At 43.0% G+C, this 121,896-nt stretch overlaps 17 protein-coding genes and 1 long non-coding RNA gene across 40 annotated transcripts in view; 10 read left to right on the top strand and 8 right to left on the bottom strand.

The window, feature by feature from the left end:
- Window positions 1-8,458, top strand: part of LOC121596336 (homeotic protein caudal-like) — a 16,260-nt gene extending 7,802 nt beyond the window's left edge. For all 4 annotated transcript variants that reach the window (XM_041921183.1, XM_041921184.1, XM_041921185.1 and 1 more), the window contains one exon: window positions 7,104-8,458. In XM_041921183.1, coding sequence (XP_041777117.1) covers window positions 7,104-7,660 — 557 coding nt within the window. In that variant the 3' untranslated portion in view covers window positions 7,661-8,458. The remainder of the gene's footprint in view (window positions 1-7,103) is intronic.
- Window positions 8,459-28,623: 20,165 nt separating this feature from the next.
- LOC121596010 (2-oxo-4-hydroxy-4-carboxy-5-ureidoimidazoline decarboxylase-like) lies at window positions 28,624-30,812 on the top strand. 2 transcript variants are annotated; one of them, XM_041920569.1, is made up of 3 exons: window positions 28,624-28,722; window positions 30,122-30,460; window positions 30,537-30,812. In XM_041920569.1, coding segments are annotated over exons 1-3 (525 nt in total). In that variant the 5' UTR covers window positions 28,624-28,720; the 3' UTR covers window positions 30,721-30,812. The 2 variants fall into 2 exon arrangements, with proteins under 2 accessions (XP_041776503.1, XP_041776502.1); XM_041920568.1 differs by lacking the exon at window positions 28,624-28,722 and adding an exon at window positions 29,628-30,027.
- On the bottom strand, window positions 28,773-29,524 carry LOC121596011 (proteasome maturation protein). Its single transcript, XM_041920570.1, has 3 exons — window positions 29,405-29,524; window positions 29,193-29,324; window positions 28,773-29,121 (listed from the first exon to the last, which is right to left on the bottom strand). Exons 1-3 carry the CDS (start codon window positions 29,507-29,509, stop codon window positions 28,861-28,863), a joined length of 498 nt encoding a protein of 165 aa, XP_041776504.1. The 5' UTR covers window positions 29,510-29,524; the 3' UTR covers window positions 28,773-28,860.
- Window positions 30,813-30,936: 124 nt separating the features above from the next.
- Window positions 30,937-32,344, bottom strand: LOC121596008 (transformer-2 protein homolog beta-like). Of its 3 annotated transcripts, none has more exons than XM_041920562.1 (4): window positions 32,243-32,344; window positions 31,540-32,144; window positions 31,334-31,467; window positions 30,937-31,029 (listed from the first exon to the last, which is right to left on the bottom strand). In XM_041920562.1, the coding sequence occupies exons 1-3, from the start codon at window positions 32,243-32,245 to the stop codon at window positions 31,371-31,373; spliced, it is 705 nt and encodes a 234-aa protein (XP_041776496.1). In that variant the 5' UTR covers window positions 32,246-32,344; the 3' UTR covers window positions 30,937-31,029; window positions 31,334-31,370. The 3 variants fall into 3 exon arrangements, with proteins under 3 accessions (XP_041776496.1, XP_041776494.1, XP_041776497.1); XM_041920560.1 differs by having other exon boundaries at window positions 31,142-31,467; XM_041920563.1 differs by having other exon boundaries at window positions 31,142-31,467; window positions 31,597-32,144; window positions 32,243-32,343.
- Window positions 32,345-32,351: 7 nt separating this feature from the next.
- LOC121596009 (YEATS domain-containing protein 4-like) lies at window positions 32,352-45,611 on the bottom strand. 4 transcript variants are annotated; one of them, XM_041920565.1, is made up of 4 exons: window positions 45,425-45,611; window positions 44,867-45,347; window positions 44,594-44,778; window positions 32,352-32,452 (listed from the first exon to the last, which is right to left on the bottom strand). In XM_041920565.1, exons 1-3 carry the CDS (start codon window positions 45,470-45,472, stop codon window positions 44,615-44,617), a joined length of 693 nt encoding a protein of 230 aa, XP_041776499.1. In that variant the 5' UTR covers window positions 45,473-45,611; the 3' UTR covers window positions 32,352-32,452; window positions 44,594-44,614. The 4 variants fall into 4 exon arrangements, with proteins under 4 accessions (XP_041776499.1, XP_041776501.1, XP_041776500.1 ...); XM_041920567.1 differs by lacking the exon at window positions 32,352-32,452 and adding an exon at window positions 32,587-32,688; XM_041920566.1 differs by lacking the exon at window positions 32,352-32,452 and adding an exon at window positions 37,485-37,650.
- On the top strand, window positions 32,485-44,454 carry LOC121596007 (sialin). Of its 3 annotated transcripts, none has more exons than XM_041920558.1 (6): window positions 32,485-32,541; window positions 32,624-32,867; window positions 32,936-34,530; window positions 39,241-39,458; window positions 42,229-43,305; window positions 43,391-44,454. In XM_041920558.1, exons 3-6 carry the CDS (start codon window positions 34,488-34,490, stop codon window positions 43,598-43,600), a joined length of 1,548 nt encoding a protein of 515 aa, XP_041776492.1. In that variant the 5' UTR covers window positions 32,485-32,541; window positions 32,624-32,867; window positions 32,936-34,487; the 3' UTR covers window positions 43,601-44,454. The 3 variants fall into 3 exon arrangements, with proteins under 3 accessions (XP_041776492.1, XP_041776491.1, XP_041776493.1); XM_041920557.1 differs by having other exon boundaries at window positions 32,624-32,859; XM_041920559.1 differs by lacking the exon at window positions 32,485-32,541 and having other exon boundaries at window positions 32,579-32,670; window positions 32,746-32,859.
- A 157-nt stretch (window positions 45,612-45,768) lies between the features above and the next one.
- LOC121595645 lies at window positions 45,769-47,677 on the top strand. The gene is made up of 3 exons (XM_041919770.1): window positions 45,769-45,775; window positions 46,497-46,715; window positions 47,095-47,677. Exons 1-3 carry the CDS (start codon window positions 45,769-45,771, stop codon window positions 47,478-47,480), a joined length of 612 nt encoding a protein of 203 aa, XP_041775704.1. The 3' UTR covers window positions 47,481-47,677.
- On the top strand, window positions 46,253-49,528 carry LOC121597356 (CD63 antigen-like). 5 transcript variants are annotated; one of them, XM_041923061.1, is made up of 7 exons: window positions 46,253-46,514; window positions 48,207-48,294; window positions 48,385-48,573; window positions 48,673-48,849; window positions 48,929-49,031; window positions 49,109-49,248; window positions 49,330-49,528. In XM_041923061.1, exons 2-7 carry the CDS (start codon window positions 48,229-48,231, stop codon window positions 49,396-49,398), a joined length of 744 nt encoding a protein of 247 aa, XP_041778995.1. In that variant the 5' UTR covers window positions 46,253-46,514; window positions 48,207-48,228; the 3' UTR covers window positions 49,399-49,528. The 5 variants fall into 5 exon arrangements, with proteins under 5 accessions (XP_041778995.1, XP_041778998.1, XP_041778997.1 ...); XM_041923064.1 differs by lacking the exon at window positions 46,253-46,514 and adding an exon at window positions 46,815-47,061; XM_041923063.1 differs by lacking the exon at window positions 46,253-46,514 and adding an exon at window positions 47,619-47,717.
- A 397-nt stretch (window positions 49,529-49,925) lies between these two features.
- LOC121597306 (NADH dehydrogenase [ubiquinone] 1 alpha subcomplex subunit 13-like) lies at window positions 49,926-50,787 on the bottom strand. The gene is made up of 3 exons (XM_041922965.1): window positions 50,562-50,787; window positions 50,227-50,447; window positions 49,926-50,158 (listed from the first exon to the last, which is right to left on the bottom strand). Exons 1-3 carry the CDS (start codon window positions 50,653-50,655, stop codon window positions 50,021-50,023), a joined length of 453 nt encoding a protein of 150 aa, XP_041778899.1. The 5' UTR covers window positions 50,656-50,787; the 3' UTR covers window positions 49,926-50,020.
- Window positions 50,788-51,320: 533 nt separating this feature from the next.
- LOC121597305 (CD63 antigen-like) lies at window positions 51,321-53,036 on the bottom strand. Of its 2 annotated transcripts, XM_041922964.1 has the most exons (6): window positions 52,833-53,036; window positions 52,647-52,766; window positions 52,396-52,584; window positions 52,146-52,316; window positions 51,832-52,068; window positions 51,321-51,761 (listed from the first exon to the last, which is right to left on the bottom strand). In XM_041922964.1, exons 2-6 carry the CDS (start codon window positions 52,725-52,727, stop codon window positions 51,615-51,617), a joined length of 825 nt encoding a protein of 274 aa, XP_041778898.1. In that variant the 5' UTR covers window positions 52,728-52,766; window positions 52,833-53,036; the 3' UTR covers window positions 51,321-51,614. The 2 variants fall into 2 exon arrangements, with proteins under 2 accessions (XP_041778898.1, XP_041778897.1); XM_041922963.1 differs by lacking the exon at window positions 52,833-53,036 and having other exon boundaries at window positions 52,647-52,816.
- A 1,373-nt stretch (window positions 53,037-54,409) lies between these two features.
- LOC121597430 (Fanconi anemia group I protein-like) lies at window positions 54,410-61,635 on the top strand. 4 transcript variants are annotated; one of them, XM_041923169.1, is made up of 15 exons: window positions 54,410-54,742; window positions 54,832-55,525; window positions 55,584-56,239; window positions 56,315-56,427; window positions 56,509-56,733; window positions 56,805-57,195; window positions 57,285-57,449; window positions 57,516-57,670; window positions 57,739-58,070; window positions 58,145-58,669; window positions 58,749-58,965; window positions 59,028-59,881; window positions 60,335-60,424; window positions 60,490-60,649; window positions 60,733-61,635. In XM_041923169.1, exons 1-12 carry the CDS (start codon window positions 54,647-54,649, stop codon window positions 59,827-59,829), a joined length of 4,371 nt encoding a protein of 1,456 aa, XP_041779103.1. In that variant the 5' UTR covers window positions 54,410-54,646; the 3' UTR covers window positions 59,830-59,881; window positions 60,335-60,424; window positions 60,490-60,649; window positions 60,733-61,635. The 4 variants fall into 4 exon arrangements, with proteins under 4 accessions (XP_041779103.1, XP_041779102.1, XP_041779100.1 ...); XM_041923168.1 differs by having other exon boundaries at window positions 59,028-60,424; window positions 60,484-60,649; XM_041923166.1 differs by having other exon boundaries at window positions 59,028-60,424.
- A 2,393-nt stretch (window positions 61,636-64,028) lies between these two features.
- On the top strand, window positions 64,029-65,562 carry LOC121597572 (BLOC-1-related complex subunit 5-like). The gene has a single exon (XM_041923419.1). It carries the CDS (start codon window positions 64,265-64,267, stop codon window positions 65,294-65,296), a length of 1,032 nt encoding a protein of 343 aa, XP_041779353.1. The 5' UTR covers window positions 64,029-64,264; the 3' UTR covers window positions 65,297-65,562.
- Window positions 65,563-65,888: 326 nt separating this feature from the next.
- LOC121597573 lies at window positions 65,889-68,431 on the top strand. The gene is made up of 3 exons (XM_041923420.1): window positions 65,889-65,892; window positions 65,977-66,200; window positions 67,163-68,431. The coding sequence occupies exons 2-3, from the start codon at window positions 66,084-66,086 to the stop codon at window positions 68,045-68,047; spliced, it is 1,002 nt and encodes a 333-aa protein (XP_041779354.1). The 5' UTR covers window positions 65,889-65,892; window positions 65,977-66,083; the 3' UTR covers window positions 68,048-68,431.
- An 8,946-nt stretch (window positions 68,432-77,377) lies between these two features.
- LOC121597226 lies at window positions 77,378-79,379 on the bottom strand. 2 transcript variants are annotated; one of them, XR_006005393.1, is made up of 3 exons: window positions 79,240-79,379; window positions 78,576-79,170; window positions 77,378-77,638 (listed from the first exon to the last, which is right to left on the bottom strand). It is a non-coding gene; the product is annotated as an uncharacterized LOC121597226 (long non-coding RNA). The 2 variants fall into 2 exon arrangements; XR_006005394.1 differs by having other exon boundaries at window positions 78,576-79,153; window positions 79,240-79,378.
- Window positions 79,380-79,533: 154 nt separating this feature from the next.
- Window positions 79,534-88,012, top strand: LOC121597225 (ras-interacting protein RIP3-like). Its single transcript, XM_041922830.1, has 3 exons — window positions 79,534-79,609; window positions 79,683-82,752; window positions 82,902-88,012. The coding sequence occupies exon 2, from the start codon at window positions 79,689-79,691 to the stop codon at window positions 81,378-81,380; it is 1,692 nt and encodes a 563-aa protein (XP_041778764.1). The 5' UTR covers window positions 79,534-79,609; window positions 79,683-79,688; the 3' UTR covers window positions 81,381-82,752; window positions 82,902-88,012.
- Window positions 88,013-93,753: 5,741 nt separating this feature from the next.
- On the bottom strand, window positions 93,754-101,159 carry LOC121597224 (tetratricopeptide repeat protein 14 homolog). The gene is made up of 12 exons (XM_041922829.1): window positions 100,941-101,159; window positions 100,158-100,521; window positions 99,930-100,006; window positions 99,721-99,846; window positions 99,434-99,648; window positions 98,819-99,031; window positions 98,248-98,654; window positions 97,850-98,140; window positions 96,405-96,628; window positions 96,055-96,320; window positions 95,821-95,957; window positions 93,754-95,738 (listed from the first exon to the last, which is right to left on the bottom strand). Exons 2-12 carry the CDS (start codon window positions 100,447-100,449, stop codon window positions 94,099-94,101), a joined length of 3,888 nt encoding a protein of 1,295 aa, XP_041778763.1. The 5' UTR covers window positions 100,450-100,521; window positions 100,941-101,159; the 3' UTR covers window positions 93,754-94,098.
- Window positions 101,160-101,402: 243 nt separating this feature from the next.
- LOC121596964 (lanC-like protein 3 homolog) lies at window positions 101,403-111,418 on the top strand. Of its 3 annotated transcripts, XR_006005347.1 has the most exons (4): window positions 108,340-108,501; window positions 108,658-108,851; window positions 108,936-110,308; window positions 110,405-111,418. XR_006005347.1 is itself a non-coding variant. In XM_041922392.1 (3 exons), exons 2-3 carry the CDS (start codon window positions 108,680-108,682, stop codon window positions 109,994-109,996), a joined length of 1,233 nt encoding a protein of 410 aa, XP_041778326.1. In that variant the 5' UTR covers window positions 101,403-101,550; window positions 108,658-108,679; the 3' UTR covers window positions 109,997-111,418. The 3 variants fall into 3 exon arrangements, 2 of the variants coding, with proteins under 2 accessions (XP_041778326.1, XP_041778325.1); XM_041922392.1 differs by lacking the exon at window positions 108,340-108,501 and adding an exon at window positions 101,403-101,550 and having other exon boundaries at window positions 108,936-111,418; XM_041922391.1 differs by having other exon boundaries at window positions 108,936-111,418.
- Window positions 104,731-105,675, bottom strand: LOC121596965 (GTP:AMP phosphotransferase AK3, mitochondrial). The gene has a single exon (XM_041922393.1). It carries the CDS (start codon window positions 105,411-105,413, stop codon window positions 104,763-104,765), a length of 651 nt encoding a protein of 216 aa, XP_041778327.1. The 5' UTR covers window positions 105,414-105,675; the 3' UTR covers window positions 104,731-104,762.
- Window positions 111,419-121,896: the final 10,478 nt, after the last annotated feature.

Below are 121,896 nucleotides of genomic sequence, written 5' to 3' on the forward strand. Positions count from 1 at the left end.
GAGTTCAAGGCACACACTGTATGCAAAAAGGTTCGCTTCCGGGCACAGACGGCCATGAGCGATAGGGCCCTTGTTTTATGTCCACCCCAGCAGCAGGGCTTTCCCACGAACGAACGAACGAACAAACGAACGAAACGAAACCCAACCGTGGCCAGGGGAGCAAGCGTGGGTTCTTCTGCAAAAGTGAGCGGTGTCCTTCAGACGAACGGTACACGGTTGATGAGCTTTCGCCTTCAATGCTCAATGCATGTATGTAAATCGCAGTACAAGGCACGATGGTCTGTAGGCCCCTATGGGCAATAATGAACAGTGGTACATCTTGTCTTCACAGCCTGCTAAAGACAAGCATGCCCGTGCAAGCATCATTTCATTATCATTTCGAACACCTTCTTCCCAACCAACTAGTTGAGCAGGCTATGGGCAGAGCACGGGTGTCAAACGTCTATCTGTCATCCATGCGAGGAGGAGGGTGAATGAATATGGGCAAAACGCGACTTTCCGCGGCTCGTTGTCGAGATTGCTGCCAGTGCAAAACGGTCCCGTGGGGAAAATTGTAAAAATTAACTGAGAAGCCAGTTGAGAGATGAGCTTGGTTGATGATTTTGGTCGTCATCCCCCATTGTCGGAGATGAAATCGTATGGCATCGAATTAAATCGTAACGATAATTGGGTTGGTTGTTTGTCTTTTTTTTTACTCCAAAAATACACTGAAGTAAGAAAGAACGGAGGATAAGTTAATTTACTTTTTTTATAAAATCATCAAAAAAATACTTCTAGAATATTTGCAAACCACATGGTGATGAACAAGAAAAAAGGGTCATCTGAACAATTAAACAACTGTCCAATTTGGGACCCATTTTTTTGTTGTTCCTAGTACGCTCTGATGTGCTGCAATTTCTCGCTCTGTAAAAAGGAGTTTTTGGCACACATTCTGTAGGTACCTCTCACCGAAACGATCAACATTAATATTATCGTAACCGGAGAGAGCATAGCAGGCCATCTTCATCCACGTGCAATATAACAGTGATAATAGATTTGTCGTCCATCGCATCGCCACTGACCAGAACGTTGATGTGTTTTTCTTTCCTCGCCTAACCTAGAGCCAGATTTACCCTACCTCTTGCTTTCTCTCTCCCGCTCTTGTTCTTGCTCCGGCACTACGGCACAACACTTTGCCCCGGGGTTATTTTATTCTTTTACAGCACACACTACGGCCATGATCGTAAACATTAGGAAGGCATAAATAGTTGGTCCTTAAACGTCTGTAAAGGGACCAGGGAGGAAGCACCATCGGGGCTGGGGTGATCCTGAACTGGCGGAAAACACTCACCCGAAACCCATAGCTGCTACTCCTCTGCGGTGTTTCGGTGTTCCTAAATTCTCTCCTTTCCTTTTACCTCCGAAAACCTCGTCTTAGGACGTTCTCGATTCGATAAACACACCGAACTTCATAAACTGGGTGATAGAGTTGAGTGCTTCGCGCTGCAGTCACCCCATGTGTGTGTGTGTGTGTGTGTATTTGTGTGTGTTTACCAATGTGTTGCCAATGGCAACACCGACCATCTTGTTCTTTCCAAAAACCGTATCGACTTTACGTTCAACCGTTGTCGTCGTTTGTGCCACGATAAAACTGACATTCCGGTGTGTATCCTATATATCGCCGTCGTCGCTTTACGATTGTTTCGTGAGTTGCTGGCTCTTCTAGTTGATAGTTTTCGAAAGGTAGGGCACAAAAAAAATGGTAGTTTCCTGCGACAGTTTATGCTCGAGAGCGCAGGATTAGCGCAGACGTTCGTAGTTAAGTAGTCGTTTGTGGCGTCGCGGGACAATTTATTTATAAACACACACAAAGACACACACACGCGTGCTAAGATGTGTCCTGGATAGTTTGAGGAGAGGGGTGGAGGGGTGGAGCTGAGCACTGTGGGTTTTATTGTTTGTTTTTATTATTCATATAAAACCAGCTCGGAGCAGCACTTGCTAAGGGTGGAGCGATCGTTTCCAGCGGTCACATGTGGGATTGGAGAAGCATAAATTTAAAGACGATTATAGTTTGGGAATGGAGCACTTTGCTCTTTGCTTATCTGTAGCAAACAGGCATCAGGGAGTGTTGAACAGGATTCACTAAACAAAAAAGTTTGAGTTTATTTTTTGTTTTACTTTGGTACATTGGTTATTGCTTCGTTCCAAGTGAACTATCTCGCTTAACACCTCCAAAAATGACAACTTTTACCTTCTGCTTGTGGACCACATACAAGCGCAGACCAATACTCAGAACTCCCACCGTTATTAGCTCAAAACCCCCAGTGTCCTTGAGCTGACCAAATGTTTCCTTTTTGTTGGTATCCTTATCCACCCGGAACCGTATCGAAAATTCCCACCGGGTTCCTATCACCCTCCGATGCGCTTGTGTTACGCAACAACCAACCAACAACCCCCACACACGCGAGAATAAACGCAAACAAATAAACACATCCCTCCCACTGTCCAACGAAAATTAACAAAAAAAAAACCCCCGAACAAACCGCCCCCCTGCAGTTGTGGGTCAAAACGGACCCCGGGCGACCAACAAGCCAACAAGGTGATATGATGAATGGATGGGATCCTTGGCCCTACCAGCGGGAGCGCTTTTTGTCCCACTGTCTGTGTGTGTCCTTGTTCTGTGCTGCTGTCAACACCCGGAACACACACACACACACAGAAGCCACAATGTTTGGGCAAGCCGCAAATCCCAGAGAACGCCGGCAACTGAGCACAAATGTGTGTATGACAAATGTTTCCCCCGGGAGTGCGTAACAAATGAAGTGATACAACACGTCCATTATCGCTGCGGGAGTGGGAAGGATGGCACTGGCATGCATGGTCATCCTGTTGCATTTCACTTCCAGCCAGGGGAAATGGGCCTTTTTTTCTCCCAATTCCGGAGCGCCCAGTTATGAGGGTGATGATTTGAAGGAATCATGTCTTTAAATTGTCACATGTATTACGTTCTGTAAATGGTGATTGGTGAATGTCCCTGAGCGGGGCCGTCCGATCGTCCTCAACATCTCAATTTTAACATCTTACACCGTAAAAGAAAGCATCCCGCATAGAAAGGTCCTGCCACTGGTCTTGCCAACAGCCAGCCCCTCCAGTAATCGATTACGATCGGCAGGACAATAAAAAGAAAGCAAATAGCAGTACAGGTAGAAAAGAGCCTGGCCTTTCCACTGCCCCCGACACATCCCAATCGTAGCGTCTAGCTGTAAAAGGAAAGAGACCGAGAGAGAGAGAGAGAGAGAGAGAAGATACAGAGAAGAACAACACACACCCAACCTTGCCCGCGGATCCCGTTATATATGGCCCAAAATAAAAATTGATATCCATTATTATATTGATATTTATCATAAAAGTATTAATGCTTTTATTGCCGCTAGATTATGGAGTAATTATTTACGATGCGCCGAGATTCCGGTGGGGTCGCCGGTTGCGACTTTCGAAGAATACTCCCTACACACACACACAGACACACACACATGCACTCACAAACACAAACATGCGATAGATAGGGTTGAAGGGGAGAATAAGGTGACTTGGCGGGGTATATACATACACTCTTACAAATGCATGTGAGCGTGCTTTTCCTTCTAAGACTTGTGGCAGTGGTTGCTTGGACTTCCCAACCCGTGTCGTGTCGTTTGCCTAATCCTACAAAAGGGGGGATATGGGTTTGATAAAGAAGACCCAACTTCTTGGCTTCCCCTTACTCCCCTACACTCCCACTACCAGTGGTTGGGCGTCTACACCGGATACACCCTGAATGTGTATCCGATCGATAAGGAGGAGGCCTGTGAACGATGCTTCCGTCCCAAAACCACCCCAAACCACGTCAGACACTGTGACCACTGTGGCCGCCGTCCAGACCACACAGACAGATAGGATTGAGAGAGAGAGAGAGAGAGAGAGAGAGAGAGAGAGAGAGAGAGAGAGAGAGAGAGAGAGAGGGGTCGGTCCAGCCCCATCGAGAACTCCCTTTGATGTTGCTTTGACGCTTGTTGTTGAGCTTGGATAAACAGGAGCAGCACAACATCAAACGGCGAACCTGCCCGGAGAGGGCATTTCGGTAAAAGGTAAATTTGGTTGTTATCCGCACGGATTACCCGGGGCCGCTTTTGTCGGTTTCGGCATTACCCCGGGGCACCTGGGTGTGTGTGTGTGTGTGTGCCCGGTAATCCATTTGTCAATCGATATTATCAATCATCGTCGTATGGGGCTGCTTCCCCCCTTTTGCCCGCTTTGCCCGGTAACTATGGCTGCGCGACTTGGCGGCTTGCTTTGATTTTCATCCGATTTGGAGTGCATTTATTTTGTACTTTTTTTTTGTGTTGCTCTCACTCTCCCAAAAGATTCAAATAACGGACGTTGCCTCAGATTTGTTGTTGGTTGGAGCTTTATTTTAAATGGGCAAAAAATGGTGAAAAATTCGCTTGCGCACTGTCACTTCACGTGCAGTGTGGATTAAAGCAGGGAGAAAAGCAGGGGCCCTGGGGGAGGGGGCAATATTTGCGCATGGATTTGGCCAGCAAAGCCCGTTACGTTTGATGAAATTGCCGACTCTAGGCCAGCCTGTGTTTCGAAGCACTCTCGAGAAGAAGATCCATTCATTCGCGTTTGGCTATTGCGGTTATTACGACTGCGGTGCAATTTGAAAGTTTGTGCCATTGTCCTACGACTACGCTACACCATCAAAAGTAACTTGCGCCACACCTAGGTAACGGGTTTATGCTTTTTTGTGGTTGTACTTGGACACTTTCCAAAGCCAATTTCGCACGGTGACGGCTGTCCAGCCATATAAAAAAGCAGCAATTGCGCCATTCGCTGCGCCTAACAGACGCAATTGCTGCTGCAATTGCAGCCGTTACGGAACGACAATTGATTTTCCAACCATATAAAACTTTACGGTGTCTGGAAGGATTAAGCCATCAATGATCACCACCAAAACGGCGCAACAGTGGGGACAGCAAAAAAAGAGAAGGGCCCATCGGTGTTGGCCGGCAGTGATGCCAGCAGGAAAGTTAAAGCACATGCGCGGGACGGCGTTTTAGAAGCCACCGAACCGTAACCCACCAATCCGTCCGAGTCCCACCGAGCGGCCATCACTTTGAGGTCACCGATGAAAGGGTTATTTTCCGTTATCATGGATTAATGCGCTGGTCGGTGTTTGCTTTGAAGTGTTGCGCACCGTCACCGTTTTCGGGCGAGCGGGCCCGCTCAAGACGTGTCTTTCTAATGCCGGCAGCACGAATTTCTACGTTCTATCTGCCTGGGCAGAGTGATAAAAGGAGAAAACGGAATAAAACACCGTTACAACATTCGCAGTTCCGTCTTGTGGCAATGTTTTGCATTTAATTTAATCTTGCTGTTCGTGTAATTTAATTACTTATTTCTCGTGTAATTTAACTATTTAACCAATTCAAAGAAACCCCCACAACAAAGACACGGAAAGGCATGTGAGGCACCTTCAAGACTGCACAGTATCCGGTTCGATTAGTAATCGGAATTTGGTACCTAACGCGAGAGAAGGGTGTACCAGTTACGGGGGGCCCGCTGTCGCAACCTAGACCTAAATACGATCGTTCCCCCTTGCAAGCGGTACTTGGTGGATGGTGGTTTCCTCCAGGAACCGAGGGAGAGGCTTTGTTTTTGCTCAACAATGCGCGCAATGCTTCATGTGTGTAAGGGGGTAATCTGTCAGATAGAGGGCACACGAGCAATTAAAATGAAGCAGCAGCAGCAGCATGGGACTCGCGCAGACCCACACTCGCACAGGTTATCTTTATGTCGGCCATATTAAAAAAAGCCCCAACAACGCCGATAATGAAGATACGAACCGGGGAGGTCCCGGGCATGGGATGGCAGGGAAGTGGAAGTGGGAAGAACTTATCTGTCTACGCTTGTCACCCCGTAGGCATCTCTCGGCTTGTCACCTTCTCCGAACCTGCCTGTCAACGTGGGCCAACATGTGCGTCGTAACTTTGAAATAACAATAACAACAAAAACTTCTAGAACCTCATTTCTGTCGTTTTGGGCACATTCACTTCCTTTCGGATTGCGCATTTCCATTTAAACAAATCCCAAAGGTTGATAGAATGGCTTTTGTAACGGTGTCCTTGCCTCGATAGCTATTGATCACGTGGCGCATCAAGCGTGCAAAGTAGGCTCTGAAGATATTTTTTTGAGATCACCACCATTACCTACACCTCTGCCCCCCGTGTTCTACGAAACTGTAGCAATGTTTACTTCGACGAGAAAAAAAAAATGAACCACCTATCTTAGACGCGAGATGGGCGAGATAAGATCAGTTGCGAGCTGGGGCTGCACCCTGCAAGACTGCGGGATAATACACGATCACGCGTCGTATACACGTCGTACGCCGCCGCCGCCCAGGGTAACTGTAATCTGCGTCAGTCTGCCCACAGTTTCTAGCAAGCCCACGGGGGATGATGAGAGGGAATGGAGCGAATCAACCCGGGCTATGCAAACAACCAAACGAAGGCTTATCACGCGAGCAGTGGGTAGGGGTTGCTGGCAGCAAACCCGGGGACGAACGACAAAACCGACCGTTTGAGGAGCGAATAGATCACGCCAACCTACCAACCAAAGAGGTGTAGTATGCACGCATGCGCATGTGTTACCGTTCCGTTTTGGAACGACGATGATAGTTAAATATTGACTCACGTACAGCCCACGAAAGCGAAGCCGGCCCGAGGAACGCCACGGCTGGATATCTCTCCGTTGTGTTTGCGCGCGTGTGTGTGTGTGTGTGTGTGTGTTTTCCGGACGGAGTCCTCACCTTTGGGGCCGCCGGGAAGTCATAACACGCTTGTTAACATGAAAATGAGTTGTCATTAGCAATTACTTATTGACACATTCGCCGCCGCCGCCGCCGGGTTCAGGTTGCGCCATCTACCTGGCGCGCTTACGATAAGCAGTGAAAGTCATATACACACCCGCACCTCATTTTTTCACCCTCTTTTTTCCCTCTGTGCTCTTGCTGTGTTGATAATTTAACAAAGTGTTCTAATTTCTTCTTTCTTTTTTTTCACCCGTTTCATTTTCCACAGGGAAGACACGTACGAAAGACAAGTACCGGGTGGTGTACACCGACCAGCAGCGGCTCGAGCTGGAGAAGGAGTTCCACTACACGCGCTACATCACGATCCGCCGGAAGGCCGAGCTGGCCCAGAACCTGCAGCTGTCCGAGCGGCAGGTGAAGATCTGGTTCCAGAACCGTCGCGCCAAGGACCGCAAGCAGAAGAAGAAGGCCGAAACGGGCAGCGTGGGCGGCGGCATGGGTGGACTCGGCGGTGGCCAGTCGCTGGTGGCAGCGCACGCCCAGGGCCACAACCCGCACGGTGGGGCGGCCCAGTCGATGTCGGCCCTGCTGGCGGACACGAAGCCGAAGCTCGAACCGTCGCTACACCTCTCGCACCTGCACCAGATGAGCGCGATGAGCATGGGCATGGGCTCGATGGGGCTCCACCATCACCATCCCGGCCACCATGCGGCACTGCACGCGCACCTTGGCGTGCCGACCTCGCAGCACCATCAGCTGAACCAGGCGGCAGTGGCAGCGGCCGCCGCCTCACAGGTGCCTCCGACCTCGCTCAGCATAATGTGATGTGGCGGCGTGGAGATGGCTCTCGCTCACTGAAGGACGCGCAGAAGGTGTGCAACATGTCGGGTGCTGTTGTTTTTTTTTTTATTTCTTATTTATTGCCTGCCCAACACACACACACAACGAACGAAGCACGGAGCAGAAACGAAGCCTTACTACCCAAGATGCACCTCTGAGCGCACCAGCGTGACCTCGGGGGCAAGAACATGGATGAGCGCAGCTGAATGCTGAGCACGAGGGTACGAGTTCTAAGCTGTAAAAAGCTCACAAACAGCCTACAAATTCCTGGTTCTTGTAGCGCATACGTTGCACCATAATAACGGCGCGCAGCACTCTTTGACCTTCGTTTTTTTATGGAAAGAATGCGCCGGTTGCTATGGTGGGGAGAAGAAATCGAAGATGCTGGGGCAAATCTCATCGTCTAGTTCTAGGGGATGGGGGGGGGGGATTATATCACCGTATCGTATGTGTGCAGTGTGCAGATGATCTTTGATGAGCAAGTTCTTAGCTTCAAAATCCACACAGAAAGGGCTATCGTTCGAGAAGAACAAGCAGCGAGAACTGAATCAAAAGAAGAAAAAACACAACGGAAAACCAGAGCAAATGGTGCCGGTTGCGGCTAGGAAGAAAACCACAACACCTTCGTAACATTTAATTCACGTGCAATGTATAAAACAAGAAAATGAGATATACTTTTTAATCTAAACGTTAGCTTAATACCGCGAGAGAGAGAGACACCGAAAGGAGAACAACCACTAGCAAGAAACCGAGCTGAAGGAAAAAAAGGCAGTATAGCAGGAAGCCAAATGCCATGGTTTCGCTGGAGTATTATTAAACCTATTATAATAATTCTAATTATTATTGTATTATTATTACAAACGCTGGTAGCAGAAGGCAGGGCACACATCTAGCCCCGGGCTGCCGGGATCGAGTTTGCTTGACCACCCGGTTTGCATTAGCGGGGCTCTAGTTAAGCCACGAAACGCTGTGTAATGTATAGAAGAAGCCGTGTAATCGGGGAAGAGAAGAGAGCGTATAAGCTTGAGGTGTGGTGTGTTATAGCTGGTAATGTTGGATGTTTCTGTCGACTTGTGGAGGAGTGCGCGCTTAAGGAAGTGAGTTGACTTCCAGTTCGTCGATTGCCTACCTGGCTGCTGCCTCTACAACAGAGTCGTACAGCACGTTCCAATACTTATGTTTACTAAACTTTTTTTGAGATTCATCTCTAAGAGATAGTGCTGCGTTTGTGAAAGCAGCTAGAGAGAGCGAGAGAAAGGGAAAGAGAGATAGAAGTTATGAGGATGAAATTAGGCGACTATAATAAGCAAAATCTGCATCGCGAGCGTGTTAGTGAAATATTGTATGAAGAAAAATGAAAATTGAACAAAACAAAACAAAAAAAAAAACAATTGTAAACACACCTACACGCAAAAGGAACCAACACTTCAATTGGACAGTAGCGACTCACGATGCAACTCAATAAAGTATAAATTCTGTAGTAACAAGAGCAAAAATTGTCGTTTTTTTGTAATTTAATTCCTCCCTTTCGTGTTCGTTGTTGGAGAGTGGTGAACGCGGCTAGATTAATAGCACGCTATACTACCGAAGGTTTTGAAGGTTTGGTTGGCATTTTGTTTCCCGTTCACGGAACTAGTAAAGGCTACCCTTGCCTTGGCCTTTATCGATTATCTCCCGCGGCCTTGGGGGAATCGGGCCCGTTCATCATCATCGAGCGCGTCTGTTCCGTGGTGAAAGTTTCCATTTTCCACACACACGCACTAGTGCACATGAACAAAAGTTCCCCACAGTAGGCTACGGCTAGACGGACGGTAGAGCGCTACAAGACCTAGCCGCCATTTTGTTCGGCGCAGAGGATTATGTTGTTTCTTCGTCTCCATCCTTTTCTCCAATCTCTAGCGTCTTTAATCTTGAGCCGAGCTACCATTCCGTGGTTATTCGAAGGAATCCTAGCCGCGGCTAGCTCTGTGAAGGCATTTAATTGTGGGAGAGTTTTTCTCATTGTTGTTGTTGTTGTCTGCCCCTCTTACTCGAGATACTCTCTTCTGCTCCAGTTGGATCCAGCGGCCTCTGGTCGGTTCGGAGTTTGCTGCCGCTGCCGCTGCTGCTGCTGCAGTCCAAACGAAGAAGGTGCTAATAGTTTCACACACCGGTGAGAATTAATTGGTGCGCATTCCGATAGCTCCCACGGTAATTGCACGGTCGGGTTCGGGTCGGTATTTCGGGCTCGGAGTAGTGAAAAACCGTAGCGCGCCTCGCGCACAATAACGAATGGCATTGAGAGAGTCACTGGCAAGAGTGATCACACTGGCCACTATGGGTGACAGGGACGATGGGCGATGGTGAGCAAAATAGCGAAACCTTCACTGCAAGGCCTACTTTACTGCGTCTGGTCCGAGTCTGGTGACTATGGTGGTTGCACAATGTAAGCGCATGGAAGCTTGATGAATTGGCGCGATGGCGGTCACACGTACTCTAAATTCCGCAAGCAGCAGTGCACGGGGGTGTAAAAAATGGTGTTGAAATACAAACTGTAATGTCAGTCTTGTATGAAATTGTACAGTACATGTCTATCGTCCTAGAACACCTTATCGATGTTTTGCTTTACTTTCTCAAATAATTCCAAAAAGCATGTGTTTTTTTTAAACGAGCTTTTCGTATACTTTTTGTTTAGTAATGAGATTAAATAAATATTTTGAAAACAAAAATAATAAAATAAAACATCATGTTGGCTCATTTTGAAGCATTTCCAATCAATAGATATGTATGTTATGAAAAATGATAAATTGAACAATTTCAGCGTTTCAGCTTCAACCGTTTACAAAACTGATACGGAATTAACTAAAACACACTGTATATGAGATTATTTGTTTATTTTGTTTATTTGTAAATGTTAAGTGATTGGCCATAATTGGTCTTATCACTGATCTTATAAACTAAACTTATAATAACATAAAGCATCACGGTACAATGTAACATCAGCACAAAATAAATAACAAAGAGTATCACAACAAGAAAAACAGGTTAACCTAGGGAATTCCAGTCGAAAGAGTCATAGTGCGCATTAAATCGCATAGCCATCGCAGTCAAAGGTTCATTATCGCTATATGCACGTCTAGTTTGGTCAACTCTTAGTAGCCTAAAGTTTCTTAAAATACGAGCAGGTACGTGAAAATTAACTCTAGCTAAAAGGTCCGGTGAATCTATCTCTCCTAGGATGATTTTTTTCATGAACAATATTTGCGCCGTTTCGCGACGAGTAGCGAGAGATTCGAGTCCAAAAATTAAACACCGGGCATGATACCTAGGTCTCGCTGCTACGTTACGCCAGGGTGTGAACCGTAAGACCAAACGGGTGAATTTTTTCTGCACTGACTCAATCTTATTCGACCATAACGACGACGATGGGCACCAAACTACTGAGGAGTATTCTAAGATGGATCTGACTAGTGATTTGTAGAGTGCGACAAGACAATGTGGGTCGGAGAATTCTCTCGACTGCCTGCGTATAAATCCTAGCATTCTGTTCGCTCTATCAATAATTTCGTTATGATGCACATGAAAGTCAAGTTTACGGTCAAGAGTAACTCCTAAGTCTTTTACTGCACTGTGTCGTTGTAATTGTGTACCGGAGATGCAGTAGTTAAACACTATTGGACAATTAGAACGGTGAAACGACATGGACAAACATTTATCAACAGAAATTTGTAGGTCGTTGTTCAGACACCAGTCGGAAAAAGAGTCGATCGATGCTTGCAGGACAAGACAATCACCAAAACACCTCACAGGAAAAAAAAGTCTAAGATCGTCCGCATACTATAAACATTCAGATTCCCTTACTACAGTAGTAACGTCATTGAAAAATAGAGAAAACAGCAAGGGTCCAAGGTTACTACCCTGTGGCACGCCTGAACAACTCACGAATTCCCTAGATGTCATACAATCAACTTTGACGCGATATCGACGATTGGTGAGGTAAGATTCGATTGTAAAGTATATTTTAAACGTGATATTTTTTTTTTGGCTCAACAACCGTTTTCGGTTAAGGCCTGCCTGTACCACTTGTGTGGGGTTGGCTTTCAATGGCTTTTGGATTACCCCCCATAGCAGGATAGTCAGTCCTGCGTATGGCGGCACGGTCTAGTTGGGGCTTTAACCCATGACGGGCATGTTGTTAAGTCGTACGAGTATATATATATATATATATATATATATATATGGCAGTACACCGCAAGTGTAGGGCGAATTCGCCTAATTCAGGAGTTCAAAAGATAAAAATGACTCAATGATTTGTGCTTTATTTGTTGCCTTGAGACTAGATTAAGACTAAGCATGAGTTACGTAAAAGCCTTGTAGTGAGATTCTTATTTTTAGTTACAATTAATGTGATTTTTTAATTAGCTTATTGTTAGCAATGTAGCTTAAAATACACCCAAAACCACAGTGCATTCATCAAAAGTATTTAAATAAATATATAAACTCAATGAGAGGTTTAATTAAGCTATGTTAACTCAGTTCACTATGTAAGTTGAGGTGATGGCTATAAATACAATCCCAGCAATTGGTTTCGGATGAGTGAACATCCAGCTTACGAAGTGAATTGATGCTTAATAAGTAAAAATCGTTCAAAAATTTGAATAAAATCCACTCAATAGGAGATGATTTGAATCTATGTATTTGATAACTATTAAAGGTTATTTAGTAAAGGAAACAGACAAAAAAAATCTAAATGTAGTAGGCTATGCCTACCAAACAGCAGATTTTGCCTCAGCAGATCAGTGCTTCCTAGGCATAGTAGCCTATGCCTTCTGACAAAATAAATAGTCCTTACCGCGCAGCTACATGAGGTGAAATATACAGCGAAATGAACTATTTGACAGGTGAAATATCTGACAGATTCAGCTAAAGGGTCGGGGGTAACACAACATCCGCTTTCAAAATTCACTTAAAAATAATATCTCCTTAAGCAGAACATTCACTAATTGGAAGAAATTATGAACTGTTGGCTAAAAATTGACGAAGTACTGGATATTGAAGTTATTCAATGGATTTAGTTACGATTTTGTGCACGTTATTTGTTTACATTGCACATCAGCTGATTGCTGTGATGCTTTATCCGTCAGATATTTCGCCTGTCAAATAGTTCATTTCGCTGTATAGTTCACCTCATGTAGCCTCGCGGTTAGATAACCACCAAACGAGCAAGTTGACTTTTATTTGCTCTCCGTTTGAGCTGTAACATTAAATTAATGTTTTCTCAAAGAGAAACTAATTGATCATATTTCATTCATATTGAAATAAGCTTTGCTGCTATCAATTATACTCCAAGATGTTACCTCTTCCGTCAGCGGAAGAAAGAGATTATATCAACCATCAAACAGGATCTTCAAAATTTCGCCACACTGCTTCTTACCAGAACATCCTGTTTGATCGGTGTCAAGGTTTAGCTTCTAGCTTCACAAATTCCAAGAACGATTTCGTATTTCCAATGGAAAGAAGAAGACAACAGAATGTCTTAATTCCGTCACACACCAGCCTCAACCGTTCAATCTACTTAAGCAGTGCTGTAAAACACTGCGCTAATCCAAATCCGTTTCCTTCTTTGTCAATAAATCAGTCATGGTTGGAAAAGCAAAACAAAAAGCAACAAAAAAATAAAAAGTTTATGTGAACTTAACAAACTTAACAAGCCACGACTACAAACTCCGATTCCAAAACGGCCCAAACGGGCTTGAAACGGGGTTTTGTTCTCTCCTTCTACCGGATTTGCTTCTTTCCCAGCTTTTGCTTTAATTTAAACTCCCAACTGGTTCGTGCGGTTCCGGAATCAGGCCAACTACTACACTCAAAACCAAAAACCCTCTGTCTACCCTGATTTACATTTTTGTGCAACAAAATAGTACGAAGCAAGAAGTAGCAACCACCGTTCACTTCTTGTTGACGACTGTTGTTGCTAAAGCCCGCCAGTCAAAGCAAGCCATTCGGGGGCCCGCCGTGCCAACTGGATCGCTGCGTTAACAAACTCATGGTTCCGCTTTGTTTTTAGGGAAGTTTGGTCGCTTCTTTTGACAAACTATTCGATTTTGCCCAAAAGTAGCACACATACACACACATAGACGCATACAGACCATGAAGCATGAATCAACTTTTCTTCCTATGCCGAACCGCGAACACGACCTAGCCAGACGGCAAGGCTTCCTTCCCCTTTCCGATACACACACACACACACAAACCCCGTCGAAACCGCGCCATATCAGCCCGCCCGTACGTCAGCGACAATCCTCCCGAGGGCTGTCCGATTTTATTGGCCATCGGGGACGTCGGCACCCGGAACCGAGGGCACTCGCGGAGGGCGGAGGAACTGTGAACTTGTCGAATGCCAAAAATCGAATAAATAACGACGGCTCCTGTCGTGTGCAGACTGTGAGGGTGTGAGCTCCGTGTACCGCTCAGAGTCATTGCATTGCAATGGACTGTTCGCGGTGGTGTAAGTGTGGAAAGGAAGCTCGTAATGTCCTGAGAGAAGAGACATTCGTGCCACGCATCCAAAATCCGTGACCGGACTAGTAGAGTTGTGGTGAAATTTGATACTTAAAGATGTTTTGCATAAAGAAGCACAACACAACACGCCTGAGCAGATCACTTGTGGCCGTGGCTTTAATGCCAATCGGGGTGAGTGGGGAGAGGGAACACTGTCTTTTTTTACCAGATGACTTCGTGGTTAACGCGGTGGATTAAACAATTTCCTATTAATTCACGGCATGTTGAAGCATCTTTTTGGAACACGTCTTTGTTGGTATGAAAATTGATCCTATTTATCATTGCGATACAGAGCTGTAAGCGTTGAGGGGTTAGGCAGAGTTAATTACAAACCATTTCCTACACATGGCTCAAAGTAGCAACGATTTGCAATGTGAAACTAAGGAAAGTAGTTGATATTAAAGCATTGCGTTGTTTTTTTTTTCAACAATAATATTCCTTTCATACTTATTATTTGAAGCAATAACCATAGTCGGTGTCTAGGCCTGCCTCAGCTCCTAATGGGCCTGCATTTTGATTGGATTACCCACAGCCTACTATGATAGACGACTGCATCACGACATCGAATGTGTGTTAAATCCATACCGTACAGTTAATAGCTTCGCATTTAATTATTTCTTTAATTTAATTAACAGTAAATTAATAGTTTAATATGTGTCGAAGCTGATTAAACATCAGATTGGTTTCGACAGATGCACTTAAATGCATTTTAAAATGCTTTTGCACATAAATTTTTAATTTATTCAATTTAATTCATTATGTCAATGTTATCCATTAATCCTTTTTTATCGATGCGTTAAACATCAGCTGGTAATTATCACTTGCTGTAATCCAAATCACTCTTTCTTAAGAAGAGTTTTGAATAAACACATGCCGCGAACATGCCGGTGTATACAGGCAATCGAGACTTTAGAGATATCACACAGCCGGATAGCCAGTCCTTACCAGGGACGAATAAAGGACTACGCAAACTAAACGGCCGCGTTGGACCCCAAGGTTGCATATATCTTCTCGTTCAATACATTTGCAGAAAGGCCTACATTTATGTGGCCGTTAAGGGCCTCTATCCGTGTTAATCCTACACTGATCTGTGCTACGGGAGAACTGACTATCCTAGGCTTGAACCCACGACAGGGCTGTTATTGAGTCGTAATAGTTGACGACTGTTCCACGGGATCGCCCTTGCAAAAATAATTAAACTAATAACACTCCACATTACACTATTTTTTTAAACAACGTTTTCCTCAATTCATTATATTTATAAAAGCGTACAACAGTGTAACAATGTAATTTGAAACAATGTACAGGTGTCCCCCGAGATACGACTGTATTTGGGACCGAAAATATGTCCCAAAGCAAGGAGTAAGTTGAAAAAGTCGTATGTCGAATATCTATGAATATATATTTTACAACCGAAGTTGAAGAGTTGGAATCTACGATATCGTGTATTTTATTTAAAATAATGTTCGATAATGTAATAATTATATTTCAAAAGTAGTAAACAATATAGATATTAAAGATCGGGTAGATGTGGACTCTTTGGAAATGTTTGTATAACGGTTATCAGCTCCAAAATCCAAAAAATACAATTTTTTGTCAATGACAACTTTTAACTGTCAAAATCAAAATCGTCGTATTAGCGAATCGTCTTAACTCAAGGGGGTTTGTAAGTCGGGGGACGCCTGTATTATAATAATTTAGATTTCCATTCTTTTTCCTGTCCCTTATTGTACTCTAAAAGTGTCGCCTCATGTAGCAGAACACATCTAATTAATTAGTTCTCCATGTTGCTCTGTCCCTGGCTGTAGTTTCCCGATAATGTAAGTGATCAATCTCCTCCAAAGGTCTGTTTCATCTGATTTTAAAATATTAAACATTAAAATTTGAATAAATACCACGAGATGTCATTAACACATAAGTTTTCTTTTCACTTCTAATTTATTATCTTTATTTAAATGATTTCGTGTAGGTCATATATTATCTTATTTTTTCTACATATTTAGATTTTTCTTATAGGGGCAAGCGGGGCAAATATCATGTAGGACGATATGAGTTACCTTCTATTTAAGCATTATTTCACTACAAAGATACAATTCCAATGCTCAAAATGTATTCATTGGAGTGTTTAATCAACATTATGTAAGTTTTATAGCCCTTTAATTTATACTAATTTAAAAAAATACAAAAATGTGGGGCAAAATGGGCAGTTATGCTTGGGGCAATATGGGCAGCTTATAGCGCTTGGTGAGACTATGGTATTGTATTTGTCCCCACCATAATGGCAATAGGCACAGTTTCAAAAAGTTCGATTTTGTATATCGAAACGTGTGAAAACTGTTTTAATTTTAATATTAAATTTTCGGAGGAATTTTAAAGGCATTCCTTAACAGCAAACCAAACGATGGGATGAGAATACATTTCACGTAACGTGTGCAAAAGCATAGACCGTTACCTAAGCGCAGTTGTTGTGGCCCATACTGCCCCAGTGTTTTGACGTTTCACGCAAGGACTGTGTTGGGACGAGGGCAAGTATTGGCCAAAATCGGTTTGGCCATCTTGGATGCCATTTGACAGCAAAAAGCCCTGAAAAACTCATCAAAACATCAAACTATTATTATTAAAGAGGCATCAATACATTTAGTGAAACATTCAATAACCAATTTACAACTTTCTTGTGATGACCAGACCGAATTATCATTTTTATCACAATTAAAATGTGAATCGAAAAGGGCTTAGAGATGTCAAACTGCCCGTAACGAACTTTTAGCTACTTGTCTAATCGTTCTATATTACATGACATCGTTCCTACACAGTCCCTAGCAAGGTCCTTGAAAGAGAACAGGTCGAAGCGCTTAGAGTAAATTGACAGAAAGCCATGGGAAAATTTTGACAGTTAAAGTGAACATTGTTTATGTTTAGCGATGGACGTTGCTATGGAGTGAATGAGAGTTTTGTTCAGCATTTTACATTCAATTCCTGTGTCAACTGCTTAACATGCCCATTTTGCCCCGCCTTCCCCTACTTTGTTCACTGTATAAAATCTATGCTTCTTTTCCAAAACGTAGTTTTGTAAACTTTAGATGGGTTACTGTACTGCGAATGATGATCATCATTTAATCATTTGAACTTTTTTTATGATTTATCACAGCCTGAACCAACATGTTTGGTTTTGTATGGAGCTCTGTTTGATACTATTCATGTTTACTCACAAAATTATGCGAATCAATTATCAATAACTAAGGCGTTTTTATAAATTTTTAATCATTCATTCATTCATGATTATTTGATCCAATATGTAATTTTACATGTAAATTTTAATGTTATAAGAAAACAAATAACAATACAATTTAAGCAATTCATTGCTTCCCATTGAGAGTCACACACACACACCACCCTTGTTACTCTAACACTTCACAAACACGCGCACAAAACCAAATTAATGTTGCGAGAGTGGTTTGTGGATTGCAGTCACAAAAAAATTCCATCCATCTTTAGATCCATCAGCAAACTATCTTTACGATCTGTTTACACTATAAAAGTACACAGATTTGTTCAGTAAAACTCGCTCGTGCCTATTAAAACATCCCCCCAGGCCAATGGTAATAAATCGATCCTGCAGCCACACCAACGCTAGAGCGAGATTGCGAGTGAGCCAGTGAAATGGCGTACCGATAATGATGATATGGACTGAAAAAGTGGCCCGATTGGTTCCACGTTGGCGCTAATCATTATTTGGATTAAAAATTACCAACTCATCAACTTCGAGCCCAATTGGCCGGACAGGCTTTGTTGTCTAGCCTGTGCGGGACCTGTGTCCCCTTGGAAATCAAAACAAACCACAACAAAAGAAACAGTTACATACTTAAATGATAGCTGAGTGTATGTGTTCACTTTAAACGTGAACCAAACAAGCGTCCAGTGGAGAAGATACCAGCAACCGGTCCGGTTTTGATATGTTCACTGTGGTGGCCACTTCACTCAATATTAATCGATTCAATCGTTTTGATCCGCCCATTAGGTCCCGGCAGTACAGCGCAATCCCCCCAAGAGAGTCCGACCAGTCCGGGATGGTATGCTTATCAGAACTTATTATCACAGCCTTACTTTGTCGAGAGAGTGTGTAGAGCAGTGGCTAGCTCTTTCCATCGTATATGAGGTCTTCTTGTACTTACCACATTATCAAACACCACTTCAGCAAGCCCGGGATCCTGATCCTGGCCTATCACCGTGTGATCGATCGACGCCTCGATGTAAATGCCACCATTGCGCATCGCTTTGCGCCATGTTTGTTGTACACAGCGAGTACGCGAAGAGCTCTGTGTATACTCTGTACACCGAAAGTGCTCTTAACTTCCCCAAGGCCCAGCTTTATCAGTCCACTTCAGTCGTGACTCCTAGTGCCTCGCGTGTCGTGTGGCTTTGTTGGCGATGATTACAGTTCGGTTTTCTTTCCTGTGTTTTCTATTTTTTACCATCCCAAATCAAGTCAAATCATTCAGTTTCGTGAAGAGGTGATACATTTGCTCGGTGCATTATCACAAACAAAAAGGCTTAACACACACACACAAGCACACACTGGTACAGAACGCGAACGCATGCATCGCACCGTCATGTCTTCCATGCTGGCAACGTGTCGTAAATCATTTCCAATGTCCAACACAATCACTCGCGTATGATTTATGTTTGCAACACCAAACCCTACAGGACGTCCCGGTCGCATCCCGCATGATGATGATGGTCTGGTCAGATCGGACAACAGTACCATCCAACCTTCCAGGCAGTGCGCTTTAATTGCTTCCATCAGGTCGATCTTACGAGCGATACGCGATCGCCGTGGCTGATCCGTTTCCGTGCAATCGTGTAACCTTGGGCCGGGTTTGCTTGGAAAAGGTTGATTGGTGCGAAAAGGTGCGCAACAGAAACATGGTGGGAAAATAAACGCCTTCCGGTGTAAAGGTACGGATTTGGTTTGCATCTTGTACCGGTGATGCTCACATACCGTCCGTGGGTATGGGTGGCAAGTAATGAGATCGCATCGTGTCATAGCGCTGTAGGTGGATTATTGTGTGAGTGTGTGTGTGTGTGTGTGTGTGTGTGTGTGTGTGTGTGTGTGTGTGTGTGTGTGTGTGTGTGTGTGAGTATGTGACTGTTTTTTTTTAACAAGTTCCACCAATTATTACTAATGAAACTACATGCAGTGCAAGGGTTTATGGTGTCTGGGAATGGATGGTACGATTCTGCGTCGACAGTGATTAAATGAAACCCAACATATGATGTGCCTTACAGTCGTTGCCACCTAATTTTGGCTCAAAGGCATACATTTTTTACAGGTCGCATCAATTTTTGGCTCTAAAACATATATTTTTGGCTGCAAGTCAACCATTTTTGTCTCTAAAGCACCTATTTTTGTCAGTAAGTCATATACTTTTGACTCCTGTAGGAATCATGACAATTTTACAAGGTATTTAAGCAGATTTTTAACAATTGTTAGTCTATATCTTAAACAAAAATACAAAAACTGTGTAATTTTATTGGTTTTTAAGAAAAAATAATGAAATTTTATAATTTCCACAGCCTTTGTTTACACCTGAATATACATGACAAATTTTGTTCAATCGATTAAAACTTCCAAAACTGACATAACAATTGTTACATTGTAAATTCTATCAATAAAAATTATTCACTACCTAACTTAATTTCAGTAATTTCAGAACACACAGTTTCAGAAATTACGTTAAATTTTGTAAATAAAGCGATTGCATAACAGTCAAAAATTGATGCTTTAGAGACAAACATTTATGCCGACTGTAAAAAATTGATGCCTTAGAGGCTGTTCGCGTTTATCGTAGACTTTACAATAATACTACGTGTAGATTTAATTTTGATACATTTAATTCGAGACAATTTAATCCAACAACATCTATTATCATTTCAAAATGTCACTGTACACTAAATCGTACTCTAGGATCCGTGAGTTGATTGGATTGGATGGGTTTAGAAAGGTAATTAGTCAGAAGTGATCTTGGAATTGATCAAACTGTGCTAGTTAATGTAAATACAGAAAGAATAGCATGATCTTATTACCAATTTGATGATTTTATAAGTTTTATTGAATTCAAACCATGAAACCAATAAAGAAATTCTTGCAATTGCTTTAATACGCATTTTTAACCTGCTTAAAAGCTATGAAGAAACGAAATAAATTCCGAAACTACGAACCTGATAACTAAACTTTTCATAGGATTTTCGAATGAAAGATTGTTATGATTAATCAAAACGTGCTCTTTGCACAGAAATCAAAACTAAAGTAAATTATATTATTAGTCTTAAAAAAACTATTCTAAACGTGTGACCAAATATCGAATTGCTTTGGAAAGTTTAAAAAGGGAAGTTTGTCTTTTTTTCATTTAGTACCTGATGTTTATTGAATTTCTCAGTTTTTTTTTTCAAAACTTTGTGAAATTATATTCCAGTATAACATCGACACCTGTTTGTAATTAATCTAACAGAAGGATATGAGAGCGAGTGCAAAATCTATACTATTTTCAATTTACAGAAGTCAAAAGTATGACACTTTTAAACAACTATTAGTCACAGTTACAGCTGTTACAGTTCAACTAAAAAACACGAATTTGCGTGGCCCGAACCCGATTTTTAGCCAAAAAAAAAAAAAACACGAAAATATCAATTCACTTTTTAGCGTAACAATATACGCGCTCACACTGGTCTATATTTCGAGACTTATGAAGTACCACGCAGCCGGATAGTCAATCCTTACTACGGCGGTCCATACGAGTCTTGAACTTACGGCGGGCATATTCAACAACATGGGTTGACATTTAAATTGTATGTTGTATATTATTGTCAAACTTTTTTTGTTTGCAATTAGTGCAAGTTCCTTTAGCAAATGTGTCTTTCAGATATTCTCTACAAACACTATAGTACGTGTTAGTGAATCCCGAACACTTATGATTTCGAAAGGGGTTTGGAGCTAAAACGTCAGTCGTAGCTTTACATATTGTTCAACCAATCATAAAAACGAATTTTCATTGGTTTGATAATCATTTTTTTAAACAAAGCCCATGTGTCGCAAGTATTGAATGTTCGTATTCAATCAAATACATATTTTTGGTTTTTTTTCTATATCTTGAACAGTTTATGGTACACTGATACGGTTTTATCAATGATGATACGGTCTGACAATCTGTAGCAAAACTGCTTCTTCTTCTATTTGGCATAAACGTCCTACGCGGACATTCCGGCCTATACACAATAGGCTTTCCAGACATTATTCAGTACCTCGCTGCTGGATAGTCAGTCCTTGCTACGGTGGGGACGATCCAGTCAAGGCTTGAACCCAGGACGAACAAGCCCGTCGTTGAGTCGTTCGAGATGAGCAAAGTGGGTGAACTTTGAACATCTCTCCAAATTTCCAAGGTATCCAGAATTGACTACTGTAAGTATCAAATAAACTATGTAAAATCAGAATGTAATGTAATAAATTGATAATTAATACATTATCGTAGTGCAGGAAGCTCTTTGTGCAAGAATGACTTGAAGCTGAACAAACGTCTGCTCTATTCTTACAGATTTATGTTATTTTGTGCTTTTTTATTGTTCGATTTATTGTTTCTGGCACAGCATGCCATATCAATTTCTGCATTTTTTTTCTCTACTCAAAAGCTCGCCTGCTCAGCGTCAAACACTTGAACAGTAGGGACGGGCAATATTTTTAACAAGTAGATACGTCTCACACACAAACCATTGCTTGGCATATCATTGGTACCTCCTTAGCCTCTTGCTACAAACTCCAACGTGCTGGTGTGGTGGTGAACATTGTACCAGAACCTTTACGAATGGTGGTGCGTGTTGGTGCGTTACCATAGCAACGCCTTCTACTTTTCCGCCCGGCGAAGAATTGACGACGGACGAGAGGAAAAACAGTAATGGCCGATGTAAAACGTCTCCGAAACCCATGGTAGAACGAAGGGAGCATAGTAGGCCGGGAATCAATTAAGGACACAATCCCAATCCAGCTGCTGCTGCCGCTGCTGCTGCCATCGTTCGATTGGAACGTCTTATCTGCGTTCCCTTCAACCAGTATCCTTCCCGTTGCCCTTTGGCCCTTTTGCCGGCCCTTTTTAATCGTCTTCTTTTGCTTCTACTGCTTGTAGCGCTAGCAGCCGTATTGGATGGTCGATGGGAGAGAAAAATAAAGCGAAGAAACAGAAGACACCCATCGCTGAGAGCAGCAGTGTCAAGGCAACGTGGCTATGCTGCCCCATCGAATAATCCGAACGGTCGGGGCCGTGCACGATACAAGGGTATATAGGGTGGGGTGTTTGGGAGAGGCCATAAATTAGACGCTGAAATGAAGCGACCAAACAATGCTGAAGCTGACGCAGCGCTAAAGACGCGAGACGGGACACAGTGGAGAGAGACACCAAGTCAGAACGCCAGCAGTCTTTTGAAACTGGAATGAGCTGGCCCGGGCAAAAGATAGGTGGGAAAAAATTACCTTTCAAAGTATTATCCAGTTTTACGTCTTTCCTGCTGTAAGAGCTTCTTCCTTTCTTAGTGCGTTTTCTTTTCTTCTCGTTTTCACAATTCAGAAAAAAAGGCCTTTTGATTATTGATTTCAGCCCAGAAAGTGATCTCGTGCAGAGGAGAAAACGTGGAATACAGAAACGTAACAAATGATCGACATTGAAGGAATGGTGGTCATCCCTAGCAGCATTCTTCCTGATTAATGAACCACACCGTGGAACATTAAATGATGAAACACGGGCGAATTAGGGGGAAAAAACGAAATGAAACAAACCGAAACAGCCGAATAAAAATGGTATATAGAATAAAGCATTGGACAGAGTATGAGTCCTCTGCTTCCATTCTCAAGGCTCGAATAATGCTTCCCAAATATATTACTTTTTTTGGGACTTAGATGCTATATTATTCTTCTCAACAGCCTCCACTTTGACTTATGTGTCCACTTTGACCACTCACACACTGAGTAAAACCAAGAAAAACGATCGCTTTCATTCGCCATATTGAGATCGTTTTACTCGCGGTGCATTAGCGTCCCTCGTGCGTGTTGATGGTGGCCATGTTGCCGGCTGCCTGCCCGACCAGCCAACTAATTAAAAGCAATCCGATCAAACGGATAAGCCCTTATCTGACGCGTATCGTGCGGTAGGGAAAAGGGCAAACTATGGCCTACTATGCTCGGCGTTGGATAGTGTTGCCGAATACGATCGTGGATCGCAAGATCGCATAGAAACAAGAGGCAAACATCAAGAAATGAAGAAAGCTTTTGACTTTTGGTCGAATTAAAATACCTGTTACGTTGTTCTTTTTTTGTGCTGTCCTTAATTTGGACTTGCATATTTTAGCTCGTTTCAGCACAAACACACACACACACACACACACCTTAACACGGTCTATACTCGATCCTCGACCCGTTTTCGATCGGGTTGCTTTTTTCTGCGTTCTCGATAAAACACTCCCGCTCCGGGTTTTATGGTTCCCTGGGGACCCCGGGGGTGTCATAAACGTTCTGGAACAGGGACGCAACAGAATAGTTGATGCATTTCACTTCTCTCTCTCTCTCTCTCTCTCTCTCTCTCTGTGTTTTTTTTTTCTTACAGTATTTTTTTACGTTTTTATTCTGGTTTTTTGAGCGCTCGTTCCCATACCAAACGAAGTTCGTTGTGTGCGCGAGCGCGCGCAGTGCTCAGGCTAAGCGCAACACGCTGCACTACCTTATTCCTTTGCTCCGCTTTATGCTTTGTGAAATGAAAACAAAAAAAACCTACAGAAAAAAAAGAGAAACCGTCCAAGCGCACCTTTACCACCGCTGTACAACAAGCGCTGTAAGGATCAGAAAAAGTCAGGGGGAGAGAAAACATGAACTATTTTAACAACGGTCAACAGCGACGAATCCAATCGAATGTGCGAAGAAATTGGATACTTCGACACTCTGCACACCGATTGATCATTATTATTATTATTGTATGCAGCATTGCACCCTTAATAAAGCTCCAAATTCCGTTCCCAAGCAATCACGGTGTGGTGCAATAATGATACAAATTAGCATGCTGATTGAGCATTTTTTAAAGGAATCTCAGTGATTGGGTTACAATTTAATCAGCAATGTTGTAAATGTTTATTCCTGCTGCAAATATATTTATAATTGAGAGATAGGAGTTGTTTTAGAGTAATTTGTGTATAGCACCGAAAATACGATCAAGTATGATCAGGCTTGAGTGATTTATCAAACTCGTCAATAAAGTGTTGCAAACTTGTCAAAAAAAGAGATCGATTATCATCATGCACTGTAGTGAAACCTGGGTAGAGAGACTGCTGTAGGTGAGAGAAAATGATACACAGATTAAAGATAGATAAGGTCCTAATCATTCATTTTTAAGAGAGAGAGAGAGAGAGAGAGAGAGTATTTATTCCCTTCACAGTTTGGCAAAGGGAAAATTATGCCATAAGCTTATAAATAAATGTAAAAGATTCGAATTCACCTTCTCCAATTCAATTAAAATAGTTTGTGCCCAGTTGCTTACGCATCGTATTGCTACAAACGATTTACCGAATTGACTCAAAATACAGACAGTTTCGGACCCGTTTTGCATAGAATATGATGTAGAAAATATAAATTAAATAAGTCTCATTACTTTGCATTCCGTTTTAACTGAGCAAAACCTTCTAATTCTGAAACGTCAACTTTCTACCTTTTAACTTCATTTCGTCAGGACCAACACAAGCCAGTGGATAACCTACTGACAACACTGTTTGAGTGTTTTTTTCTCTCTTGTACTCTTGGATGCATTAAACCGAAATGCGATTGCCTCGTATCTATGATCCTCCCCGTACGGCCATCTAGCCATTTACTGTATCCACCTTCAAAAAACATTACATTCTTGTTATTGTCATTGCCAAAAACATATTTTTATTGCAATGAAGTACAATTTACCATAGGTTCTGATGTAAGATAACAATATCGACTAAACGGATAGGAATTAGCAATTATATTATCCTGGAGTCGGTTTTAAGCAAACTGCAAAACATGCCAATCGAGGTGAACAGATCGATAGAAAATATGTAATTATCACAAAATAAAAACCTTCAAAATTGCAATGAAAATAAAAAATTAAAACAGGAAAAATGTCCGTAATTTAAGGCTGTCCGAAGCATGAATTAAAACGACAATAGAACATACAGTTTTCTGTACGTTTCTGTACGATCATCAATTTCAGAAGCAAAAATAATAAATATGGAAGTCAGCAATGCTTAAAAAAGGCAGTATAGTAGGTGACCGCTAACTGGATGTGTTTTAACTCGAGGGCTTTTTAACTGGAGGTTCGCTAACTGGAGTGATTCTCAGTTAACGAACACTTAAACGTCAAAACATGAAACATCCGGAATCTCATGAAGAGAAATTTGTCACAAATATGCATTTTTCACACAAATTTTGCCTAAGTTTGCTATTAGTTTATGCCATCACACGAATAACTATACTTTATATTAACGTAAATGAAAAAAAATGTTTGGTATGTTTATACCAGCCAACGCCAATCAAAACAATCAATCCATATAAACGGCGAACGTTGTTCGTTAACTGGAGCTTGTTTACCTCTCAGTTATCGGCCATCTACTGTATTACACAGAAACACTATTTTAAGTAAATTGTATTAGTAAGTAGTGTTTCGGTTACTTAAATTCTCATTTCGAACTTTAATAAAGCAACCCAAAAAAGTGTGGAAGAAAATCATTTACAGCATGAAACAGTAACCCCAAAAATACTATCAAATTTATCTGGCCCCTTAACCTTCCTTTTCAGCCAGATTCTGTTAAATAAATGTTTTGTCAACACTGTTTATCATCTTTGTGTAGTTATCGATCACAACCATAGGTCTCACTGTGTCCTTATGGAAGCTTTCGTGATGGTATAGTGATCATGTTGCACGATGTATCGATAGACACATCGACAATTCTCACTTATGTGACTGAAGCAAACCTCGAGACACAAGCTAAAAATGTTGTTGTGCCTAAATTAGGAGAATTTTATAAAATAAATGAATATTAAATAGATATTTTCCAGAAAATATTGCAAATACAATGCTGTAGTACTTTACCAAACATTGAATAAAAAACAGTCGAGGAACATTTCTGTAGACTTTTGGAACATAAAACTATACCATGATAAAACACATCGAAAAACAAAAATTGTTGATCTTCAGTCCACTCGGCTCAATAACCGTTTCTTGCTTTTCTTCTATCACCCCGCGTTAACGAGCACACGCTTTGATTGATCCCATTCGTCATGGCAACGGGACAGCCAAACGGAATAGCAGGCGCAGCAGCAGCAGCATTGTGCTCCAAATTTCGCTACAGCAATCGCCATACATCGCCGAAAATTAATTAGAACGATAGCACCCAGCATCGGCATGGAAAAGAAAATGGCCAAGAATAACAAATGCAACAACAACAACAAAAAACCCAGACGCACGCACAAGCTCGTATCAAAATTCCTATTGGACCGTTCCACCCAGACCCAAGAGACGAACCTTGTCTTTATCTCTCCGTCGCCCCACTGAAATGAAGACATAAAACGTTTGGACCAGCAACCAGCTACGGCGGCCATCAACAACAACAACAACGGTGTTGATGATGGCGATGAGGCTCTTTATCGTGTAATCAAGCGGACACCCATTAGCCATTGCGACGGCAGGGCAGGCCTTCGGGGGTTTCGGGCGTCTTCTGCACTTTTCCACTGGATGGATCACATAATTTTCGTGATCCGTGTGGTTCAGCCTTCCTACCCAGCAGTAAGGGTGATGGCAAAAGACGGACGAATGATGATAGCAAGAGCAACGGGCTGCCATAAAATCTCCGTTTGTTCGCTCGACGCATGTATCTTGACCGCATCGAATCTGTGGCTGGTGGCCGAACCAGTCACCAGCGCCATTGTCTATGCACCTCCACCCCTGCCCCCTCCCGAAAATATGCCCATTTCTAGCTCCGTTTATTATTAGCGCTACAAGCCATTAATTAGGGCTGGATAGCAAATGTGGAATTAGTTTGTGTGGCATGGTGGCGTTAACTGATTAAATTTGCTAGGACCCTTTGCGGGGTGAGGGATGATTCACAAGACAAAGTGCGTTGAACTTTTATCATTCCTTTCCCTTTTTGTTGTTGTTAGAAATCAATCATATCACTATGAAAGCTGGAGGTTTGTTATTAATTTATCAAGCAAACGAGATCCAATACTGGAGACACTTTTGTTCACCAAAACCGCTGAGATACATCGACAAGCTTTCTTTCTATTTAATCAGACCCTCGAGAGCCTATCGTGTGGCCCACGTTGAATGTGTAAGGGTTTTAATAAATAACGTGCAATTGTAACTATTTTAATCCTAAACTTTTTCTAATACCCTCTTTTTAAGACCACATTAATTTTGCATTATAAGAAAGCTGTAGACATTTCATAGAATTTGTTAGTGTTTTCTAATCAAAGCGAGATTGAAACATTCATTCATTAGCTAAAGTTAGGCTCAAAATGGGCCTGAGAAACGTTATTTGTACGGCAAAGTGGCCCTCGAACTGAAAATTTTGGACACCTCTGATCTAATGTGCAAAAAACAAGCCACAAAACGTTTCTTCCACGAGTTATTGCAAACGTGCTAATCAACACGTGACTGTTGCGTAAACGTGTGAGCTGCATAATGCCAAGCAAATCGTATTGTAAGGGCACCAGAAAAAAACAACCATTAAATGACGATTATTTTAGTCATGATTTTAAAAAAGCATCTGTGTAGTGTTTGTGTGTGTATTGAATTAGTTGACTAATAATTTTATGACTAATAGCAGAACACCACGAACCGTTTGCTGCGCGCTAAGTCGACTTTGGAAAGCTTTTGTCGCAGTGAGCTTATTTTTTATCCTTTACTAGAACGAATTCTGACGGATAGATGGCGCTACCGTATCGAACTTCGCCGAGGGGTACATCGATGGCTTCGTGTATGTCTTTTTTTCTTTTCTTCACAATCAAAGCTATTACTAAGAATAATTCGACAAAACAGCATGTTTAATTAGCATAACTTAGCTAACCTAGTTGGTTTGCTTTTCTTTCTGTTTCTGTCTACTTACCCTTTGATATTCTACAGCATGACTATTTAAAGCTGTTACCAGTTCTGATGGCCCTAAAAGACTAGAATATTCGTACTGTTCAGTTGTCACTTTTTTTTAGTTTAAATCTCACATACCACATCGAATTAGTAATCAAAAGAATGGTTAAAAACAAAATGTAATTAGATGAAATCTAGTTCTACAAACGTCACTCGTATGACCAAGAAGCAACACACGTTCGCGACACAGTGCAGAATGACCCCGCAAACCGGTTTTGTCTCTTTGTTCAATGCAATTGTAGTCCCACGAAATAAAGACGTGTTCAAGTGTAGTCTACTTTGATCGAATCTTCAGCACAACAAATCATCAAAAATGTAAGTTATCACTTGAAGCTAAACACTAAACATACAGCTACAACACAAGGAATTCTTACGTTCTTAAGAATTTATTCCAAACCCCAACACTCCGTGCTCGCCTCTGCTGTTATTGTGTATAAACAATCCACTTCCTTCTTACATCCCCAATGCCTTCTCCATCACTGCATGGGGCTGACGCATCACTTCCTGGTGCTCCTCCAGGTTAAAGATGTCCGAGAATTCGATCATTTCATCCCGGCCCGTTAGCACGTCGCGGGCCAAATTTGTCGACGGAAGGAACGGCAAATGGCCAACCTTCGAAACGGCTTTCAGTTCCATCGCAATTTTCAGCGGGGCCGCTAGTCCCTCGTGCTTTCGCAGCATTTGCATGTTGAGATTGTGACGATGTTGGTCGAACTGTGAAGTAAACAATTTAGAACATTAGTTGCAATGAAAAGTTCCGGAAGCCGGTTGCGAACAGCACTCACGTTCAGCTCGGACTGCTTCAGCGGATGGACGGCCTGCAGTTGGGCGACGCAAGTTTCATCGCGCGGCTCCAGATGGCCCATGAACTCGTTGAATGTGGCCGGCATTTTCGGCGTTACTTTAATGGCAGCGTCCTGGTGGAAAGTGGAAATTGTTAAATAAGAATGTGAGCAAAGTGTGATGGTTTAGTTTAACACTCTATTCGCCAGCTTACCATCTTGATACAGTTTAGTTTAGGTGAGAATGATCGCGTCCACAAGAAATGTTTTGCTTTTTGCAAGTAATGATGTGCCGACTTTGACAGTTCCGGTGCTGTCATCGCGCCGAAGCCGTCAAACCCCCTTCAGAAACGGCATATCGTGAAATTGTTTGGTCGACTTGAAATTTTGTTTAATTTTTGTTTGCCTTCGTTTCCAAACAGTTTTGATAATTTGTGCAAGTCATGTTGGAACAATTGTACGAAAATTAATTGTGCAATTATAAATTTACATCAGTGAACTGAATGCAATACGTGTTTCGATTAATTAAATATTTTTCAATGTAGACTACTGTAGCGGAATTGGTGCTATCAGAATTGCAGCACACCGTTGCCAAAATGAGCAAATGCTTTCTCGCGTAGACTTCGTCACAGTTTGTGTGAGCACATGTCGTCGCCGAGATGCGTTTTAAAATAACAACAGAGATAGTAAACAGCGATTAAAGGTCCATCAATCAGCCCCAGAACTTCGCCGCACGGGCTCTGATTGTTCCACGCTCGAAAGTATTTGTTATCTGCGACCGCCAAGCGCATTCAGTCACCTTCCAAAGTTCCTAGCATACATACCAAAACAGCGAGATGTAAGTGGTGTTTAATTTGCGTGCAATTTGCGTTACTATAGTGTTAAACATAAGCATACGTTCGAACAAGCATTAAGGTAACATTCATTTACAGGCGCCCTAAATTGACGCTCCAACAGCTGAATGCGCTCTCGCCCGGAGAGTTTCACAAAACGTTCGAAAACGTGATAGAATGCTGGCCAGAAGCTGCCATATTCTGCTCGGCCCTGTTGCCCTTCAAAAGCTTCGCCACCATGATCGCTGCCTTCCAAAGCTATCTGGAGCGCTTGCCCGCCGAGACGAAGCTGAAAATACTGCGCCTCTATCCCGATCTGGCCGGGAAAATGCTGGACACAAACCAACTGTCGGAAGACTCAACAAACGAGCATGCATCGGTGGGTCTGGATAACTTGTCGCCGGAGGACAAAAAGAAGCTAACGGATCTGAACGAAAGGTAAGAGCCGATGCCACGATTAGGATTAACATTACAAGGCAAATTTTAACTCCTCTGTTACTATCTATCGTTGCAGTTACAAGGCAAAGTTTGGATTTCCGTTCGTGGTTTGTGTTCGGGAAGCGTCCAAGTTTGAAGTGATACTTCGCAGCGTATCGGAAAGAATCCATCACACCGTTGAGCAGGAGCTGGAAATTGCATTGGAGGAGGTGAAGAAAATTTGCCGCCTACGAATCTTGCAGTTGGTTGACAATCTGTGAAACTGGTTAGAATACCGTGCTAAATGTTGCTGAAAATGGTGTTATTTTCATTTTAATAAAATTTGGTAAAAGGCTGTTTCCCCCTTTGAAGCTAATCCTTGGAGTATATTTACAGGATTTTTGTTCTATTGTTTGCAATAAATTATATTTATAACATTAAGAATGATATTATCAACGAGATAGTACAGAGATCGATCGATGAGTACAGAGAGGTGTTGAATGGAATTAAATAATGAAACCTTTTCGTTGCATCCAAACTGCCCACGATGCGCCTACTTCCGGAAAACATTGATGCAAATGAAACGCAGTCTGGAAAATAAGAAAAACATTGATTATTAGACTAAGTTATGCGTTAAAATATCGATCAAATGCAAAACAATTGTAAAAATGAATAAGAAAATATGAAAGCTCAATTCCAAACCTTTTTCACATGCTTGTAAGGAAAGACAAACATGCGTCTTTTCTCTTGACTTTTCCCTTAGCATTTAAATTAATTTGCACAAACACGGCAAAGAACAACAACATTTTCGTTATTTCTTTGACTTTTTCCCTGTGTACACTACAGAACCGTTCCAAATTTTCTGTGTTCAAGACTTCTACTTTTTCGACTTACATTATTGTCCGGCACATGCTCCTGCTACCATAGGGCCTCAATGGCTCTCATAGGACGAACGGGAATACGAACGAGATCGGCGGCGGCGTCGATGCTCCTCATGGTGTGATCGGTTCCGCGGGGACGGAGAGTGGCTAGCGAGAGTGAAAATTATAAAACCAAAAACCAAATTACCCATCAACCATACCACTGAAAAGGTCCCACACCTCCTATGAACACTTTCCCTTGCTAGGTGGCAACGGGGTTTCCATTCCGATTCTAACCTGTACTGCCTTCGGCCCATGTACACGCCCGGCGTGGGCGGATGGGGCTGATCCGTGATGGAGTAGTCGACGCGAATGCGCCGGCCATGGATCTGCAGCCCGTTGCAGTTCGCACGCGCGATCGATGCCTCGGCCTGCGACTTGAAGTACACAAATCCGAACCCGCGCGACAGCCGCGTCTTGGCGTCGTAGATCACAACCGACTTTTCCACCGTGCCAAAGTGGCAGAAGATATCGTTCAGGTACGGCTCCGTCGTGTACACGCTCAGTCCGAACACGCCCAAGCAACGGCTCGGTTCCGGCGAATCGACCCGGATCCGGCTGCGCGAGGCGTTCGGCGCAGTGGAGCTTTTCCGATGGCGCGACCGTCCACGCGGCGACCGGGAAGCGGAGCGATTGCGCCGGTAGCGATCCCGCGAATCGGAACGGCTGCGCCGGCTCCGGTGGCACCGGTCCACACTTCTAGACCGGTGCCGGTGGTGCCGGTCGCCATCTTCCTCGTACCGGCGGCTGGTACGGCGATCCGAACTACGATACGATGAGGAGGTCTGTGTATGTGGGGTTACGCAATTGGTGCAACGCTTCGTTAGTGTATTCTGAGTTGAGCGCTTAAGCCGTTTTTGGTTTACTCGTTAGTTATACTTGCCATTTTTCGGTGGATTCTTTTGGAGCAGGAAAATTCACAACAGGTGGAAAACTAGGTCCGATGAGGTGTACGGCTGTGACAATTATGAACATGTCCAGACACAATGGTTGCTGGACAGACGGAGGATGGTTGCCCATGGCAACCAAAAGAAGTACATCCATGGTAACTACGTTGCCTGCTGGGATTTTGCTACGCCAAATTAGACAGCAGCTGTCAAAAAATACAGAATTTAGCGAAAAAATGGCGACAGATCCAGATCATTATTGTTTCTCTTAAGCTATTTTCTAAAATTTCACCCTGTAAGTAATTGAAAAAGCATCGTCTAGCTTTGAACGCCATGTGCCGATACATCCATGAATCATCTAATTACCGGTAACCCAGCGTCAGCGTGCCTACGTGCGCTTTTGCATTAATCTTGCTGCTTGCAGGTATGTTCCGCCGCCTCTCTACAAAGATGGAAGTGGTAAACATAGAACAAGTATTTACCTTTTCCGATATCACAGCAACGAAAGAAAAAGCTAAAACCTCATTAAACGATATCAATAACAATTTCCCGATAGCAATATCGGAAAAAATGTAGAACAAATTCGGCAACTGAAGCGTTCGGAGTGTTACGGGTAAGTATGTACGTGGTTCTCTCGTCTTGTTCAAATATACAGACGCGTTAAGATCAATATTTACCTTCTGTTCCAGGGCTGCACCGAAGCGCAACATGCTGATCCTTTCAGGTGTTCCAGTGCTCAACATATCAGGCCGCACCTTATCAAATGTATCGTTCGTTCGGGGTGATAGTAACCAGAATTGGTGTGGTGTGGTTCAATATGATTAACCAATTACATCTTTATGGGTGATAAGCAAACGGCGAACGCTTGCGAGCGCTGTCCGCTCAGAGTTATTAGAAGTCAATCAGAAATCATTTTTCTTTTCAAAAATCTTCAAAATTACAACGTCCATCAACACAAAGGCGACCGCTAGGCTGGAATGGTTTACTCAGCGCTGACGCAAACCGTTGCGTTCGTGTCAATCAGCACGGGGAAAGATATTGCACGAGAATGATGAAATTCAATCATTGCATTGGATCTTGTTGTCTCCCAATCGCCCCGGGAGTGTTGCATAATGCTGCAAATTTCAATGATTCTGCTAACACCAATCGCATCGAGAACAATTTCGCCGATAGAGTGCAACAGTTATGAGGAGTGCATACATCGGTGAAACGAATTAGAAATTCACATCACACTCGTAACGAAAAAGACAAATATCGTTTTCAAGCGACGTGCCCTTCTATTATCCTCCCAAAAAATAAAGAAGGCACACAACACACACACGCTCTAATGACAGAAGCGTGGCAATGAGACCCCATAACAAGCGTTCAGAGTTCGGCCACATTACATCGTCTGTTCCGTTTGTGTCGGCGGCTTCGCCTATAGCCCATAATCCATACATTTCGATAGAAAAGGGTAGAATAACAAAACACGACAAGAAAAGCTAATGCTAAGATGGTCCCCCGGTGCCGGTTGTTTTCTTCTTCGAGCTGCAAGAGAAGAGAATAGATAAAAGCGCGGCAGCGTGTGCGCAGTACATAGAAAACAAAACTCTCAATAGCGTGCGACTGTGTGCGTGAGGGTGGCGGCGAATTTCAAACTAAACACACCGTGGTTTAACGAAAGTGAAGAAGTGAATGTAGTAATTAAAAATAACGCGTGTAGCCATTTAGCTATTCCAATCAGAAAAGGAGATATCGATTCTAGCTATCAATCCCCAGTAGGAATCTTATCGTAACCCCGTTTGACCGTTTTCATCCATCTCGCTGATCCTGGTGGTGTGTTTGCCTTTGCTGCGTGTGCGTGCGTTAGTGTTGGTGAAAGCGCCGAACGACCGAAAAACTCGTTCTCGCGTCTCGCTGGATTCCGCATGGTGTGTGCGCGCGCGAACCGTTTGCGTAGCGTTTGCCTTCGCTGGCTCATTCATCGAACGACCGGGCCGGGAGTCGGACCACAAAAGCTGTTCCGTGCCTGCTGCGTGAAGTCAAACCTAGCGTGTCGTGGGTTCTTATCCCCAAGCCGTGTACCACACAACTTGGGAGTGTTGTGCAGTGTAAAGGGGCACACGTAGCACCCGTGTGCACTGTGTGTGTGTGTGTGTTTGTGTGCGTCAAGAGGAGATTCCTCACGAGCGTGAGTTAGCGTTGTGAAGTGAAGAAAGAAACGATAAGAAGCGGAACGATATTTACGGAAAATCTATCATCATGGGCGATCAAACCGTGCCAGCGAAGGGCAATGTTTTGGGATGTAAGTATTCGGGTGGGCTAAAGGCCTTCAAAGATGCTGTTATCGCAAGTGCCGCTGCCATGGAATGGTAGCTTGGACACCATATGGTGAAGCGTGTCTGGGTCGTTTCAATATGGATAGTGGGAAATGTGTGGGCGCCGCTTACTGTGATGATCCATGCTGTGTGTAAAGCAGCATCGCGGGTTGGGGATACATCTGGAATATTCTTGTTTCTCAATATTCGCGTGCAGAAGGATACGTTGTGCCCCAAGTGCGGATGCCGCGTAGGACATCGAAGAGGCGTACAAAGAGGGATGCAGTCCAAAGACCGTTTGGTCCAGTTGCGGAGGAGGAGACACTTTCCCATCCCACGGATGTCGTTTGGTCGTGCGGTGGGTTTTCACAGCGCCACAGCCAACCGCAGACCCCAAGAGTACAATTCCACTGATCCCTTTTTTGCCCTACCTGGTCGTCACCCTGATAATATTCCTATTTCCGATTTCATCTTCGCCAAACTCTTCCATACGAACGCAAAGCACACACTTTCACGCTGGGTGCCGCTTCTGTATCAATCCGCAGAGAGAGAGAGCAGTATTCAGGTTTCGTTGAACTAAATTTAAACCACCGTGTGGAATACGCTTGCTTTTGCTGCGGCTGCTGCGGTGTCCTCATGTTGCCCCGCCTGCTTGGATGCGTTTCTGTCGCTCGACGACCACGAGGGGTGAAATCAATGTCGAGGGGGAGATTTAATCCCTCGCACTTGCTCTTTTGAAGACACCCCCTCTGTATCGTCTATTTTGTCTGGTAAGACACAGTCGCACGCATTTATCCCGAACGTGAAATCGAAGTCATCACACCAGCGAGAGAGGTGTGGCGCAATCGTCGCAAAGAAGCAGCGGATTTAATTTATGCACTTGAGAATGATTCTCATCACAACGGCAATTCCTCTTCTTCCTCTGGTGTCTTCAAATGGCCGAGGAATTGTGTGTGGTGCGGTGCGTGATGCTGACGAGGGATCCTTCGGAACGGAGAGAAGCTGGAAATAGAAGCTACGAGATATTTGTTCCCCCAAAGCCCGAGGGTCGCTATTTGACAGACGATAGAGAGGGTTGTGTGTATTTTAACTTCCATAGCTTCTCCAAGGTTGCGACCGTCTTCTGTCTTCCACAGCAAGTAGGACCAGAATGTGTCTATGGTCGGGAGCCGAATTTAAGAAGAAAGAAAAGGTCCCGAATATGTTGGTACAACTTTAAACCCGATTTTAATCCTTATTCCAATCACATGCTTTTGGGTGGGTTGGTTGAGGAATTTGAAACAATTTGCTTTTCAGACACCGGTTGCTACAGAGATGCTGTTGGGACAAGTCAGTCAAAACAGGGGACCACACATCAGTAGGCCATGGTATATATCGATTGATGCAACTGTGTGTGTGTGTGTGTGTGCTGGGGGTGTTGATTAATGTTTTGTCAGGGGCACGGCTCATCAATCGCTTGATAATTGCTGATAAAGAAACCTCGACCACCCTTCGTAATGAACGCAAATGTTTGTTTATTTTGATGGGGGCATTATTTAGCAAAATGTCGAGCAAAGTTTTAAAATAGACATTCGTTGTGAAGGAAGAGACGAAAGAGAATGGCGCAAGAATTCATCGCCAAGAAACGGGGAATGTTAAAAATTTAAAACACGTTGTCTTGCCTCTTATCAAAACTCGATGGTGTTAGATGGTCGAGTACATTGCAGGTGACTTTTGAAAAAAAAAAGTCTCTCAATTAAAGTTTGTCAAACAGCAAAATCATCTGTTTTGTTTGCAGATAATGATGGGCAAAGATGTAGAACATGCAATCCTGGGCAAGAATTACTCATTCGGGCACCCACCCCCATTGCACCCCTGTTTCGGGTTGACTCGCTCTCCAATTCGGTGCGACAGAAAGGTCAGCTAGAGGACACACGGGCGTGCTGCTACTACTCCCAGGTCGCGACGCCTGGCGCGAAGCAGCGTTGGAAACGTTAGGAAGATGATGCGGGAAAATGCGAACAATCTCATCGTGTGGATGAGAGGCCAGGATGCGGAGTGTGTGTGTGTAGGAGTTTTGCAGACAAGTCTGTCGGGTGCTATTGGGGTCATACTTGTGGCGATGTTTTTCTTTTAGCGCAAACCGTAATGTTTGAGTGCAGTTTAAAGTGCCACGAGCTCTGTATTCTACTTGGAAAAAAAACTTTCCAATTGGAGTGTCATTTTTTTACATTCCGTTGTCGAAGGGACACTTACAGAAAGGGAGCAAAAAGGTGGGGGAGAAAAGTGTGCGTTTGCTTTTGACATTGAGATATCCTTCGCGCGTTCTCCCCACGTGGCGGTGTGTTGGTGTGTGCGCCAAAAAGCCGGCGTTCACGGCCTACCTTTCGCGTGAGAAGAGAATATTCTCACTACTGTACCGATGCACACGCCAATGTTTGTGCCGGTCTTCTTCAAAAGAACGCGCACACACACACACAGATCGGTTGTGTTGCAAATAGGCCAACAGGTGGAAAACAGACCAACTGACAGAGGTCGTCGGCGTCGTCCTCGTCGTCGCCGTCACCATGGGAAATTTTGTTTCCCGCCACCAACACACTACACGAAGGTGCAATTGAATTTCCCGCCAAAAAGTGGTCGGAAAACCGATGCGCGTGCATTCCTGCACATATATATATGCTGCTTCTACCTTATTGCGGCGCCAGATGAAAAGCTTTTGCTATGTACTGTTTGAAGCCATTTTACTGCGATTTACGATGGGAATCTTCACAATCTTCATGCATTGTTTCAATGTTTCAATGGCTAAACGATGATCGATCGGACAGTTGATGTTAGGATGATGTGTATCAATTTGCAATCAATCATTGAAATGTGTAAGTTTTAGTCGTTTTAATATTTGTTATTGATTAATACAAACTGTCGGAAGTGAACAAGTGAACGCTTTTTTTAATACAATTTAATGTAGTTTAATGTTGTGTGACAGTTGGTCAATAATATTAAATGACACGCGGTTTGAACGGAAGAATTTGATCAGAATAATATATGGTCGTTTCTGCTTAATTTTGATTGTAATGCATGCAATTTTGCCAGTTGACATCCATGTTTGTCTCCAACGCACCTATTTTTGCCTGTAATTAAACAATTTAAAATTATTTGAAATAACAGAAATTATGCCAGAATTCACTAGGTATTTGAACGGATTTAACACATCTTTTATGTATTTCTTTAAATATACTGTTATTTAGTTGTCTTTTGTGTGTGAAAAATCTAGTTAAATTTAATAAAGTATCACGGCACTGTAATATGCCAGTAAATATAAGCCAATTTGGAAGATTATTATAACCGACCAATTATAACTTTCAAAATTGAAAAAACAATCGTACCATGTGAATGTGAAACTGTTCATTAAATTATTTTTAACAATAAAAATTAAAGTAAACCATTTTTTAATTCCATCATACAAAAATAAAATATTTTTTGTAAAAAAAAGCGATTGACTTATAGCTTGAAAATTGATGCCTTAGAGACATAAATGGACAACAACAAGGCAAAAATTGGTGACTAAAATTAAGCGAAAACGACTTAATAGTCTGACCGATTGCACACACTCGACGAGTCGTAGCTTTTTGTAATATATTAAGAATCCCTTGTAGCGTTACGGTCTGGCGGATGTCTGGGCTCTGCCACTCCTTAAAACTCCCGTTTCTCCTCCACAGAATCGAAGACTACAAACCATGTTTATGCCCAAAACCAAGAGGAAACGTATTCTCGCTGATCGATGAACCGGTGGAGCTACCGTTTCTGTGGTGTGTGTGTGTGTATGCCCGACCCCCATCTTGGAGTAAAGTAAATGCAAAAGCCCTTCCGATGACGAGAAGTTGCACTCCAGATTTGCATTTTACCAGCAAACCTTTTGCACTAACCTTAGCAAGCTTTTCGCGTAGATGAAGACGCAAGTAAGCAAGAAAGAGAAATTCCATCCCCTGACCAGACCCCGGATGTCGTGGCGAACGATTCGTTTATTGTAGGCGTTGCTTTTACTCCTCTGTTTTCCCTCCCCCCGGACGTGTGTAGCAATTGTAGCCGTTTGTAGCCTCGCCAGAATATGGGCCTTGTGACGGAAAATCAAATCAAAAACCCGCCACCGGCCAGCGGAAGCTAAAAGATGCAACCGGGAGGCAACAGTAGTCGCCCGGTTCTGGATCGATGCACTTCTGAGGGGACGGGGTCCCATGCATTACCCCATTGTTTCACAGCATTTGTCCATTTTTGCGTTCGACTGTGTCAAAGTGTGACTGATTTACAGTTGTGGCCATGGTGTGGCACAATCACCGATCTCTTTTGCCGGATCTCTGCTCCCCCACTCTTCTCGATCCATGTAGAAATGGCAAGAGAAATGGGCCAACCGATGTTAGGAGGATCACACTCGCTCGCGCGCGCGCGCGCTTTGTGCTTGGCTGGTAAAAAAAAGTGTAAGGGTTTGGTAAAAATTTAATTGTCTCTTTGTTGTTTGTTAGCTGGGTAGAAGGGTCTGTTGTCTGTTGTTTCTTGTTGGTTCGAGTTCATGGGTCGTCGAACCGTAGCAATATTGCCCTTTACGCGTACGCTTATATGTTCGAGGAATTTCAGCGCATAAACATTTTGAAGCTTTATTATTAAATTTGTTCCTTTTTTCTCTCTCTCTACTCTATTTTGTGCGTTTCAAACACGTTTTCTAGCACTGATCCCAGCCCGCTACATTCTGGCCGTGCTCGGCTCGATCGCGATGGCGATCATTTATGGGCTGAAGGTGAATCTGAGCGTGGCGATGGTTGCGATGCTGAACCACTCGGCCCTTGCCCACAACGCTGCGTCGGCGGTCGGGGCGAACGAACAGCACCACCAGGTTAACGCGGAACCCGTCTGCCAGGGAAGCAACTCAACCGAAGCGGTCGAGGTAAGTTTGACAAAGAAATTGGGCCCTCCTATGTTTTGTCGTACAGAATAAGGGGTTTCAGTGACATTCCTACCAAAGGTCCATTTGGTGATCGTGCGAAGGTGCTATATGATCAAGGTTTTTGGTGTCTGGCTGGACTGTGGTTTAACTTGCTCCATACATTTGGATCATACATTTTTAAGCAAAGCTTCCATGTTTTTCGCATATTGCTCCGTACGCTGGATTCATATTGACAAAGTGCAGACCCAGACGTACCGAGCGGTTCCAACAAGCGTTCACCAGAAAAGTAATAAGAAAGCTGAAGGGCAATAGATCACTTCCTCGCGGCTGCCCGAAGATAGATGTTGACTTATTCTACGTTTCTTCATCGTATCTCGAGGGTCGTCTATTGCCTCTCTTCTTCTAGGTCCAATCACATATGCTTCTGCTCTCAACTATCCCTGTTTATGTTCCTACTCGTCGTACGTACGACCTCTACGACCTATGTTCCCACTCGATCAGCACGTGCCATGAGTGTCTATAGTGGTTTGACCGACCACTACGACCGATTAGCTTCTTTTAACATCCTTCTGCATTAGAACTAGAATTTTGAATACTGAAAGTGATCGTGAAATGTTTATTGCTGATGTTATCTCACATAGTATTCATACAAATATAAAACATTGGAACACCAAAAAATGATAGGATATTCATTTTTTCAACCATACTCCAACGTTCTCTCTACCAAAGTAATACATTTAACATAGTTTTACGTTATGCTCCGCTCGGCATTCAAAATGTCACCATGAACGCTTTGTGATGATTAGTGCAAATTAATCATTAATTATATTTTTGTGTATAAATTTAGTCGAAACATTTGAATAATACAATATTCTTGCTTTTGTGTTACAATATTCTTCTTTTTTTCTGGCCTTTGAAAATATTTTACAATATTCTTCAGTATTTCAATAAAAGAAAATGCAAAATATAATGAAAATCTAAGAACATTTTACGTTCTCTTTCACATTGTTTACGTCTATTTACGTTTTACCACGAAAAATACTCGTTTGAAATGCATTAAAGTCATTGCCGCTAAATTTTGACTCTAACTCACCTATTTTTATCTCAAAGGCAGCAATTTCGACAATGTACATTAATTTTTATCTGTAAAGCATCAAATTTTTACTGTGAGTCTATCGATTTATTTACAAAATTTAACGTAATTTCTTAAACTGTGTGTTCTGGAATTATTGAAATTAGGTTAAGAAGAATAATAAGAATAAGAAGAAATAAGAAAGAATAATTTAATAATTGTTATGCCATTTTTGGAAGTTTTGGAATTTATAAAATTCATTACTCTTATTTTTTTTCTCAAAAAAACAATCACAATTTTTGTATTTTTTGTGTGATTTAAAATCAAAATTGTTAAAAATCTGCTCAAATATCTTCAAACATTACCATGATTTCAGTAAGAGTCAAAAACTAATAACTTACAGACAAAAACAGGTGTGTTAGAGTCAAAAATTGATGTCTTAGAGCCAAAATTAGTTCTTAGCAACGACTGTAAATTGATCGTGATACTCAAAGGGAAATATTAAATGTAGCTATGATTTTAATGAACTTTAAACATCGGCAGTACTTATGATTTCGACAGCTTCAACCGCTCCATAAACACGACCGAATAATGCGTCGACCTTATTAAAGAGCGATTCTTTTTCGCGAACGCCAATCGCTCCGGATAGTATCAATTTACAACCTCCCTGATAGCAGCAATTTGTACACCACCAACCCTTGCAGCAAACCAGATACCGTATCAATTGAACAGTGGGACAAGATGAAAAGCACACTTGACGACAGAGTGATCGTGTCCCATCTGCTTTTTTTTTTGGTTTCAACTGGACTATCTTCACCATCACCATCGATAGAACGCGTGACACTGACTCTGACCAACAAGCAAAACCCTCAGCGCACCATGACCTCCAAAGCGAGGCTTTTTAAACCATAGAAGACCTCAGCGTGGACGAGTACACAGAAGTGGACAATTTATCGAGCAGTAGCGCCACATTTCAATCAACTGAATTGGGGGAGATGCTGCTCTCCTCGAGCAGCAGATACAGATTAATCGAAACAATCGTCCCAGTGCCCTCTCAAAATAAATAAAAATAACCCTCACCAAGGGGCTGTAGTGATGTTTGCGGTCCCATGCTCCCGAAAAGAAGCAAAACAAAACGTTGCCAACACTTGTGCGTGTGGCGCACATTACAACCCGCTGCGCCCGAAGCACCAATCAATTGAAGATACAAGCCGCAACGGGTTGTCGGTCGCGGTATTGGGGGAGAAAAAAGAAGCATAACAGCTGTTATTTGCACACGCGGCTTCGTTCGCTTGGTTTTATATTGTGTTACGAACGAAAGAATGATGAAGAACGATGCGAACACGATGCCCCGGTCCCCGTTTCGTTGTTGCCATTCTTTGGTTTTGATGATCTTCAACTTGATCGTCTGCGAGGAAGCGAGTGGAGGAAGTTAATTGGTTTCACTTTCATTCAAATGATCTCGCTGGCAGATGAAGAGGAATGGCTTATTTTAAATGTTTGTGGGAGAAAGAAAGTGGAAACGATCGGTTGGAATCATAATCAAAATGATCGTTAAACGTTTGTTGCCTTCTCTCCTTTCCATTGGAATCCTTCGTAAGGCCAATAGCATCACATTTTTTGGTATAAAATTCCCATACAGTGTACTTTCACGTTAGATTTTTCTAATTCTCTCTGTCTCTTCCCCTTTCATTCCAGGATGGACCATTCATCTGGAGCGAACCGGTGCAGGGCATCATCCTGAGCTGCTACTTCTGGGGCTACCTGGTGTCCCAGGTGCCCGGTGCCCGCGTCGCCGAATCGTTCTCCGCCCGCTGGGTCATGTTCTTTTCCGTGCTGATCAACGTGGTCTGCACGCTGCTGACGCCCGTCGCGGCCAAGATGCATTACGTCGCGATGATCGTGATGCGCATCGGCGAAGGCATCGGGGGAGGTGTCACCTTCCCGGCCATGCACGTGATGCTGGCGTCCTGGGCGCCGCCGAACGAGCGCAGCGTCATGTCGGCGATCGTGTACGCCGGCACTGCCCTCGGCACGGTCATCTCGATGCTGATGGCGGGCGTGCTGGCCGGCACGCTCGGCTGGGAGTCCGTGTTCTACGTGATGGGCGGTCTCAGCTGCCTGTGGATGGTGCTGTGGCTGTGGCTGATCCAGGATACGCCCACGAAGCAGGCGTTGATTAGCCAGGAGGAGCGTGATCTCATCACCACGTCGCTCGGCACGGGTGCGGCCAGTGCGCACAACGAGCCGAAACCACCGGTACCGTGGCGCAAGGTGTTCACGTCCGCCCCGTTCTACGGCATTCTGATTGCGCACATGTGCAACAACTGGGGCTGGTACATGCTGTTGATCGAGCTGCCGTTCTACATGAAGCAGGTGCTGCAGTTCAACATCAAGGAGAATGCGGTCGTGACCGCCATCCCCTTCCTGACGATGTGGTTCTTCAGCATGGCGCTCAGCAAGACGCTGGATGCGCTGCGCTCCCGGGGCAAGATCACGACGACGATCGCGCGCAAAACGGCCACCTTCATTGCGTCCGCCGTGCCGATGGGCTGTCTGCTGGCGCTCTGCTACATCGGCTGCCAGCGGGGCCTGGCCGTGGCACTGATGACGATCGGCATTACCGCGATCGGTGGCATGTTCTGTGGGCTGCTCTCGAACCACATCGACATTGCACCGAACTATGCCGGCACACTGATGGCGATTACGAACACGGCCGCCACGCTCTCCGGCATCATTGTGCCCATCTTCGTTGGACAGATTACGCACGGAAATGTAAGTCAGCTGCAGGGGGAGGAGCATGCATCCACTTCAAAATTGCATACACAACTAACATTTTAACCTTCTTTTTTTGTTGCAGCAAACGATTGGCGCTTGGCGGGTGATCTTCTTCGTAACGATCGCTCTGTACGTGGTGGAGATCGTTGCCTATTTGCTGCTGGCTTCGGGCGAAGAGCAACCATGGAACAAGGGCGACAAACCGGCCAGCTCGATCGAAGCGGCCGAAGCGGAAGCCACACCGCTGAACACGAAGGAATCGAAACAGAACTACAACGGCCAAGATCAGTAATTGCAGTCGGAAACGAAACACAACACAAGACTACAAACAGCAGGGACAGTAGGGACAAGGGCTGACGCAACACACTTTTAGCTTTCATGTACGATATTGATGGTAGCGCTCCACATCTCCATACATCTTATCACTTCTTGTGTTTTGTTCGTTTTCGTTCGTCATTGATCGGTCAATTACCGTGGTAGGCCTGTGGAAAATGGTGCCCACTCTCTATTTTAACATTTTTACCGAAAAGCAATCGTGTACTTATGGTTAGAATTAGCTAAGTTTATTTCATTTATCGATTAAAGAAAGACTCGATGACTTGAAGCGAAGCGAGCGGAGAAGGCCAGTACACACAAAGATAAGCAATTTGCGTGCAACAAAACAAAACTCTCTCTCTCTCTCTCTCCCGTTTATGGTTAATATTTTACTGGGAACCACTGTTCTGATAGCAGCCAATGTGTTCTCGTAATATGATTGTTTTTAAATATATTAGGAAATCGTGAATGGAGCTGAAATATTTACCACCCATCTTTAAACTGAACGGCATTTAATTGAAACACAGCCAGTCGAGTAAACACTGCTCATTCACATGTGAACAAACCCGCCTTGACAGAATATGTATGTGTGTGTTGTAAAAATCACAGCTTTACTAAATAATTCATCGTCTATTGCAAAATTTGGAGTGAATTATGATGAGCGGCGGATCAGCGGAACTTGGAACACAGAACAAAATTAGATAGAATGAAGGCACGAAAGTATGTTAGCTGCATCCTGCTTTAGGGCATATATAGAAACAACCCACACGATGTTAGTTGCTACATGATGATACGACGAGAAAAGTAAAATAAAATCATACAAATACTGTACTTTCTGTTCGTTTGTCTCAATGTTTCAATGTCGTTTTTACCATTTCTTCTTCATGTTGTCGTTTATTATACAATCGAAAATAATCCCTTAATTGTTAGTGTACACTTAAAATGACTGATACTGTAAAAAAAAACTTACGCTACTACTTCTCGAGATTGCTCAGGCTGCCGCTTGCTGTCCCTGAACCTTGGACATTTCCGTCTTGAACTTGGCAATCGTTTCCCGTGCCAGCTTCAGCTTCTCCTTCAGTAGTGCAATTTCCGATATTACCTTCGCCTTCGTGTCGATTATGTTTTCCAACGCTTGCCGCTGCTTTTCCTCAACTGCAAAGAAGATTGATAATTGGCAACCCGTTAGACAAGCGTGTGTGTCCCCACCCTCTCTCGGTCTGCGCTAACGCCTGACGCTTACAATCCGTATCATGCTTCCAGCTGCCGGTAGTGACCGGTTTTACATTCGTCAGCTGCTGCTGCATCAGCTGGGTCGGTTCCTGAAACACCAGCTCTTCGTACTGCTCCGACACCAGACCCTTCTTGCCCTCGATCTGCGTCGAAACCTCCCCATCCAGGATGGGCGACTGGAACAGCTTCAGGATGTGGTACATCGTGACGGGCCGCTCGGTGGGATCGTGGAAGTGGATTTTGATCACAATCTCAAACTCGCCCCAGCCCGTCTCGGTCACCTCGTACGGGGGCTTCGTGATGATGCGGTTCGGGTTGGCGTAGCTTTCGTGCAGCTTGAAGTGTATCTTCTTCACGTACGACTGCATATCTTCGTTGTGGTACGGCTTCACGTACACCGTCCACTGGTGCGTGTGCCCGTCCTCTTCCCGCTTCTTGCCAAACGAACGGGCCACATTGCCGTACACCACCGGTTTCACTATCGTCAGCCCCTGGGGAGGACAGCACGGGAAGGAGAGAATGCATATGGAGAGATGCGTGTAATGAGTAGAGCGGAGTCGTTCCTTACCTTAACCCGGCCCCCCGAGTCGGGACCGAAGTGCGTTAGCATGTTCATGTTGAGGGTGTTAACTTAAACACAAGAAAACCAAAGCGAATTGCGGTTTTTACACAAATTGTAAGCGAAAGTGCGAGCTTGTACACTCACAAAGGTTGTTTGTAAACAAAATTCGGTACCGGCAGCTGTCAAAAGATTGACATTTCAGCAAGCCACACAAAAGGGAAGTTGAAGTTCTCTTTTAGCTTACAAATAAAAGAGAACTTCAAAAGCAGTTGTTAAATTCTCACAAAAAGACCACTTTGTGTGGAACTAAAGCTAATTTCCTAGAAAATAATTGATTGATGTATTACAGCATGGCAAGTTTTTGCTTATCATCGAAACCGTCTATTGGCACGACTAATAGCAATGGCATTTGCAAAACAAAGGACTCAAAATGAATTAATAAATACCAAATCCAAATTATTCATTGCTTACAAACAAACTGCGCCCCCGTAGGTTAGTGTATATCGTACGCGTAAAAAAAGCGTAATTATATTTTTATGTCTAATGTACAAAGAAATAATATTATTTATAAAAACAATGCATTCATTACAAATTTACTAAACCACCGAGATTCAATTATGATTGAATGCCGTAACCTATTGCCACCGCGCGCAGCTGCTCCTTTCCCCCGCAAAACGCTTCCGGAACACACGAATCGACCGAGCGACTATTTCAAGTGCTATTCGTCATCGATCGATATTATCACATGCAACAGCGTAGGCAAGGGATGTGTAGATGTGTGTAAACCACATCGACGCCGGCGGGTTTGTTATGCCCGAACGCGCTCTGTTGCATGTAATTTTCAGCTCGCATTCCCATTTTATCGCTCGTGCGGTGCGCATCGGGCTGGTCGTCGTCGTGTGGCGCAAGTGAATCGAGCGCTGTAGATCTTGGTAGTAGTCTCCTAGTACATGTGAGAGTGACCGGCTCTATCGTTCGTGTGCGTGCTTGTGAGGTTCTGGTTTTTTTGCGTAGTAAAGAAACACGTGTTCTTGTAGAAGATTTCACGGGGAAAGCTCTGTGTGTATTATCGTGAAAGGAATTATTCTGCTACGGGGTGAGTTTGAGTCGGTTGCGCCCGGTGGTTTGCAGTTCACCCGCACAGTGAAATACGCACCTACGCATCTTATCAGTAAGCCACAGTCTCACATACACAGAAATGCGCGCGCTGACGCCTCGGGTGGTTTAGCTGGTGACAAGCTGGAAGAAAAAAGTGTTCCCGTGTGTGGCTCATTTACTACAAACAATACATACGTATGTATGTATAAAACTGAAGTACATAAACACTCCGTAGCTTGCTTCATATAGTAGCTTGGCGTTAAATTATGGTGTTAGGGGCGAGGAACAAGCAAAACGTTTGTTGAAAACATTTCCTTCAAACACGCGTTGGTGTAATTTGCCACGTTGCTGGCAACGTTTTTGCGCTTTCAGCTTATGACTCATTTTCGGGGAAATTTTCCTTCATTTTCATACGGCACCCTCACTATACGCAGCATTCGAAACGCTTTCCGCTGAACAGGCGCGAGCGCAAGCTGTGTGGCTAGGCTGAAAAGGCAAACCGAGAGAAGAACGCAAAATAGATGAAAGCGAATGCGAACAATCAAGTAGGCATCTGTGTTTTTTTTTTACCTGTAAAGCGAAGCTCAATTTACAGGTGTTACGAAACGCATGGAAGAAGAAAGAGAAGAACAACATCCACCGCACGCGCGCCCCAACTGTATCAACCGAAAGCAATCCACCAAGGCTTGCTCAGCATAATAGTCGCAGGCTGTTTGAGGCCGACGAGAAAACCCCCACCACTACAGCAAGCCATGAATTTATCATGCTGATGATGTGCGGTGGTGGTTGGTGGAGTCCAGCCCACCACGGTCCCCCAAAACAAGCTCCACAACAACACACCGGAGGAGTACCGGTACAACATGCGGCCCCTGGAGTAGTAGACCCCTTTCATTTGGATCGATATTTTGGCCCTGAAATCGATGTGTTCGGTGTAATGGTGGCGCGCATTTGCCCACCCGGTTAATAATCTCACACGTGAAAGTTGTCCTCTGTTTGTGCTTGGTGGCGAATGCAGTCGTAGCGTGACCACAACACCGTTGAATTAGCGTGACCCCGTCCGTTAAGTATAGCTTTAAAAAAAATGCCGGCAAACTGGTGCATAATCATGGACAGGCAAATCTTGATTGAAATTCTTCCTCACTGGGGAAGAGAGCAAATTGGCAAATGCTAGAGTAAAGCAAACATAAAACAGCTATGAAAGGTATTTGTCACCCTTTATAATTTCAACAATAACGGAAGAGATTAATCAACTTGAAGGCGAATGTAAGCCGTGCATTCTTTTTTTCTTCTGCCTTTTCGATTGATATGAGGTCTCGAAAGTACGGCCCCGATAGACGCTCTTATCTTATCGTGTTAAGCATCTTTTGCTGGAATGGGTTTATTTTCGCAGTGGCCAGTAAACTTCCTTGCCTCGACTTGGCTAATTTGCAGAACCACTTACAGCGTAATTCGAACGTACCTGTGAGTAAATAGCCCTTGGCGTTTGCAAAGGGCCAATCATATCGTCGAACTGCAAACAGAGAACTGCACTAGACTAGACTAGCTTGACGGCTTCAAGGACGAAAAAAGGTGTCTTGTGCGATGTATTTTAATTGAAATAAGTTCTTTATGTCTATTATATGCAATACAAGTTAAGATAAATTGCTCTTTTTATTGGGGGAAAGACTAATTGCCATTCATTTCGTTTCAGATTTGTATAACCAGCTCCGAAAATGGCTCTTTCAACGAGTGCGAATTTTATCAAATATTTATTATTCTTGTTTAACTTTTTCTTTGCGGTGAGTTGAGATACTAAAAAGCCACACCAACCAAATAACCAATTTAATCTTGCATTCTTTTTAACCCTTCTCTCTCTCTCTCTTATCTAGATCACGGGCGTGATCATTATGGCGGTTGGCTTAACCGTGCAAGGCGCTTATCACAACTTCCGCGACATTCTCGACGCAAAGTTCTTCAGCATTCCCACCTTTCTGGTGGTGATTGGATCGTTCATCTTTGTGATTGCCTTTTTCGGGTGCTGCGGCGCTTACAAGGAAAACTACTGCATGACCCTAACGGTAAGCCGCCATTTGCGTTCGGATGCTAATTGGCTCCTGCCTCTCCTCCCTGTATTTAATCGCTGTGTTTGCTCATCCCGTGCTTGTTGTTATTTGCAGTTTTCCGTCCTGCTGATCTTGATCTTTATACTGGAACTGGCGGCCGGTATCAGTGGGTACGTGCTGCGCAATGACACCCGCGAACTCGTGAGCAATGCACTGAACTCATCGATGAAGAGCTATGGCGGCGAGAACGCTGGTGACATTACGCTGGTTTGGGACGAGATTCAGGTTGATGTGAGTATCTGAGTAGGATTTGAACATGATTTTCCTATAGCATCAAGAGCTCGGGCTAATATTTTCTTTCCAATTCCAGTTCGATTGCTGCGGAGTGTACAACAGCTCCGACTGGGGACGTGCTAATGCGGCGAAATTCAATGAAACTTTCCTACCGATGACTTGCTGCCGGCAGCAGACGGGTATGCAACATTATTGCATGAACTATGAGGATGGTGATTAATAGTTTTTTTTTTTTGCTGTTGCTTTTTCATAAAAGGTGCTGTCGGATATGTTGCTTGCCCGGATCCCACCAGTGCCACGCTGCGCAAAACGGGATGCATCGATTCGTTCGGTGATTTCATCAAGGCACACGCCGTAAGCCTAGGTGCTGCTGGAATAGCACTGGCAGTGATTCAGGTTTGCTTCTTAAGCTACCATTTACTCGTGTGAGATTTAAGTAATAATGTTTTATGACATTTTTTTCTTCTTCTATTTTAGTTCTTTGGAATTCTCTTTGCATGCTATCTGGCCAAGCAAATCAAACTGCAAGGCGTCAGCAGCTATTAAGGATTGAAGTGTCCTGTCGTGTTGCGGTGTATTTTTGAACTCATAAATTGTTTGAATTCCTGCTTGGAAAGGATCCATTGCACACACGCAAAACATGCAAACATACTGTAACCAAGTTATCTAGATAATAGATACACGTGTCATTTCACTTTAATTTTATGAAAGAAAGGGACGGAGCCATCCATAAGAGACCCGGAGTCGCTGAAGTCGATCCATATGGTACTTAGGTTCAGTAGATGCAAGACTGCATAAACGATTCTGACCAGTCGGTGTAGCGAGTTCGGGCCAAATCACACCCAAAGTAGGTAAGTAACATCCAAGCAGCGAACTAAACCTACTGTGGACCGACCCGACGCGAACACCCACGCATCGGAATCGATTCCAATTGGATCGCATCCGACCCTGTGTTGCATAAGTTACTGTTACTCTGCATTAATTATTCACACCATCCCCTTATTGCTACCAAAATATTCGTTTACTTACCCCGTTTACATCCTGCTCTCGTGCGGCGGTATATTGGGTCTATGTTTTTGAAGATCACCGGAGGTGACAATTGATTTTATTTTTAATAACGCATTCCTCTACAATTGCAAACCATACTCAGGCCCAACGACAAGGCTCCCTAATTCATCAACTTTACATCGGAACGCTGAGCCATATGTTTGTAATCAGTATGGACGTAGAACTCTTGGAAGGTCGGCTCCACCAACTTATCCTTCGGGATCGTCTTGAACACCGGCTCACCATACCACGTGCCAACCTAGGAAGTGAGATTGTGTACAATTAAAATCACAGCGACAAACAAACGACATCTCGCGCCCATCGTACCTCCCAGCCTTCGACATTCTTCATCAGTTCGGCCTCCTCGTCACGGTTTCGTCGCAGCTGCTTCAGGTACTCCCGGTCGCGCTCGGCAAGCAGCAGCGGATAGATGACGTTTCGCGCCGAACGCATCTCAATCTCGTTCCGGTGGTTCTCCTTCACGTTCAACCAGTACAGGAACAGTCCGACGGTCGAGATGCCGGCATAGCCAGCGATCATTTGCCATCCTGCAACAAGGTTTGGGATAATTATGTACCGCTTGTGTGTGTTTTCCCATCCCTTCCCGGAGGAAGGAGTGTGTTTGTGATGACATAATCGACACTTTCGCAAACTGTATCTACCTTTGAAGTAGGTTTTCGCTGGCACGCGCTTGAAAGGGATGTTCTGATAGCCACCCTTCGGTGGAAGATCCTGCAATTTGGCGGGGCTGCTCATCTTGAATATTCACGCGAGTTTGCTTCTATCAAAAAAACAAAACAGAACCGCAGATCCCTGCGGAAGACGGTTCTTTCGCAAGCCGAGCAAAATCGTGAAATTTTTGTTTTGGTACGGGGGGCTGTCAGTTCCAATCGCGGCTAACGTCATTCGCTTGTCGTGTCAATTTATAGGCCTTAGTTGAATACTTTGCACTTTCGGTCGTCGGCATCGATAAGTGTTTTTGAAAGGAAATTTGGAAAACCGTTGCAATTTTGTAAATCTCACACGAAAACGTAAATGGCAAACTTGTTTTGTATTCATACATCTATTCTTCGAAGTATAATAAGTCATTCAAAATAACATACCTTATATTAAATATTGAAATAGAAAATAAAATTAAATAAAAACCTTTTTTATTATTTTAAATTATTGATTATCTAATTTGATATTAGATATTAATAATATAATGTCTATTTTTTCGTTGTTCTTGACATGGCTTAAACTGAGCCATTAACACAATATAATAATTTTGAATCATCATACTGCTAACCCTCATTGACCGCCTCCAATTTTTAAGGGTCCAATTTGAATTTTTTTTAAGATGTTCACGACGCTCGAAACTTACAAAAAACATCATTTTTCTAGTAGAATGAAAATTATGGTAGTTATCCATTTGAAGACACTTTTCAATGTTAAGTAACTGTTTAATTTCTATTTTATTATTCCACTAAAAGCTGCTTTAAACCGCTGCCCGAACGACATTCTTCAGCTTGCCACGCCTAGCGCCGGTTCATATGTATTGGTAAATGACTAAATTGTGTTATCATATCAGTCTTATCTATCTGCACTAACTGATAAACACGCTGCAGTACTTTTTCCCGCTTGGCCGATTTGCCAGATGGAGGGGAGAATCCAAGGCCCGCTAAAGCTGACTAAAAATGTAAGACAGCGGGATGGATACGGAACTACTGGATGGGTTACATCTTTTCCGTCGATATCGCAATGTTGACCAATTTGGAGTATGCCAATGGGTTCGGCTTTTCAGCGTGGAAAAAGCCCTCGTCGGATTGCGTAAATAGTCGCAGCTTGCGTACCAAGAAAAAGGCAAACGCTGCTCCCAATAGCTGCAATGGAATAGAACAATATTTTATATTAAATTTTCTATGCATCGTTCAATCCAAAAGTGTATCGTACCTGCAGTATCACCGCTCCAAGCGTGTTTGTTACCACCGTATTACCCGTTTCGTAGAATATTTCGTACACTTTGCTGTGGCAGCCGGCGTCGTAGATTGTGCATTGCGTAGTATCTGCAAGATCGCAGCAGGAAAGTGGGACAAGCTGCGCTATCAGATCTTTATCATCTTCGGTGATATCGTCCGGTGGCATCGCCATCAGCCAATCGGTATAGTTATGGACGCCACAACATTTTAACTAACACATATAAAAAACACTCATCATGTAGTAAACGCCATCTGCATGCTTAAAGTAAATACGCGAATACAACTGACCTGCATTTGATACGAATCGACGTACGGTTGCCAAGTAACATCAAAGGGATACTGATTAACCGAAAGCCACAGGTTCGATTCCATTTCCGTTTCCATGCGATCGCGCTGGGTGTACCCGATGAATGCAACCGTGCACTCCATCAATGAAAACACGACCAAAAGGGAACAGAACTGACACGAGAAAAGCACGTAATTATCAGTCCATCGTTAGGACCATTTGATCACTTCGCCAACAACGAACATCACTTACCGTATACAGGAGTGGTCGATTTTCTCTCCAGGTCCCGAGGAATCCTATGAATGCTAGCACCAGACACAACGCTCCGACCAGCAGCAGGAACAGGATCAAACGATACATCCGAATGTCCATCAGAACATCCAGCAGTTCATACTGCATCCGGGCGACCGTGCCGATGGTTAGCACCAGTACGCCCAAGTACTGCAAAAAAAAACTTTTTGTATTCACTTTCCTTATACATTGCACCATTAGCTAATAGTTACGCAAAGCATCGTGCAGATCATGCAGAAGAAAATTTTGATCCATTTTTTGGACCATCCTCCCGTTGGGGTTTGCTCCTTCATTGCGATTAACTACGCGTCTTCGACTGGGATTTCACTGCACTGCGAAGTGAATGATGTACACACTGGAGAGGCGCGTGGAGCAAATAGAAAAAATAACACACTCACGCACACACAGGCGCACAATCAGACTCAGGGCGAGTAGGGCTGATAAGAACACACCGGTGGTTACCACATCTTTCCCGGACGTTTTCCTCAACACCGCGCCGAGCAGAAGGGTTCAGATTGTTTGTTTTTCATTTGATCGTTATGCTATATAGCACGTTTTACCGGGTCTCTCCATTGGAATCGTTCGTTGCTGAGTTATTGTTGTAGAGACATTGGATTGCGATGGTGCAGCTCTATGTAGCTATGCTGTTCTGTTTTGATCGATGCATGGGATGATCTAGTATGCGTTCCCTTGCCCATGGCAACTGTTCTGATCTACTTGCGCCCAATGATGATGCGCCGCTTCATTCCAAAAGCATTCCTATGTCATCATAGAAATAGCTGGTGCCAGCAGTAAAACGCATTCGCAGCACGTTCAGCTGACAATGCAAATAACGGGGGAGATGACTGGTGCGGTAAGAAAATCTGTGTAAACGTGCGCCCAAAGGGAATGCCTGTCTGCGTAGCCAGGCATCATAGGTCGGTGGAAGTGATCATCAAAATTCTAAATAGCATTTCGCTTACCTTGTTATTAATTTTGAACAATCTGGATTTGATCAGTCTCCGTGCCCCAAAGTAGAAGTAGCGGAATTTGGGACAAGTGTGCCATACGGGGCAAGAGTGCCACCAAGCATTTTCCTTAAAAACTTTAATTTAATGATCAATTGTGTATACAGTTGGTTGCTTTCCAATGACTAGGTATTCTGAGCCTAATTTCATATAGACCAATCGATATTTCCCATTGTTTTAAACTGATTTATATTGAGTTTCAAAAGTGAGCAGAATATTATAATTTTTTAATCCAACCAAATAAGCTCTCAAAAATCGTGCGAACAATCAACCGAGAAAATATTTACACCACCGTATAGCTGAGAAAACGTGGAATTTTTTGTGGGGTTAGTTGAAAAAAAATTTCTTTTTGTCACTGAAAAATTCAATTTCAAAAAAGTTACAACTTTTGGGGCAAGTGTGCCATCTCTGTTTGGGGCAAGTGTGCCACCATCTTTCATAGGCGCGAGCTGTCAAAAATGTAAACATTGTTGTAGCGTGCTGCAGAATGGTGCGCTATTGTGAGCGGATTCCACCCCGAAAAAACAGAACAGTAACAAACCATATTGTGGTACAGTTGGTGGTCAAAAAGGGTTCATTGAGGACTAAATACATGTAGGAATACATACACTAGTGGTACAAACGTAATAATTTCCAATTATCTAAGAAACACGGTTATTTTAACCAGGTTGCCGTCTTGCCCCATACGAGTGGCACTTTTGCCCCATAGCCCAAAAACTAACGTCTTTTTGGACCCTTTTTAAAACGCTTCAAAACCTGTTTTGTTTGCACTTTTTTCAAGCGAAAATCATTTATAAGTGAGGAAACAGATGAAAAATGGTTATGAGATTTAAATCGGACTTTTTTAAAACACGTTTTAGTGAGTTATAACTTGAAATGCTTAAGGTGGCACACTTGCCCCAAGTTCCGCTAATCACGAAATCTTCACCACGAAACAAAACAAACCGCACCGAACAGGGGGTGGTTGTACGCAAGCTGAAATAACGTAAACAAACCTGCAAGCAAGAAACTTATACGGATCTTGAGCAAACACGCTGTATGTGCACACCTTGGTAGAAGGGAAACGTCAATTTGCAAACGTAAACAAGTCGGTTGGCGCGATTTAAATGTTTACGTTTTCGTGAATAATCTTGTACGCCGCCTGTGTCGGTCCAATTTGCTTGTTCTCGTTGTGCGTCCTGTGCTGCGTTGTTTGCCTGCGTAAAATGCCTCCGAATCTTATGCTATCAGTGATCAAACTGGGCCAGAAAAGGCAGAATGATGAGTTAAAAGAGTTGCTCGAGAAGCTGCCTTCCTCGCAAGTGAGTAAACCGTGCCAACAACGTTGTGAAATGCATCGTGTAGCGACGCCCTACGAATGTTGATCGAAATCCCTGTTCTATCCTTTTAGCTAATCGATATGGTTGTTTCGAACATTGAATCCATCGATGGGTACACGCTCTGGCACTTCACCCTGCTTGGGCTGGCCAGCTCGGATCGATGTGCCGGCAAGCGGTTCGAGCTCGTTATGGCCGTGCTGCAGCACTTGAACGTCGTTGAGCTGTCCACGAAGCAGGTGTTCGATCTGATTGCCCGTCTGCTGACCGATTTACCCTCACTGACGCCGGAACAGCTGGTCGAGATCTGCGAACTGTGCATCGAATCGATTCGGGCCGGCGATCCCAAATGTCTTACCTGGAAGCATTTGCTTCCGCAAACGCTACTGCAGCTGTCGGGCAATTCCGGTCGGCTCAATGCCAACGGGATGCTACTGACCGGTGCCGAATACCGGCAGAAGGTGCTGGAGGAAATCTTCAAGATGAAGCTGCAGCTCACCATCCTGACGGCGCTGTGTGGCATGTTTCGCGATCTATCGCTCTCGAAGGACGAGACAAGCATCTTTGTGACGAAAGTGTCGGACAGCCTGAAGAACATCGAACCGTTGGAGCTTCCGCCGCTGGCATGCCAGCTGTTTCACGTCTGCCTAAAGCATCCGTCGCTGCTGGTCGTGCCGCTGATGGCGCTGCAGAAGTACTTCCACAAAAACTACTACAAAAAAGTGCTGTCGAATGAAAACAGTGATACGACGGACTTTGATAGTATTGGTACGGTTGTGGAGAAATGTTTTAATAACAAAAGTAATAATAAAATTTTCTTTTACAGATCGCTACTCTGATAGCGAGATCCGGGAGGCGGAAGAAACCATCCTGTTCCATCTCTCGAACGTAACCGAGTTCCGGGTCGACGAAGCGCAAACGGTGGCAATGTTTAAACCGTTTCAAAACAACCCGGAAGTGCTGCTGACGCCCTTTCTGGTTGGGGCGCTGCTTGCGATGAGCAAAATTAACCGCCAACCGGACACCACCGATGTCGTGTCCTCGCCCATAATGGCTTTCCTCATCAAGCTGATAGCGATCAGCGAGCAGGAGCGAGAAATGTGCAGCCAGTCCGCGTGGTGCCGTGGACGCATCGAACCATCGGTTATAGCGCGCATCGATCAGCTCTTCAGTATACTGACGGAGAACAGCCAGGAAGGGAAGGAGGTGGTAACGCCCGGGCTTATTAATTTTGCTTTCGCGCTACTGCTCGCTAAAAAGCAACCGAAACTGCACGGCATAGCGATCAACTTCTTTCAGCTCTTCATCAAGCGTCGCTTTATCTTCGGCAGCGGGATCATTGCAAAAATTAAAAAGTATCTTTTTGCCGACCTGGAGGAATCGCAGTTTAACACGTGCTTGACGACGCTAAGCTTGACGAACGCACTCACCGTGTCGGAGTGTACGAACACGATACAATTCATCATGGATTATTTGCTGCTGGTAAGAGAAGCAGTCGTTTGGGTAGTTTACTGTTTTGCGTGAACAATAATGTTTGTTTTCCCCCTTTTGTTGTAGATCAATGGAACGCATGCAATGCGGTTTATGGCATTCATCTTTCCGCTGCTTCGAATTTCACATACAATCCGCGATCGCTACATCGAAGTGCTGCGGAAAGCGATGTACAATGGGTAAAGATGAAATGTCGCTTTGCCTCAACATTCTCCTACAATTATCAAATTATCCTTCTGTTTTTCAATCCATCCACACAGTGAAACTTCCACCCGTATAATGGGTGTGTTTGGGTTCTGTTCGTTGCTGAAGCAACTGAAAAACAATAATGCCCGCCGTTCGATTATGGGCAGCGGTGGCGGCAACTACACGCAGCTAACCATCTCCGGCATGTCGCTGCTCTCCCAGGCCGTCTATGGATCGCAGAACAATCCGAACGTACATTTCGACATGCTAACGCTGGAAATAATGGGCATGCTGCGAAAGTAGGTCTCGTGACTTCACTGTTTGGGACCCAATTTTAAGCAATTGCATCTCTTCTCGTCCCTTCTTTCAGATGCTTTACCCAAACGCTGGAGGTGCGGCAGATGCTGTACGAAGCACTCGGAAGGGCCGTTGAGTTCAACACGCAGCTGCTGCCGCACGTACTACAGTTCATTGACTGGCACTTTGAAAGCTTTTTTGGAGAGAATCCCAAAGAATCGTTCCGGATAGACTTTGACAAGTGCGTCCGGTACAAGGGTGAGATGGGCGAGGACTACTATTCCGCGGACGAACAGCGGCCCATAGTGGTGTATGACAATGTGGGACGCTTGACAGCGTTCATGGTGCACTGTGTGGTGCTTTGCGATCAGCATGACGTTCAGCATGATACGGGTGCGGTACGGAGCACGTTGCAGCTTGTTGTCGAACGGATCGATAATCTGAGCGTCGATGATCTGGGCATAGTAGGACCTGTTGTCATATTATATCATCGCTTGTTAAGAGCAATTTACTGTACATTCATATGCTGCTGTTTTTTTTTTCTATTTCACAGGCTGGCACGCTGGATGCGAAGAGTCTGGTCATTGCAACCCAATACTTAAACATGCTCGAAGCTGCGATGGCATATTGCGCATACAAAACGCAGCCCGACAACGTGCTGTTGCGCGATTTCGTACGGCTGTTCAAACATCATCAACATTGTGTTGAGAAATTTAAGGTACGTGTTATCGTGTTTTCTAAATCCTATTACTCTAATTCAGTACTTTTACTTTAATGTGAACAGAAAATGGAGCCGAAAAAAGGAAACAAAAAACAAATTTCAGAAGCTTCAGCCAACGCATCAACGTTGAACGCCTCTTCCAAGACAGGAATTTCGTTTAAACCAGAAAATATTTGGGACTTGGCCACTGTTGAGAGAATGCTTCACATTTCGCTTGAGTAAGTGTTAGCAGAATGATAATAAAATAACATATACCTAAAAATATATTCCTTTACCATCTTTTCAGTACCATGACCAATTATGGCAAGGAAGAAGATCTTAAAATATTTCGCGGCAATCGCGATCTGCAGCAGTACATACTGAAGATTGCGTGCCAAAAGCTGGAAAGCTTACGCTCTATGCCGGATTATTGGCAGGTGAACCATAGCAAACGCATATTTGGCCATTTGGCTGAATGCACAAAGCTGGTGTACGATCGATGCATCAAGAAAACGACCGAGCTGATCGGTAACGGTGGCCTCCTGGTAGCACAAACCGCTGTAGAATGCTTTCGGCAGGGCCTTATCTCGGCCGTCGAGCTATATGAACGGAAGTTCAACGATTTTCTGCAGCTGATATGTTAGTTTGCTTGCTGTTGGTGCTGTTTGCAACAAAGAAAAGGCATTTAGTTAACTGATTCTTTTTGCATTTAGGTTGCACGATTGGACCATCCTTCAAGAAAGAGTTGTTTGTGCAGCAGCAAAAGATCGTAGACGAATGCTTCAAAGAGGGATCCGAACCCGAACCGATCGGGGAGAAAATTGTCGTGGGTTTGCTGCAGTGCCTCGAGCTGCTGTACAAATCGTCCGTTGCTAATCAAGACCACTTGACGCAGGGGTACGATTGGTTGCAAAACTTCTGCATCAACACCAAGCTGAAGCAGAAATCGTTTGCTATCATTCATCGGCTGTTGTTTGATTTGCGCATCCGCACACAAACGGGAGCGTACTTTGATTCGATAGCAATGCGTTTGGAGCTTAAGTTTGGCCAGATTGCAGCAGAAGAGACGAGCCCGCTGTTTTATTTTAAATCAATCACTTCCGCCACGGCCGAACCGACGTTCCACTATCTGTGTGCGATCTTTCGACAGCAGTTGGAAGAAATCGAGCATTTGATTCTGCGCACCAACAGTCTTATGATACGTTTGAAAGTGTTTGGATTGGACGATACGGATGAGAGTAAGTACAGTGCGACCCAATCCGCAATATTGCGACCCAATCCGATGGCCAAATAATAAAACAATCTCTTATCTTACAGCATCACAACTGCTCAAGTCCATCGAACGATCGATCTGCTCTCAGTTGGTGCACATTCTCGGCTCACTGACACATTTGTGCAATGCAAATTTGCCTCTCGGAGCGACGATGGATGCGCTGATCAAACTCTTACTTTCGGTTTACGGGTGTCTGGCCAACTTGAGCAAACATTTTCTGGCTCGCCACGCAATTGTTCCGATTGCTTACGACGTTACTAAGTATGTTGTCGGTTGGCTTATATCCTAAAGATTCCAATAATTTTGTCGCTTTTTCATTTAAGGTTTAATTTAGTGGTGAAATCATCCAAACCACTTGCTTCAAAGATTTACGACCTTATTCCATTCGTCGAGGAGAACATTATCGGGCAGGACGAAGGGGACGAACCGGTAAACTCGGCGAAAGCGAAATCAAATCGCGAGAAGGTGCTGCGGCAGACAAAATTGATCCCCAAGCTGGTGTTTCGCATTGAAACGTTTAACAAAATCGTGATGCAGCTGAGCAAGAAAACGAAGAAAGATTTAACCTACCTGCTGCACATGGGCACGGTGCGCGATTTTCGCATCAAAACGTCTGCACTGGTAGAGGCCATCCAGCGGACAGTGACGGACCGAACGGAGATGGACGAGGACGAGGAAGCAGTTGAACCACAGCTGGACCCGGACAACGCCGACGACGATGGTGATGATGATGATGGTGAAGGAAGTATCAATCATACGGCCTGTTCGAATCGTTCAGAGGTAACGGGTGCCGTCAAGCAAACGAGAGCTAACAAAACGTCCCTGAGTGCGGAAGCGCTGGCGTTGAAAAATTTAGCCAAACTTAACGAACGCACCAGAAAGGCGGCGAAGAAACGTGCCTTGGAGCACGCAAGTGAAGAGGTGGAAGTGGACCCACCGGTGGCGAGTAAAAAAGCAAAAGCGGCCAATAGGAAAGCAGCATCGGGCTCGAAAATAAACAAACGTGCACTGGAGGACGTTAGTGCCGTACAGAATGTGGAAAATGTGGAGCCTGGCGTGCAGCCTGTTACACGAACACGTACGCTGGGGTTGCCAAGACGAAGCGCAAGAAAAAATGATACATAATGAAGATGGAAACATAGAATGGCACATTGTGCTACAAAATCCATGACACAAGGTAACGCATAAATGAAAATTTGAACTTCTAGCAAAGTTCAACAGAATAAAAAAACATCGAAAAACTTGTAACTCTGTGTGACAAAGCTACGTAAGTATACATGTGGCAGTAATAGGAATTGCAAAATAATCAAATAATTGTATTCATCCGTTCTCAGTTCTTTATTACGATGAAGGTAAAACTGAAATGAGAGTAGGCGTAATTTACAGGAGTAAACCTGAACCCCTGTAACAGTTGACAGGTTACTTTAGTAGTGTTAGTAAGGATCGATCTTGCCCAATACTTAAGACAAAACCCGTCAAATACTTATGTACTCTGTTACGCTATTAGAATGGTATCTGTTAGCCTGATGCTGTTGGTGTAGGGGCTGGTGTAATTACAATACACCGATAAAACTAGGCTAAAGTTCTTGTACACATTGACAACACTGTGTTATAATCTCTATACTGTCAGCACTGTGGCACCATCAGGACGATCTTTGCAGGAGGTTGTTGTGTCTGACTCGTCGAATTTACCCTCGGACTCGCCGTGCGTGCCAAATAAGTAAGTACAGCTTCTCCCTAGCTTACAATGTTTCGTTGCCTATTTAATGCGTAACCAAGTTACAGTTTCGCTGTGTAAAATATACGAATAGTCCTTTCAAAAAAGCCAACAATGAGTGACGCGGTGTGCCGATTGTGTTTGCGTGACGTCGATCCAGACGATAGTGGCTCCTCCGTATTGGACGCAGCGTTCCAAAAGGCACTTGCAGCTGTGTTTAGGTTTAAGGTACGCACAATCAATAAACATTAGAAGGGTTTAGCAAGCTACCATTACTAATGGCACGAATTAATCTTTTTATTTCAACACAGATAAAGTTTAATGAGGATTTACCTCAGTACACCTGCAAGCAATGTTCGTGGAACGTATTAGACTTTCACAGCTACAGCGAGATAGTGAAAAACAATCAGGAAAAGCTTCTCCAGGATACGTCGCAAACGAATCGATCAAATAACACATTCACCGAAGACTCCTTCGAAGGCTTCGAAGATCAGGGTTTAGAAGAAAATGGACTGGAAAAATTAAGCTCAATGAAAACGGTTGAAGAAAACGGTCACAGTATTTCCGATGAGAAGCAGGATTTGGAACACAGTGAAATGACAAGCGAATATCTGATGGACTGTGAAACAACGACAAGCGTTGTGAATGGTGCTGCTGACAAACAAGGCTCGGTTCTAGTTTGTGAAGAGTTCATAATCTCTAATCTAAATAATGAAAACGATTCATCGAACAGCGATACAGTCGAAACACCCATCGAAAGGGATAACCTTACTGCCGATGACCGTTTAATACCAGCGGGCGATGGCAATGAAGAATGTGAAATTTATAACGCAAATGCAAAACGAAAACGTGTAAATAGCTCTACAGATAAGGACACTGCTTCGGTTCAAACGGTGCCATTCGGTGCAAACGGTTTGAAATTACATCAAGAACCGTTAGCTGGCAAAACTGATGAATCGTACGTCTGCGAAGAGTGTGGAAAAACATTCGAAACCAAATGGCAATCTGAATATCATAGCCAGAAGCATCATACCACCGTAAAGTGTCCCTGTTGCAACAAGTCTATACTGGCGATGGACTTAAATTCACACATACTGACCCATCAGCGAGACTTTCGGTGTAGTTTATGTAAAAATAATTTTTTAAGCAAATATGCTTTCCGAAAACATATGAATCTGTGTAAAATGGGTGACGTTAGCAAGGGAGTATGTTGAGACTCGTTTTTTTTATTAAAAACTTGAAAAGTAAAATAAAATTTTGTATGTAACGAGTAAGCAAGCTGACGGATAGCAACGTAGGAGACCACTGTATATTTCTAATTTTATTAATAATAATAAACCAAACCAGTAGAAGTGGACCAGTGAGCAAAACGACGGTACGTAAACCGGAGCAACGGTATTTGGAGCAATTTCTTTTCTTTGAAGTTATCGGGGATATTGCGTAGCAATAAAAAATCGAAATAATACTGATCTTGCAGGAAGTATGAAAAAAAATATTGGAAACGGGTTTTCTACTATCTACTTCACCCTTGCTTCAGCAGTACAGCGCTCTGGTGGATTATGTTGGTACTAAACCAGCGCTGTCAATAACGTCAAACATCGTACGATCAAAACAAACCAATTGCCATAAACATTTTGTTACCTTCACGCGCTCCAGACGCGATCGTAGCGTTCTGTGCCGAAAACTGGTTGTTTTATATCAAATTATGTTCTTTTTTGTTGAGTACAGTTGGGTGAGTGTTTAGTGAAGCAAAAACAAAAACGCGTCCACAAGAAGAAAGCGTTGAAACCCGTGCCAAAGCAGCAACCAAGCGTAAGGAAGCGGCGTCGTTTGGCAGCGCCAGAGCACATACAGCGTCTGGGTCGTTAATGATACTTTAAGGTTGGTTACAGTTTTTCTGTTTTGTGTGTCTGTATTTATGATGCTAGTGGGCCATTAAATACCTTCCCCAGTATTGCACTGTTTCCTAAAACAGCTGCATAAACATACCGTATTGCTTTAATCATCAACCCCATGAATAGCTTCAGGCGCATCGCTCGGTTCCGTAAGGACACTGTTATGAAAGAGGTGTAACACCTTCAGAAGATTGTGCTTTACACCATTATTGGGAAGGAATGTGTATGGACAACTCTTGGCTCATGATTTAGTATTTTTGCTGTCCTAGACATTTGATTTGTTCTAGCCTAGCCTCCTGACACGGATGCTATCCCTTTATCCTTATTATTCATGATACCACGGTACAGTTCATTCAGTTCAGTTCAGTTTGGTACATGATACGACTTTCTAATTTTTGATAATATTTCTCACCAAAACGTATCACTCCTACTGTAATGCATGCTGGCTTACATACCATAAGCAGGCCAAGACGGGCGAAGGTTATAGTGTGTAAAATAAAAAAGAAGATTATAAAGAAGGGAAACCGAAAACGTCTGACCGAAAACCTATGGTCACAGGTAGCAAAGATTCCAGTTGTGAATGTCAACCAGAATCTGTTAACCAGAATCTTCGATGTATGTATACGAAAATGTTGCAATTGGAAACGAAATAGGAATCTTACCGTTACTGCTTTTGAAGTTTAAAAATGTACCCAACACTCACCTGAATTTCAGCAAGTTTATCAAAATTGTTTCAAGAGAAATGAAAGCTGCAGTTGCCTAGATACAACGATTACTTTACTGATTCTGCTGATAGCAATGCGAACAGTATGATATAAAGTTCTAAAAACATCAAAAGAAACCACAATTTTCTAAGTCAGTTTTGACAACTTGTACGATCGTTCCCGCTTCGAGTGAGTTTGGGAGAATACAGTCAGAAATCAATAGTTTTAACGCTTTTTATTTGGCCGCTCAATGATAGGCCAATCAAATCAATTACAAAGTATGCGTTTTTTTTATTGGAAAACCAAGCTTCGTAAAAAAAAAAAACAAAAATGCAAGAATCCCTACTCTGGCTCTGGAAAACTGTATGCGATTCCAGATTTAAATCATATTTGACTCCGCAATTCTGGACCAGTCCGTTTGAGTCCGATTGAGTCCGATTGTGTCCAGCGAGTCCAATCGAATGCAGTCGAGCTCAAAAGGGCTATCAAAATCAAACGAGTGAAAATTAACATTGGGCCAGTCCAAACATGTCGTTGGTGTCAGAGTAAGTTTCGTTAGCGACAAAACATGCAGCACACATTGCTAAATGTCTTGGAGCCCCCTGCATTAGACTGTTCGTCAAATATCTCTAATGCAGCCCTCAAAGTGGAACTATCCAAATACGGACAGATACAGGTTATCAAGGGCCTGGTTTGGGAGAGTCCATAGCGTTTCGCAGGCAACAAAAGAAAGTGAAAACGAAAAACATAGGCCAAGCAACAATATCAACAAAAAGGAACGGGAAGAAAGTAAAACACAAGAAATGCTCTAATTCAGAATATAATCCATGGAAAGATATTCAAACACGCACAGGCCTTGAAAAAAGTTTAAAACTAAAAAACACTGAAAAAGAAAACAACCGATTCAAACGAACCATGAAAATTTTAAACCAAGAAGCAAATACCATGATATAAACATATGAAGCCTTCTATTATCTACTGTCATCAGAATTAACAAATCACAAACAACAAAACATTAGAAACATCCTATACCAGAAGATCTCCTTCGACTCCAGTTAGTCGAAGTCCATAAAGATAAAGTTTGACTCTGAACATGGGGATTCAAACATAGGAGGATAAATCACCCTCTTTTGCAAAATAGAAGAAGAAAGATCACCAGAAAGGCCCGCGGTTGCTTCGAGTTAAAGACCGCGCTCGGATAAGGACGGTCCCGTCCCTTCCCGTTACTGTGACCTTTTCACGCTATGGGCTCAGAACATTCCACGCAACTGCCGGGAACAGCCGCCGACGGTGCCCTGCGCACAGGCAGCCTACATCGCCACTCGACGGCCAACCCCACCGCGTCCGGTACGTCCTCGTCGACGCCTGGGCGCTCCGGGCTGGCGGGAGGCGGTAGCGGCGGCAAGCTGCAACGCGGCAACACGATTGCGGTCACTGGCACGACACCGGGCGGCGGGGTGGACGATGGCTACTCCACCTCATCCGTCACACCGTCCTCGGCGTACATCTGCGACTCGCGGCCCGTCTCGCCACCCATGAGCGTTTGCTCCGATTCCGACTTGCCCTACATCTCCTACACAGACAAACCGATCGGTGATTCACCGAAGCTGCGCAACAAGCAGCAGGCGAAGCAGACCAAATCACGCCCAAACAGTGCGATTATCATGGGTAGAACGTCACAACAGCACCAGCCCCACCACTACCAGCAACATCTCACCCAGCAGCTGGAGGGCAGGGGTGGCAAGGGTCGACCCACAACCGCACCGAATGGTGGCGGTGGAAGCGGCGGGGCGCACAGCATCGTGGTGGTGAAGTCGGCCGCCGCCCGGGACGTTGGCATCGAGAAGGATGACGACATCGTGCGACTGCAGAGCGTGCCGATGTTTCTGCCGGTGATGCGCGGCACGCTGACGCTGCCGGCGAACCGCGACCCGGAAGTGATGGAGCGGCTGCAACCGACCCATCTGATCAACATGTGCAGCCGGCTGCAGTCACACTTTAACACGTGCGCGGTGCACGTGTCCTCGGAGCAGCAGCAGATAACGAACCGCATCAAGGAGGTCGACCAGGAAGTGTCGAGCGCGCTGGCCCAGCTGGTGCAGAAGCAGAAGCTGTACACGTCGTACGCGGAAACGTTCTCGAAGGTGCGCCAAATCTCCCAGCAGCTGACGCGCTGCAACGACATACTGAACCAAAACATCGAGAGCATGGAGTATCTGAACAATCTGCTCAGCGTGGAGGACCGGCTCGAGCCGTTCGTGTGGAAGACGGAGTAGTGGTTTAGGGGAATAGCGTTTAAGAGCAAGGAAAGCGCAAGGCAAAACGGCACATATGGTGGGCGGGTGGTGTAACTCTAGTCGTGCTCTGCAGTGCAATAAGCAGCCAAAACAGTGTGGCTCAATGCTTATCAATTTAATCAGTTGTATTGTATTGTTGTTTATTGAAAAGATATTGACCGGAAAGCTGTCTTCCGGTTATTCCTTATCACTTATAATTACCCTAACTCTTAAGACTAGCAATAAATAATACATAAAGCACCGAACAAAAACGCTTTATTACGCCAGCACAGTAAACCTCGTTTAAAATCGGGTCATTTTCACTAGAAGCTCATCTATGGCCGACGCCAGACACACCGAAAACTCCGCCGTAACGGAAAAAAAAACATGAAATGTAACGCATTGTAACGCTCCTACGACCGATTCTGGTCCCCCTGTCGACGACCGAAATCCTAACGAAATTGCTGTTAGTATGCTTTGGCACAATAGTATGCTTTGACGCAAATTTAAACCTGAACTTTCTTCTGTGTCGTTTTTGTTAAACCGTAGATTGTACCAATTTCCATTAACTTTTGACGTTATATAGATCCTCATCAGTAAATCATTCACTTATCCTCTGCATAGTTAAAACATTTTTTTTCCATCATTAACGTGTTTTACTTAACTAACGTATCTTTTAGACATTGTCAACAATTCAACCTACGACGGTTCAGCACACGCTTCACAGTTAAACTTGTTCTTGAAGACGATTAGTAAAAAAAAAACTAAGGCAACATCAAGTAAGGCAATGTGTGACATCATTTGCAGACTATGCTTAAAGGACCTGGATGCGGATGATCCGGATGGAAGCTCTATTTTAGATGAAAAGATTAGAAAAGCGATGAACAATGTGTTTTGCTTTAAGGTAAGTACATGTTATCCTCGTAAAAAAATCCAGCTACTGGATTAAATGAAATATATGTTGGTGTACTCATGGTAATATAGTTACGAATACGAATATAGAATACGGGACACTATTCTTAGCTTGAACCCAAGATGGGCATTTTGTGAAGTACAGTGAACCCTCTCTTATTTGACACCTCTCCAATTTTAAAAACCTCCCTTATTTGAACATTTTGCACAGTCCCTTGATTTCCAGTACATTTTTGTTCCTCTAATTTGGAAAACCTTTGAAATCTGTGTCCCTCTTATTTGAGTATGGTGTTACCATGGTTATTGAAAGATGTATGCTCAAATTAGCGATTCTGTTCGCAGTTTCCTATAGCAACAGTTAAGGCTGCATACTAAATGTTCTGTCTCTTTCTTGTTTGTATGGACCTTTCATTCACTTTAAACCTCAGTAATTTGAAAACCCCTTGCCGTCCCTACTGAATAAAAAAAAAAATTTGAAAACCCCTCTTATTCGACAGTCCCATCGCTTCTCAAATAAGAGAGGGTTCACTGTAGTTCGACGCCGCGGAACAGACCACAGAGAGTATTCTGTTTTTTTCCCTAAACCGAGCATATATTTGGCCAAATAACAATTAATTTGGGGCTAGAATTTTGCAAATGGTATCGACAATGATAGAACGTTTATGCAACAAAGAAAAAACGTTGCTTCCTCAATTAAGCATGAAACATGAAACATAGTGGGGCCGTCCGCATGTTGATTTCGAGCAATAAAATATTCTACGCGATACAGGGAATTATTGACGCAATAAGCATTAAGAATGTTATAGGAAAGGATAAACCGGATATCAACCTGACTCTGGTTACGTTCTAGGAACCGAGTCGGTGGTCATCCAATAGGCTCATGCAGATATTGTGATCACTATAATTAGAAACCCAATTTAGTTATATAAAAATTAAGCTTTTGAATCGTTACAGGTATGCTTTGAAGCGGAATTACCCCAGAACATCTGCAAACAATGCTCCTGGAATGTGCAAGATTTTGAATGCTTTAGCGAGCTAGTGGAGAAAAATCAGAAAATATTAAAACAAAAATATATGCCCAAGAAAACCCCTCATTGCACTGAGGACGGATCCACAGAACAGATGGATCATGAAAACCGCGGACAGGAACCATCGACCCAAAGTCAACTTGCAACAGTATCATCTTCAACAGTATCTGATATATATTTGGATTCGAATGTCTATGATAAACCTTTGGTGGACATGGCGTGCAAGACTGAGCTGGATGAGGTTGATGTGGTAGATGAGTTCCATCCAGATCTTATGGAAACTTCGATCACCGGTATAGAACAGTGGCGTACAATTATGACGTGTGGTGATTACAAAATATCATCCGATTATGATACAACAGAGAGCTCCTCTAATGAAGAAAATGTTGAAAACTTCCTAGAAATAATGGAAGAAAACAACAACCCACCCAACGGACCAAGTGAAGGAAAATTAAATAAACAAGAGGAAAAAGATGGCTTGAGGTCAGTGTCAAATCACTGTCCGCCCGATACTAACGACAAGGAACAGTACGCATGCATGGTGCCATCGCAAGACTCGTTGAAAATGAGCAACGACAAGGAAAATGAATTAACAAATAACGATAAGGGAGAGTTTGTGTGTGGTGAGTGTGGACAAACATTCGTAATTAAAAAAAAACTGTACTCACATCGGCAAAACCATCAGCTACAAAAGTGTGTGATTTGCAGTAAAACATTGAAGCGAAAGAGCTTTCAAAGGCATCTCCTAACTCACAAACGGGAAAACATCGAAAAGGTTATGAAAAAAAAGTATCGTAACAAACCACATTAATTTATATAAAATCTACTTTAGCATGTACGCGAAAACGAAAAAAGCAAAACAATTGTTGTGATAAAAAGTAGTTAATGTACAAAAAAGAAACATCAATGTATCAATGTATGTTAGTACGTCAGTAGTTTTATTATTATATTTCATTTGTCTGGACGCATCACGATTGCAAACAGAATTGATTATTTGCAAAGCATTAAAATGTGCAAGTAAATAAAGGCTTGAAAAAAAAAAGTTTCTGTAAAGATACCGTAATGCTTCGAATTACGGACATTTATGCATTTTTGGTATCTAATATTTTGATACAAATTCAATTTTATTCAGTTAAACCTCTGTATTACTCACTTGACTAAAGCAAACCTTCTACATTTGAGAAAAAATAAAGATTTTCAATAATTTTACTCGAAACATTCCAAAATATCATAAACCTGCAATGATTTGATTTATCGGACAGCCTCAAAATTCCTTTTATAATCTTAAAACAAGCTAAAATATACACATACACTATACCTTTTATTTTTTAAGGTCTAGACACTTCATTCTGGATGTAAAAATATATTTTTATGCAACAAATGAATTAAATCAAGATAAACAATCTTGCTTCGTTATCCGGACCGAATTGATGTTGTGATTTAATCAAATTCAGAGCAGAATATGATAAAACACTGTTGTTTTCGCGTTGATAACTACTTCCACAATAGATTCCGAGGTATTCCAATGCACGTGGACGCGATTAATAGGAATTATCGAAGAAATAACAATGGCGTGGATTTGAAGCAAAAATGCTAAGAATGCCTCTGGTGGTGAACTGACCAACAGAAAATATTTACTTACTGTGGCATCATGGCCTAGTAGGGGTCAGACACATTTACTTATACTTATAATATGACCAGCTCATCGTAGACTGGTGACGCTGAACGACAGAGTGATCATTGTTCATCTCGTCGTTGTTGCGGTTTCTCCAGTGTCCTTCCACACGCAAAGCGCCAAAGATCCTTTCGAACGTTTTCCTCTTGAACATGACTAAGAGCGTCAGATGTAGATAGAGTCTCAGATGTCTCAGAGGCTTATGTGAGTACCGGTACTGGAAAGGTACGATATGGTCCCAGCATCGTCCATTCCAACAGGTTCTTTGGGGTGTACTGCTTTCTTAGGTTATAGAATCAATGTTTGGCAACCAACATATTTGCGCGCCACACGGCTTTCAAATCGAGAAAGGCGATATATTGGCGACTTCAAAAGAGCGTTCATCTGTCCGTACGTCATAACTCATTGAGTTAAATAGATATCTAAGCCCGTGCTATGCTACCATATGGGATATTGAAATCTATGAAGAGATGGTCCGCATGTTGTTAGTATTGTGTCATCTTCTCCAATATCTACCCCCTTGTAAAGATCTGTTTAGTGGTGGATTTTCCATTACGGAATCATGATCATGCTTGATAGTTTCTGTCTATCTTTTCGACGTGACGAACAAGTCATACCTGTAGCAGCAAGAGACTATCTTACATGCGGTATGCAACATCGTAATACCCCTGTAGTTGTTGCAGTCCAAACTTTCGTCCTTCTTGTATATGGAGTAGACGCTGCCAAGATCCCAAGCGCCACAGATTAAGATTAACCGTCATGTGTACAACCGCCTACCCGGGTCAGTTTCGCATCTTTATTCCACAATAACTTTGGATTGAAAAAATCGTATCGACATTAAATTTAAAAAATGCCTCAGAAAAGATGTGTTCTACCCAAGTGCAAATAATAAAAAAAATTTAAAATATTTTTTTAAATTATTCAAGTTTATATACCCTTCACATGTACAACAGCCTACCCGGGTAGGGCATACATTTTGTATGGAAGAGTTATGTGTTTTCGTGGTTAAAAGCGTATATCTTTTGAATTACTTGTTAGATTTGAATGAAAATTGTTTTATAGGATCACAATAATGTCTTATAACACATCGTTGTAAAATTAGAATTTTAAAACTCCTATCAATATTTTTTCAATCAAAAATGTGCTGTAACTCCAACACCCCAACCGGCCTTGCCGCAGGTTTTGAGAGGATACTTATGTCTTTTTCTTTTCTGTCAAATGTTGTATTACAGTGTAACAATATATTGAAATTAACACTGAAATCACCTCTTTTAAAATGATACCAACCACTACAAGAATAGAATTGGCTGAAAGTCAACACACACATTCATACTTTTGTCATAGTGTTACTGCCGAATAGAGATGGGTGTTTTGGAGCGCACCAATGGCTCCGAAGTCGGCTCGGCACCCACGGCTCCAGAGCCGGATCCGCACCAACAGCTTCGGAGCCGGATCCGCACCAACAGCTTCGGAGCCGGCGACGAATCAATGGCTCCGGAGCCGGCGGTGAATCAACGGCTCCGGACCAACGGCTCTGGACTAATGTTTCAATAGGGACGGCATTGTATGATAGCCTAAAAAACGAATCTATCTTCTCGCAAGTGTAGAAGCTAACACCCGATGTGAGTGTGTGATTGTTGAACAATGTTCAACACTTATCGATTTTTTTTTATAGATTCCATTCAACAATATTTACTCAGCTAATTATGGATCTTCCCGATCGAAACTTTATTGAAAATGATTTTTTTGGTTAAAAAAGCCGGTCTGTAAAAACCGGCTCCGGAGCCGTGAGTGCGGAGTCGTTGGTGCGGAGTCGGTTTCGGAGTAACTGGAGCGGAGTCAGCTCCGGAGCCGGCTCCGTTGGGTTGGAGTGGAGGAGGTTCCGAAGTTGTCTGGAGCCGGTCGGAGCCGGTTTTTAATAAAACATGATGAACATATATTATAGATCGTCAACATATATTTTTATACAACAAGCAAAACAATGGAAAAATGTATATAACTTTTGAAAGAAACGTAAGTAAAACTTAGAAAAGACTAATCATCCACTTAAAACATGCGGCCTTGCCAGTTATGGTGGAGGAGTTAGAACATATTTTTGATTGAAAAAAAATCTTGATAGGATTTTTCAAATTCTAATTTTCCTACGATATGTTATAAAACATTATTATAAACCTTTAAGATAGTTTTCATTCAAATCTAACAAGTAATTCAAAAGATATACGCTTTTAACCACGAAAAACATCATTGATCCATACAAAATGTATGGCCTACCCGTGTATACGGTTGTACGATTACGTAAAGTTTTTTGGTCGTACACAAGACGGTTAAACGACTGGAAAATCAAATATCCATAGAAAAAACAAAAGCTCCATAGTTTTAATGGTCTGCTCAATAGATGTCGTTTTAGAACTCATCATTGCTGTCCTTTTCTAGCAAATGCGTTTCGCCTAGCCTCATTCGATCTTGGCCTATATACCCTTCCAACTTTCCGAGCGAAAATCTATAAGAACGGTCGTGTGCTAATATGCGGGAGTTACAATACCTATGACCATCATTCAAATTTTATTTGCTTCAGTTCTGAATACAGGCGGTCCCCGAGGTACACGATAACCTTTATACGCGGATTCGGAGATACGCAGGTTTTTATTTTATTTTGACAGTTCTTTGAGCAAATTGTACTGATTTTACACACACACACATATTTTCCTTTTGATCGAATTTTGAAAACTATTTTAAAAGGTTCAAAAGGGTTTGGTATATTCAGTCAAAATCATAATTAATGATGTAGCTAAAACCACCACGTACTTGCAAAATTATACGAAAATTAGTGATATTTTGGCAGGAAATAACGAGATTCGACTTACGCGGAATTTCGAGATACGCAATATTTTGCCGCCGCTTTTGGTCCACATTGATTGTGTATCTCTGGGTATGTTTGTGCATTGGGATCTAGTATATAAACAATTCTATCGCTGTTCTAGTTCTAGCGATGCATAAGGCAGCGGTAATCGCTGATGCGGGCGTGCGTGCGTTTTCTGAAAATGTATGGAATTTGACAACCGCAGCGGGTGACAGCGCGCAACCGCATGCGTCAGAATCAAACAATTTTGATTTTTCTGCACGCACGCCCGCACGCCCGCAATAGCGATTACCGCTGCCTAACTTCAATGCGAAACAAAACAACAGTACAGAAGGTAAGTGAAAGCTCTCAAAGCTAGGAAAGCTTCACTGACTGGGTATCCCACCAACAGATGGTGTCACCAGCTGTTTTGCTATTTTTAGAATGCATGAGTCGTTTGCCGTCTGCTAAATGAAGTCTTTTTAGACTCCCTTTAGGTGGAGAGCTTGTGCCGTTTAGAACCCGTTTAGTGGCCGTTTAGTGGAGTTGTGGCACTTGGGTGTATTTCAAATACTGTGCACGTATTTACTAATAAAAATGATTAAAATATAAGTGGTTATTTTTTAATTCATCGTGCTATACAAACGCGTACGGAAATGTTCATACAAAAATAAACGTGAAGCAAATCGATTTGTTTCGCTTACAACAAAAATGTTCTCTCAACACAATTTTGACAGTTCGTCCATACACTTTGGCAGCAAATGTGTCGGCAACATTTTCATAAACCTGAACGTCTCACTCACGGGTTCTACTTCCAAAATCAGCATGGTTGCTCTCCTCATGTCAGCTTTTACCATCTGTTGGCGAGAACGAGAAAGTATGCTAATGTTGTAACACGTTCAATTCATCATACACGCACGACACATTACGCCGAACATTTGCAACCGGTTGCAAGAGCGCGTACTAACCAGCCCGTGATGTGCCAAACCGTTGGCTCGCTCGCTTCGACCGCGGCTCTAGCCTTGCCAGTCTGACAGCAGCGACGGAGACAGGAAAAATCGTGTGAGAACCGTGGACGGCAAATTTCGTAAAATTACCACCAAAAAGTGGGCCTTTCATTCTACGAATCGTACAATACACGGCGAATCGGAGCATCGAAACACACCAACGCACCCTATGCAGTGAAATTGCACATCTTAACAAGACTACACGCGCTGAACTTACCGTCGTGAATAGAAACGCAATAGAGCGTAAATCAGAAGTTTGCCGTGAAAAAGTCGTCCCTTTCTCTCTCTCTTGCTCGCCTCTCGCCGCCACTGCCGCCTGCCGGCCGTGTATTGCGCGTCTCCTGTGTGGTAGAATCTCCACCATTACTGCGGCACCCCGCGCCATTGGCGAAGAGAAAAAGCACGGCACCTAACAGTATCCATAATTTTCGTCATTTTGCTCGTGTCAATCTCGGTAAAAAGACCTTCCTTTTCTCTGTATTGCGTGTGCGAAACCTCCCCGTTGCTGTGCGGCCATCGGAAAAGGGCCATATCGAGAGCGCGCACAGACAGCATTACATCTCGCCTTTGCCGAGACGTAAAAACGCATTCGTCACGTCATCGCGGATACTGCCTGTCCCTACATCATACAAAGCAACGCGTTGGGCTGTTGGACACAAGTTGGGAAAGAAAGCTTGAAAAGAAGGATATTCCTTTTGTTTGCCTCCTAGGAAGGATTATCTTTCCTTTAATTCCGTGGATCTCGGTGTGTGTGTGTGCAATTGAAAATCTTTGCAAACGGGCAAATGTACGATCGGTGTGTTTTTGATCCGTGTGTGTATGCGCGTGTGCGTATGCGTGTGTGTGTGTAAATCTTGCTTCGTATTCGCTGAGGCGAGAACATTCGTCGAAATGTAACCGGGAAATATCTTTCACATCGGCGATGTTACCCTGTGTCTCTCGACTGCTAAAGTTAACCTTAGTTTTGTTCTCCAAATTTTAATCGTACTTTTTTTTTCTTTATTTCTCTCTCGTTTCCTTTTTCCATCCCAAAACCCAAAAAGATCTGTGATCAATTATAGCGCGTTCATTCTTCCACTGGTGTTTGCTGTTTTCTTCTCTGCCGCCCCGGTGCCTATCTCTGCTGTGTTCCTCTCTAGTGTCCTAGTGTTTAAAGTAATTCGTGTATATAGAGCTGTTTGTGTGCGTGAATTTGTGCGTGTGCTTCTTGAGCAACGATAGCGAGTCGTCGTGTGTGGCAGCGGTGGTGACGTTCCGAGTGTCATCTACTGTTGTGTGTGTGTGTTTCCGTGCTTAAAACCCCGGAAGGACACTCTTAAGGAATATTCCCGGTACAGCCAGCAAAATCAAGTGTAAAATTCCATCATCACCACCAACACCACCATCATCACGAAACCAAATCCAACCTTCGCGCCCAGGAAGGAACTCTGGATTTGATCGAATTCCATCCGTCTATACGAAAATTGGACACTCTGTCTATGGTGAGTATATGGGGGGGAACCATGATGGGAGGAGGGGGCATGTGGGTTTGTATTTGTAGAGTGGCCGCTTCGTATGTAAACGGCAGCTTCGATCCGCTGGAATCACCTGGAATGAACATGTCTGCTCGTGCTGATAACGGTGCATTTGGGCGAAAGCTGCTCCTCGCTCACTCTCTCGTGTTGCGTGTTACGGGGGTTTCTGTCTGTTTTTAGATTATTGCTAGCCGGTCAAAGGGAGGGCCCCTGGAAGCTACTAGGCACAGCATTAATCTTCCCCATCAACAAGCTTCTTGTAATCTACTTTTCAACCGAATTTGTGCAGGACACGTGTTGAACGCCGCGCCACTAATGTGTGAACGTGCGCAAGAGCGACCAGAACGGTGCTGGAGTACAGATTTGAAAAGAATTTGCTTTTGCTGAAATCATCACACACATCTCCATACCTTTAGCAGTCATATTTTAGTTCTTTTTTTTTTCGCGTCCACTTCGCGTACACGCGTACGGGAACGCCGCGCGGCAGCGCACATATCTTTGAAGCGCAAAAAAAAGTAGCACAAAGCCAGGCAATATGGCCTACGCGCGTACACGGTGGTAAGCAGCTGGTGTGTAGAGGAGAATCGAACAACACAACACAACTACACACACGCGCGCACACGGACCCATATTTGTGTCGATAGGTGAAAAAATACCAACGTAAAAGCCGCACCGCACACACCGGCACTCTGCTACTGCTGTGTGTACGCGCGCGTGTGTGTGTGTGTGTGTGTGTGTGTGCGCGAAGAGAATAGGAATCGCAGAAAGGGCATTTGAAGAAGAAAAAGCACACACAAAAAATACGGTCGCGCAAGCAAATGATATCGCGCGCTATATTATTCGTGCGGGAACAACACCACCGACCATTTTGGCTTCGTGTTGTTTTACCTTTTTTTATACACTGAACTGAATCCACACTGGGGAGCGACGCGGTGTCAAGGGAAGGTGTCCGCGAGCACTATGGCACTGTGGGGGGCGGTGTCACGGTGCGATTTACATTTTCGGTCAACTTTTTAACCATTTTACACTGGCAATCGGCGTCCCGCGTTCTTCGATGAAAGAGTGGTTTGAACGCCCTAAAGAGGTTCAACTTTATCAAAATGGTAGGGGGGGGGGGGGGGGGTGCATTCATTGAGAGGGGGTGGGAGCGCACCTACGCACGCACCCTCGTGTTGTCATGTGGCGTGCCTGTAGTGCGAGCTCTCAAGGCCGTGACCTGCAAAAACGCGAGGATTTAAAAGTCACCGCTCCGCGTCCGTATGGATATGTCTATATGTTTGTAGTGCCAATTGTACAAGAAAATAACAGATTTATGCATTTTTCAAGAATAAGATAGGATTCGAAAGATTGACAGATTACTTCTTTCAGTAGCTGGTTGAATTTTGGGACAGTAACGATGGATGAACAATCCTCATACCCGATCGTTCGTTTACTTTAAAAGAAGCAAATGTGTCTCGCAACAAACATGCTGCCAACGTAATCATTGTTACTATTTTTATCCCTTATTACCATCGCACGACTGTTTTACCATCAACTGAACCTGTGTACCTACTACCACCACACGTACACACGTTTTTTCCCGTACAAACACGTGCACAAGAATCCCTTTCAAAACGGCGTGTACCTATTATATGTTTGTTTGTTTTGCGGTGGACATTCTTGGCGAGTATTGTTTCGCGATCTAAGCAAGGTTCAATTACGTACGCATTCGCTTGCAAGAATAACAATACAGTGAAATTTGAATGAGTAAAATTCATAGTAGAATTTGAACAAAGTTAGGGATATTCTTGTTCAAGGGCATAGGTTATATTGAAAGCCATTTTTTTACTGTTTATTAATGTTTAGTCCGTTGTTGTCAGCGCTTATTACTAACATAATAGGCCTTTTTATTGATTGACCAGTAGTGGTGAGTGTTGGGAGGATATAATAGGAGCAGCACACGAATTGTTTGTAATAAGCACTTGCCCAGTGGACGACGTACACACACTACATTCGTACGAAACTGTACTCTTCTATCAAATCTTTAGACCAGTGCAATACTATATAGCAACAACAAATTGGTGATAAGAAACCACGTACGCATAAAACCACCATGCTGCACTTGCGTTCACAGAGGAGTTGTGCTTGGTGTGGATGGATGGTGCGGGGTTGTTTTTAAAGCCAGGCAAGGTAAAGATTCCTGTTGTCGGTCGGGCGTGCTGATAACGGCGGCTATGTATGTTTGTACAAGGGTTTTCGTGTGTTCTTCCGAACTTGTTGCACATTTGGTACACATGTATTTTTTTAACTACTGTGTGTGCCTCACAAAACCACTTGTCGAATGTGTGACTCTTGTTGCAACCGATGGCTAACTTAGCATCAGACAGCTTATGCAAATAATACAAACCATCTCAAAAGACTGACTAATCGAGATAGCGATTTAGATCGAATCATCAAATAAGATAGGATGTAAATAGATTTGGTTATTGATTATCTGATAGTAAAATATGTAATATTTTTATCCAGCATTTTAGCATTTGATTGTGATTGTACCAAAGCAAGTAACGTTTGAAATTTTGATAGGAGATCATAATCGGACCTACCCGATTCCGATTCCGTCTCCGAAATCAATTCCGGAGCCGATTCCGGAGTCGACTCTGAATCCGGAATTGATTACGGAATCGGACCTGTAATCGGAATCGACCAGGGAATCATAATATGCTCCGGAATCTCCATGAGAACAGATCGTTTTCAAGTAAATTTGGAGTCTTTGCTGTTATCAATACGTATCATCAGTGGACCCAAACGCCTATTCTTATGAAGATGCCGAAACCGACTCCGATGTTGAAGCCTATTCAAATTTCGGAGCCAATTCCGATTCTGGATCCGATTTCAATTCCGGAAACCATTTCGATTCCGGGACAGATTCTGATTCCGGAGCCTATTTGGGAGTCAATTATGCAGCAGATTCCGATTCCAAGTCAATTTCTCAGAATCGATTCTGACGAAAACTTCAATTTTTCCATCACTAATTTTGAAGCGCAGATTTCATCGGTTGTGAGTCACAACTAGTGACACAATTAGTGAAACACGTTGTCGAATGTTTTCAACAAACCATACAACATTATTTGTGTTTGCATACCTCCTCTTATATTTCCTCTATTTTTTCTTCTTCCCTCTTCATACAGATGGCTCTCAACATTGCTGTGCCGATGTCGGGCGTAGGTGACCTCCTGGAAGGATTCGGACTGCTTTCGCCGATTTCTCCCGTGAGCATCGACTTTCGCAGCAGCATCAAGAACCCGCTGTCACCAGTTGGTAGCGAATCCAGCGGCGTAAGTTCGTTGGATTTGGAAGATATCAAGGTAAGGCATCAACGCACCATCAACTGTCGGAATAAATGAGACAAGAAAAACATTCCGTTCACACAATTAGAAATTCATAAATTTCTCATAAGGTGTGTGTGTGTCCGGTGTGATTTCTTTTGAAATAGAAAATGAAACTTCCGGATTTCGACGAAAATGTGTAAACAACAACTCGAGTGCTAAACCAAACCGCTTGATGAAATATACAGCTGCCTCTTTTGGAGCGAAATGGGCGAAGATAATAGATATCCTTTTTGAGCTATACACCTAAGATGATTTAGGATTGCAGGATGCTTTCTTCTGCAAGTTTTGTGCTTCTCAAGGTACGAGCAGTAATTTAGTTAAGGGAACCGAAAAGGATCGTCCCTCCCTTCAACGTTGCAGCTGCACACATTTCAAGACACACACACACAATGCGTATGATCAATCGGTATGCGTTACCTTTTTGGTAATGCAGTTGCAGAGCTCAGGTCAAATACCGTACTAAGGGCTTTAGAAGGGACTACCTGAGAAGTTGAAGCATTGGAAGCTGCTGTCCCTAAAGATAGCCGAGCAATCCGACCGTGTTGGTACCCGCAGCAAGAAAATCAGCCCCGGTATTGTTGTTGTTACTCTTTTTCTATCTAGGGATTGGAATCATTATGCATATGCAATAGCCTTCAGACAAAGAAATTGTACTAATGAACTAGATTTTGATGTGATTTTTTGTTGAAAATTTCGTCTTTGCTTGGAACCATAGGAACGGTCACCACAATTACCAAGACGACGATGCAAAAAAGGTTGACTTTGGAATGTAACGTTAGCATTCACAAGTCAGTGCATATGCATGCAATGGAGACTGGACACATTCTAAATTGACATATTGCACGCATATGCGCCCTCGTGTGGACGCAACAAAACACGAAACTAGTTAACATGCAGTAATATTGAATATTGTGAAAAAAGGCGAATATTATATACCTGTTTTCTCAGTTGTCGGTCCAGCTCGTTGGCTTCAATCGTACATGAACGCATTTTTCAGTCTCATGCGACGGGCCATTCTTGCTCGCTGCAAGATGACTGCTGTGCTAGTGCAAGCAAGATATGGTTCACAAGGCCCGCACGGTCCACATGGACTGCAAGGCACACATGGTCCGGATGGTCCACATGGACCACATGGTATGCATGGTCCACAAGGTCCACAAGGTCCACATGGTCCGCACGGCTCACAAGGTCCATAAGGTCCACATGGCCCACATGGTCCACATGGTCCGCACGGTCCACATGGTCCGCACGGTCCACATGGTCCGCGGTAACTAGTACAGCATATGCTCGGCGAACACAATCCCGCGGCACCGCACACGTAATCGCAACAGCCCGGATTACAGCTCATCTTCCCCAAGGGCGGCTAAGTCGCAGGTCACGACAATTTTTAGCTCGTATGTACGGGCAGATGCAGCTCGGCGCTGGACAGCCGTATCCGCAGCAGGAACAGTTGCACGCGTACGCTCCCGGACTGCAACAATAGGCCAAGGGATAGCAGCAGCTGCTTGAAGGAACTGGACAGACCATTTTACTAAAAGAATTAAACTTTGTAGGCTTTTTCTTTAGCCAACACACAGCTTCCGGTCTTGCTAATACTTACTAGAAACACAGCAGTGCGGGGGGAGGCGAAGAAGCTGTATGAAAAATTTCGGGATCACTTGCTAATTTGGAAAACACGTCTAATAGGTTTGACTCTTTCGGAAAGAATGCCGACGATAGTATGGCAAAGGTTATTAGGTTTGTGAATCGATGTCTACTTGATGTAAAGAGTTTTTTTCCTTTTTTTGTCGCCATCTAGACGCTCCTACGCAACAGCCTTGGTTGCTGTTTTGTTTCTGTCTTCTGGGACTAACGCACTGTTGAGTTTGATTGAATTTGCAGCATTGTTGCAGAAAGTTTTTCCTAGCTGGCAAATATACTCTCAATAAACTCATACACTCTCTCACACACACACACACACCCTCATAGTCGTAATATTTTCCTACAGCCTCAAGCGTAAATTGTTAGTAAATGTTAATTCAATTTTGCTGGTTTGCTTTTCAGAAACAAATGCCTTCATCGCCCACGTTACTCGACGACAACGAGGAAGAAGGATCTTCATCGTCCGGCCGTCCGGAAAAGTCCTCTTCCAACTCGTCGTCCCTGTCCGCCGGCTCGACCATATCGACGACCTCTTCTAGAACCTGTTCCACCTCTTCCTCTTCCTCCTCTTCATCGTCGTCGTCTACGGCTTCCGATGACGAAACGAACCAATTGGACGAAAAATTACCCGAAAATGCGAATGAGAACGACGGCTGCGGTGGTGGCGATGCTGGTGCCGCGATACTGTCTGCCTCTCCAACAGCTTCAGCTTCAGGAGCAGCGGATGGGAAGGAATCGGACGAGACGCCTGCCTCCGCTCCCATCGATGACGCGGACGCATTGCTAGCAAAGTCGTCCGAGCTGCTGAGCCTAACGAAGGAGGAGCCTCTCGACCAGCTGCTGTTCCTTTCGCCGAAGCCGACGAAGGAGCCCATCTACAGCTTGCCGCGCCAGTCCATCTACTACAACAACCGCGACATTCTCGACCTCGGGAGCAATCTGCGGGCGCAGGGCGGTGGTGGTGGTGGTGGACTATCCGGTGAATTCGCATTCCAGTATGCCGTACTGCCGGATACGAACAACATTCAGTTCTTTCTGCAAAATCGCTCCCAGTACCATCGGCTCGGCCCGAACGGCCACGTGCAGGAGTTTCGCATGGCCACGTGCACGTGCTGCGACTTCAAGTATCCGGTCAACACGGTCGGAGCGAACGCCACGGCCGCTCCAGTGAACCAGAGCTGTGCCACCCTGAACCTGTCCAATCTGAACGCCAACCAGATCTACGGCAATCTGCAGCAGCAGCAGCAGCAGCAACAGCAGCAGCAAATACAGCTGCAACAACAGCAGCGGCTGCGATGCATGCAGTATCAACAGCAGCAATACAACTACCGTGCCAGTGCCGGCGTTGGTAACAGCAACAACAGTATGGGTCGCGATTACAACATGTACCAGTCTGGCAATGGTGGTGGTGGTGCTGCAGCAGGAGGTGTAGTTCCGTCGTCTTCGCGCTTCAACAATGGCATCTACGGATCGGGAGCAGTGCCCGGTGCATCCTCGCCGAATGCACAGGGAGGAGGCGGCATGGCGGCTGGCGGTAGCTCTGCAGGCAACGGCGGCTTCTTCAACAACAACGCTTTGATGGGTCGCGATCAGTTCAATCCAATGGTCTCCATGACGATGCAGTACAACCACAACAGCGGTGCTAATCCCAAAGGAATCTCGCAATCGAACGGTGGCGCATCTTCGCTATCGTCTGCCGCTGCACTGCGCCAACAGCAGCAGTACGAGTTGTCCCAGCAGCAAAAGCAGCAGTACGTGAACAACTACTCGCTGGGTGCCGGCGCTAACGCTGCCAACAATACAGCCTCCAGTGCCGCCGTCCGCCTCCAACAGCAGCAGCAACAGCAGTCGCAACAGTCAAGCCATTACTACAAGAAAAATCAATCCATGCGCTATGGAGGACCAACGGGTCTGAACGCGAACATGATGTCCAGTGGTCCGGCCGGTTCCTCCAACTGGAAAAACTCGATGACCAATAACGCGATCCAGGATACTGCTGCGAAGTTGTTTATGGAACTGAACAAAATGCAACAACAGCAGCAGCAGCAGCAGCAGCAGCAGCAGCAGCAACAGTCCCCCTACTACGTACCTTTCCTGTAAAGATATTGTCTCTGTGCAATGCAAACGCGCGCAGGCAAGCAAAAGACAACACAAAAAAACGACACAGTTAAAGTGTGTTTGTGGAAACGATGAGAATAAGAACTCAAGCGAAACTCACACAAAAACACGCTGATAAACATTAGCCTCAAACAATAATGGACCAACAAAGCAAAAGAAAAACGCAAACGAAAAATGCATTGGAAAATGTGCGAAAAGAAAAGACCAAGACACAAGCGGCAGCAGCAACATCATGATTATCGTCATCATCATCTCGCCATCGTTACCAAAGTTGCCAAAGCAAACAAACCCGATTGTTTTTTACTAACCTTCTTTATCTAGTTGTAATCACACATCCATCTGTCACACACGAAGATGATCAGTATCTCTTGTCTTGCGTAATTATAAAGGAATAATTTAATACGATGGAACACAAACACACACAGAGAGATTTATGTGAAGCCAGCTCAAATTTCCAATGCTCTCCCTGCAAAGCAACATATGCATATGCTGATGGAAAAAAAAACAAACACGTTGTTATTACATGTCCATCGAAGCCTTCCTGTTAAGAAAACAATTGGTGGGTAACTGTATTACAAATTACGTTTTCCAGCGAAATACGTAACACGAACAATGACATTCTATACAACACCTTTACTATTAAAAGTAAATTTTTACTGCTACTCTAAAGAAGAAGAAGAAGAAGAAAAGAAGGTTTCGACAACGTTTACCCAATATTATTGTATTGCTTCCGAAGAAGTGATAAGGTTACGAATTATCGCAGTTACGATCCTGTAAGGATCAGGAACAGAGAGGTAGAGACAGTGCTCTAGCATTTTTAAATCCACCACCGCTGGCAGCAGCATAAGGCAGCAGCAGCATAATGCGAAAACCAGATAGCTTGCGAAGCTAATTTTCGCGCTCACCAGTGCAAAAAACCCCCGTACATATGTAATACAAGAAGAAACCCACCAGTACCATCGATCTTTAGCATAATGTGCACGATATTAAGCCGTCTTTTGAAAAAATGCGAAAAAAGGATGTGATATTTGAGTGGAGAGAGAGGGAGAGAGAGAGAAAGAGAGAGGTGTCAACGGGAGAAATTAAAAAAAGGAAAAAAAAACATACCGAACAACTACAATGACACAGTCGTCCCTCCTTTCGCACTCTCTATCTCTCTCTCTCTCGCGCTCATTGTATAGCTTGTTGGGAATAACTTGCCACCAGTCGGAATCCAACAAGAAAAGAAACACGGGATTTAGATGCTTAACCCCGATAGGGTGCGCGCGCGCTCGCGCTTGAGTGTTTGACACTCCTGTATACCAAATTCTCATCACCTACACACGTCTTCACGCCTTGTTTCGGACACAATTCCGTAAGTATTTGTCTGTTTAGTTATGCTTTATTTGTATGTTGATCTAGTTCGTTGCAATTAAATAAGTTGAATTTCGTTTTTATGTCTAACTTTTATTAAATAAAAGTGCATTTCTTGTATGATCTTCTAATAGTTGTCTCTTTCCCCAGGGTAAAGCGTTCCAGTAGTAATATTCGTGCATTACCTACCACCAGCATACGCGCACCGTGGTTACCCACATAACCAACAATAACAAATCTTCCCCAATCGTTTGCTGTCGGCGAGAACGATCACCGCACGGGTGTGTATATCGTACCGAAGCGGCCTTCGACTTCAATGGACGGTAGCAGCACTTACCTTTTCGGCGATAAAGTATTCAAAGTCTTCAAAAAACCAGCGATACAAACACACAAGCGCGCGTGCACGTAATTTGGTATGTTTTATAAAACCTGAAACCACAATCCCCCCATACGAAGATCAAATCAATGGTTAGAGCTAGTGCTATTCGAAAAGAAACACCGTTACGAAATCACACAGTGATTCCCCTCGATGGATGGAAAGAGATAAAAAGTATTGGCGATATTATTATTACTATTATTATTACTGGCAGATAGTGTGAGTAGTAATTTAAACAAGAAAACCCTACAACAAGACAAAATTCTTCTTCTCTGCGTAAGTATACTAATTAGCGGGACCGTGCACGCGTCCATATGTCCCCTCCGATCGAACAGTCAGCAAACGCGAATGCGTAAGACACACAACAACCTTATAATAATATAGCGAATGGCAAATGTTACATTTAAACCAGATTCGAGCGAGAGCTGTACGAAAAAGCGAGTATAATAGAGTATGTGGATGTGTGTATGTAAATGTTGTTGTTGGAGCGTCGATTTAGATTAGTCAAAGGGAGAAGGGGAGAGAGTGGGAAGAAAATAACAGAATTACCGAAACTTAAGACAATGCAGGAATTATTATTTTTTAATTATTTAGTGATTGATGCAACAACAAAAAACCCAGAAAATGAACTAATACCCGTTACTATGAGCATAGGATTATTATTATTATTATTACTATTATATATTTACCTAGTTGTACTATTTCGATTATCAGTAGTACTGTGTAAGAGCTAGCTTTACTGGCGCGTGAACAGCAGCCGCTCATCAGCCGCGTACCAGCCGCGTACCAGACGCGTACCAGCCGCAAAAAATGAAAGTAATTGTGTGTTGTTTGCTGTTGAACTCTCTTTTAAGAGTGTTGTCGGACCGATGCGGGCGCAGGATAACATAGATGGCGATAACAGAAACAAAATGCGTCCAAACATTGAGCATAACACACACACACACATACATTATATATCCCCCCCTCCCTTTACATGTTTACGTACAAGACGCGATAAACTTACTGTCTAAAAAAAAGAAAAGAAAATCTTACAATCACACACAAAATGATAAACACGCATGCATCTACTCTACTAAACAAAAACAAACAAACAAAACAAACTGGTGATAATTTTGACCCCAAAACGTATAATATGAATATGATTATTGGAATTTTTAAATCGAAAAAGAAGTGCTGCCGGACGGGGGGCGCGCGCGGCCCTCCCTTTACACAATAATGTTACGGAAAGGGGGGGGGGGGGCAGTTGGGTTGTAGAATTTAATTCAGCAGTAGTTTGTAACACTGAAAAGCAGATAGTCAGAACTGTAGTTATCTATGTTTTTTTTTTAATAATAATTCACAAAATAGTTTTACCACCAATCAGAATTTGCTCTGAGGGAATGGGGTGGGATAGAAACGAGAGAGAGGTGTGTGTGGAAGGTTATCATCATCATAGTCAAACATCATCATACCGCCAACGCCAAATGGATGATAATGATGCTGGAGCATTGCGAATAGAACAGTGTTAGAGATTATTGAATGCGATTGAATAGCTCTCCTCCTGATAACAAAAACAAGACATAAAGAATGAGGACACAGGGAAATCAAGCAAAGCAAGAGAGAGAGGTAGACGGCAGGAAAAGAGAATAATGTACAAAAAAGAAAAAAAAAACACCCAACACACATACAATATCAGATGCTGATGCCGCCGCCAAAACCCCTACACACTACTATTGAGGCCCGACCCGATTGATGAGAGAGAGAGGAGAGAGAGACAGATCAGTTATAAACATAGATATATATATATTAGCTAGCATCCTCTGCTATTTTAGAGCTGGGTTGGTTGCTGTTTAAGTAGGAAAAAAAGAAAAATGTGATTTATAGATCGGATCGGGTCAGATAATAAGAGCGGAAGAGAGAGAGATTCATAACAAAAAAACACCGACTGTTTAGAATGTGCGAATGATGGATCTTATCGTTATCAATGTTTTGCTCACTTCATTATGTTATCTCGTTTATCCTTTTTATTACTATTATTATTATTATTATTATTATTGTATCGTTTAATGAACTTGACGCGCACTTTTTACTTATCATATATACCTATATAGAGAGAGAGAGAGAGAGAGAGAGAGAGATCCATCCTTCCTTTTTACCAATATGCTAAGCAGAACTGGAAGCAATGTCGTGAGAGCTATTTGTTGTGTTATATCACCCCCCCACCCTATCGTTTGTTTGTTCGGTGTTAGCTGCTTTCCTTTTAGTTAGGGAAGCGTTTCGTTTTCGTTTAATTTTGCTACTCCTACTCTACTCACATCGATATTGATGAACTACTACTACTACTACTACTACTACTACTACTACTACTACTACTCTGGGCAGAGGCCAGAGCGTTGTTTGATTCCAGCTAATAAATAAAAGGGGGGGGGGGGGTGCAACTTGCTTGTAAGCGAGATAGAAAGAGGGAGGGAAGAGAGGAGGAGGGCATACAACGAGTATAGAGAGAGAGAGAAACACGCACCATGTGCTACGAACTACTAATAGTGTAGGCAATAATTTAATAATGTATCAAATGCGTCTAGAATTGAAGCTCTTTTTTGATAGGAATGAACGATTTGGATTTCAATATTTTGTTGTTGTGGATTATATGAAAATGCAATTTGTGGTATTGTCTCTCCCCGCCCCCTGTAGTTCGAATATTCGTAAAAGAAGAAATACACACATATCCTTCCAAGTATAGTTACATTTTTCAAATGGCAGCAATTTTGCGATCGAGTAAAAACTACTTGCTTCTTTACCCCACGATATAATAGTGCCAGTGATCGACTACCCGACATATAAGCAAGCGCACGCAATCAAGCACGCATGCACGCACTCACGGGCTCCCCGTTGGCAGGAATAGCGGCAAGGCATCATTATTACCACCCCCCGGTAAATGCATCCTCTCAGGTTTTGAGTTGTTGTTGAGCAGCACGACAGCTTTTTGTAGCAAGTAGAGCAATCGCGGAGAGACGTGTACATGCCTTACAAAACCTACCTTACCCCGCTGCACAGGATGGCGTTGTTAGGCGTTTTGATTAAAACGGAAAAAAACAGAAGAACGCGTAAAAGAAAATAAAAACTAAGACAGGGAAACGATAGTGCCACCAAAACAGAACTGAACAATGCAAAAAAACAAAAAACAAAACTGTAAAATCAAAGCATGTGATAATAATAGTAGTGTGTAATTATCAGTTGGTAGAGGATTTATTTTACTTGATTAGTTTTGTTGTTGAGTTTTTTTATTACATTAATTCTTCTGATATGAAATCGATTCGTTGTTGCTAATCGGTTTGTTTTTCCCCTCATTTTGATGAAGCATTGTTGTGGCTCTCTTCCTGTGGGGGTTTTGCTTTTGATAAGAAACAAAGAGTACACACACTGTATGGGAAAACTTGTTTAACTGTAAACTTATTAGCAAAGTTTAACTGTAAAATTGCTAGACAGAAGTCTTTGTTTTTTATCTATACAACAAACCAATATAGTCGTTCCCATTGTGCGTTTTTTAACGTTACAGCCCAAACTACTACTATTCCTTCATTATTATAAAGAAAGATGCACACGGTGCTTGCTGCTTGCATTCGCCATTTCTGTTTATATTTTAACAAAATACTCACTTTTTCATAGTTTTTGTTTTTTTTTTCTCAATGGAATAATGTTGCTCGATTTTGTATCATTTTTTTTAAATTTTTATCCTAATTTACTATATTTAAACTCAGCGGTCGAAATTTTTGTTCAAAGTTAAGCTAATATGCAATCACAGGTACTTACTACACGACTGGTGGTGGTGTATTGTTAAGCAGATGGTGGTGATATCATCATCGCTAATAATAGTCTTTCGTTTAATTAATTATCTGTAATGATATGTATTTTTTGAATTATTTTTATCTTTTCCCCAACCAAAAATGCACAATGAAATGATTATCTCTTCTTACCTACCCGGTAATAATTAAAGCAAAACGATGTTGTTGTGTGAATGACGCGATCGATCGATCGTGTCAGCTTTTTCTGTTGCAATTTTCAATTCGTCGTCATTTCCCCTTTAGTTTAGCAAGCAAAAGGAATAGTTAGAGATGCGCTGCAACAACAACCAACAGGAGACAACAGCAAATAAAGTCACCAAGTTAATAAAGACTGTTAGCAAAGAAAACAAAAGGGCAATATAAATAATTCGCGAAAAGAAGTGCATTACTTTTATGAGGGAGGTGTGTGTTGAGAGAGAGAGAGAGTGTGTGTGTGTGCGCGAGGAGAGCCAACAAGAGGGATTAATAACTTCGTTTCAATTTGTGTGTGTGTGTGTGTGTGTGGTAGAGGTAGTAGTATATGTGCATTTGGAACGACGAAGGTATAGGATGTTAGCATAATAATAAGCGCTGCCTGTGCAAAAACGGAAAGAGAGGGAGGGTGTGTAAGGCATGTACACGTTTTCCTCCGGCTAGGGGAAAAGGGTCTAATAATTGGCTGAATTTTCTGAAAGGGCAACTATATGGAATAAGCACAGAGAGAGAGAGAGAGAGTCAGAGAGAGAGAGAGAGAGAGAGAGAGAGAGAGAGAGAGAGAGAGAGAGAGAGAGAGAGAGAGAGAGAGAGAGTCAGAGAGTCAGAGAGAGACAGATCAATAATAAACAGAACAACAGTGAGACAACATCATACAAACACCATGCGAAACGAAATACGCGGTATAATACCTAATTTATAGTAAAACACAAGACGGACACACGGTTCGACCAAGATCTCATAGTGCTGCGTGCAACCGATGATAGAAGCAAACAGAAAACACACCGCATCAAACTAACGCTATTTAAATCCTTTAACTTAATCAAACGCTAACTTAATAATGGACAATTTGTGGGTATGTGTTAACGAAAGTGATGAAAAACGAAATCCCCTTTTCCTGGAAAATGGTTTGCCAAAAACACTAGTTATAGTAGTGTGCTATCATCACACAACCCACGATCGTCGATCTCGATCATCGATCGCCGTATCATCGTATTTGCCAATGAAACGCAATCGGGGAAGACAAATCAAACGTGTCTGTGTTTTGGTGAGTGTGTGTGGTGTGTGCATGTGTGGAGGGTATTGCTGCTTACTAATGATAAAAAAGAGTAAACAGCACAAAAAAACAATTAATATAGTGCACACACACGCGCGCAATGAAAGCAATTAATATAGTGTAGATCATCATAATACACCCTCTGATTCATATGATCGAATACTACGAAAACACGCTTCTAGCCGTAAATTACCAAGACTTTTCTCATCGTTTTTTAGTCATTTGTTTCCTCTCTTACTCTGCTACATTCATCCGTCTCGATTCACTTCCAAGTGCATCCAAACAAAATAAAGCATCGAATTAAGCAAAATGAAATGGTGCAAACATAAAACAAAACAATAAAACACACCGTTTTAAGCATAAATAATAAAAAGCAAAGAAATGCATACGAACGTCGCGTGTACCTTTTTTTTACACAATAGTTATCACTTTTATAAAATTGCCTAATATTGCTCTGTGTGTGTGTGTGTGTGTGTGTGTGTGTGTGTGTGTGTTGCAAAATTGGAAAATAAAATGATAGATACTGTGAGTTGTTCCTACGTGTAGTAAAGTTCTATTATACACCTCTCCCGGCAGCTGGAGAAGACAGAGAGGGAGTCGTACGATCAGGAGACAGATTTATCGAGCACGAAAAAAAAAATCGAACAAAAATCAGTTACAAACATACCTTAATAAGTAAACAAAATGAGCACAGTTTTATTAAAAAGAAAATAAAGTCAAAATGAGTTAACTATACAGAGAAAAAGAAGAATACATTTTGTTTTTAGAAACAACGGTGGTTATTTTATGTGTCATGATGTGGTACACGGGGGAAAGAATGATGAGGCAATTGTTTTCTTTTTTATGTACCTTAAAAAAATACCATAAATTATCATAATATAACAACATTTCTTTCTCCTCCAAATAAATGCTGTTCCCCTCACTGTTTGTGTACAAAATCGAATTCCCCTGATTAACCATTTAAAATTCTCCCAAGCGTTTTTTATTGTACTTTTTTTATAAGTAAACAAAAACAAACTTATCTCAAAAAGTGTCAAAGTGTTTGGCTAATAAAAAAGGAGTATCCTTTTAAAACGGATCGCAAACAACAATCATGCAAGGTGGAAGCAAAACGCAAACCGAATGATAAACTCGTCAACACCCATCATCTACATACATCCTTCCAGGAGTGTTGAAATTTAAAGAAAATAGCTGTGCAAAGAATGAAACAAAAATGGACAATTACACATTTGTTTGTTATACTAATTAGTAACGTTTCAAACGCATTAAGTAGTAGCTGGTAAATCAAAACCACCACGATCACAACCACCCCACACCACACACAGACAGTTGTGACAAAATGATAATGTACTGAAAGAGGAAATGCAATCACTGGTATCATATATAAGCATAAAAAGGAAAGTGGAACAAAACAATGAAAAAAATGATAAAAGGAAAAGCCAGGAAGATTTCCAGTTTTACCATACCCAACCGGGGGGCTACTCGGCTACCAAAACCACCAACCAACTGTGGGGGTCTGTGTTTGCCCTCCTCCGTGTAGTACGCTTGGCTAAGAAAGAAGCTATCGTGTGTGTGTGTTTTTTTTTACTACCAACTCTTGTTCTTGTAATAAAACAATAAAAACAAACAAAATAGTTAAAAATGCAAACCGAAAATCTTTTTTCATTAAATTGAAATTGCTACGCGCGCACATGTTTTGATACGTACGATACCCCATCATGCGCTTTTTAAATGTATTTAGTGTGCGCGTGTGTGTGATTGTTGCACTTTTATCGGTGAGTCGGGTGGTGTAGCTTTTTCTCTGATCGAACTGGTGAACTGAAGGTAGAGGTTTTGCTGCAAATTGTACGATAACTTAATAATAAAAAGTAGCTCTTTCTAACACAATTGCGCCTGTCTGGTTGAGCGCCCAATGAAGCTAGCTAGAGGAATATATGAAAAATAAGCCAAAAAAGAACGAAATTGTGCTCCCTAATGCCTACTCTTAATTTACTATGATACTGGGTGTACTTTCTCTATAATGGTTGTGTGGTCATCCTCTCCCTTCCCTTTGTGTAGCTCATGTCGCGCAGTTTCAAAAAGCCATCCATTTGCCCGTTTGTTAAAAAATCGGTCCGACAACCATCCCTCGCGATTCGTAATCGTGTTAGGGCACGATCAATCAGCACTAGATAGTGAAATCGGTAAACCCATTGCAAGAACGAAGACGTCGTCCTCTCTGTGTGCACTGAACTGATGAATGAAACGCTCAATCGGGACGCACGATCGAACGATCGTACGCGATTGGTCGTGGTGGCCGGCCGGCAGCCTAATGGTCTCTTTGGAAGGGGAAAGAGTAAGTGCGTTGCTTCCGTGGCCAAACAAAACAAAAAACAAAACGAAGATAAATCAAAGCTATAGAGTAGTTCTTGTAGTAGTAGTAGTAGTACTGTAGCGTACTGACATTGAAAATGGAAGAGAACTTAAACCCGTTACTACTAGTTGTTAGACGATTAGAGTGGACCGTTTAATGCCAATACCGTGTACTCTATCAAACTTACCGGGATGTACGATGGATAGAAAGCGATCAGATCAGATATCATGCATGTTTCATCGAAAAAGCGCTCGAAATCTGTCACCTAGTTGCAGTGATTAAATGGTTTAATATTCCATCTCCTTTTGTATTTGTGTTTGCTACTAAAATAATTTAAGTTTTATTGTCCTTTTCTACCTACAAATGAATGCAGCAGTGCAGCTTTGTTTCTTTTTCTTCTCATTGCCCCTTTAACTTGCTTTTACTTTTACCTGATCTCCAGTGATCTTGTGTCTCTTCTTTTTAAAAAAGCTTTCGTTTTGAATGTGTGCAAGAAACGTGTGCAAACATTATTTAGAGCTATTGCAATATCATGCTATAATCAAGCCATATCTTTTTTCCTTTTTTTGTATTAGTTTTTAATTTGTAATAATTTCTATTTGTTTGTATAGTTCCTAATTGGGCTGTTTCCTAATTTCTTATTCCTTTGACAAGAATCCCATTTTTTTGTTTTTTCTATTGTTATTTTAATATTTTACTAAGCAATATAAGTAAACAAAAGTTGAACATTAATATTTCCTACAAAAACTAATAACAAAAAAAAGGCATGGTTTCGATTATTTTACGTAAAAGCGAAAGTGAAAAGATATTGATTTGATCGTATACGTAAAAACAAACAAACATAACGAATAATTAACGAATGTAGCACCAGCAGCAACAGAGAATTAAGATAAAAGTGTAATGAAAACAATCGAAAACGAATCGAAACAAACAAAAGTACTGTAACGAACTTGATAATACATGGGGGTGGGGAGGGTAGTAGTGTTAATTACGGACAGAGGAGCAGCAGATTAAGAAAACAGGAAGGAAAAGAAACGACTTATTATAACTATGTAACACGAGCGCAAAAAAAAAAACAAAACACCTTTCTAAATCCCCTTTGGTTACAAAACAAAACAAAAAAATCAACACATTGTTATTAAACAAGAAGTAGAGTGTAGAATGAGCATATAAAAGATATCAGAAGAAGAAAAAAACAACAACAAATAATATGATCAGCAAAGGAGCTGGGACAAAGATTTCGAAAGCTAATAATTTCGTACTTTTGTTTAAAAACTACGATTTTGTATCACACTTGCAAACAGAATCAATTGTTATGATGGCAAATACTTTTATTACTAGCTTTAATGCTACTTTTTTACTAAACATAAAGGCGTTTACATAGTTCAAATAGTTGTATTTTGTTTGATTTCTCTACCCTCGATTTTGAATAGATTTTGATGCAAACTAATACTTTAAAAATAAGCAACATCAAATCGGCTCTAAGGAGGTGTACAAAACAGTTCCCAATTATAAGACAGTTCCAATGCTATAGAGTGCAAAATTGCAAGTACATGTATAGTAGTGTGTGTATTGTTCGCTCAGAGACCACCAACCCCTGCCGATTCTCCCTGCTCCGCCGCGTATAGGTAAAATTCAATCAATAGAAAAATACTACACAAAATTAGTTGCAGATAAAGAATACCAATTGTGTATACCACTTTAAGGGGTGTGAAGAATTTTTATTTAATGCATTATTAAGGCACGGTACCGTTTTGGTTGTGTGTGTTACTGCTACGGACCTATAGATCACCCTCTACGCCGTTAATTTTCCTACTGGTCGCGATATAGTGTGATTCATTCAAACCATAGTTTCAAAAACGACTTTTAAATGATATGGTAAATTATGTATTGCAAAGATAATTAGTCAGAAAAATGTTTTTAACACTATTAACTATTTTCCTTATTAATTCTAAGCACACAGGCTCAAACCCGACAATTGGGGTTTTTTTTAAATATTTCCCCATAAGATTCCAATAGGAGCACACAGTTAGTTTCCTTGTTCGGATAATTTTTTTCTTAATGTGTGCGTTGTAAACCAAAGTGTGCCTTACTACATTAAACATTCTCCTGCTGTTGTCAAATTTAATCCATTGCTTGTCAAAAATCTGAAAAAAATGCTTTTTTTTTGCTTTTTATTATTTATTTATTCTTTGATCTTCAATGGCTTCATTACGATTTTTTGTTCATTTTTCAAGCCTAGGTATTTGTTTGCAAGATAATAAAAAAACCTAATTCCTTTTTAAATAATTTCCCACATTAGAAACACTATTTAATAACCCTAAAAATATACTGTTTTAGTAGGAAGAAAAAACAAAACAAAACAAATATTATGCCGGTTTAAAACGGATAAACTAATTCCACACTGCCAAACTCAAAAACAAAGCAATACACAGTAGCGAAATCTGTTCCGTGTTCTATTATCCTAGACGTGTAATACGTGTTGATATGAGGGTGAGGGTATATAGGCTTGCGGCACCATCATTACGGTACCGAGCGAAACAAAAACTCATTTTCCCATTTTATGTTGCTTCTCTACAAATGGCTTTTTTTACAATTGTGAGTAAACATGAAAGAGAACTGTTCATTCAAATTTAATCCTTACCAAAACGAGAAGGGAGAAGGGGGTAAGGCGGTGGTGCTGCGAACAATGTAGAAAACAGAAACAAAACACTGATTAAATTCTGATTAATTGAGACTGTGTATTCCATTGTGATATAAATGATGTAAACAAGAGAAGAAAAGAAAAACAAGCAAACAAACAAAACGCTAAAACACAACACTGCATACGAAGTAGAGAAAGAGAGAGAAAATAAACACATCTAATCATAATACTAATGCGCTGTCCTACGCATACACCGAGAGTGGTTTTGGTGTGCGGTACACATTAGAAAAACACACATTAATTTATTGCAAATAAAACTGCAAATGGTAATTAATTTCTCAAGCAAAACTGGTGCCAACTGACTGACTGATGCCTTAGTACCATCCGAAAACAGCTGTTTTAAGGTTTACTTTAAAACGGAAGGGGGGTTTATATCACGAGCAACGGTCACCGCTCTTGATCAACGAAGGGTTAGTTAAGTCGTAGTAGGCGGACGATAATTTCATTTTTTTCTCAATGCTTTAAAAAGCATGAAGAAAACGAACGTTATTGTACGCTAGCGATGAAATTTTGGTTATTTATTAAAATTAGTACATTTTCTCGTGTATATTAGAAGTTGCTGGCATTGTCCTCCACTGTTACATTTTGCGGACTGTGCTGCTTATAATGATGGCCCGTAATGAGGTTGAGTTCGCCGTAATACACATCCATCCTTCTTCCTTTCCATTCTACCTTTCACCGCACAATCTGTAATGGCCGCGTGGGGCATGCGTTGTTTGTTGTTCTTAAATTTAATGCACACCCCTCCAACAAATGTGTTAGTGTTGAGGGGAAAATGATTTTTCTTAATTCATTTCATTGTTTTTTTTTTCTTCAAATACCATACAACCTTTTCCTTTCCTTAAAAGTTTCCAGACTTTTTCAGCAGATCCTTGTTGCGTTCCAACATTTCCTCCTTACGCTCTTTGCGCGCTTTGGCGAGCATTTTCTCCAGCTCTTCCAGCGAAACATCTTCCGGGATAGCGCTACTTCCACCACCACCACCACCACCGCTATTGGAATGCGATCCGCCCGATTCTGCGTTATCGTGGCGCTGCCTCTTCTGCTCACTCTCCTTCGCGTCGGTATCGTCGGCCCAGCGCCCTTCAATGTCGTGCGGGATCTTAGTCGACCCGCTGGACCGCTGGCTGCCGGCGGAAGAGGAGCGACGCTGCTGGCGCGATGACTTTTCAGCGCGCGTCGAATCCGGCGAACTGTCACGCCGCTCGCTGGCCGAGGTAGCGGCACCACCACCGGTGCCGCCGCCAGCCGTGCCCGGGTGATCGTCCTTCGATCGCTTGGACGAGTCACGGTCCTCCGAGCGCCGATGACGATGGTCGCGGTCGCGACTGTCCTCCCGATCGCGCTGATTATCGCGACTGTCCGCCCGGCTGCGGCGGGTCGGCGGCGAAGAGCGCTCCCGACTGTCCCCCCGCTGCCCGGCCGTACCCCTGTCACGGCTATCCCCGCGCCGCTGATAATGGCGGGAACGATCATCGCCCGGGCTGATCGGTCGCCGATCGGGCGATTTGCTCATGCTGCGACTGTACGAGCGCTGGAAGCGCCCGCGGTACCGCGGCCGGAACGGTGGCCTATCGCGACCACCACCCATACCGCCGCCACCGCCGCGCGGACCTCCAACGAAGCGGTTGTCCCTGAAATCGCGGAATCCACCGCGCCGATAGTGGCCGCGCGGATTGTTGAACCGATTGCCCCCGAACGGACCCATTCGGTCGCCACCGTATCCGCCGCCACCGCCGCCTCCTGCCCCGCGGCCACCGCGATAGAATCGCCGATCGAAGCGGCGCCGTTCGAAGCTGCGCGATCGGGACCGGCTGCGCGAGTAGCTGCCGGAGCGCGACCGGCTAAACGAACGGGACCGCGATCGGCTGAACCGGCGTCGGAAACTGCCCGACCGCGACCGCCGTCGGTCGCTGCGTGATCGCGAGCGCGACCGCGAGCTGCCATAGTTCCGGGTGCGCGATTTGCTGCGCGACCGGCGCATTGGCGGCGCAGCGGACGGTTCGGGCGGTTTCGAGCCGCCAGTCGCGGAAGGAGCGTCAGCCGACGCGAGCCGGAAGTTGCCGAACTTGTCCAGCACCACCGGGCCCGACTTGACCGGTGTCATTTGTGCGACGGTGGACGACGCCGCCTTTCCCTTCTCCGAGGGCCCGCCGCGATCCTCTCCGTAGCGACCTCCGCCACTAGCGCCGCCGCTGCCACCGAACCGGCTGGAGGTGGTGCCGCGATCGTTCTGGGGCATTTTTCCACCGATGGTAAACGATGGACCGGCACCGACCGACTCTTCGTCCGACTCGTTGCTAAACGGATGTTGCTTTAGGCCCAGGCCGGCCGTTAGGGTGGTGGCCGCTATCGGGGCCGGCTCCTTTGCCGGACGCTTGTCCTTGTTGAACATCATGCGCCACTTACCCTCCTTGGCGTTCTCGTCCCCACCGGGTGCAATACCTGCCCGCTCCAAGTCCACCGCGTCGGTTGGTTTAGCTGAGGGAGGATAATAATGAAAAACCGTTTATATTACCCTCTGCAGTCGGAAAAAGAGTTTTCTTTTTCGTGTACGCCTTACCTCGAGATGTTCCGGCACCACCACCACCACCAGAACCGGTACCACCACCAAGCAGGGCGGACAATGCTTCGGCAACTGAACCGCCAACGGAAAGCTTCGAACCGAGCTCATCCAGTACGGGGAAATTTTCAAAAATTCTGCAACGGAAAAGGAAGAAATTCCGCACGCCCCCTTCATTAGTGTCCGGAGAAAGAAACGTGGAAAATCAAAATGATGTGTAAGAACAAAACTCACTTCAGCGCTTCCCGCAGCTTATCCTTGTTGCCCAAACCGTCATCGTCGCCACCCTTGTCCTTTTTCTTCGATTTCTTCTTCTCATCCGATTTGCGCTTTTTCTTGCTCTCCTTTTTGGCCTTTTTCTCGTCCTTCTTCTTCTTCTTCTTCGACTTGTCCTCCATCTGTTTGCGCTCCTTCTGATACTTACTTGCTTCCGCGACGAATCTACGAACCTTCTCTTCGTAGTTCTCTTCATCGCGTGGCATTTCTAGAAACTTGCGAACCTGTTCCAATGGTGAAAGGTAAAAAGCAACAAGTCCGTTTTGTTAGGATTTTGAGGAAAACAAACAAAACAAAAGCGCGCATACCTTTTGCTCATAATCGTCCATTGCCGACTGACCGTGGCTAGAGCTGTGGCCGAAGACGCTGCTGCCCTGACCACCGATGGGGTAGCCAACCATTTCGCCGGCCGACGGGCCGCCGCTGCGTCCACCGCCCGCCGACGACAGGCGCTTGCCCATCGGCGATGTGGATTTCGGTTTCTTATCGTTCTTCGAGCGTTTGCGCTTTTTGTTGCGTGAGCCGGACGAATCTGCAATAAAGAAATTGCGAAGCGTGTGACAAAAAGCGGGCAGACGGGATGTTTTAATCTGATACCCCGTTGTTTGTTTGTTTGTTTGTTTTTTTTTTCATCTAAATAGTCAACAAAAGCGTTGCGAAGGACGATTGAGTCCGCTGGAAGTCGATAGAGGGATGATGCTTGGAGGATTGCATGCTCAACCGGTTGTTCGTTTAACTGAGTTCTCTTCCCCAACAAACCACTTGCAATAATCAGTAACTAAACACAGCATCCAAAACAGTCGCACAAAGTGCGTAGACACATAAGAAGGAGCCCGATTCGTTTCGTCCTGGTTGCAGGTGAAGCATCATATGTAATGTCCGCTAATTGTATTGTACCTCAGTATCCTAGGTATGGTTGTGAATCCATCATGAGAGCCCACACCACCACAACACCACCAGAGGGCAGGATTAAGACGGTCCTACAATAGAAAGAAACACACACAGGCGACTCCGTGCTGCCGATCCGATTGTTGATTGATTGTGCCGGCGGCAGGCCGGGGGAAAGTTTAAAGGCACTTTAGAGCATCCCTTGTTTCAGACATTCGCCCGTGTTCTTCTCCGGAAGGGCTAGTGTTGCGCGCAGTGTAGATAGTACTAGTGCGAAGAGTTTGACTTTCTATTTTCTCTCATCAGCAAAGACTATCCCGGAAGATTTCAATACATGACGGCAGACGTCAGGGTAACGATTGGTCGAACGTCTTGCAATGCTTTGAACAATAAATTCATCTGTATCATCATTTGTTTGTAACTTTTACAACCTAAAACATACGAATACAACTGCACTATAGAAATGATCGTAGGAAACACATTAAACAGCGGATGAGACATGTGGGGCGAAACATGGTGGTTGTTAATTAATTTGGACAATTGAAACAAGTTCCTGATATCATGGTAAAAGGTAAAATGAGAGAATGAGTTATAAGAAATTTTTTTTTTTTCGACACAGATAGCTTCTAACGTGAGCTTTTTGTTTTGCTAAATTTTGATAATACAAATAATGAAAAAGCATCATTTCTACACACCATTCAAATGAACTGAACAATGCTTTGACCAACAGTAAGATTGTTAAGTGCGGAAAGTCCACAAAATAAATGCAACTGTTGCGAACGGACCGCGAAAACACAATCATGAAAACGGTTTAATAGATTCACACAAAACGATCCTCCGTCCGTGCTAGAACCACAGAACCTACCCGAACTTGTCGTGGATGCGGTGCTGCTGCTGCTGCTCGAGTCGCTGCTCGAGTCGCTGCTGTCCGAGCTGTCCGTGCTGGAGTCGCTCGAGCTGCTGTGGTGCTTCTTGTGGCGCTTTTTGCGCTCCTTTTTGCTTTCCTTCTTGCGTTCCTTGCGCGAGGAGGAACCGTCCAGGTGGTCCCGCTTGCTGCCGCTGCTGCCAGCACCGAACACACCACTTCCTCCCACACCGGACGTGTCCGGTTCCTGTTTGTTGCGATCGCTTGACGATGGTTTTATAATGTTTAACGCTTGATGGGGTGGATGAAAGTGTACAAGAAACGCAGCAAATTATTATAAGGGATTGTTTTTGCTCAACACAAACAAGCACGTCCTTTCGGGGCGACCCTTAACTTACACGGCAGCTCCAATTCCGTTGGTTCCACGATTTGTTTACCGGTGAAGGGTTTCGATTTGAGAAAATCGAGCGAATTCTGAGCCTCCTCATGGTGCGGTATAATATTCAGACAGTCCTGGTACGCCTTCTTTGCCTCTTCGAAGCGATTCTCCTCTTCGTAGCTGCGCCCGAGCGCGACGAGCGTTTCGCCCATGTACTTACGCGCGTTCGCATGCGACGGGTTGAGCTTGAGGGCCGTTTCGAAGTCTTCCACCGCCTTTTTGAACGAGCCACTGTTTGCGTACAGTGCACCGCGGGCCACCAGCCCTTCCACATTCCGTGGATCCATGCTCAGCGCCTTGTTGAGACATTGGAAGGCTTCCGAGTGGCGGCCTTCCTTGAAATGCTCAATACCTTGAGCAACCGATCTGTTTGTTTGCAAACGATAGTTATTATAAAGTTTTAAATACACAGCTGAATTTACAATGCAATAAAAAACTAAAAGAAATTCATATTTTAGGCATTTTTTAAAACAAGAACTGTATAATGCATGAGTATTACTAATAAGTCAAAAAGAAAGAAAAACACATACCGAAATGCCCATTTGCTGTTTTGCGAGTTCCGCAGCTCGGCGGCATACTCCTGCGAGGGATATCTTCCCTTTAAGCTCGACATGTTCGTATAGACCTCGTTAAAGTCTAAGCCGACCTCCCGGTACAGTTGCTCAATGTGATTGGGATCATTAAAAGATGGCGAGCTATCTAAGAAATATTGATAATTCTGATCCTTTCGCTTTAAAGTTGTCCTGCGTAAAAGAAAATGGAGATCGAAATATATTTCCATTAAAAGTGTGAATCTCGGTAGCAAAAGCAACTCGCACTGAACTCTGCATTATAAATACAAAAAATCTATTTTAGCACGTAAAGTAAAGCGACCTGTGGTTTTTACTATTTCTCCGGAATAAGCGCCAGCAGAGCCCTCCCCGCTGGTTGACACTTTTCCGGCAGACCAAATATTTATTCGAAATCAAAACGTGCAGCAGTTATAGGGAGCTTTGCTATCACCAACGGTGTTGCTGCAGAGCTGCTGCTGAGGCAACGGGGGACAGAGCCATTTGTATTTCCATTGCTTTCGTCCGTCCATCGATGGCACCGTGTCTGCAAGGGAATTTACTGGTGTAGACACGCAGCAGCAACGCAACACTTACTTGTACACTTCTGGAATATCTTCCTTTGACAACAACCCATACACAACCGATTCCGGTGCCCGGCTTTTCGAGGTGCGCTTCATCGAACAAATCAAACGGCGTGCATCGGGCGCAACATCGATTACCTCGCAGCAGATCATATCATTGACAAAGTAGTTCTTTGGCGCGCCGGGATCCTTATCCGGCGTCAACAATTGATCGCTCGCAACGTTCCCCTACAAAATAGGTGAATACAGATTAGAGGGAGAGAGACAGCGCTATGATCTTCGTTCGAATCAGTGCATTACCTTGATGAGTTTGTTTCGAACGAAAGAGGTGACGTTTCCCACTATAAGAAGCGGTCGAAAGGCAATGCCGCCAAAATTTTTGAACATTGTCACCGAACCATACACCACATCGCCTGGTAGCACGGTCTAAGGAGAGGAAGCAGCGGTTAAATTCGAACGGGAAAGGCCACTCGGCGCGCATGGCAAGTGGCGTGCAAAATGGTTAATACCTCTAACAGATGTGCCGTGCTTCCGTCTGCTTCCGTGTCCAAAAAGGTATCCATTGGGGGTATGGCAAAGTGGTTACCTATAATGGTAGTCAGACCGGCACAGCAGGTCGACGTAAAGAAGCGTTTAGTGTGTGTGATGTTAAGGTTTGTTTACCAAACATGCGCCCCACAATGTTGCTTCCTTCGGTAACTTCCTTATAAGTTGCTTTGGAAGTTCGGGGAACTTACTTTGTCTGTAATCAATTTCTGGCTCCCGGGCGGAATGCTGCTTATCAGCGGCGTACAGTACGTTCGCTTTCCGCGCCATGAACTGTTGCAGCTTCAAGCGTTTCGCTCGATCTTGCAGGGTAAAGTGCTTCTGCCGCGCCATGTAGATGGAGTAATCCAGATTGGCGTCGATACCGAGGGCCAGCAGTTCGTTCTGCCGTCGCTCGGTTTCCCATATCTTTTGCAACGGTCTGCCGTGGTAGCCTAGTGCTTGCTGGATCAGCTCACGGCTTAGCGCCGGCTTGGAGCTCATGGCGTAGTCGGGATGTTTTGGCACACGGTGCACAAGATGCTTATATTATCGTAGACGGCACAACGGTTGTCCCTAGTTAGCGGAGTACGATTCACGTAAATTCACACTTTTTTAACTTTTCACATACATTCAAACACAGGGTTATGCTTCAGCAGATTGCTCGATGTTAGCGAGACAGCGGTGGTCGTATCTTTCGTTTGCCGTCGTGCTCCATGGAGTTATCAACTGAATTGTGATGATCGATTCATATTACAGCGAGCGGTTGGTTTTTAATACTATACGACAGCGTTTATGATTAATTTTCGACAAAAGATTACATCGGACTGCAAAACAATCAATAAATTGTGTATTGCCGGTAACGTAAAACCTTTCACAGGCAAACATCTTCCCGGAAGAAAAGATGGCTGACTGAATCTCCCCCCCCCCCTCTTAGAGCCCCCAGGATGCTATTGTTTGTTGAGTTCAGGGCGAGGTGTCTGATCTGTAATTACCTGCATTCGTTCCAATAACCAGAGCCAGCTTACGTCCTAATCCTTTGCTCCGGGTTTCACTGCAGTTTTTCAATGTTGTTTTCGCACTTCCAAAGCGAGCAATGCACGGGAAAAGAATCTTCCATCCAACTATCGGCGTCGGAAAGATGGTTCTTGCCTCGAGTTGCCTTCCAATACCACCATATTGGATTTTGATTACATGAATGTGACAGCTTCTGGTGACAGCACACAGTGGGTCTCTCATTGCACCACATCGAAACTGCAATAATCGGCGAAAATCAAAATGGGAATAAAATTTTCAATGGAAACATTAAAATTTTTCTAACACTAGTTTTATTTTATGATAAATATTAAATTGTCACAGTTTCCTAATTGTTGGAAAAAAAAATAAAATAGAACTGGTTGACATTTTTTTGACAATTTGCGGAAACGGGAAATATGTATTGTCTGGCAGCACTGAAATTTGCTAGCAGCCAGCAGGAGTGAAAGCGTCGCAACTGCGACGAATAAATAAATTTTGTAGTTTTTGGCCTAATTTTTGTGCTGATATTCACTTTATCAGGTGTAAAGGACATGCATAAGGCCTAACAATGGCAATATCAATAAATTGGTAAGTTAAGATCAATTATTTTCTTCATTTCTGATGTCAGGCTTTTAGTTTAGAGCGAGTTGATTTGTTTGGAACGATCAGCTTCATTGCTTTTGCTTTATTGTTCGTTGTCATCGTTGCTGTAGCGGGGAATGTGAAGCTACTGCTGTGTACGAAACTAAACAAAATAGCAACATAATTAGCAATGCTGGATTGTTCTGAAAATGTCTGCGCTAGCCACGGAATGTCGAACTTGTACTGTAACATGTTTAGCTAGTTTAGCCGGCCTGGACCCTTTCCATGAGGATGGTCCATCATGATGTAACGGTCAGGATTGTCCATGATTGTTCTAAGAGATTGGCACCATTGTAAAGTCGTTCGTAGGGCTCATTCATACAGCTCCATTATGCTTCCCAACACCTCTTGCTGTGTCAGCAGCACAGCATTTTTAATCGCCTTACTCCTTGAAAACCTCTGTTAACCACAAAAGTGTATGCATGTACTGGATCTACACCAATACCCTAACTACCTTCAAGAACAGAATGATCGGTTGGCTGTAAGTATCCTTGTACGCCTCAAAAGTGAATTCATCAAAGTGCATCCATGCCTTAACCTAAACAAACTGAATCCGATGGACCGAAATTCGCTAGTTCATGTAAGGTAGCGTAAATGTGCAATTTGACGATCGCTTGTATATGTCTGATCGTAGCTCTAGCCTTTTGGAATAGCATGTTTGAAAATTTTACAATCATGTGACAGGGCTTCGTGCAGGCCGCAAACGCTTCTGCTTGCTTTTTATGTTCCCGGCGGTAGATTAGTTTAACGTCTAGTGACGCTTTATATCTGGTACATTAGCTGTATGAACTTTTGAATCATAAAGCGACGGGAATCTATCGTCCATTGATCATTGCTTTTATGAATAAACATCTTTCGTTTTGTCTACTAGTCGGTCATACGATTCATTCGACGACCTGACCTGGAATCGTTTGCAAGCTTATTGGAATCGATTCTCAGGGTGGCCACTCAACCGGGAAAACCGGGAAATAGCCGGAAATTTTATTTTTCCGGGAAAACCGGGAAATTCTTCAAAAAAAAAAAACCGGGAAATTATCACAATCTTGCCGGTTAAGGATACCCAATCACACATCGCTTGTACATTGGCATTTTGCATTTTGGTTTCGGGCCTCTACCTTCATTTCATCCATGTGACTGGGACCCCACACGGGCACTGATGGTTGAATTATGTATCTATTCTGGAGGTGCATCATCAGTGTCGTGCGAGTAACACCATAATGCATCGCTGCTGTTTAACAGGAAATCCTGTCTTCGCAGATTTGTATGCTTTCTCCCGTGGCTGGTTGGTCCATGACTTCTGGTTATCCTTTTTTAAGGTTGTGTGATGACATCTGTAAATCAACAATTGATAGCACATGAAAAATATCTTTGCCACGGGGTAAAGTCTTTACACGTTAGTGTCATGATGCAATATCACCAAAAAGCAATATTTTTAATGCTTTTTTTGTCGTTTTTTTCATCAGTTTTTTCATATGAGCAAACATATAAAACTTCCGAAAATATAAAGAATGCATATTTAAATAGCTTAAGGTCCTTTGTAGCCAAATTAGATCCACAAACGAGCGCACGATTGAAATTTTGTTTGCACAAATTTTATAGAAATCATGCCAAAAATGGTTCTCAAATGTGATGTCACACCTCCTGATTGAATACTATATTGTTGAATAATTCACTAATAAATTTTATCCAGTTTTTATGACAAGTGTCCATCTTTCCCGTAATGTCTGTGTTTACTTAGAATCCTCCAGATAACGATTTTTGAAAAATGGAATTGAAGTATCGATAAAACTGGCATACGAAGCATAGTGAACCGGGAAAACTAAAAAAAAAAAAATCCGGGAAAAATCCGGGAAATTAAAAACCTGATTCGAGTGGCCACCCTGGATTCTGATTCGATTCTGAGTGTGTCGTGCGTACTAGTTTGGAGTCGTTATCAAGTCCAAACAGTGGGTGCAACGAGTTTGGGTTAGTAGTGGGACATACGATTCATTTGACGACTCGACCTGGGATTGGGAGCTAGCCAATCGGAATAGATTCTGACCCGTGAGTCCAGCGGATGCGCTAGGTTTGAGTTGGAATCAAATTCGCCCCCTGGATGCAGCGAGTTCTGGTCGGGCCTTGGACTTACTTTGGCCAGATCCAATCCGAACTTATTGCACCAACGGGTCGAAATCTTGAAGAAATCCTATACTTTCTTGTATTTAACTAACGGGTCGACCCGAATTCGGTACTTACGGTTCCGAAGCTGTAGGGGCGACTCGGTCTTAGTTCGGTGCAGTTTAAGTTCCTTTCTGGCCAGACGAGATTCAGGTGCCCACGCTATTATTTAACCGTCTTCACTTTAAACCCCATCACTGGCCTTTAGGCAGGTGACACACTAATGCCCACGTCCTGCCCACGGTGACTATGGTTGACTATAGTGGAAAGCCGAAGAAAGTCTCCAATTTTGTGAAATAAGAGTGATGGAAATGTAGCAATTAAATCAAAGACTCTATACTATTCACTCCACCAGTCAAAATCGCGAAACTGTGAAGGGGTTAAATTAAACTTCAAACTTAAAAAAAATATTCAAAAACCAACCTGTACGACTTAACAACATGCCCGTCATGGGTTCAAAATATTTTAGAACATTATGTACGGTTTTAATGAACAAAATTATTGTTTTGAAGGTCTTGTTAGTGTAATAGAATTTAGTGATTATTTCTAATCTCAATATTTCCACTTATTATACATAAACCATGGTAAGCAATTGGTTATCCATCCGTGCTATTTGGTTCATCATTTATTGATTATTTCAACATTAACCCCCCACAAAATCCCACGATAAAAATACCCCAATCTGGATAAAACATCATTAACACCATTAACATTAACATATAAAAAAAATCAAAGATAATCTTTTTGATTTGATTGCTTTATTTGAAGATAACGTTGCATCAGCTTATTGTCATCGCATTGGAATTACCATTGAATTACAATCCGCGTGGGCATTGGGCATATATCCGTCCGCGTCGCGTATCGTACACATTATCCTTTTATCTTATCTACTATGATGTTGCAACTTTGTGCGGTATGTTTCGTTGGAATTGGGATGTGTGTGTGTGTGTGTTTGTTCGTTTCTTTTTGTTTTGTATGTTTGTATTGTAGATGAACACTTTTCACTGTATCTTTGCTTCAAGATATTTCCTCACATGTGGCCAAATTTCGTCCGTTGTGCTACCCTTAAACGTCACCAGAACGCCCTTCTTGTCGAAGTACTCGTTGATGGGTCGCGTGCACGCGTCGTACACCTCGAGCCGCTTCCGCACCGCCGTCGGAGTATCGTCCGGCCGTTGGCTTAGCGGCTCGCCGGTAACATCGTCCCGGCCCGGTGTCTTCGGATCGTTAAACCCGACATTGTACACCCGGCCGCTAGGCAGATGCACCCAGCGGCTCTGGATACGTTCGATGATCACCTCAAACGGCACGTCCAAATTGATTACCGAATCGATGCGCTCCTGATTCCACAGATCGTCCGCCTGTTCGCGCGTACGGGGGAAACCGTCCAACAGCCACGAGTGGGAGCGTATTTGTTCGAGCTCGCTCAGGATGCACTTCGTTATGTAAATGTCCGGCACCAGTTTGCCTTCCCGGATGTACTTGTCCGCGATCAGGCCCAGTTCCGTGCGCTTTTCGATGTTTGCTCGAAGCAAATCGCCACTGCTGATGTGCTTCAGGCTGAACGCTTTCACGATGCGGCCAGAAACGGTCCCCTTGCCCGATCCGGGGGCTCCCATAATTATGGCACGGAACAACTTTCCACTGGCCATAGCGCTGGTTTGTGCGTTACTTTTGGAGGGAAAACACGTTTAAAATCACGCACGTTTATTTGTCTTAAGATATGTTCACGTTTCTTCACGATCGAGCAACTTTTGAGCAACACACGCTTGACGTCCGGTATCATATGGTTCGCTTTTATCAGTGTACTTTGGAACCGATTTCACCGTCTCGTGTGTATGTGTGTGCTTGGAAAGGCACATTGTTTTGATTTTGATCGTGCATGTGATTTAACCGATCCACCTATGAGTTACGAGGAGATGCTGTACACAGATTGACATATATTTAGATTATGATTTGTACTATGAGAAACATTTTCATCAAATTCGGACATAAAAATATGTTATTTTCATTTCGCTTTATTTCACATATTTTTTTAGCCGTTTAAGGTTGTCATATAATTTGCTTACAAACTAACGTAATTAGTAACTATTTCATTGACACATTAATTAGTAAAACGTGATATGCGTGGTTCATAAGAATTTATTATTTTTAAATTGTTATTTTTTTACATTTTGGATGAAATAAATTTTATGAATTTCATGTCCTATTCATGTGTTCATTAAATATTTGAATAATAACAACAATTTTACAAGATCTATACGTTTGTCATAAAATATTTAAATGACGCATTGTTTTTTTTTATTTGATGTTTTAATTAAGTTAATTTATTGTGTCTATTATATTCTTAATTTATTAAATATTCTTGTTCTTCTTCTTTGGGCACAAAAACCGTTGTCGATCGAGCACTTATAGCTAAAATTGCTTAAGCAGCCAATTTTGGCACCCGAAAGATCGCTGCTTGAATTCACCTTTTGCAGTAGTTAAACAGTATCAAAGTTCCAGGTGGTCCTTCTAAATAGCGCTGAAGCTTATGCTAGGGTGCCGGGGATTATTTTTCTTTGCGATTTATTGTCAAGCAATGCATCATCAATGAAATAAACAACACGATTTGTTTTTTTTTTACTTGTTTTTTTTTTAACTCTAAAAGATCTTTAATTTTACAGAATTTCACATAGTTAACAAAAAAATCATAATCACTTCACTCAATATTCCTTCTTCAATTAACTGGAGCACAAATCACGAGACGGGTTCTGTCTTTCACACTTTCACACACAAAAGCCACCTTGCAGCGGAATTTGGGGCAAGTGTGCCATAGGGGCAAGAGTGCCACCATGCATTTTTTTCCATACAAACTTTATTTAAATGATCTATTGTGTATACAGTTGGTTGCTTTCCAATGACTAGGTATACTGAATTTCATATAGATCAATCAATATTTCCCATTGTTTTGAACTTATCTATGTTGAGTTTCAAAATTGAGCAGAATATTATATTTTTTTAATCAAACGAAACAAGCTCTCAAAAATCATGGGAACAATCAACCGAGAAAATATTTACACTACCGTAAAGGGGGTGGGGTTAGTTGAAAAAAAAAATCTTTTTGTCACTGAAAATTCCAATTTCAAAAAAGTTACAACTTTTTGGGCAAAAGAGCCACCTCAATTTGGGGCAAGTGTGCCACCATCTTTCATAGGCGCGAGCAGTCAAAAATGTAAATATTGTTGTAGCGTGAAGCGGTATGGTGCGCTATTAGGAGCGAATTACACCCCGAAAAAACAGATCAGCAACAAACCATATTACGATACAGTTTGTGATGAAAAAGGGTTCATTGATGACTCAAGACATGGAGGAATACATACACTAGTGCCACACACGCAAAAAACTCCAACTATGCAAGAAATACGTTTATTTTCACCACGTCTTTCCCCATACGAGTGGCACTCTTGCCCCATAGCCCAAAAAAACAATGTCTTTTTGGACCCTTTCTAAAACGCTTCAAAGACAGTTTTGTTTGCACTTTTTTCGAGCGAAACTCATTTATGAGTGAGGAAAAAGATGTAAAATGGCTATGAGACTTAAATCGGCTTTTGACAAATACGTTTTAGTGAGTTATAACATGAAATGTATAAGGTGGCACACTTGCCCCAAATTCCGCTACCGGTGTCATGCATTAAAAAGCTATGAAGTTACACCAAGTTCGGTTCACGTTCTTAACAAGTTTTAACGTTCCATGGTCAACCTTGCATATAGTGCTAATCAGCCACAAAGTTCCAAAGAGTACCGTGTGCTTGTTACAAAGCTTTATAGTTCCACCAAGTACCGTTTCATCTCTTAATTACCCACAAAGTACGACATCAGAACGATTTTTCGTTAAACAACCCCAAATCTGCTATAAAATACGAGCTGGCTATGTGGGAGGCCTGCCTGTTCCTCTTGTGGGCTCGCCTTTCAATGACTTATTTATTACCTTAGCAGGATAGTCAGTCCTGCGTACAGGGACACTGTTCATTCGGGGCTTGAACCCATGACGGGCATATTATTTAGTCGTTTACGATTGTACCACGAGACCGGCTAATTGAATATTAGTTTCTACAAAATAAATGATTAAAAGAAGCGTAAACAAAGAAATATTCGAAAATTCGATTTTACTAAATATCTAACCATGGTTTTAATCATGGAAATTGAAAAATTGATCTTGTATTTAATTGTTTGGTATATTAAATAAAGAGAAGACAATAATTGTAATTTTTAAACACATGATAAACTCAATTATATCTCACAAAAACATGCGTTTTAGAGAACTAGTTTCGGTCTTTAACATGTGTTGATTAGAGTGAGCGAACTTGGGATATGAATTAGGGAAAATTTCCGCATTAATTACGAATTTTAAAGATTGTTCTAAAACCCTGACAAAAGTGGAATAATTAATTAAATGTTTGTGTAGCCCACATTCTTGCTTTTTTTTAAGTAACGATTTATTTAAATAGTGGAACATGTTTGCCCTTTTTGCCAACTTTCAAATCAAGTGTGCGCTCGCAAAGACTGTCATTTCACAGGCAATAGCGTCTGCTGGTGTCCACTCGCCTCAACCACTGTGCCAGGGGTGACTGCAGTGAAAAATAAAAACAAAAACGGAAAACCCAGAAAAAAGCAAAAAAGGAAAGGAAAGCAGAAAAACGGGATAAACGTTTGGTGGCTGGAACACGAACACGAAGTAGTGCTTTCTTTTAGTCACAGGTAGCGCGAACCCAGAGTGTGTGCAATTGCGGGCAGAGCGAGAGCGAGCACAAATCGGCCAAAAGCTCTCCGTGGGGTGGCGCTGGGCCTGGCAAGCGCGATTCAACAGTTTTCAATACATCCGCCTCGACATCCGCCTTCTTTTTTTTGTTGCAGCCACCACCCCCATTAGCTCCCTATGGGCACGCGATACTTTGCCAATCCGTTTCCGGATTACGGCGGTGGGCCGATACAGCGATGCGATGACCACATCAAGGGACTGATCCAGTCGTACGTGAATCTAATCGTGGAAAATACCAAACCGGACCGTAACACCGACCAGCGAGGTGATTTGTACGTGGGCGATGCAGGTAATAAATCGTGCCCCGTTTGTAGGTGGGTGTGCCGCGCAAATGGCCCCTTTTACTAACGGAAGGCTTGCCCGGTGTTTGCAGGTATCGCGTACATGTTCTTGAAGCTGCATGATGCGGGCATATTCGGGCAGGAAGCGTTACAGTACGCGAAGCAGTACATAGTGAATGCCAAAGCACTGGCCGCACGGTACGCGGCCCGACCCGAGGAACGCTGCTCCTTCCTGTGCGGCAATGCGGGCGTGTACGCGGTGTCGGCCGCAATCGCCCACCGGCACAATGCGAAGCAGGAGATGGACGAGGACCTGCGCTGCTTCGCGACCGGCATCGAGGTGTGCAAGCGGCTCGACTTCAACAAGAACGGCAGCGACGAGATACTGTTCGGCCGGGCCGGCTACCTGTCCGGCATGTACTGGCTGCACCAGACGATCGAGCGGAAGCTCTTTTCGCAGGAAATTCTAACCGTCATCTGTGCCACCGTGCTGGAGAGCGGCAAGCGGCACCGCACCGGACTTCTACCTCTTTACTATCAGTGCTACGGGGACGATTACCTGGGCGCGGCGCACGGTACGTCGGCCATCATGCACATGCTGCTGGAGTCGCCGCTGCAGCAGAACCTGAGCAGCGTGGAGATGTCGCTGGTAAAGAACACGGTCGACGGGCTGCTCGGTTTGCAGGACAGCGAGGGCAACTTTCCCACCACGCTGCAGGACTGCGTGAGGCGTACGCGCAGCGAATCGCTCGTGCACTGGTGCCACGGTGCCGCCGGTGTCGTCTATCTGATGGCGAAAGCGTATCTGGTGTTTCAGGAGCAGCGCTACCTGCAGTCCTGCATCCGCAGTGCGGATCTCGTCTGGCGCAAGGGTTTGCTGCGCAAGGGCCCGGGCATCTGTCACGGGGTGGCGGGCAGTGGGTACGTTTTTCTGCTCCTGTACCGGCTCACGTCCGATCCGAAGTATCTGCACCGGGCGCTCAAGTTTATGGAGTTTCTAACGCACGAGGAATTCATCCGCAACGCTCGGAACCCGGATTGCCCGTTTAGCCTGTACGAGGGTTACGCCGGCACCGTGTGCTTTCTGATCGATCTGTTGCGCCCGGAAAAGGCCGCCTTTCCATTTATGGACGTGTTTGAAAAGAAATTCTAAAATCAAGCGTTGTAGCATTATTATCTATCTTTCTATTTAACAACCCTACCGTTCGGTCGCACAACTGGTGGGTCCGTTGGTGGCGATCACTAGGGGCGTCTTCCTTGCGAGTGGTGGCGGGTAGCAGTAGCATCATGCGAGGAGACGACAGTTTACACGTCGGTACATCGAATTGGATGGAGCAAGGATCGCGGTACACATGTACACATGTGCTCGCAACGAGTCAGTAGTATATGTAGCAGTATATAGAAATCATGTAGGCACAAGCAACAAAACCTGTTGGGTATCTAACGAAATAGGCAGCAAAATATGGTAGCAGGCATTCCCCGAGTTTAGTAATATTCTACCGTGCTCGTAATCTTTCTAACTGTGTTGTTTTTTTATGTTTTCCTTTTCTGAGCCTGAAAGTGATCATGACGAGGAATCGCACAAATTGTGAACGAAACGAAACGAAGGATACAAATCAATGCAAGACTAAAACCAAACACATCTTCTCGAAATGGCCACCGTGTGGTTTTCGCTATCGCTAAGCGGACGGACGCTAGTAATAATAACTGCCAACATAATAAGGAACTGTAGCAAGCAAACCCGTGTAGGAAAAGCGGAAAAATGGAACAGTATTTTGCAACAAAACAAAAAACAAACGACAAAGCAGTAAACAACACCCCTGTAGCAGATACCGGTGAAGTGTGCTCTATTGAACATTGTGTGCAATGCGGCAGTTGTGATTCGTAAGTAATTTATCTTATCTCCTAGTCTGTAAAAAGAAACTCATTAGAAATCGTAATGATGATGCTCTCTTGCTTCCAAATGGACAACAAAGTGTGCGCCTGGTTGTTGATGTTGCGTTTGAGGTGTGGTGGGGTCGTGGCATCGTCTCGACCAGGCACATCATCAGGTCCCCAGCCAGGCCAGGTAGTCGTTAGATCAAATGCTCGATACATCAATGAAAGTTAGCCCCCCATTGTGTGTGTGTGCCCATTTTCCGTGGTAGAGTAGTGAATGCGCGGTGCGTCAATAGAAGGGCCCCTAAGGTCGGTATGGGGTAACACTCAACACTCTATCTGTAGCTAACTGGGTGGGGGTTCAGCCTGGTGAACGCGCCGAAGCCAGTACGGTTATAGTGGAAGACGAATCTGAATCTGATGGCTGTTTGTCCTGTTTGCTGTAAGGTTAAGTGATTAAATTAAAATTGACGATTGCTGGAGTGTGTATCGTTTTGGAATGAAATAAAGTTAATCATATGAAATGTTCATTCACCACAACTACAGAAGCGTTTGTATGCTATGTCTACGGTCTTGTGTGCAAGCTGCCAACGGTAACCGTTGGTTAAATATGGCTGCATCCTGGCTGAGCCAGTGGCTGCGTTCTGTATACGGTTGCGCGTTGAATTGAACAAGATTATTTGATGTTTAGGTTGGACTTACTTGCAAAGTTTGTTTTAGGAAAGAAAGTCTGCAATATTCCTTAACTTAATTAATATCATTTGCTTAACTTTTTTTACAATGCACATCATAGACGGTTGAGATAAGAAAAGGTTTTGTTGGCACTAATTTAGTTGGAGTAAATAACACTCAACCCGGTTTCTTTTATTACATTTTGTCATATTAGTTTGATTGATCTTAGTTTCGCAAACTTTGAACAGGTTTGACCCGGAAATGTGGTCTTGTTGTGCATGTAAGGACTAAGGGAATCAAATCACATTTTCTAACATATTCCGTACACAGGGCAAGACTATCCTACTAATGGTATCTAATTGCAGTATCAAAAAGTTCGTAGCATGTTTTAATCTATGTGTAGGACAACGGAGGAGCCGCTATGATGACGAGCTATACGAGCTGTACGGCGACCTCACTGTCGTCCAGCGTATCAAGCTCGCCAGGCTCCGGTGGCCTGGTCATGTTGTACGCATGGAAACGGACGACCCAGCCCGTAAAGTCTTTTTGGCCGTCCACAAGGGCAGAGGAGGCGTGGTAGGCCCAAATTGAGGTGGCAAGATGGCGTGGAGGCGTCCGCCATTAAGGCCGGGATAACGGACTGGCAGACGAAGGCGCGAGACCGTGAGCGGTTTCGGACACTCCTGAGGCAGGCCAAGACCGCACGGATCAGTAAGTAAGTAAGTAAGTAGTTTTAAATCTGTTTTTCCGTCGTCTCCGCGAGTTTTTCTTATCTACAGGTGTTATGTAGGATCCCGTATGCATAAATATACGGTCGCTATCCATGCATCCTTTTTTTATACCGAGTGTAACTGTCAGCCAGATCATCCTCTATCGATCAGAACTTACCGTAATCGTAATGTTCAATATCTAGGCCGTACAACTGGGTCTGGTAGAACCTCCCATTTCAGTATTTCTTCAGACATGCGAGACTCATTCAATACCACGCAGCCGGATAACCAGTCCTTGACGGTCCATTCTAGACTTGAACTCACAACGGGCACGCTATTAAGTCGTACGAGTTGACGACTGTACCACAGGCCTGTTCTCTCTAGCAACGACTGACTATCCTGCTTTCAGTAATTATTATTAGAATTTATATTTCATGCCTGAGATTTCGCCCGAGATTTGCTTTTTGAATATAACAATATTTTTACATTGGAGCAGTTGCTCAAAAATGAACCACGGCGTTCGTCTTTTGATTGCTTTTCAGAAGTAAAAAGCGTTTCAAACATTTATGAATAAATTTGCAAGTAATTGTTTTATATAACATTTCAATGAACTAATTTTTGGTTTAATATATTTGCAATACAAAATAAAGCTAAATTAAAACATTATCACCTCATGTCATACTGTTACTTACTTACTTATCCGGCGTTACAACCGCTTTGCGGTCTTGGCCTGCCTCAGGAGTGTCCGAAACCGCTCACGGTCTCGCGCCTTCGTCTGCCAGTCCGTTATCCCGGCCTTAATGGCTGACGCCTCCACGCCATCTACTCCACGTCATACTGTTACTTATGAGTAATAGCCAGTTGAATTTAATGGTCACCAGTGAAAATGATTGGTGGGGTAATGTTAATAGATAGGAAATGATTGTCTGAAATACTCCCAGTGTCTTCTTGATTTCTTTGAGCAGATTCTAGGTTCGCCTCTAGAGTAGTGATCATCCTCAGATTTTCGTGGCGCACTGAAGCGTTCTTCGTTAAATATGATAAATACCACTTTTAAACAGAGCTAAGTAACTGGTTGGTTAAGTTGCTATGTTTGGAGCTAACAAAATTAATGTGATATTTATTATAGCAAAACGACTAATAGTCAAAAAGAAAGCCTAAAGCTGACACTTCAAAATACTATTGCCTGAAGAAAAAAAAAAAACAAAAATACGCAATACACAAGTGGCGACATCTGGCGTCAAATTATAGATCTGATACGTTATGATTACAGATCTGATATACTTTTAATACTTTTTTTAAACATCTAAAAAGTATATACATACATAATGTCTGCCTTCCGGAATTCATTATTATAATTAGAACCGGAATTAGAAAATAATGCTTCATATAACCATTGTTTGTAAATTATCATCTGCCTTTTGGTAGCTCCAACGATAATATCCTTCTGCTCGCAAATGGGCTACCAACATATGTTTAACGTTTGTATAAATTCTCCAATGCCAAGATTTCTGATTTAGTTTCTAATGGTCTCTATTATGTGAGTAACCGGGTGGCCTTATACTAGACACATTAGCTTTTGTACAGTCTGAACGAGTTTTCAATTCCCATTCGGAGCGTCTCTACGTTGATAATACTATCCAATCACATGAGGTACAAAATGGTCTAGAAAAGTGTGCATATAGCCGGTATGACCGCGTAGGTCGTTTAAGTCAAGCAGAGAACGAATTCATTCGTTCTTGAGGTTAATACAGACCTTAGTTGAAGTAATAATTCATATAATGTGTAGACAATGCTCCATTTTATTATTTGATTCTTGCTATACATGCTTGTATCATATTATAGTATATTCCAATTTTCAATTTCTTATCACACTTTTCACACATTTCACTGTGGCAGCAGACCATCGGGCGATAAGCAGCATTCATCCCCTCTCGGCCCCATTCTCAAACGTCGGAGCAACAGTGTCTCATTCCCTCATCGCTGCCTGGCTGGCCCGGCCGGCCGGCCGGCCGACGGACCGTTTCGTAGAGCAAGATAGCGTTCAACTCGCTGGAACACGATCCCTCCTTTAGTCGGTGGAAATCCCTCCGTAAACTCCTCCGTGTGAGCGGCTTCCTGGCTCATCGGCAACGGCTAACCGAAACTAGGTTAAACATATACTTTTACTCTCAAGCGCGAGCGCGCCTGGAAGTTGGCCGCGGACAGAGTGGGGAACCACAAGCCCACCCTTCTACCTCCCCCCCCCCTTTATCCGGATCGTTACATTACACTCCCTTAGGGTTTTATGTTGAGGCTTATGTGCGTTGATGTTTCCCATCTACTTCCTTCCCCACGTCGCTGTCCCTTCACCACAGTTCTTTGGGGTGGCATAAATAGATACTGAGAGGAAGAAGAAGAAGAAACTCCCCTCTCAACCCTATGGTGTAAGAGAGGAACGGAATATGCCGCCGTGCGAAGAACTGTGCTATGCTATCTCGCTGCTACCCACATTCTGCTGCTTCGGTCGCTCGCTGCCACTGAAGAAACATTATGCGTCTCAACAGTAAAAATCGTGCGTATATCTAGGCTATCGTTCGGACGGTAGCAGCAATGAAGGGGGCAGCTTCTTTATATATCGGCACGGATAGCATATAGCAGCAGTGGGTGGACGAGAGGGACACACGGCTGCTCTACGTTGTGATACGTTGTGGAAGAGGAAGAGCAGGGAATGATCGATAGAAGGGAAGCAAACCTTTTAGGGATGAAGTGACAGCGATACGGCCAAATTTTGGGGATTTTTCGGGAGCAGTTTGAAAGGTCGTTGAACCTGTCGTTGGTGCTGGTTGCGACTCGCGGCTGCGTTGTGGGGATGCATGTATGTGAACAGTCACGTGCAGAAAACGTCGCTGCAGAGGTAGACGAGCACTGTTGAACAGGACTGTAGTTGAGTGAGAGGAGTTTTGCTCTAAAAATGATAAATTAAATAATATTAATGAATTTGTAAAAGCGAATTTTATGCCGATCAAACATTGTACTAAGCCATTTCATGGTATTCGATGAGAAACAAACTGTTTCTGTTTAAATGTTTAGTATTTCCTTGCTTTTAATGCGTTTATTTTTAACAAGTTTTGCCATTAAATGTTCAATTTTAGCTTTTTCATACAATTTGGCTTGCAAATTTTCATACAATTGTTTGTTTCGCGTGCTTTTTTAATTATTTTCCATCACGGTTGTCTTCCATGTCTTCCGGTTAAATTCCATCGTGATCTCAAATGTTGCGCAGGAAAGCGGGCGCCTGGTTGTTTCGAGACACGCTTACACCATAGCGGCATTTGGTAGCACATAATCTTCGCCAGGTCAAAGACTTTTCCAGCATTTTTGCTACATAAGTGTATCGATCAGTGTAGCAACTATTTTCTGATGCTGTTGTTGATGGGAAATTTTAAGATTCCCAGGAAATTATGTACATAAGTGCCTGTGTATATTAAATAAAACATATTTTTGTGGTACTTTTTGTGGGAAACATTGAGCTTCTCTATAACACAAATAAGCGTGAGGTGTAACTTTGTGGTGCAAACCATTACTTACAGCGCTTTTTCTCCCTAGTATCGAAATGATACTCACGGGTCGTTACGCTACTTATGAGATGATTGGAGGAACAGGGAATGGGCTTAGGTACTGCTACTAACAATTTACTCTCCTCTACGGAGGGGGTTTACGTACTAGCTCCCCGAGGAGAGTAGGTGATGTTATATGACGCACAACAACGCGGTCATTGACCGATAAAAGATTGGGTTCGGCAGTGTTACGATATAGCTGCAGCGAGCAGGTCCGGTCACACCCAAAAATGTTTGGGATTTTGTCAGGAAATATTGGGCTTCTGGAAAAAATGAACTTCCATTTCAAACAAAACTGTGGTTTGGATGAGCTCCTGCAACACCAAACGTTTTTTTTTGTATCGTTTTTGCATAACTTTTGGGAATTTTGCTCATCAAAAACCTTACCGAAAAAATGTCCCAAAGCAAGGGATATAAATTCAAGATTGAGTAGTTGGATAATATGTGTAAATGTGTATGTAACGGTTACCGGTAAGAAATTTAAAAAAATACATCAATTTCTTCTAAAGGACAGCTTTTAACTGTCAAAATCAATATAGTATACGCATCGTCGATGCCTCGAGGGTCGAGGGTCGCCTGTATATTATTTAAGGCAAACATTTCCTTCGAGAATAATTTACTGAGTGATTCAGTAACTAGTAAATATCAGGATGCCCGAAAATATCTTGAATTCCTTTTGACGTAACATTTGGTCACGTCTGGTCAGTCTGGTCAAGATTCGATGCCATCCGGTCATAAAGGAGCCGATGCAACTATCAGGAGGTATATCCTGATTGCCTCTCAATACTGTGATCATTTGACATATGAATTAATAATAGTATTAGTTAAGCTACATTAAAAGGTTTCTCTTTGTTTTTTTCGGTTGATTCATGTACAGTGGAGCGCCGTTTATTCGGGTACTTTTTATCCGGCCATCCGTTTATCCATGCTGTTGAGAGATGACAGTTCAATACGATGGTAACATTGCGTTCTTAGGAGGATATTTAAAAAATCGGTTATCATAGTGCATGGGCATAACAAAAACAATATTATTTATAGCAAATTTCAAATATTCTAATTGGAAAACATGTTGTAATTTGGGTAATTTTTATCAAAACATACGATTTATTTCCATAAAATATAAGGAATTTGTTTTTAAATATATCATTTGACTCATTATCCGTGTTATTCGCATATCCGGGCGAGGTCAAGTCAATGAGGTCAATGGGCCCGGATAATCGGCGCTCCATTGTATTTTATTTTTTAGATTCGTCTTGCGATTTTCCACATACGTTTGAATTTTTCCCTCGATTTATGGGCATCCCATTGTCATTCCACTGAAAATAGGAAACAAATGATTGGAAAATCGAAGAAAACTCCTTACATGCGTTCGACTGCTCTAGAAAAAAGGGTAGCGTTCAAACATTTTTTAAAGAAAGTAAAAAAAAATATGACATCCTTTTATTAACTGTACTGTACATTCGTAATAAAAAAAAATTTCTGTAAAAGATTTAAAGTATGCCGGTTTAGAGGGAAATTACTATAAGAACTTGCTACACGCATATTTACAAATAATTTCATTTAATTACTCTCATTCCTAACAATTTTAAGCCAATAAAAACGCCATCCACAGCTTTATAACAGATAAAAGATTTTTTTTAAAAAGTGAATGAACTCCTACATAAAAAAATCTTACAAAATTCTTACAAAAAATCATTTGATTTTTTGACAATTGACGGTGGTAGTTTCCTCTAATTGAGAATTCTGTGGGAAAATAGAAACTCTTAGACATAAAGTAGGGAATTGCATTCGAATGAATAATATGCATAGTATGTTTTATGAATTCCAAAGGAATACCCGCATCATATTTAGAAAATATGAAGACATTCTGCGCTCAGATCTAAGCGATTTAAAAAAATAATAATTAAATCATTTATTAATTATATTCGTTTAATCCTAAGTGAAAACGGAAAAAATGGATACATGCTTAAGAAACATTAAGTTATTATCAAGTTTAAGGATGTAGATGAATTGATGTGGTGCTGTGTACATATAAGTAATACTATGTAAAATATTCTTTTAAAAAAATCCAGAAAAGAAATGAATTATTATTCATCTTATGGTTAATACTCATCTTCATTTAATGAGATTTTAAATAATTATTTCTTTTAATAGTTTCTTTTTCTTTTCCTTTTGTGCGATGCTCGTGATGTTAGTTGTTTTGGTGAAGCAAGAAGTAACATATCTAATTAAAGGACATTTTTCCATTTCATTGTTCAGTATTAGATTGGTTCGTTGTTTGCCAAACTCATCGGCACCATAAAAATTACCGTCCAACAACCTGCTTATACCATCGTTGTAGTCCTTTGCCCTGGTGCGCGGGATAACGCAAAAGCGGTTATCGATTTTTGGCGCTTTGCCCGGGCCCGGGGTTTGACGCAATAGTAAAGATTGTGACTCATGTAAAAGCTACGAACCGAACCGACACCAGCGCGGCCCGTTTATCAGCCGGTCAACGACCTGGTTCGTCTTCGGCATGGCTGCACAAGTAGATATCTATTGATAACACGCACCAGCAGGGGAGTTGTAAATGTTCCATATATTGTGTGAAACAAGGGGCAGTTTCGTTATCATTTCCGAGCCTCGTGTAAAAAGTGTATATAATATAATTAAGGAGAGATGCTTGATTTTGATACACTACAGATATTTTAACTGTATATTGTATATTGTTTGTTTAAATTTAAAAATAATTCATCCAAATTCGTTTACCGTTTGATAAAATATCTTTAAATTATCGAATGCGAATTGTTAAATAATACAAACGAATCAAAAGTGAGGTCTGATACTTATAAAACGTAGAGAAAAATGTCCAATTAACTAATTTAAATCGTTTGATTATGCCTAAATTTTTATGCTATGCCATGAAGAAAATGTGTCTGACTATACGATTAAGCATTTTTCGGTTTGAATGATCTTATTTTATATAATTCTCTCCTGTTTTCGGTAATTCAACGAGTAGAGCAGTAAAATAAAAAGAACTTGCAGCAGTAATCTGCTATCTACTGCCAGCCAGCATAAAGAAACTGCTCAATTTCGGCTACGTGACTATTGGTGTGTGACGACAACATGATTGATAGGTGCAAAGATAAAAACCTGTCTTGCGAAGGAAAGAACGCATTTTTCTCCACCCCTCTTGATAACAAAAAGGCGCATTTTTACAGCAAGCAGGGGGGAAGAAAGGGTATCAATCCAAAGCCACTAATACGCACTACACGCACTCGCTGCCCGGCCCGGATTTCGTAGCACATTCTAGCACACACCACCAAACCCCCCCGTGCGTGTTGCCTTTTTTGCCCTTAGGAAGAAGCATGCAGCGCCTACTATATTGGTTCTGTGCATTGCCTCCCCTTCCCCTCCCTGCACCTGCTGCTACCCAGACCCGACTACAGTGCCTACGCTTCTGAGCATGCGTTTCATCCGGCATCACACACGCAGCCCGCCCTCCCTCAGCCGGCACGATCATAGCGCACCCGGGCTAGAGTGTGATAAATAAAAGTAAAAGTTCATTGGTCTAGTGACCCCGCCGCGAGTGTGGACGAGAGATGCGGCTGTGGCAAATGGCACGGGCGGACACGTGCACAACCACCATCACCACCACCACGTGAAAACCACCGCTACTACTACTACCACTGCCACCATCGCGCCGTTGCCCCAGTAACGCACCACAGAAACTGCGTGCGGGTGGGGTGGGGGGGGGTGCGTGTTATGTTTATGTTTACCCTTCTCGCACACACACTTGCACACCCGCACACATTACGCGTACGCCGGTTGCCTACGCGACGGTACGGCGTACGCGCGATTTCAGCAGCATAGCACCGTGTTCGGTGTTGGATTTTGGGAGTTTCAGCGTGCGGATCAAATCTATTCTTCTATTTTCGGCGCGTTCGCCACTTCAGATGTAGAACTATGCAGAACACGCGTTGGGAACAAGGGAGTGCGTGATATGTTTTTGGTGGAGGGTTCTTTTCGGTATTGCGCAACCGATGAACAAACGAGGGGAGAGCAAGCCTGCAGTGAAAAACAGGAAAAAGGGAGTGGAAGGGCACGCAATTTGGGATCTCGCGCAAAAAGGGATGCGCACAGGACGTCTTGCGATGTCGCTCGTCCGCCGATAAGTGCCTGTGTGTGTGTGTGTGTGCCGTTGTTTCGGCAGGTCGATAAGATTTCTTCCCAAAAGGCAGTGCTGTTGGCAGGTCATTGCACTCGCCGCGTTTTTGGGCGTTGCTGGCAAACGATTTTTCTGTGCGGCGTTTTCGTACGGTTTCCTGCGTACGGTATTGATTTAGGACACGCCGTTGGAGGAGTAGCATGGTTTGAAGGAGCAAACGGAAACGGTGTAATGAGCGTTTTTTGGGTGAATTTTTCTATTCACTTTGTAATTGCGTTTGTTCGGAAGCAGCTACTTAAGCAGGATCGAAGAACATTATTCTACATTTTAACTGGTTTTCATTTGAAATTTTGTGTACATTTATGCCTAATTTATTAGGGATAAATTACGGGACAGATTCTAAAAACATAAGTATATTTTTGAGCAATTTTTGGAGAACAGCGATTGTTAAAGAAGTCAGAAGGAAGATACTTCACCTCGATTCTCAATATGTGGGAGTAAATTCAATTCAATTTAACATTTAGCTAATAATTTGTTTCTGTGACTGGTATCAAGCAAGGCACATGAAACGTATGAAACGACTCTATAAATATAAATTCAAATTTTATAGTCGAAAAATATTTATATCAAATCAAGAAATCACCAACACCATTATTAAACGAAGTTTTTAATGATAAATCAAGTTATTTATCATTGATTTGTTCTGTGTAGGAATTTATTTCAGCTTTCTAGTTATAGTAGCCGCACTACCGTTCATTTATCTTCCAATTTGTTAAAAACGTAGTAAATATTCGCAATTATTTTACCTTTTTTTGTTAGTAAAGTTTGCGTTTTTTTTTTACTGAAACAATTATTCAATCAGTACTTTGTTATTTCATCAATTTAAAAAATATTTAAAAAACAAAAATTAAAGTTTTTTTAAATTTTTTATTTATTTACCAACATATGTTACTTGAGTTTTAATATATAATTAAGTTTTTATTTACAAAAAAAATAAACTAACTTATTCTAACATAACCTAAATCCTAACTCCTAACTATAAAAAAATAAGAAAAAAACCTATCTCGTCCTAGACGTCTGTACTGCTCGGGAGATAACGGAAAAAGAGAGTTATCAGATCGTCTCTCGATCGAATGTCACCGTCACAAAGCTGCCACTACAGCCACGCGTATCACCGTTATACCAGTACCAAGGTTAATAATGGTTATACCACATAATTCGTCACGGGGGGAAAAGACGGACGTCCCCGGACGTATTACTATGACCTAATACGATGAATCTTATTTTTATGTCGCTTTATGTGTCTCGAATTCTCAAAAGTTCTATCTGTTACATTGTTTACTGTTGTATTTCTTGCTCTAGGGTCTAATTTTTTTCTTATGTTAGGTTTTACATAAACTTCTTGACCTTCTCGAATCAAAGGTGGAGTTTCTTTTCTAATATTTCCTTTCATTTGGTTTTGCCTAGATCGTTCAATATTAGTTTTCGCATTCGCAAATATTTTTTTCGCTTGTTCGTGTATAGTTATGGGCCTCATTTCATTTGTTTGATTGAACAATATTTCGTTCGGCGTATACCCAGTAGCTGAGTGGACAGTTGCATTGTATAATGAAACTGCTATTGGTATAAGCGCTTCTGTGTCCATGTCCACGAATTTATGTTTGTTTGTATTATAAATTTCTATTATTGTTGAGTGCGTTTTTTCTACTTGGCCATTGCTCTCTGATGATGATGCGTATGTCAGCGAGCAACCTAAATTGCATAAGAAATTTTTAAGTTGGATAGATCTGAACGTTGTTTCGTGATCGGTAATTATTTGTAATGGAATCCCAAAGGTACTAAAATATTTGGCTAACGCATTCTTTACGTCCACCAGGTTTTTTGTATCTATAGGAATCATTTGCGCGAATTTTGAGAACGAATCTGCTAATGAAAGGAAGCTTTTCGAGTTTATGGAAAATATATCCATATGAACACGCTCCATCGGTTTATCGGTGGCTGGCCTCGGTGAGATCTTGATGTTATACGGCTTTCGTTCGTATTTGTG

The sequence above is a fragment of the Anopheles merus genome, chromosome 3R (assembly GCF_017562075.2).
Source record: "Anopheles merus strain MAF chromosome 3R, AmerM5.1, whole genome shotgun sequence".
Taxonomy (NCBI): Eukaryota; Metazoa; Arthropoda; class Insecta; order Diptera; family Culicidae; genus Anopheles; species Anopheles merus.

What these genes read in the sequence shown, in the direction of transcription:
- LOC121597356 (XM_041923061.1), top strand. Translation starts at nt 48,229, where the DNA reads ATGGCTCTTTCAACGAGTGCGAATTTTATCAAATATTTATTATTCTTG. An exon ending in TGTTTAACTTTTTCTTTGCG is followed by an intron (nt 48,295 to 48,384) that starts GTGAGTTGAGAT and finishes TCTCTTATCTAG; the next exon opens with ATCACGGGCGTGATCATTAT. An exon ending in GGGACGAGATTCAGGTTGAT is followed by an intron (nt 48,850 to 48,928) that starts GTGAGTATCTGA and finishes TTCCAATTCCAG; the next exon opens with TTCGATTGCTGCGGAGTGTA.
- LOC121597305 (XM_041922964.1), bottom strand. Translation starts at nt 52,727, where the DNA reads ATGAAGGAGCAAACCCCAACGGGAGGATGGTCCAAAAAATGGATCAAA. An exon ending in TGATCTGCACGATGCTTTGC is followed by an intron (nt 52,585 to 52,646) that starts GTAACTATTAGC and finishes TTTTTTTTGCAG; the next exon opens with TACTTGGGCGTACTGGTGCT. An exon ending in ATCGACCACTCCTGTATACG is followed by an intron (nt 52,317 to 52,395) that starts GTAAGTGATGTT and finishes TTCTCGTGTCAG; the next exon opens with TTCTGTTCCCTTTTGGTCGT.
- LOC121596011 (XM_041920570.1), bottom strand. Translation starts at nt 29,509, where the DNA reads ATGACAGCACCGGAACTGTCAAAGTCGGCACATCATTACTTGCAAAAA. An exon ending in AACTAAACTGTATCAAGATG is followed by an intron (nt 29,325 to 29,404) that starts GTAAGCTGGCGA and finishes ACTTTCCACCAG; the next exon opens with GACGCTGCCATTAAAGTAAC. An exon ending in TGAAGCAGTCCGAGCTGAAC is followed by an intron (nt 29,122 to 29,192) that starts GTGAGTGCTGTT and finishes TTTACTTCACAG; the next exon opens with TTCGACCAACATCGTCACAA.
- LOC121596965 (XM_041922393.1), bottom strand. Translation starts at nt 105,413, where the DNA reads ATGGCCAGTGGAAAGTTGTTCCGTGCCATAATTATGGGAGCCCCCGGA.
- LOC121597224 (XM_041922829.1), bottom strand. Translation starts at nt 100,449, where the DNA reads ATGAGCTCCAAGCCGGCGCTAAGCCGTGAGCTGATCCAGCAAGCACTA. An exon ending in GCACGGCACATCTGTTAGAG is followed by an intron (nt 99,847 to 99,929) that starts GTATTAACCATT and finishes TCCTCTCCTTAG; the next exon opens with ACCGTGCTACCAGGCGATGT. An exon ending in GATATTCCAGAAGTGTACAA is followed by an intron (nt 99,032 to 99,433) that starts GTAAGTGTTGCG and finishes TCTTTTACGCAG; the next exon opens with GACAACTTTAAAGCGAAAGG.
- LOC121596964 (XM_041922392.1), top strand. Translation starts at nt 108,680, where the DNA reads ATGGGCACGCGATACTTTGCCAATCCGTTTCCGGATTACGGCGGTGGG. An exon ending in TTTGTACGTGGGCGATGCAG is followed by an intron (nt 108,852 to 108,935) that starts GTAATAAATCGT and finishes CGGTGTTTGCAG; the next exon opens with GTATCGCGTACATGTTCTTG.
- LOC121597430 (XM_041923168.1), top strand. Translation starts at nt 54,647, where the DNA reads ATGCCTCCGAATCTTATGCTATCAGTGATCAAACTGGGCCAGAAAAGG. An exon ending in AGAAGCTGCCTTCCTCGCAA is followed by an intron (nt 54,743 to 54,831) that starts GTGAGTAAACCG and finishes CTATCCTTTTAG; the next exon opens with CTAATCGATATGGTTGTTTC. An exon ending in ATTGCTTACGACGTTACTAA is followed by an intron (nt 58,966 to 59,027) that starts GTATGTTGTCGG and finishes TTTTCATTTAAG; the next exon opens with GTTTAATTTAGTGGTGAAAT.
- LOC121596009 (XM_041920565.1), bottom strand. Translation starts at nt 45,472, where the DNA reads ATGAACATGCTAACGCACTTCGGTCCCGACTCGGGGGGCCGGGTTAAG. An exon ending in ACTCGGGGGGCCGGGTTAAG is followed by an intron (nt 45,348 to 45,424) that starts GTAAGGAACGAC and finishes TGTCCTCCCCAG; the next exon opens with GGGCTGACGATAGTGAAACC. An exon ending in CTGGAAGCATGATACGGATT is followed by an intron (nt 44,779 to 44,866) that starts GTAAGCGTCAGG and finishes TCTTCTTTGCAG; the next exon opens with TTGAGGAAAAGCAGCGGCAA.
- LOC121597573 (XM_041923420.1), top strand. Translation starts at nt 66,084, where the DNA reads ATGTGTGACATCATTTGCAGACTATGCTTAAAGGACCTGGATGCGGAT. An exon ending in ACAATGTGTTTTGCTTTAAG is followed by an intron (nt 66,201 to 67,162) that starts GTAAGTACATGT and finishes GAATCGTTACAG; the next exon opens with GTATGCTTTGAAGCGGAATT.
- LOC121597572 (XM_041923419.1), top strand. Translation starts at nt 64,265, where the DNA reads ATGGGCTCAGAACATTCCACGCAACTGCCGGGAACAGCCGCCGACGGT.
- LOC121596010 (XM_041920569.1), top strand. An exon ending in CTAACGGATCTGAACGAAAG is followed by an intron (nt 30,461 to 30,536) that starts GTAAGAGCCGAT and finishes CTATCGTTGCAG; the next exon opens with TTACAAGGCAAAGTTTGGAT.
- LOC121595645 (XM_041919770.1), top strand. An exon ending in TACAAACAATACATACGTAT is followed by an intron (nt 46,716 to 47,094) that starts GTATGTATAAAA and finishes TTACCTGTAAAG; the next exon opens with CGAAGCTCAATTTACAGGTG.
- LOC121596007 (XM_041920558.1), top strand. Translation starts at nt 34,488, where the DNA reads ATGGGCGATCAAACCGTGCCAGCGAAGGGCAATGTTTTGGGAT. An exon ending in GAAGGGCAATGTTTTGGGAT is followed by an intron (nt 34,531 to 39,240) that starts GTAAGTATTCGG and finishes CACGTTTTCTAG; the next exon opens with CACTGATCCCAGCCCGCTAC. An exon ending in ACTCAACCGAAGCGGTCGAG is followed by an intron (nt 39,459 to 42,228) that starts GTAAGTTTGACA and finishes CTTTCATTCCAG; the next exon opens with GATGGACCATTCATCTGGAG.
- LOC121597306 (XM_041922965.1), bottom strand. Translation starts at nt 50,655, where the DNA reads ATGAGCAGCCCCGCCAAATTGCAGGATCTTCCACCGAAGGGTGGCTAT. An exon ending in AGCGAAAACCTACTTCAAAG is followed by an intron (nt 50,448 to 50,561) that starts GTAGATACAGTT and finishes ACCTTGTTGCAG; the next exon opens with GATGGCAAATGATCGCTGGC. An exon ending in AGAATGTCGAAGGCTGGGAG is followed by an intron (nt 50,159 to 50,226) that starts GTACGATGGGCG and finishes CTCACTTCCTAG; the next exon opens with GTTGGCACGTGGTATGGTGA.
- LOC121597225 (XM_041922830.1), top strand. Translation starts at nt 79,689, where the DNA reads ATGCCTTCATCGCCCACGTTACTCGACGACAACGAGGAAGAAGGATCT.
- LOC121596008 (XM_041920562.1), bottom strand. An exon ending in AGGGAAAGTGTTCATAGGAG is followed by an intron (nt 31,468 to 31,539) that starts GTGTGGGACCTT and finishes CACTCTCGCTAG; the next exon opens with CCACTCTCCGTCCCCGCGGA.